At 43.7% G+C, this 136881-nt stretch overlaps 4 protein-coding genes across 6 annotated transcripts; 2 read left to right on the forward strand and 2 right to left on the reverse strand.

The window, feature by feature from the left end:
- Window positions 1–3182: 3182 nt before the first annotated feature.
- TERB1 (telomere repeat binding bouquet formation protein 1) lies at window positions 3183–47340 on the reverse strand. Its single transcript, XM_066348712.1, has 18 exons — window positions 47286–47340; window positions 46727–46799; window positions 42100–42162; window positions 38618–38728; window positions 38272–38400; window positions 35554–35685; window positions 33021–33081; window positions 32480–32595; window positions 32255–32377; window positions 25907–26059; window positions 23852–23983; window positions 22768–22893; window positions 19535–19689; window positions 15195–15541; window positions 11868–11932; window positions 11469–11564; window positions 3799–3948; window positions 3183–3256 (listed from the first exon to the last, which is right to left on the reverse strand). Exons 3-18 carry the CDS (start codon window positions 42128–42130, stop codon window positions 3183–3185), a joined length of 2001 nt encoding a protein of 666 aa, XP_066204809.1. The 5' UTR covers window positions 42131–42162; window positions 46727–46799; window positions 47286–47340.
- Window positions 47341–48057: 717 nt separating this feature from the next.
- On the reverse strand, window positions 48058–78278 carry NAE1 (NEDD8 activating enzyme E1 subunit 1). Of its 2 annotated transcripts, XM_066349154.1 has the most exons (20): window positions 78154–78278; window positions 74236–74339; window positions 72582–72642; window positions 70184–70214; window positions 69403–69474; window positions 68710–68789; window positions 67775–67884; window positions 65028–65137; window positions 64074–64136; window positions 63634–63697; window positions 63086–63177; window positions 60275–60334; window positions 60047–60180; window positions 57309–57384; window positions 56981–57020; window positions 53894–53980; window positions 52713–52805; window positions 49601–49715; window positions 49464–49513; window positions 48058–48290 (listed from the first exon to the last, which is right to left on the reverse strand). In XM_066349154.1, the coding sequence occupies exons 1-20, from the start codon at window positions 78204–78206 to the stop codon at window positions 48181–48183; spliced, it is 1605 nt and encodes a 534-aa protein (XP_066205251.1). In that variant the 5' UTR covers window positions 78207–78278; the 3' UTR covers window positions 48058–48180. The 2 variants fall into 2 exon arrangements, with proteins under 2 accessions (XP_066205251.1, XP_066205252.1); XM_066349155.1 differs by lacking the exon at window positions 74236–74339 and having other exon boundaries at window positions 78154–78268.
- Window positions 78279–87581: 9303 nt separating this feature from the next.
- CA7 (carbonic anhydrase 7) lies at window positions 87582–96439 on the forward strand. Its single transcript, XM_066348674.1, has 7 exons — window positions 87582–87720; window positions 90255–90452; window positions 93284–93402; window positions 94207–94302; window positions 94408–94470; window positions 95007–95162; window positions 95664–96439. Exons 1-7 carry the CDS (start codon window positions 87681–87683, stop codon window positions 95784–95786), a joined length of 795 nt encoding a protein of 264 aa, XP_066204771.1. The 5' UTR covers window positions 87582–87680; the 3' UTR covers window positions 95787–96439.
- Window positions 96440–130846: 34407 nt separating this feature from the next.
- On the forward strand, window positions 130847–135991 carry PDP2 (pyruvate dehydrogenase phosphatase catalytic subunit 2). Of its 2 annotated transcripts, none has more exons than XM_066348456.1 (2): window positions 130847–130942; window positions 132771–135991. In XM_066348456.1, the coding sequence occupies exon 2, from the start codon at window positions 132821–132823 to the stop codon at window positions 134411–134413; it is 1593 nt and encodes a 530-aa protein (XP_066204553.1). In that variant the 5' UTR covers window positions 130847–130942; window positions 132771–132820; the 3' UTR covers window positions 134414–135991. The 2 variants fall into 2 exon arrangements, with proteins under 2 accessions (XP_066204553.1, XP_066204554.1); XM_066348457.1 differs by lacking the exon at window positions 130847–130942 and adding an exon at window positions 130955–131080.
- The last annotated feature ends 890 nt before the right edge of the window (window positions 135992–136881 follow it).

Genomic DNA, 136881 nt, shown 5'->3' on the forward strand with positions numbered 1-136881 from the left:
TTTGGGTCTACTGGAAAACTCTGGTTATCTAAGGAATAGATTATTTCAGTTTCACTTGCTAAATGATTTGAACTCATTGTAATCAGTATTGGTTGAGTTATGATAACATTCAGGATATTAGGTTACAGAGTTGTTCATGTAAAGCCAATCACCATTTTTCCATTGCAACTGCAATCTCATTGACGCCTACACTTAACATCTGTGCCCAGGTCCTCAAAGGTTACAGCAGCCGAGTAGCAGGCAGTCTAGAAGAAAGCAGCTCTCTATACCACAAGACTCCTCTCTGTGGCTACTTCATTGCTCCTCTTGACATTGCCCACTAAGATACCAATCCATCTCAAAGAAGAGACTTGTCCCTGAGGCTCTTCAAATACTCAGATGCTGCAACGGTCCCCTATGAAAAGCATCATCTCAAATTTGAGTGTAATGTATAACCAAATGAGTGGTGAAGGCCATCTCTAATACAAAAGAGAAATTTACCAAAGTGAGGAGGAATGGCAATATATCAAATTTCCCTGCCTTGCTTATGGAAGAGATTTAAGACCAATCTAATCACTAGGCTCATCAAGATGCCCTTCTATATTCTAAAAAAAGCAGGCCAAATTATTCACTGTTTGGTTTTAGCTAAAGCAAACCTAACTCACAAAAAAAGATGTAGGTATTTATGAGCTGAATGTCACAAAACAGTATTTAGGATCCCTCTATATAATCAGTCTAGTCATAATTATGTACATTTCATGAGGCTCTACAAATGATTTTACTATGTAAAATAATTATAGAATATTTTTTATCATTACATATTTGCCTTTAAGACATGTTCCTGAAAAAAAAAATGTTAATTTGATGCCAACTCTTTGTCAAAAACAAGATTTCCAAGTGCAACATGTTTCTATGGAAAATTATCAATTTTCTAATAGTTCCTACAGAAAATATTATTTCTAAAAGTGGGCTACCCTATAGTGGTAGTACTTAAGCTTAATTTACACTTACATGCAGAACTTTTAACCTAAAAAGAGACCCAGACATAAAAACTTTGAGATTTCTTTTAAGGTTTTATCAGTGAAAATGGCCAAATGAAAGTATGTGGCAAAATGTTTCCTGGATGTAACAAATCTGAATGTCTTTGCAATAAATAACAGTGGCTCTATAGACATTACTAATTTCCAGCTTGCTTTGACAAGTAAGGCACTCAACTGCTTATCCTTACTCTGCAGGTACTAATTTCATATGAACAGAAAAAAATAGTATTGTTCTTTAAGTCTCTGTGACTAATTTGGAATGGTGATAAATCTGAAATGTTAACTCTGAAGTTAAATAAAAGTTCCTGTAAATTAATTCATTGTTTAAGAAGCATTTTGATTTTGAAGCAGAGCTTTAAGGTTTATACTGTCTATTTAATTTTGGTTATTTGAAATGCTATAGCTATGAACCAAAACCTTTTGCAAAATCTCTCTGAAGCACCTGTACATAGGAGAATAATTTTGTTTCTAAAAAATAGAAACATGATGTCTGACCAGGCGGTGGCGCAGTGGATAGAGCATTGGACTGGGATGTGGAAGGACCCAGGTTCGAGACCCCGAGGTCGCCAGCTTGAGCATGGGCTCATCTGGCTTGAGCAAAAACTCACCAGCTTGGACCCAGGGTCGCTGGCTCCAGCAAGGGGTTTCTCGGTCTGCTGAAGGCCCGCAGTCAAGGCACGTATGAGAAAGCAATCAATGAACAACTAAGAAGTCGCAACGCGCAACGAAAAACTAATGATTGATGCTTCTCATCTGTCTCCATTCCTGTCTGTCTGTCCCTTTCTATCCCTCTGACTCTCTCTCTGTCTCTGTAAAAAAAAAAAAAAAAAAAGAAACATGATCTAGACTAGAGGATTGAACAAGGGTTTACAGACTTGGCCCTGGCTGATTGGCTCAGCGGTAGAGTTGGCCCGGTGTGTGGAAGTCCCAGGTTCGATTCCTGGCCAGGGCACACAGAAGAACCGTCCATCTGCTTCTCCACCCCTCCTCTTCTACTTTCTCTCTGTCTCTCTCTTCCCCTCCCACAGCCAAGGCTCCATTGGAGCAAAGTTGGCCCAGGCGCTGAGGATGGCCCAATGGCCTCCACCTCAGGCGCTAGAATGGCTCCTGCGGCAACGCAATGAAGCAATGTCTCAGATGGGCAGAGCATCGCCCGTTAGTGGGCATGCCAGGTGGATCCCGGTCAGGCACATGCGGGAGTCTGTTTGTCTGCCTCCCTGCTTCTCACTTCAGAAAAATACAAAAAAAAAACAAAAAACAGACTTGCAGTTGATCTTAAGCTCTGCCATTTGCCAATTCAAAGCGCCTTAATGTGGGAACACAATAATACCTACCTTACAATGTTGTTATAAGAATTAAAACAAATAGTAGCTCTAAAACACCTAACACATAGTAGGTGCTTAATAAATATTAGTTTCTTCCTGCTTCTTCTTTAGCTGGGCAAGCAATGAATGAGCAAGCAACATGAGGAAAGGATGCCTCTTTTCTTAGGAAATATGACTTTCATTAGAGATAAGGATTACTATTTAAGAGCCATCAATAATAAAACAGAACAATCATTCAACTGTTTTCTTCTTTCTCAAAAATATATGAAGTTTGGCTTATTTTAAAAATTAAATATGGCCCTTGCTGTTTGGCGCAGTGGTGAGTGTCAGCCTGGCATGTGGATGTCCTGGGTTCGTTTCCTATCAGGGCACACAGGAGAAGCAACCATCTGTTTCCCCACTCTTCCTCTTTCTCTCTCTCTCTCTCTTTATCTCTCTCTCTCTCTCTCTTCCCCTCCCACAGCCATGGCTTGATTGGTTCAAGTGCATCAGCCCAGGCTGGTGCTGAGGATGGCTCCATGGAGTCTCCGCCTCAGGTGCTAAAAATAGCTCCTTTGTGAGCATGGCCCCAGATGGGGGTTGCCAGGTGAATCCTGGTGGGGGTGCATGCAGGAGTCTGTCTATCTCCCCTCCTCTCACTTGGAAAAAGAAGAAAACTAAATAAATAAAACAAATAAAAATTAAATATTTCAGGGTGATGGGTGGAGGCTTGACTTGGGGTGGTGAACACATAATACAATGTACAGATGATGTGCTGTAGAATTGTGCACCTGAAACCTGTATAAGTTTGTTAACCAGTGTCACCCAATAAATTCAATAAAAAAGAAAAACATTAAATTTATTTACTTATTCCTCCAGTAGTAGTAGGTTCATTACTGTGTTGTTTTCTTCTTTGCGGAGTCAGCAAAATTTCTGAAAAATATATATAGAAAACATTTAGTATACTTAGCATATCAATCTCAGTACCAGCACATCAAATCCATTAGTATGATATTTCCCTTATTTTTCCCCTTCTAATAGGAATCCTTAGGTGGATTAGGAACAATTTTTAAAGCATCAGAGACTAAATCTGCTCCCTGGATACATCTTAAATCACTGGTTTTTCAGAGACAGATTTTCTTTTCAACAAAACTTTACCCTCTAGCTTTTAAGTATATGTTCTAGATAATAGTTCAGAAGGTATAGTCATAATTACAGGTTTTTAAAAAAATTATTCCATTGATTTGAGAAAAGAAGGGGAGGGAAAGGGAAGGAGAGGGGGTAGGGGCAGAGAGAGAAGCATCATCTTGTTGTTTCACTTTGTTCCATTTAGCAGTATATACTCATAGATTGCTTCTCTATGTGCCCCGACGGGGGGGCAAACCCGCAACCTCTAGTGCACAGGGTCAGTGCTTTATCCACTGAGCCACTCGACCAGGGCATAATTGCAGTTTTAAAGCTGCTGAATTAATTACTTTTGTTACAAATAAGTGATTTCCTTAGTTCACTTTTATATCTGTCTTCAGCTTCCACAATGACTCTGTGACGATCACACTGGTATGGGCAAGAGTGCAAGAGCTTGCTAAAATTTCGGCTATTCAGGGATATTCCTACTGCTATGCAACCTAAAAGGAAACAAATTAAAGTGATGTATAGATGTCACAGAACATCTAAAAATCTATGAAGCAAATATCTTTATGGTGGTAACTGAAGTGAAATCAGGAACTTAATTATAAATACGTCAAGAAGTTCAAAGTCTTATGACAAATGTAAAGACAAAAAATACAATATAGTGATATAAGTGTTACGATAGAGGTATGACAGAGTTATGGTGATATAGAAAAGAAGCATCTACTTTGGTCTGGTTCTAAGCAGGAGTCACTGTTAGGCAAGGTATCCAAAAGAAGTCATATATTTAATGCCTTATTATGGAAAATGTCAAACACACAAGAGTAAAGAAAAAAAGCTTAATGAACTACTACGTATCCATCACCCAGCTTCAATAATTATTAACTCCTGGTCAGTCATATTTTATCTATACCCATATATTCTGCCCTGCCCCTCATGTACACACTTGATTAGGAAACCTGGAATTTGCATTAAAGTATTATTTTGTCTGTAAATACTTTGTATGCATCCCTAACAGATAAGGACTCTTTTTTTTAAACAAAACCATTATCACACCTAAGAAAAGCATGCTTAATTTAACATAATCTAATATCCAATATTCAAATTCCCCCATCATTTCAAAACTTACTTTTTACAGTTGGTGTCCTTGAATCATGATCCAAACAAGGTCCTCCATTACATTCAGTTGATATGTCTTTTGAGTTTCTTTTAATATATCAAGTCCCCTCTTTTCCTCCCTATCATTTGCTAATTGTAGACACTGGGTCATTTTTACTATGGAGTTTCCCAAAAGCTGGGTTTTGCTAATTACATCCTAGTTGCATCCTTTAAAATGTTCCTGTGTGCCTAAAAATTAGTAATTAGATCTAGATGATTGATCAGATGCAGATTCAGTTGTTCCTCACAGGTAGTATTGTATACTTTGTACCGCATAACACTAAGAGGCACATAAAGTCTGACTACCCTTTTTTCTTTTGACTACCCTTTTTTAATGTTAAGATTGGTCAGGAGGTTTAGGTGATGTTAGCCATACCCATCAATGATAAAGTTCTCCATCTGCCTATCACTTAATGGTATTAGTGGCCCATTCCCAAGGGACTAGGAGAATTCATCCAGGCAGAAAGTTGGCTGGCATGAGGACATTTCTAGTACAATAAACATGTACAAAAGCACAAAAAGTGTGAAGAAGCATAGTGTGTTCAGAAAATCACAGGTACTTTGGTGTGGCTGGAGTATGAGGTATGACAGAAGTGTGGGAGAAAAGTTGAGGCTGGTCAGGGTTGAAAATGCAAGGTCAAGAAGGGTAGTTTTTGCCCTGGCCGGTTGGCTCAGCGGTAGAGTGTCGGCCTGGCGTGCGGGGGACCCGGGTTCGATTCCCGGCCAGGGCACACAGGAGAAGCGCCCATTTGCTTCTCCACCCCTCCGCCGTGCTTTCCTCTCTGTCTCTCTCTTCCCCTCCCGCAGCCAAGGCTCCATTGGAGCAAAGATGGCCCGGGCGCTGGGGATGGCTCTGTGGCCTCTGCCTCAGGCGCTAGAGTGGCTCTGGTCGCAACATGGCGACGCCCAGGATGGGCAGAGCATCGCCCCCTGGTGGGCAGAGCGTCGCCCCAGGGCGTGCCGGGTGGATCCCGGTCGGGCGCATGCGGGAGTCTGTCTGACTGTCTCTCCCTGTTTCCAGCTTCAGAAAAATGAAAAAGAAAAAAAAAATAAATTTAAAAAAAAAAAAAAGAAGGGTAGTTTTTTTCTCTTCTTTTTTTTAAGTGAGAGGAGGGGAGGCAGAAAGAGAGACTCCCACATGACTCACCTGGCAAGCCCCCTCCAGAGTGATGCTCTGTCCATATGGCATTGCTCAATTGCTCAGCAACCGAGCTATTTTTTAGCACCTGAGGTGGAGGCCACAGAGCCATCCTCAGCACCCAGGGCCAACTCACTTAAACCAATCAATCTATGGCTGTGGGAGGGGAAGAAAGAAAGAGAGAGAGAGGAAGAGGAGGGATGGAGAAGCAGATGGTCACTTCCCTGGTGTGCCCTAACCAGGAATCAAACTGGGGATATCCACACACCAGACTAATGCTCTACCACTGAGCAACCAGCCTAGGCTTTTTACATAAATTTAATGGGGTAACATTGATCAATAAGAGTACATAGGTTTTAGCTAAACATTTATATAGCATTTGAACTGTTGATTATGTTATGTACCCATCACCCAAAGTCAAATAATTTTCTGTCCACTGTATATTTGCCCCTCTTTACTCTCCTCCCTCTCACCCTCCTCCCCAAGAAGGTCTTAAAAGCCATGCTGAGGATTTTTAACTATCCTAAAGTCAATGAGGAGGAACTGAAGGATGTTCATTAAGCAGGGAAATGACATGATTTCATTTGTCTTATAGAAATTTCAGCTGAAGGTAAGAGAATCAGCTGAGGGGCTACTTCAACAGTCCAGAAATGAGAGGATTCTGAAACAGCATTTGCAATGAGAATGCAGAGATTTCTGAGGTGAAATGGGTGAATGAGCTATTGGGGTAAGGGAGAAGTTAAGGGTACCTCAAATAACTTGGCAGTTGATTGAATGGCAAAGTCTAGAATAAGCATGGCACACTTCTGGTAGACTTAAAGAGAAAAAAATGTGCAGTGAAATTTAACTAAGTGAGAGCAGGGCAAAATTCCACAAAATTTTGAAAGTCAAGCAGAGTGATTCAGTGAGTTACAGAGAAGCACTAAGGGTTCTTTGGCATGGTGACATAATAAAAAGCACATATTAAGAAGAGAAGTTAAAAAAAAAAAGAAGTTACAGAAATATATACATTATACTATAGTTGTGGGTTGGTGAGACTTGACACTGAAGACTCCTAGAAAGTTGCTGGAGTAACTTAGGCATGAAGCAAAAAGAATTTATATGGGAAAGAAAAAAATAAAAAGAACCAGCCCTGGCCAGTTGGCTCAGTGGTAGAGCATTGGCCCAGTGTGTGGAAATCCCAGGTTCAATTCCTGGTCAGGGCACACAGGAGAAGTGCCCATCTGCTTCCCCACCCTTTCCCCTCTCCTTCCTCTCTATCTCTCTCTTCCCCTCCTGCAGCCAAGGCTCCACTGGAACAAAGTTGACCTGGGCACTGAGGATGGCTCCATGGCCTCCACCTCAGGCACTAGAATGACTCTGGTTGCAACGTAGCAGTGCCCCAGATGGGCAGAACATCACCCCCTTGTGGGCATGCCAGTTGGATCCCAGTCGGGTGTATGTGGGAGTCTGTCTCTCCGCCTCCCTGCTTCTCACTTCAGAAAAAAAAGAAGAAAAAAAGAACCAAATTGGAAAGACTAGAAATAGGAGATTTAAGGAGAAAAAAATATGTATAGCTGATTCAAAGTTTATAATCTGGGAGGCCAGAAGAATAGCAGCAATAATAGAAATAGAGTGGTTGGAGGAAGGGCAATGTAAGAGGGAGAAAGATGCTGTGTTTTGAATACATTAAGCTTGAAATAAAAACAAGATGATGACATCAGTATGTCCTGGAAATGGAAGAATGAGGTTATAACCCAAGGTAGACGCCAACTGTAGAGATACAGCTTTGAAAATCATCCGTAAAACGACAGTTGATGCCACAAAAGTGTATGTTGCAACAGAGTTGAGTAAGTGTGTAGACTATGTCTTGGGGGGTATACTTGTAGAAATTTGGAAGAGAAAGATAAAGCAGTAAAGGTGATTAAATGGAGCTGTTTTAAACTGTAAACTTCTTGAGGTGAGGCATGAGTTTTATTCATCTTTGATTCCACTGCTTGCCATAGACCAAGCACTCCCTAAGTGCTTGTGAAATGAATGAATGAATAACCACTGAGGAAAGAAAGGAACTAGGAAAACGCCATTACAAACAAAGTAAGGGAAAAAAGGGACTTAAGAGTTACACAGCATCTACTCTGCCAACTGGAATACTTTCTAGTAGAGGTACCCAAACTTTCTCACTTCATGGTATCCTTAAAGTCTTGGTGATTTTTTATGGCATCCATAGGCCAAAGAAATGCCAATCAACCAGTTAGGTCCAAAACAACTCAATGAGTACATATGTTCTATCAACTTGGTAGCCACTTGAAAAAATAGACACCTAAATTGGAAGAAAAAATATTTCTATTTTATTCTTATTAATTATGATTATTTCCTAATGGCATGTGTGCACCTATTGGGTATAGCATAACTTCTCAAACCCTGTGTATGGCCAGTAGTCACCACCATCATGGCCATGCACATGCAGGTTCTCATTAGATTTGGGCAGATGGTAAAGAAACAGTGGAGCCAAAAAATGGTGGGCCATTCCTTTATTCAAGTTTCGTACCGGCTGACAAGCAAACACACAGGGAAAAGCACTTCCCTTTCACTCAGAGCTCACAAAGTTACTGACACATTCTCCGGTTCCACAACCAAGAGAATTTTCTCCGGTTTTTCCTAGAATCAAAGGCCCCACCAGTCTCAGAGGAACTCGCAAAAGCCCTCACCTCTGGTTCCCCATCTGGCAACGTGGCTTCTTACTCTGCAAAACTGGCTTCTCTCTCTCTCCCTGCCATCTTGGCTTCTCTCTCCTTTTCTTCTCCTCTCCTTTTAAAACCTTTCTGGCACCAAAACCTCTCCTCCAGCATACATTAGCATAACAAAGGCCATTCCCAAGCAGGAAGGTAATTAACAATTTTTTTTTTTTTTTTTTTTTGGTAATTAACAATTTCACAGATCACATACCCGGTGCTGCCTGGCACCATTTTTTTTTTTTTTTTTTTTTTCCTGAAGCTGGAAACGGGGAGAGACAGTCAGACAGACTCCTGCATGCGCTGGACTGGGATCCATCCGGCACGCTCACCAGGGGCGACGCTCTGCCTACCAGGGGGCGATGCTCTGCCCCTCCGAGGCATCGCTCTGCCGCGACCAGAGCCACTCTAGCGCCTGGGGCAGAGGCCAAGGAGCCATTCCCAGCGCCCGGGCCATCTTTGCTCCAATGGAGCCTTGGCTGCGGGAGGGGAGGAGAGGGACAGAGAGGAAGGAGGGGGGGGTGGAGAAGCAAATGGGCGCCTCTCCTATGTGCCCTGGCCGGGAATTGAACCCGGGTCCCCCGCACGCCAGGCCGACGCTCTACCGCTGAGCCAACTGGCCAGGGCCATCCATTTTTAATAATAAAAGTGAGCAAACTCAAATAACACAAATTTTACAACCTCATTTGCACAACATCCTGGATTCACACTAGAAACTGCCACCTTCATTTCCTGTTCCACACTGATCTTCATGTGGTGCTTGATTTTTATCACAACTATCATTAAAAACCCGCCTCCACAAGGATATGGTATCATCAAAAGGAATGTAGTACAATCTGATGTTGAAACTGTGAACTACTTTGAGCTAGTAGTTCATGTGGTGTCCAAAAAATGTTGACTATTTTGTCTTTCACTTGAACAATTTTAAATACTGTGTAGTGCCCTTGTGAGTTTACTACATAGCCCAGGAAGCCTGGGGGAACAGTTTGGGAACTGAGGCATTAAACTATTGACAGAAGAAGATTTCAAGGAATGGTAGTCAATGGTGTAGAGATACTAGAGGATAATAATTTTTTCTTTTAAGTCATTGGTTTGGGAGTGGAGAGGATGATGCTTCAAGTAGCCTTTAACAGTAATGATTAGCAGAAAAGCAATAAAGAAGCAGACTGGGCCCTGGCTGGTTGGCTCAGCGGTAGAGCGTCGGCCTGGTGTGCAGGGGACCCGGGTTCGATTCCCAGCCAGGGCACACAGGAGAAGCACCCATTTGCTTCTCCACCCCCCCCCCTCCTTCCTCTCTGTCTCTCTCTTCCCCTCCCGCAGCCAAGGCTCCATTGGAGCAAAGATGGCCCGGGCGCTGGGGATGGCTCCTTGGCCTCTGCCCCAGGTGCTAGAGTGGCTCTGGTTGCAACAGAGCGACGCCCCAGAGGGGCAGCGCATCGCCCCTGGTGGGCAGAGCGTCGCCCCTGGTGGGCGTGCCAGGTGGATCCTGGTCGGGCACATGTGGGAGTCTGTCTGACTGTCTCTCCCCGTTTCCAGCTTCAGAAAAATACAAAAAATAATAATAAAAAAAAATAAATAAATAAAAGGGAATAAATACACAGAGAGAAAAGAACAAGGGCAGGAATCTGGTAAGACACAGGAAAAGAAGAGTAGGTGAATAGTTGAAGCAATAGCAAATCACAGAAAGTATTGGGTTCTTTTTCATTTTTATTTTTATTTTTTTGTGTTTTTCTGAAGTTGGAAATGGGAAGGCAGTCAGACAGACTCCCGCATGCCCCCGACTGGGATCCACCTGGCATGCCCACCAGGAGGCGATGCTCTGCCCATCTGGGGCGTTACTCTGTTGCAACCAGAGCCATTCTAGTGCCTGAGGCAGAGGTCATGGAGCCATCCTCAGCGCCCAGGCCAACTTTGCTCCAGTGGAGCCTTAGCTGCGGGAGGGTAAGAGAGAGACAGAGAGGAAGGAGAGGGGGAGGGGTGGAGAAGCAGATGGGCGCTTCTCCTGTGTGCCCTGGCTGGGAATCGAACCCAGGACTCCTGCACACCAGGCTGATGCTCTACCACTGAGCCAACCGGCCAGGGCCAAGTATTGGGTTTTAAGATAAGGAGAAATTAACATAGTTAAACATGAGACAAAAGGAGATAATGGCTAGAAAGGGAATGAAGAGAAAGACTTCACAAGTATTAAAAGAGGGGGAAAAAGAGATGAGGTTCAGAGTATAGCTAGATATCAGTATTAGAGTAATAAAATTAAACTCGACATCTAATACTGTAGAATAGTAATATTTTGAGCCAATGTGCTATAGCCTCAATTTTCTCATAAAGCACAGTGCAAGAATAAGAGTAAAGAGAAAATACCACGGTATGAAGGAATAGGAGAAGGGATGGAATAAGCACTATGGAACATTTACAAGTGCCCTGTAGAAATAACTATGTATGGTGCCAGGTTGGGTACTTGCACTATCAGGGGAATCACTTTGTAAACTATGTGACTGTCTAACCACTATGCTCTCCACCTAAAACTAATATAAAATAATATTGAATGCAAACTGTAATTGAAAAATAAAAATTTTAAAAGAGAGCTCTGCAGAAAAAATAATGGGGCATGGGATGCTGGAAACATTTAGATATTATTTAATACTTAAAGCCTATAATGTATAGAGCATAATCCAAAAATGCATATATATTTATTAGCTTTCTGAAAATATAAAAAAAAATGTTTACCTTATTCAGTAAAGTTAAACTTATAGAGGCATTACTTGTTACAAAAAGAGAATAATAAAGTAATTTAAAAATATTAGCTCTGTTGATTCATATAAACAAATACTAGGAATACAGGAAGGTGCAGATAGAAGGCAATATTTTGAATGTTTTATGATACTCCAAATGGTTATTTTTCCAAAGGAAATTAAGTTTAAATCACACAGGCATAACTACTACAAATTCTACTCAACTAATATCAAATAAAGCTTTAACTATGAAATAACTATAATTAAAAAAAAAAATTTACCTGAGCATCTATACTTGACCTTTTTGGAACAATTGTCAGCTGATAGAAAATTGATGACTTCTTTATTTATTATATCTGAACATAATGTAAATGGATCTGTAAAAAAAAATTGCAAAATGCAAGATTTTTTTTAATAATGAAAAGGACCTGATATTTACAAGATTAATTATCAAGATTTTCATAAACTTTAGTCTAGTATTACACAGCCAGTCATCCTGATAGACAACAAAAGAGTTCTGGATATCAGTAAAAGGTGACTGAGCATCTATACCAGAAAGAGAGTCAGAAGTGTGGCCTATGCACTAGAGGGCAGATATATCAATGTACATTTTTAGCTATAGTAGTCACCTAAATAGGTGTTTTCTTGAAAAATCAAAAAAGAAACATTTATTATCATACCTGTGACTGGTAACTGCTGCTTTCTATTTTTGACAATGGGATTTGGATGTTTAAAAACATGGTCACTAAAAGAAAACAGATACCAGATTACTAAAAATAAACATACTGTTTGGTGTATGTACAAATGTTTCTGTAAACAATGGTGTGATTCTGAGTGGCAGGCAGAAGAAGCTGCAGCCAGGATTACCAAAATCTACCAAATTCTGCTAAAGTAGGGTCTGAGATGGTTAGTTATAACCTTCTTTCTAATAGTGGAGTTGGACAAGACACCAGAGGGCAATAATATTGATGCCAACAGAAACATGGAAGAAAAAGTTATAAAAGAGAAAAATAGGAAGAAATGAGGTCAGAAAAAGGAAAGACCTGAGTGGGCCAGAGGGTAAAAGGCTGGCCCAAGAATGTATCTCACCGCTTCCCACTTCTACATTCCTGAGAAATCAATTAAAATTAACATCAAGAATGGTTTCAAAAAGGAAAAAGGGGGTGGTAATAATATAATCCATCTTTCTAATACTTAGTTTACTCGGCAACCTTCCCAAAACCTAGTGGCATCCTCTTAAATTACCCTCCTAACACAGTAACCATCAGAAGAGCAGAACACAAGAAAAGGTTTAAGAAAAGATACAATACCAGGCTACCTGTGAAGGAGAAAGGACATAGGCTGGAGGTGAGATTCACAGAACAAATGAAAAAGCAAGCCTAAAGCAGATTTTCATTACGCCCTACTCCCTTTTATCAAACTAAATTTACAAACTGCTTTTTTGCTACATTGCTGATGGATTACTGGGGAACAATTATTTTTCATTTTCTGTTGCATGAGGTTTTAGAACTGTTTCTATATATTTCTGCATCGCTGATTCCAAATCTGAAATCCATTTTATGGTGCAGCTCTAGTTTTTATGCAATTTTACTTTCTTTTTGTTACAGTTAGTGGCATGCATTGGTTTTTAAATTGGAGTTAAAGGAAAAAAAATAAATAAATAAAAATAAATAAATAAATTGGAGTTAAAGGGTAACGACTCTTGGATTGAACATAACCACAAAGCAATTAATGTTTTACAAACATCACTTTTACATAATTGTAGTTGTTTTTAAATGTAAAAAAATATCATCTGATAAAAACACCCCCTTATTTTGTTTTAAGATTGAATCATGGCTTCTTCGAGTAGGCATAAATGTAAGAATAGTCATGACACCTTCTGTTATATATGTGGCTGTTGTTACACACTTCAACGTCAAAGGAACAATATTTCATCATTTGTGACACGTGCATATATTGCCTATTTTCAGTGGTTCCAATTGGTATTCAACTCATCTGCGAGATTATAATGACATAAAAATTGTCCTCAACTTTCTGAAGAATGAGGAGCATAACTGGATCATTTGTGTAGATTTTAAAATGGTAAATTTCCTGCTAGGACAACAGAGAGGTTTCACAAAGTATCCTTGCTTTCTGTGTTTGTGGGACAGCCAAGCTTGGGAGAAACACTGGACACAGAAGGAGTGGCCAAAACGAGAAGCTCTGGAAGTAGGGATGCAAAATATTGTGAATGAATCTGTAGTTAATCGAGACAGGATCATTTTCCTCCCACTTCACATCAAACTTGGCTTAATGAAGCAGTTTGTTCAGGCTTTTAATAGAGAAAGTGAATGCTTTCAACATATTATTTCTGCTTTTCCTGCTTTGTCTTTCGAAAAGATAAAGCAGGTGTATTCAATGGACCTCAAATTCGAACCCTCATACGTGACGAAGAATTTGCCAGGAAGATGAATAAGGAGAAGAAAGCAGCATGGCAGTCTTTTGTGGCAGTTACAAAGAACTTCCTTGGCAACAAAAAGGATGCTGTTGGCTTTCCGCGACATTGGATGTAACATGAGTGTTAAGATTCACTTCCTGAACAGTCACCTTGATAAGTTTCCCAAAAATCTTGGAGCTGTTAGTGATGAGCAGACTACTGAGCATCAAATGAGATTGTCCTCAACAAGTACACAAACGCAAGAGCTACAAACGCAAATTTTTGCCTGAATAGAATTTAAATAAGTTTTGCACAAATTTTATGATTAAAATAAGTGTTTTAATATGTTCTATTTCAAAATTGTAGACAAATTCTGGCCCTGGCCGGTTGGCTCAGCGGTAGAGCGTCGGCCTAGCGTGCGGAGGACCCGGGTTTGATTCCCGGCCAGGGCACATAGGAGAAGCGCCCATTTGCTTCTCCACCCCTCCGCCGCGCTTTCCTCTCTGTCTCTCTCTTCCCCTCCCGCAGCCAAGGCTCCATTGGAGCAAAGATGGCCCGGGCGCTGGGCATGGCTCTGTGGCCTCTGCCTCAGGCGCTAGAGTGGCTCTGGTCGCAATATGGCGACGCCCAGGATGGGCAGAGCACCGCCCCCTGGTGGGCAGAGCGTCGCCCCTGGTGGGCGTGCCGGGTGGATCCCGGTCGGGCGCATGCAGGAGTCTGTCTGACTGTCTCTCCCTGTTTCCAGCTTCAGAAAAAAAGAAAAAAGAAAAAAAAAAAAAAAAAAAAAATTGTAGACAAATTCTGATGCAATCATATCTTTTAGTGTATTAGTGTATTTACAGCATTATATAAATTATTATATTTTCACAAAGATGATGCCCAAGAAGACATTCTACTTCAGGGGTCGGGAACCTATGGCTTGCGAGCCAGATGTGGCTCTTTTGATGGCTGCATCTGGCTCACAAATCTTTAATAAAAAAAAATAATAACGGCCTGACCAGGCGGTGGCGCAGTGGATAGAGTGTCGGACTGAGATATGGAAGACCCAGGTTTGAGACCCCTGTTCTACATCATTATGTTAAACTAAATGTTGAAAATTTTACAATAAGATAAAAACCTAAAATCTTGAATTGCAAAAAAACTGTAGCTTACAGAGAAAAACTAATGTCAGATTTGAGACCAGCACACTCGAATTAGGTAAGAACAAGTGTTTTTGTGGATGCAACAAAAATTTTGTTCCCCAGTGCAATGCATGCATTGTCACTTAACACATACTTAAGGTTTCACTGTCAGTTTTCTGAGTATCCTTTCTAAAATTCAAATCTGATCATATCACTCATTTTAAAATTTGCAATGCCCCACTACACCCTATGAGGAAGAATCGAAAATCCTGAGAATAACATGCAAGGCCCTAAATGAACTGGCCCAAACTTCCCATCCAAACTCCTTACCCAACATTTCCTACTTAAGACTTCTCCCAAGATAATGTTTTATCATTTCTGTATCCCAGTGTTTAATTAGCCTAGCACATAGTACTGTACAAAAAAAATTTTTGCTGAATAAAAATTTAGAAACAATCATTAAACTATACCTTGATTGAGAAACAAAATCTTTTTGTTCAAAGGTTTCTTCATGTAAGTTTTGATTGCAGTTTGAACTGTTTTTACATAAAGTCTTATTTTGCCCACTCTCCCTGTAACAAGCATTAATTGGATTTGCACTCTTAAACAGGGTTTTTATTTGGTCTTCATTTGTACATGATTTAGGCATTAATCCATGAGACTTATAACTCTGAAGCTTTCTAGACTGGCTTTCATCCTTATCTTCTGCGTGGGAGCTGCCACCAATACTATCTGTATGGGGGTGTTTCAACGCATTTTGAATATTTATCTTCACAGACGAAACATTATCCTTATATTTTTCTCTTTGTATTTTTTCCTATAATGTAAAAATAACAAGTAAATAACTTCAAATAACCCATTTGCTGTATAATCTAATTTACACTCCCTTTAAATAATGCAGAAAAATAATGAATGTCAATAGAATATGCATGAAGTACCATATGATTTCACTTATATGTGGAATCTAATGAACAAAATAAACCAACAAACAAAACAGAAACAGACCAAAGATATGGAAAGCAGAATGATAGGTGTCAAAGGGGATGGGAGTTAGAGGGCTAGATGAAAAGGTGAAGGGATTAAGCAAAGAAAAAAAAGCTTATAGCCAAAGACAACAGGGTGAGGATTGCATGGGGAAAGGGAAGAAGTGGAGGAGTGTAGAGGGAGATAAATGGTGATGGTGGAAGACTTGACTTGGGGTGGTGAACACACAACACAAGACATAGATGATGTATCAGAATTGTGTACCTGAAACCTGTATAATTTTATTAACCAATGTCATCCCAGTAAATTCAATAAAAAAGTAAAATAATTAAAAATTTAAAAGAAGGATACACATGATAAAAGGGGCAATTTACATTAACAGAAAAAGGGAGTTTATTCAAATATTATTTGGAAACAGCTGGGTGGCCATCTGGGGAAAAAATAAATTGGATCTATAGCTCACAACATCCACAAAAATAAAGTAAAAATGAACTAACTATTGATATATAAAAATGAAATTATATCATACATGTTCTAAAAGAAAACATTTTAATATTCTCAAGGGGAAGAGGATCTTTCCAACTATTTCACAAAATCAGTAAATCATAAAAGAAAAAAAACAATCTACTTTACCAGATAATATTTTTTTAAGTTCTTCTAGAGACCAAGAATAATATAATATAAAAGATTAAGGGGAAACTCAGAGGAAAAGGGCCAGAAGCAAAACCAAATAATAATCAAAACACCTAGAAAGAAGATACAGACGTCATATCTTGGGCTACAGTAAAATTTTACTACTAATATTTACAAAAAACTACTACAATAAAATATGGGAAAGATCAACAATAGTATAGAAAAATAAGCAAAAAAGATAACAGTGCACAGGAAAGGAAATATAAATAGCCCTTAAACATATGAAAAAGTGTTTCATCCCCCTTATAAATAAGATAAATAAACATTAAAGCTACACTGAGATATAGCTTTCTTTATCTATGACACTGGCAAAGATCAAAAGCGTGCAGAGAAATGCTCTTATACATTACATGTGGGAGGACAAATTAGTATAACCTCCATGGAGAAACAGTTTGACAGTATCTTTCATAACAAAAACTATGCATATCTATAGACACTTTTACATGTACAAAATGTTGATGTTATTAACCACAGCATTATTTGCAATAGCTAAAAGTTGAAGCTAGCATATTCCTCAATGGAATGCTCTGAAATTGTACAAATAATAATAATAATAATAATAATTTAAAAATAATAAAGAGGCCTTCACATTTTAATTGATTACATCAATTAAAGGGCAGAAATTATCAGACAAGATAAAAAAGACCAAACTATGTGCTATTTACAAGAAACCCATGCTAACCACAAAGACATAGGTTACAAATAAAAGAATAGGCTCATCAACTGAAAATGGATGAATGTGATATATCCATACAATAGAGATTTGATCATAAAAAGAAATGAAATACTGATACATGCTAAAACATGATGAGTCTTGAAACCATTATGCTAAGTGAAAAAGCCAGTCACAAAAGACTACACATTGCATGATTCCATTAATATGAAATGTTCAAAATAGCAAGTCTATAGAGATAGAAAGTAGATTGGGGTCCCTTATGGCAGGGGGTGAGGGAGACAGAGAAATAGCTAAAGGGTACAAGGTTTCTTTCACTCATATTTTTTTTAAGAGAGGGAGAAAAATAGACAGAGAGAGACAGAGAGAAATATTTGTTTTTCCATTTATTTATACACTCATTGGTTGACTTTCTTTTTTTAAGTGAGAGAAGGGAAGATAGACACTTGCATGTGCCCCAACCAGGATCCCACCCAGCAACCCCACCTGGGACCGATGCTCAGACCAACCAAGCTATCCTCAGTGCCTGGGGCCAAAGCTCAAACCAATTGAGCCACTGGCTGTGAGAAGGGAAGAGGAAGAGAAAGAGAAAAGGAGTGGAGAAAAGAAGCAGATGATCACCTGACCTGTAGTGGCGCAGTGGATAAAAAAAAAAGTCAACCTGGAAACACTGAGGTTGCCGGTTCAAAACCCTGGCTTGCCTGGTCAAGGCACATATGGGAGTTGATGCTTCCTGCTCCTCCCCCTTCTCTCTCTCTCTCTCTCTCTCTCTCTATCACCCCCTCCTCTCTAAAATGAATAAAAAAAAATTAAAAAAAAAAAGAAAGAAGCAGATGATCACCTCTTATGTGAGCTGTGACTGGGGATCAAACCTGGGACATCTGCTCACTGGGCTGACACTCCCTATCCACTGAGACATTGGATGATTCTTGTATGTACCCTGACCAGGGATTGAACCTACAACCTCAGCATGTCAGATGATGCCGCAACCAACTGAGCTACCCAGCCAGGGCCCACGGTTTTTTTCTGAACTGATTAAGTTGTTCTAAAATTGACTGTAGTGATGATTGCACATATCTGTGAATATGCTAAAGGCTACTAAATTGTACACTTTTAATGGGTAAATTGTATGATATGTGACTACATCTCAATAAAGTTATTTTTTTAAAAAAGAAATGAGCCTGACCTGTGGTGGTATAGTGGATACAGCATCGACCTGGAATACTGAGGTCACCAGTTGGAAACCCTGGGCTTGCCTGGTCAAGGCACATATGAGAAGCAACTATTGCAATTTGATGCTTCACACTCCTACCCTGCCTCTCTCTCTCTCTCCTCTCTCTAAAATCAAATAAAATCTTAAAAAAAGAAATGAAATACTTATACATACTTCAACATGGATGAACCTTGAAAAACTTATGCTAAATGAGAGAACAGAGTTACAAAAGACACATATTACATGACTTGATTTATTTAAAAAGTCCAGAATAGGCAAATTACTAGAGACAGAAGATGGATAGCAGTTGCCTAGCCTGGGAGGTGGGGGTACGAAGGATGACTGCTAAAAGGCAGGTATAGGGTTTCTTTTTGGGGTGATGACAATGTTCTAAAATTCATTGTAGTAATGGTTGCAAATGCGGTGAGTATACTGAAACATGTACTTTAAATGGGTCAATTGTATAAAATGTGATTGATATCTCAATAATGCTGTTACAAAAAATGTATATATGCAGAAAGATGTTTACTCTGGAGTTATTTACACAGGTGAGATAATGAATATATAATATATAACATATATAATATATATATCAATAAAGACAAGTTAAATCTATTATGCTAATCAATGACATTGACTATGTAACTAATCATTTAAAAGAATAAAATTACTATACTATCTAAGTCAAACACTATTTAAAATTTTTTTTATTGATTGATTTTAGATAGAAAGGAAGGGAGAGAGACAGGAACATTTATCTATTCCTTTACATGCCCTGACCGGGGATTAAACCCACAACCTCTGAGTATTTGGGATAATGCTCTAACCAACTGAGGGGCCTGGACACTATGTTTTGTTTTATTTTAAATGTATGCACACATGAAGACACAAAGCATACATACACAGAAAATATGTGGAAATGTATGTGTATGTGTCTATATACACACAAATACATATGCATATACATAGGGAGAGATTATTATCTTTCCATTCTTTTACTTGAACTTTTATTATATAAAATGTTAGATTTCTTGGCTCTATCTATCATGTCTCTTATTTTTTAGTTATCATTTCTAATTTTTAAAAATCTATGTTTAAGGCTGATTAAAGTATTACCACTGAATTTCAATTTTAAAACCATTAAAATTTTTTAAAAACTTGGCAAAAAAACATCTTTTACCCTCCGACCTATATTGTTCAAAAATACTTGAAAAAAGTTCTATATTCTTTGACACAAAGGAGCTAACCTCATTTCCTTCGCTTTCAAGCTGTTCTATTCTGTGAAGAATTTCCTTTGCTTTCTTCCAGTACTCTTCAATAGTCTTCTCTTTCATATTTATGTCTTCTGCTTGTTCTGCTTCATTTTCATCAAAAGGATATTCTCTTAGAGACAATTTTTCAGCTTTGCAATATGAGAAAAAATAGTGAGTTTATCCATTACTAAAAATGTTACCTTAACACTTTAAAAAAGAACAACTTCATAGCCCATACTTCCTTCTCTACCCTTCTAGATTCTCTCAACTGCCCAAGTGGTACTGAAAATAAGGGGAAAGCAAGTGCTTCACAGAGGCCCCGAACCCAAAGTCATAAAATAGACTTTATGTTTCAGAATTATAGGAAAGTGATTGGCATAAAAATATGCAATGCCAGGTACATAAATGCCCTCAGGTGTGTGAATACTGGTTTTAAAGCAGTTTTTTTTTAAATTTTTTTAATTTTTTTTTTTTTTTTTACAGGGACAGAGAGAGAATCAGAGAGAGGGATAGATAAGGACAGGCAGACAGGAATGGAGAGAGATGAGAAGCCTCTATTATTAGTTTTTCGTTGTGACAACTTAGTTGTTCATTGATTGCTTTCTCATATGTGCCTTGACTGTGGGCCTTCAGCAGACTGAGTAACCCCTTTCTGGAGCCAGACACCTTGGGTCCAAGCTGGTGAGCTTTGCTCAAACCAGATGAGCCCGCACTCAAGCTGGTGACCTCAGGGTCTCGAACCTGGGTCCTCTGCATCCCAGTCCAACGTTCTATCTACAGCGCCACCGCCCAGTCAGGCCTAAAGCAGTTTTTAAAAGATGTTTTCATAAAGTAGTTCCTTCTTATAATCTTTTTTTTTTCTTTTTCTTTTTTACAGTGACAGAGAGACAGAGAGAGGGATAGACAGACAGGAATGGAGAGAGATGAGAAGCATCAATCATTAGTTTTTCGTTGCGACACCTTAGTTGTTCATTGACTGCTTTCTCATATGTGCCTTGACCGTGGGGCTGCAGCAGACCGAGTAACCCCTTGCTCAAGCCAGCGACCTTGGGTCCAAGCTGGTGAGCTTTGCTTAAACCAGATGAGCCTGTTCTCAAGCTGGCGACCTCAGGATCTCGAACCTGGGTCCTCTGCATCCCAGTTCAATGCTCTATCTGCTGCGCCACCACCCAGTCAGGTCTTCTTATAATCTTTTAACTTCTCTTTTCACATGCAGCAGCAATTTTTCTTCCACAAAGACCAAAATTCTTTCCATGACCATTCCCTTTGGTGCTCCAGCCACACTGGCTATCAGTTCCTTCAATGTACTACCTCCTCCCATCACAGGGCCTTTGTGCCTCACTGTTGCTTATCCTGGAGATAAGCCCATAACAAACTCCCTCCTTTTCACCTAATTAACTCCATACATTCAGATCTCAGCTCAAGAATCCTATCCTCCTGAGAACTTTTCTGCTCTACATCTAGGTCTTAGTCCTTTGTTATAGGATCTAAGGTCTGTGCTCCATCTATTCTAAATTCTTAGGTTAATTTATAATAATACATTCATTTTTGAGACTATTCAACTACTACCTATTTCTCTAATTAAACTAAGTTCTGTGAGTGCACAGACTGTTTCTTTTTTCTTTTTTTTTTACAGGGACAGAGACAAGAGTCAGAGAGATGGATAGATAGGGACAGACAGACAGAAACGGAGAGAGATGAGAAGCATCAACCATTAGTTTTTCGTTGCAACACCTCTGTTGTTCATTGATTGCTTTCTCATATGTGCCTTGATTGTGGGGCTACAGCAGACTGAGTAACCCCTTGCTTAAGCGAGTGACCTTGGGTTTAAGCTGGTGAGCTTTGCTCAAACCAGATGAGCCCGTGCTCAAGCTGGTGACCTCGGGGTCTCAAACCTGGGTCCTCCACATCCCAGTCCAATGCTGTATCTACTGAGCAACCGCCTGATCAGGCAATCATCAGTTTTTTGTTGCGACACCTTAGTTGTTCATTGATTGCTTTCTCATATGTGCCTTGACCACGGGCCTTCAGCAGACCGAGTAACCCCTTGCTCGAGCCAGCGACCTTGGGTCCAAGCTGGTGAGCTTTTTGCTTAAGCCAGATGAGCCCGCGTTCAAGCTGGTGACCTCAGAGTCTCGAAATTGGGTCCTCCGCATTCCAGTCCGACGCTGTATCCTCTGAGCCACCGTCTGGTCAGGCTGTTTCTTATCACTATGTCCCTAATGCCTAGCACAGTGCCTAGCAAATAATAGGCACTCAAACTTTTTATTTTTCAAGTGAGAAGAAGAGAGATAGAGAGATAGATTCCTGCATGTGCCCTAACCAGGATCCACCCAGCAGCCCCCCAGTCTGGGGAAGATGCTTAAATCAATCGAGCTATCCTCAGTGCCTGGGGTTGACACTTGAATAACTGAGCTACTGGCTGTGAAAGGGAAAAAGGGAGAGAAGGCGAAGAGGGAGGGGAAGAGGGAGGGGAAGAGGGAGAGGAAGAGAAGCAGACGGTCGCTTCTCATGAATGCCCTGACCAAGGATCGAACCTGGGATAAATGCTCAATCCACTTAGCCAAATGGCCAGGGCTGACATTTTTAAAATAAACAAGTGAATGTACTTTGTATTATGATTTAATCCTGTTACTCACAGCTCTCAAATTTAGGCCTTACAACTAAATTTGTCCACACTGCATAAAATATGTGAATTATCTATACTGTTACTCTCTTTCACATAGGTTTTCTATATGCTGAAACCCTCTAGTTGTCACGTCCAAAATACCTACTTTGCTCTTCAGATGTAAGAAGAGCCTGGGAGTAAAAGGGACTTGGCTCACAAAAGCAGATATAAATTCCCTTCATAAACTTTGGTTGGAATTTTCTTTCCTTTTCTTTTTTACAGAGACAGAGAGAGAGATAGATAGGAACAGACAAACAGAAACAGAGAGAGAGATGAGAAGTATCAATCATCAGTTTTTTGTTGCGACACCTTAGTTGTTCATTGATTGCTATCTCATATGTGCCTTGACCGTGGGGCTACAGCAGACAGAGTAACCCCTTGCTCAAGCCAGCGACCTTGGGTCCAAGCTGGTGAGCTTTGCTCAAACCAGAAAAGCCTGCGCTCAAACTGGCGACCTTGGGGTCTCGAACCTAGGTCCTCTGCATCCCTGTCCAATGCTCTATCCACTGCGCCACCGCCTGGTCAGGCTGGTATTTTCTTAAAGTCACAGTATACTTACTAATTTTTTTGCAGTTGTAAAGCACAAAAGTGGCAGCTTTGTTTAGTTCCTCATTCTGAGATTCAGTTAAGGCTTGTATCATGAGCGGAAGTCCATTGTTTTTAAAAAGGTCATACTGATTTTCCTCTGGAAAAGATATAAAAAATTACAGTAGAAGATAGTTATTTTATCATAAACTATCTGCACGAGGTCATAATTCTTCCTTGTGATAATTACAAACATATTTCAAATTTAAAATTGTAGAAAAACAAATAGTTTCAAAAGTATATTCAATTTAAGAAGTAATCAACTCATAAAATAACCTAGATTGCCTATGTGATGATCTCTGAAATATAGCCACAGAGTAGTATCAAACCTCACAAGCCCTCACTTGGTTCTTAAAAAGATACAGTTCCCAATAAAACCTGAATAAAAAATAAAAGTTTAAAAAGTATACTAAATACAGAAGTTAAGAAAAGAACAGAGAAATAAACTAATGGAGTGAATGAAAAATGAGGAAAAGAAGAGAGAACAGAAGAAGCGAGAGAGCAAACAGAGTAGGGTGGGAAAGTGGGAGAGGGAGAGACAGAGGAGACTGGAAGAAGAGAGAAGGAGAGAGGAAAGTGAAAAGAGCAGGAAAGGAGGAGAGCAGACAGGGGGAGTGGCAGGGAGTGAAGAGAGGAATAAAAATGGAAGAAGAAAAAAGAGGGGTGGGAATGATCGGTAGAGAAAGAAAAGATAGAACTTTTGAAGGTAAGACCTGTGCAGCCGTGTGAAGAGTGGACTGAAGAATGGAGAAGGAAGGGAACACAGGGAGCGACCTACTGCAATAACATTGGTGAAAGATGTGCAGGGGCTGGGGGCCTTGGGAGGGCAGCACTGGCACTGGGTAGAAAGGGATATACGGAAGGGAGAACAGAAGTAGAACCACAAGTCTTAGGGTCTGACTAAATATAATGGATTAAGAAGGATGAGGAGCAAAATGATTGGTGACTGAGAGAAAGACAATATTTTTAAGTTTTTCATATGATTAGAAGGGAAAAAAAAACCCAAAATGTATTTCCACTCCCGTTTTAATAAGCATACTAAGTAAATCCATTATTACCACAATCCTCTGTGCAATGACCAAGAGTTAGAATGATGCTAAATTTTTCTCCTGAATCCAGACTTTCATGAAGCAGTAATGCCAGAAGTTTTGAAACAATGTGGTACTTGGATAATATTTCCCCAAAAGTAGCTATGAGGATAAAATAGAAAAAATAAAAATAAAAAGAGTAAGCATAAACTTAAAACTTATAACTACACAAATATTATTTCTCATAGCTTACATATACTATTTTTCAGACCTAATCCTAGGAGAACAATCTTATATATCTACATAACATCTTATATGTGCATATATATGTCTAAATATAAATAAATGCATTTAATAAGATAGTGGTTTAGATAGCCCTTTTTAATCCCTCTTCTCATATTAAAGATATTTTACTAGCCCTGGCCGGTTGGCTCAGTGGTAGAGCATCGGCCTGGCGTGCAGGAGTCCCGGGTTCGATTCCCGGCCAGGACATACAGGAGAAGCGCCCATCTGCTTCTCCACCCCTCCCCCTCTCCTTCCTCTCTGTCTCTCTCTTCCCCTCCCGCAGCCAAGGCTCCATTGGAGCAAAGATGGCCCAGGCGCTGGGGATGACTCCTTGGCCTCTGCCCCAGGCACTAGAGTGGCTCTGGTCGCAACAGAGCGACGCCTCGGATGTCTGGTTGCAAAAGAATGACGCTCCAGATGGGCAGAGCATTGTCCCCTGGTGGGCGTGCCGGGTGGATCCCGGTCAGGCGCATGCGGGAGTCTGTCTGACTGCCTCCCCATTTCTGGCTTCGGAAAAATACACACACACAAAAAAAGATATTTTACTAAATTAAAATTTTTTGAATAGTTTCTTTTTTTTCTTTTTTTTTTTTACAGAGACAGAGAGTCAGAGAGAAGGATAGACAGGAACAGACAGACAGGAATGGAGAGAGATGAGAAGCATCAATCATTAGTTTTTTGTTGCAACACCTTAGTTGTTCATTGATTGCTTTCTCATATGTGCCTTGACCGTGGGCCTTCAGCAGACTGTGTAACCCCTTGCTCCAGCCAGCGACCTTGGGTCCAAGCTGGTGAGCTTTGCTCAAACCAGATGAGCCCGTGCTCAAGCTGGCGACCTCGGGGTCTCAAATCTGGGTCCTCTGCATCCCAGTCCGATGCTCTATCCACTGTACCACCGCCTGGTCAGGCTGCACAGTTTCTTCTTAATTATCCTGCAGATTTTGGTAATACAAAGCAATCCTAAAAGCTGAATATGCTTATTCTCATCTTATACACCTCGTCTTACCCAGATTAGACAGTAAAGAACTTTTCATGTGACAAATTCCTCCCACTACTAACTGGCCATGATTCTACTGATGTTAATGATGGAGTGAAGCACACCTGAAACTGACATGTGATGAAATTCAAAAAGTCTGCCATTTTAGACTATATACTTCTCCTCATAGTGTTTTTAACAGAGCTCACCAAAAGTCTAATAATATGTATAGCAATAATAAGGTTGTGAATTTCTCGAGGCCCTACACCCTAAGCACCATTTCTAGTGCTCACATAGAGTCCAATGCATAGCAGGCCCTCAATAAATGATTTCTTTTAAAAAATCTACTTATTTTCCAGTTCTCTGTGAACGTCAAAAGTTGATTTTTACAAACGTTTATAGGTTATCATTCCTCCATGTTTGTATAAGTGAGAAGCAGGTATGGGTTCAACTCTGGTTCTGTTACTCACTAGCTATGGTTGAGGTCAGATCTCATACTTAACCAAAAAGACACATACCTTAATTCCTGACATAATTTTTAAAAAATCTATCAGTAGAGTTTTCCATTCCTTATGTCCTCTAAATGTCCCTTGATTTTTCATCTAATCTCTTTAATTTAATACCACTTTTTAAGTGAAACAAAGGTTTAGAAATTAGAGAATCATTAGACTTGAAGTCAGAAGACCTAGATTTGAACCCTTAGGGAAGTATAACCTTCATAGGAGACAATCCATGTTAGTGTTCAAGCTACTATTTCAACACTCACCGTGTTGAACTCAAACAAAATGCAATGGTGGAAAAACTCTATAAGCATTTTTACTCACGATTATCAGCAATACATGCATCCACCGTCTTTGCCACCACTACTGCAAGCTTAGCACTGGAAAGAGTCTTGTGTGAGTCAGATTCCAGCTGCACAAGAACTTGAGACAATACATCCAGTCCACCCATAGACATAAAGTATTTCTGAACATATGCTTAAGGAATAAAGTAGAACTATTAATACTCCAAACAAAACAATGGTATGTTTCATTCACTTAATCTGCACTAAATATAACATTAACTACACCCCACTTGTGGATACCAAAATTCTCAGATGCTGAAATCCCTTCTATAAAATGATTGTTTGCATATAACTCATGCACATCCTCTCATAGGCTTTAAATCATCTCTAGATTACTTATAATACCTAACACAATGTAGATCCTATGTTAATAGTTATTATACTGTATTGCTTAGGGAATAATGATAAGGAAAATAAAGTCTGTACACGTCCAGTACAGACACAATCATCATAGGCCTAACTACACAGTACATGTCAGAAACAATTTAGATTTGTCTACAGATCTTAGAAAATCTTTGTTAAATTAAATAAAAAGGGCAATATTTTTCAAATATTTTTTATCAGCAATTGGTTGAATCTGCAGACACAGAAGCCATGGATACAGGTCCATGTAATTACTAAAAAAATCTCAATATTAAAGAATGAAAATATCCAATTGTCACTTGCACATATACATAATCATAACATAGATTGCTTCCTTATGTCAGAAACTCATTTCAACAGAGTATATGTATAGACAGTATGTTTTTTTTCTGTGTTAGATACCCCTTTTGCTTCCTTTAGCAAGAACTGATATATTTTACAAAAGTGACATTATTGGCCCTGGCTGGTTGGCTCAGTGGATAGAACATCGGCCCAGCATGTAGATATCCCAGGTTCAATCCCTAGTCAGGGCACACATGAGAAGCGACCATCTGCTTCTCTTCCCTTCCCTCTACCCCCATCTCTCTTGCAGCCAGTGACTCGATTGGTTTGAGTGTCAGCCCCAGGTGCTGAGGATAGCTCAGTTGGTCTAAGCATCAGCCTCAGGCGCTGATGACAGCTCAGTTGATTTGAGCATCAGTCCCAGAAAGGGGTTACCAGTTGGGTCCTGGTCCGGGCACATGCAGGAGTCAATCTCCCCACCTCTCAACCCCACAAAAAAAAAGAGTGACATTATCACACCCAAATCCTTTGATAGAGCTATAAAAAATAGATTCATTGATCTAGCTTGGTACTCCAATTCACAAGCTAACTAATTTCTGAATTCCAACATAACTCATTCCTCAAATGGTTTAATCTACAAATAGCAAAGTAATTTAACTGTTCCAAAAGAATACATTTCATCCATCTTAATGTATGTGCTGCTGAAGCAAGCATTCATTTAAGCCTGATTCTTTTACTTCTTAGAGCATAAAATTATAACATATTGAGAGTTTTGACAACTATTCTAAGCAAAGATTCAGTGAAAGATATATATGTCTTTCATGGAGCCATCCTCAGCGCCTGGGCTGATGCTCTCAAACCAATCAAGCCATGGCTGTGGGAGGAGAAGAGAGAGAAAGGGGGGAGGAGGGAAGGTGGTAAAGCAGATGGTCGCTTTTTCTGTGTGCTCTGACCAGGAACTGAACCCAGGACATCCACACACTGCACCAATGCTCTATATTGAGCCAACTGGCCAGGGCCAACATATATTTTTTAAAAGTCTGAATTTTGCCTGACCAACCGGTGGCGCAGTGGATAGAGCGTCGGACTGGGATGCACAGGACCCAGGTTCAAGACCCCGAGGTCACCAGCTTGAGCATGGGCTCAACTGGTTTGAGCAAAGCTCACCAGCTTGAACCCAAGGTTGCTGGCTCAAGCAAGGGGTTACTCAGTCTGCTAAAGGCCCACAGTCAAGGCACATATGAGAAAGCAATCAATGAACAACTAAGGTGTCACAACAAAAAACTGATGATTGATGCTTCTCATCTCTCTCCGTTCCTGTCTGTCCCTATCTATCCCCCTCTCTGACTCTCTCTGACTCTGTCTCTGTAAAAAAATAAAATAAAATAAAGATACCTTATAAAAAAATAAAATAAAAGTCTAAATTCTTTTGTTCCCCTGCTGAAAATGATTCTGATCAGAATGTATTCATTTCTGTGTATTCAATAATTCCCTAAAGCCCCTATTTTAGCAATGAGCTAGTGATTATAATTCTGCCATAATCCTCTTCCCAGACTACCCTACTAGCACAAATGGAGCCAAGATGTTTTAAACACAAATATTACTTTTCTGTATTGTTTCATAAAACACGAAGATCTTAATATACAAACATTCATGTTAAGAATTTTCTACATTAGCCCTGTCCGGTTGGCTCAGTGGTGGAGAGTTGGCCTGGTGTGCAGGAGTCCCAGGTTCGATTCCTGCCGGGGCACACAGGAGAAGTGCCCATCTGCTTCTCCACCCGTCCCCCTCTCCTTCCTCTCTGTCTCTCTCTTCCCCTCCCGCAGCCGAGGCTCCATTGGAGCAAAGGTGGCCCTGGCGCTGGGGATGGCTCTATGGCCTCTGCCTCAGGCGCTAGAATGGCTCTGGTTGCAACAGAGCGACGCCCCAGATGGGCAGAGCATCGCCCCCTGGTGGTCATGCCAGGTGGATCCTGGTCGGGCGCATGTGGGAGTTTGTCTGACTGCCTCCCCGTTTCCAGCTTAGGAAAAATGCAGGAAAAAAAAAAAAAAGAATTTTCTACATCTGAGAAAGTAACTGTTAGGAAATGTCATTTAAGGATAAGCAAACATTTTCAATATTAAAGAGACCCCCAAACAAGATTCTTTACTACAAAGTATTTTCATTAAAAAAACCTTGAAAAATATAAAACCAAACAAACAAAATAGAAACAGACTAATAGATAGAGAGTATACGGATGGTTTCCAGAGGGGAGTAGGGTTGGGAGACTAAGTGAGAAAGGTGAAGGGATTGAGAAATACAGATTAGTAGTTACAGAACAGTCATGGGAATGAAAAGTACAGCACAGAAAACATAGTCAAATAACATTGAAATAACTATGTGTGGTGTAAGGTGTGTACAGGAAACATCAGGGGAAACACTGAAAAGTATATGATTGTCTAATATCTTTTGAGATTATTGTATAGCTTTTCTTTTCTAGTCTGTGAATATGGTGAATTTTCTAATGTTAAACAATCTTACATTCCTAGAATAAATCCCACTTGGTCATAGTATATTATTACCCTTTCTATATATTGTTAGATTTGATTTGTTTATATTTGGTTAAGAATATCTGCATCTATGTTCATAAAGGATAATAGCCTATAGTTTTTAAAAAATATATATTTTCTTCTTTTAAAAAATTTTTACTGATTGATTCTAGAGGAAGGAAGAAAGAAAGAAAGACATCAATTTGTTGTTCCATTTATTTGTGCATCCATTGGCTGATTTCATTTGGATGATTCTTGATTGTGCCCTGATCGGGGATCACTCACAACCTTGGCATGCTGGAACGATGCGCTAACCAACTGAGCTACCTGACCAGAGCTACTTTTCTTACAATGCCTTTTTCAAGTTTTATATGGAAATAATGATGGCCTTAAATAATGTGTTGGGAAGTGTTTCTTCCACTTCATTTTCCTGGAATAACTTAAGCAGAATTTTTCTTTTCCCTTAAATGTTTGGTAGAATTCATCAGTGAAGCCATCAGAGCCTAGAATTTCTTGTGTTAGGGTTTAATCTAAAAATTTGATTTCTTTAAAAGATATAGGAATATTCAAACTATGTATTTCTTCTAGAGTGAGCTTTGGTAGTTTCTGTGTTTCAAAGAATTTGTTCAATTCATGTAAGTTGTCAAATTTAGTGGCATAAAGTTTTTTTTAACTATTCCTTTATTATCCTTTTAATATCTGTTAAAATCTATAGTGATGTCACCCTTCATACCTGATATTGGTGATTTAGGCCTTCTCTATTTCATGGTTAGTCTGGCTAAAGAATCCATTCAAAGAGCCTGACCTGTGGTGGCGCAGTGGATAAAGCGACCTGGAAATGCTGAGGTTGCCGGTTCGAAACCCTGGGCTTGCCTGGTCAAGGCACATATGGGAGTTGATGCTTCCAGCTCCTCCCCACCTTCTCTCTCTGTCTTTCTCTCCTCTCTCTCTTCCTCTCTGTCTCTCTCTCTCCTCTCTAAAATAAAAAATAAAAAAATAAAAGAATCCATTCAAAGAACTAGCTTTTGGTTTTATTGATTTTTCTCCATTTTGTATTTTTCTATTTTATTGGTTTCTGATTTCTTTATTATGTCATTCATTATACTTTCTTTAGGTTTAACCTGCTTTGTTTCCTGTTTCTTAGGTGGAAACTAAAATAATTAATCTGAGCCTTTTTCTTTAAGGAAGACAATGCTATAAATGTCCCTCTAAACACTGCTTTTGCAATATCCTACAATTCTTTTTTTTTTTTTTTGTATTTTTCTGAAGCAAGAAACCGGGCCTGACCTGAGTTGGCGCAGTGGATAAAACGTCGACCTGGAAATGCTGAGGTCGCCGGTTTGAAACCCTGGGCTTGCCTGGTCAACGCACATATGGGAGTTGATGCTTCCAGCTCCTCCCCCCCTTCTCTCTCTCTGTCTCTCCTCTCTCTCTCTCTCTCTCTTTCTCTGTCTCTCCCTCTCCTCTCTAAAATAAATAAATAAATAAAACTTTTAAAAAAAAGAAAAGAAATTTCTTAAGAATATTTTTAAGAAAAAAAAAAAAAAAAAGAAACCGGGAGAGACAGTCAGACTCCCGCATGCGCCCGACCGGGATCCACCCGGCACGCCCACCAGGGGGCGACGCTCTGCCCACCAGGGGGCGATGCTCTGCCCCTCCGGGGCGTCGCTCTGCCGCGACCAGAGCCACTCTAGCGCCTGGGGCAGTGGCCAAGGAGCCATCCCCAGCGCCCGGGCCATCTTTGCTCCAACGGAGCCTCGGCTGCGGGAGGGGAAGAGAGAGAGAGGAAGGAGAGGGGGAGGGATGGAGAAGCAGATGGGTGCTTTTCCTGTGTGCCCTGGCCAGGAATCGAACCCGGGACTTCTACATGCCAGGCCGATGCTCTACCACTGAGCCAACCGGCCAGGGCCTATCCTACAATTCTTGTTTTTTTTTTTCTTCCATTTATTCATTTTAGAGTAGAGAGGGAGAGACAGAGAGAGAGAGAGAGAGAGAGAGAGAGGAGAGAGACAGAGAAAGAGAAGGGGGGAGGAGCTGGAAGCATCAACTCCCATATGTGCCTTGACCAGGCAAACCCAGGTTTTCGAACTGGCGACCTCAGCATTTCCAGGTCGACACTTTATCCACTGCGACACCACAGGTCAGGCTACAATTCTTAATGTTATTTTTCAGTTGTACCATTCAGTTAAAAATATTTCTAATTTCCTTTGATATTTATTCTTTGACTCAAGGTTTTGTGTTTTGTTTGTTTAGGTTTAATTTTTTTTAGTACTGAGTTGTATAATTTCCAGCTATTTAAGACTTTTCTAGATGTTTTATTTTCTTTTAAAATTTTTATTCTTTATTGATTTTAGAGAGCAAGGGAAGGAGAGAGAGAGAAGGAACAAAATCATAGTTGTTTCATTTTCAGTTGTTCATTGATTGCTTCTCCTATGTGCCTTGACTGGGCAAGCCCAGGTTTTCAAACAGGTGACTGACCTCAGCATTCCAGGTCAACACTTTATCCACTGGGTCACCATATGTCAGGCATATTTTTAATTTAATTATATGTGGTCAGAAAATGTATTCTGTGGGTATTTAGTTTTGCTTGGCAGTTTTATTTTGTGAAGGGATCTGGGGAGATTTAAAAATATACTGTCACAATCATCTTTGCAATAACTTCCTAATAGATCTACTTTTAAGATTTTCCTATCTGTGATAGTCTTAAGGGAATCCTAAGTGACCCAACTTACTGGTATAAAATTAATCTATTAATTTAATTAATTCAATAGGTGTTTTTTTTTTTCAGAGACAGAGAGAGGGATAGATAGGGACAGACAGGCAGGAACGGAGAGATGAGAAGCATCAATCATTAGTTTTTCGTTGTGACATCTTAGTTGTTCATTGATTGCTTTCTCATGTGCCTCGACCGTGGGCCTTCAGCAGACCGAGTAACCCCTTGCTCGAGCCAGCGACCCTGGGTCCAAGCTGGTGAGCTTTGCTCAAACCAGATGAGCCTGTTCTCAAGCTGGCAACCTCAGGGTCTCAAACCTGGGTCCTCCGCATCCCAGTCCGACGCTCTATCCACTACGCCATCGCCTGGTCAAGCTAATTCAATAGGTTTTTATGTATTGAAAATAGTTTCTTCAACTATAACTTAGAGAAAAAATACTTACTGTTATTTGCAAGAGTGAGTCCAATAAATGAACAAATAGGGCGAATTATTTCAGGTTTCATGCAACTTATTAGCCAGTCATTAGCATCAGGAAAAAGTGAAGAGCAAAGCATTTGATTTTCATCTGAAAGAAGGCAAAGTTAATCATGTTTTAATATATTTGGAAAATATCAATTTTCATTTATTTTTATCTTTATTTTTATATTTAAATATTTGAGGTAATTACCATTTTGAGGATTGTTGACACAGACACACAAAGTACTACACACTGATGACCACAGCTGATAACTCTGGAAAATATTTTTATCTGACAAATTCAACTCATATTTTGAAAGAACTGCCCTATTAGATTAAAAAAAAAAGTAAATTAATACAAATGTGTTATGGTCTTTTTTTTATATACAGGAACAGGGAGAGAGTCAGAGAGAGGAATAGATAGGGACAGACAGACAGAACGAAGAGAGATGAGAAGCATCAATCATCAGTTTTTTGTTGCGACACCTTAGTTGTTCATTGATTGCTTTCTCATATGTGCCTTGACCATGGGGCTACAGCAGACCGAGTAACCCCTTGCTCGAACCAGCGACCTTGGGTCCAAGCTGGTGAGCTTTTTGCTCAAGCCAGATGAGCCCGCGCTCAAGCTGGCGACCTCGGGGTCTCGAACCTGGGTCCTCCACATCCCAGTCCGACTGCTCCACTGCCTGGTCAAGTTGTGTTATGGTCTTAAGTAATGAATAATTAGTAACAAGAAATTTGTATTTGCTTACCTAAATAACTGTGTCAGAACTTTAATACAACCTGTTTCTCTCACAAGTGTTTGTCCAGTCCCTTAAAAGAATAGCCACATATTACATGAGTATGACTTCTGTTTAGAGAGTTTTACAGAAACAGAATATACTTAAGTAGCATTTTTTTTTTTTAAAGATTTTATTTATTCATTATAGAGAGGGAAGAGAGAGAGAGAGAAGGGGGGAGGAGCAGGAAGCATCAACTCCCATATGTGCCTTGACCAGGCAAGCCCAGGGTTTTGAACCGGCAACCTCAGAGTTTCCAGGTTGACGCTTTATCCACTGCGCCACCACAGGTCAGGCTTAAGTAGCATTTTAATAAGTAACTTTCAACTACTTTAAAGTATTACAAGAATAACACAGAATTACAGTAAATAAAATCTAATCAAGATTGTGGGAAATATGTTGCTTATGCTTAGAGAATGACAGTACTCAAATTTCTTTTTAAAATTACATAACATCTATTTTGCATGGTTCTATGTTGCAATAACAAAATATGCTCCAAAATTTTTAAAAATTCAAATAAAAAATAGAAAAAATATAACCTAGAAGCATTTTATTTATTTATTTATTTATTTTGACAGAGACAGGGAGAGAGAGAGTCAGAGAGAGGGATAGATAGGGACAGACAGGAAGGGAGAGAGATGAGAAAGAAGTACCAATTCTTCTCTGTGGCTCCTTAGTTGTTCATCGATTACTTTCTCATATGTGCCTTAAATGGGGGACTACAGCAGAGTGAGTGACCACTTGCTCAAGCCAGTAACCTTGGGCTCAAGCCAATGAGCTTGGTCTTCAAGTCAGCAACTTGTGGGCTCAAGCCAGTGACAATAGGGTTATGTCTATAATCCCACACTGAAGCCAGAGACCCTGCGCTCAAGCTGGTGAATTCATGCTCAAGCTGGCAACCTCGGGATTTCTAACCTGGGTCTTCTGCATCCCAGTCTGATGCTCTATCCACTGTGCCACTGCCTGGTCAGGCATAAACCTAAAAGCATTTTTTTTTTCCGAAGTGAGAAGCAGGGAGGCAGTCAGACAGACTCCTGCATGCACCCGACCAGGATCCACCCGGCATGCCCACCAGGGGGCGATGCTCTTACCATCTGAGGCATTGCTCCATTGTGGTTGGAGCCATTCTAGCACCTGAGGCAGAGGCCATGGAGCCATCCTCAGCGCCCGGAACAACTTTGCTCCGATGGAGTCTCAGCTGTGGGAGGGGAAGAGAGAAATAAAGAGGAGGAGAGGGGGAAGAGTGGTGGACAAGCAGATGGGCGCTTCTCCTGTGTGCCCTGGACTTGCACACGCTGGGCCAACATTCTACTGTTGAGACAACACTCTACTGTTCAGCTAACCAGCCAGGGACAAAACCTAGAAGCATTTTAAATGCTTATAAAATTTCTAACAATTTGAAGATTTAAATAATCAATGTTAAAAAATAACCTTGACCTGAACAGTAGGTATAGAGGAACATGCTACACTATCTTTGTAACTTTTTGCAAATCCAAAGTAATTCCAAAATAAAAACTAAAAACAAACAAACTAAAAATCAACTTTAGCCAAGAGCTATATGAAATTTAAGGTCATTGCTCACTGATAAACACTCCAGTGAAAAATGAACCAACCTAATTCATTAAATGCCTCTCTTTTGCTTTTAAAGCAGTTTCTTTTCAATGTTAGAATAAATCTTTTTTTTTTTAATTTTATTTATTCATTTTAGAGAGGAGAGAGAAATGGAGAGAGAGAGACAGAGAGGGAGAGAGAGAGGAGAGAGAGACAGAGAGAGAAGGTGGGAAGGAGCTGGAAGCATCAACTCCCATATGTGCCTTGACCAGGCAAGCCCAGGGTTTCGAACCGGCAACCTCAGCATTTCCAGGTTGACACTTTATCCACTGCGCCACCACAGGTCAGGCTTTTCAATGTTAATTAAATAATACAAATAACTTTACTATTTGTTAAAATTAATAAATATTGGATGAATAGTTCTGGCCAGTTGGCTCAGCAGTAGAGCATCAGCCTGGCATGTGGAAGTCCTGGGTTTGATTCCTGGTCAGGGCACACAGGAGAAGCACCCATCTGCTTCTCCACCCTTCCCCCCTCTCCTTTCTTTTTATCTCTCTCTTCCCCTCATGCAGCCAGAGCTCCAATGGAGCAAAGTTGGCCTGGGCTTTCTAAAATGTCTCCCGTTACAGAGCAACACCCCATATGGGCAAAGTATCACCACCTAGTGGGCATGCTGGGTGGATCCTGGTCGGGCGCATGTGGGAGTCTGTCTGTCTGCCTCCCAACATCTCACTTCAGGGGGAAAAAAAAAAAAAAATATATATATATATATATATATATATATATGATATATATGATGATTCAATGCATACTCCTTTCTTAAAGCTGATAGTTTTCAGTAATTAGCAAGAACAAAAGACATTGATATAAGGACCAGAATTTTAAAAATTAATAATGATTGTTCCAATTTATTATTTTTAATAAATGTTTCTACAACATAAAATAATGTACTTACTGTTATTTGAAACCAGAACCAAAATAACATAGACAGACATTCTTTTCAAGCTTGTGTTTGAATCATTATTAGATAAGAATCCAATTAAGTCTTCAAATAATTCTGAAGTACACAAAGTCTGCTGACAGTAAACTGAAATATAAAAATTCAGAAACCGGCTTTAGAAAACAGAGGAACAAATAAGACTTGTGTTATTTTTTAAGACTTCTCTAGAAATAAAAGTATCTTTCCAAAAAGAAAAAATAATAGCTACATAAAAGTAGGCAGTTTTTATCATAAAATAAACAGGATTTTTTTAAAAAGAATTTGAACACAAGGATATAATCAATATTTTTCCAGTGTCTAAAATCAGCTATCAGACTCTCTCTCAGAGGCAAGGACAATGCTTTATTTATCCCCAATGCCTAGTACAGAGCTTGATTCTTAACCAGTACTGAAGAAATATTTAATGGATGAAAATATAAGAATATAAAGTTGTTTAACAAATTGATGTTTTAGATTCAATTTCTTTTATATTTGAAGTTTTTATTTTTCAAAAATTTATTTACTGATTTTAGTGAGTGGAAGGACAGGAGGGAGGGGAAGGGAGAGAGGAAGGGAGGGAGAAGAAGGGTAGGTGAGAGAGAAACATCAATCTGTTTCAGTATATGCCCTGACCAGGGTTCAAACTGGCAACCTGTGTGTATCAGAACAATGCTCTAACCCAGTGGTCCCAAACCGTTTTTGGGCCACGGACTGGTTTAATGTCAGAAAATATTTCACAGACCGGCCTTTAGGGTGGGATGGATAAATGTATCACGTGACCAAGACAAGCGTCAAGAGTGAGTCTTAGATGGATGTAACAGAGGGAATCTGGTCATTTTTAAAAATAAAACATCGTTCAGACTTAAATATAAATAAAACGGAAATAATGTAAGTTATTTATTTTTTCTCTGCGGACGGGTACCAAATGGCCCACGGACCGGTACCAGTCCATGGCCCGGGGGTTGGGGACCACTGCTCTAACCAACTGAGCTATCCAGCCAGGGCTCAACCTCATTTAAAGTATACTACAGAGGCCCTGGCCGGTTGGCTCAGCGGTACAGCGTCAGCCTGGCGTGCGGGGGACCCGGGTTCGATTCCTGGCCAGGGCACATAGGAGAAGCGCCCATTTGCTTCTCCACCCCCACCCTCCTTCCTCTCTGTCTCTCTCTTCCCCTCCCGCAGCCAAGGCTCCATTGGAGCAAAGATGGCCCGGGCGCTGGGGATGGCTCCTTGGCCTCTGCCCCAGGCGCTGGAGTGGCTCTGGTCTCGGCAGAGCGATGCCCTGGAGGGGCAGAGCATCGCCCCCTGGTGGGCAGAACGTTGCCCCTGGTGGGTGTGCCGGGTGGATCCCGGTCGGGCGCATGCGGGAGTCTGTCTGACTATCTCTCCCCGTTTCCAGCTTCAGAAAAATAAAATTAAAAAAAATAATAAAATAAAATAAAGTATACTACAGAAAATGTTTTTGCCAACATGAATTTGTATACCCAGAGTATATTTATCCATATACAAGATGGTTGTTGGTTATCTTCATATTTTGATTGATTCAGATACCTGAATATATAGAAAATGAACAAAATAGAAAAACCAGGTATGGACCCACCACATATGAAAATTCATTAAGTGATGATGGTACTATCTCAAATCAATGTGAAAAAAAATCTACTACTTTTTACTAAGAAGTGTTATCTGAAAGTGCAGAGGTTGCCAGTTTGATCCCTGTGCAGGGCACATACAGGAACAGACCTATGTTCCTGTTTCTCTCTCCCTTTCTCTCATTCTAAAATTAATAAATAAAAAAGTTAAGAAGTGTTAAGATAGCTGGAGTGCTATTTTATATATATATAAAAGACAAAACTGGAACCATTCATAACACCATACTTCAGGAAAATTAAAAAAGGATCAAAAATGTAAAAGTAAATTTAAAATTCATACAAGTACCAACAGAAAATGTGGGTAGATTCCCCTATAACCTGGGACTATGGAAAACTTTCCTATTGCTCAAAATACCAAAGCAAAAAGGGAAAATAAGGATGAATTTTATTTTCATTAAAATTAAATAACTTATGCATGATAGAAAAAAATAAAGTAAAAAAAAAAAGGTTCTAAGGAATGCCAAGGAGAATTGTCAAAGCTCTTTTTTTTAATTGATTTTATTTATTGTGTTTACATAGATTCTAGTGTCGCCCCAATAAAAGCTTTTGAAATGGACAAAATGATTACTGAATGTTCGATCTAGCATACCCTTCTAGATTATCTGTGCCTTTCACTGTTTTTGAGATATTTCACGACTCTGTGAATTGTAAAAAAACAAAACAAAACAAACAAAACCCCTGATAGTCTTGCAGTTACTCTCATTGACAGAAATGCAAAACATTTTGGACAACAGAATTAAATTAATTATTGCCATGCAAATATTGACCAGTTATGTGCCTATTTATAAATCTATTTCAGTATTCCAAAATGCCTATGTTGGTTTCTGCCACAGTCTTTAAAACACTTGTAACATTTTACTGATTCCTTCATTAGTTAATAAGTTAAACATATCATTGGCATACATTAATTTAAATAAATAAAATACCTGGGTAAAATGATCCAGATACATAAAGAGGAAATTTAATTCTAAATTTATTTTTAATAGCTTGTTAAAGTATAACATTGCTTGATAGATAATGAAATAAAGTTTTTATATTTTACCATCTTTTTCTGCAACAGTTCCTAAGGTATATAAGGCTGCTTCTTTTACCATGCTATGTTCACTTGACTTTGCAAGATTTTTTACGAACATTAAACCACCAATTTCCCGAAAATATACACCTGCATTACCTATAGAATATGAGGACAAAAAAAGAAATAATATTTACTATGATAAATATTATTAAATATATTTATCACATAAAGATAAAATAAATCACATAACTATATTTATATACTATATAACATAACATATAGAACAACTAGGAAGAAAAGAACTATGCATATTTCACATGTCACAATACTAAAGAACTAGAATCATAGCTAAAAATTCACTATCATGTCTTACTGTTTTGTTGACAAACTGAATAAATAGTGACCAAAGCTTCCTTTTGTGAAAAAGGGTTGTCCATTTGATATTTTAGACACTCCAATAATAAGTTCAGGTCAGTCTTCATTTCTAAAAAAACAAAAATTTCATTATTTTAAACCAAACATTTCAAACATTTCCATTTAAATTTCACTTTTTAAATACATTCTTTTTAATGTTTGCTTTTAAAATAAGTATGCATTACTTTAACAGTCTAACAAACAATAAAGACAAAAAAACTTGAAATAATCTTAAAATTATTTAAAAAAACTTGAAATAATCTTAAAATTATTTGATCTTCCCCTTTCATAAAATATAGGAATAAAAAGTCAAAGAATTATTCTCTTTAAATAAAGCTACCATTTAGAAATGAACTGAATAAAAATGAAAATATAACTTGTTAGAATTTCTGAGATGCTATTAAAGCAGTATTTAAGAGGAAATTTATAGCACAAAATGCCAGTCTTATAAAAAAAAAAAGGGTCTCATATTAATGACTTTGTTTCTACCTTAAGACACTAGAAAAAGAGTAAACTAGCCCTGGCTGGTTGGCTCAGCGGTAGAGCGTGCGGGGGACCCGGGTTCGATCCCCGGCCAGGGCACATAGGAGAAGCGCCCATTTGCTTCTCCACCCCCACCCTCCTTCCTCTCTGTCTCTCTCTTCCCCTCCCGCAGCGAGTCTCCATTGGAGCAAAGATGGCCCGGGCGCTGGGGATGGCTCCTTGGCCTCTGCCCCGGGCGCTAGAGTGGCTCTGGTCGCGGCAGAGCGATGCCCTGGAGGAGCAGAGCATCGCCCCCTGGTGGGCAGAGCATCGCCCCTGGTGGGCGTGCCTGGTGGATCCCGGCGCATGCAGGAGTCTGTCTGACTGTCTCTCCCCGTTTCCAGCTTCAGAAAAATACAAAAAAAAAAAAAAAAAAAAAAAAAGAGTAAACTAAACCCAAAGCAAATAGAAGGAAATAAATTATAAAGATTAAAGATGAAATCACGGGTTCGATTCCCGGCCAGGGCACACAGGAGAAGCGCCCATTTGCTTCTCCACCCCTCCGCCGCGCTTTCCCTCTCTGTCTCTCTCTTCCCCTCCCGCAGCCAAGGCTCCATTGGAGCAAAGATGGCCCGGGCGCTGGGGATGGCTCTGTGGCCTCTGCCCCAGGCGCTAGAGTGGCTCTGGTCGCAACATGGCGATGCCCAGGATGGGCAGAGCATCGCCCCCTGGAGGGCAGAGCGTCGCCCCTGGTGGGTGTGCCGGGTGGATCCCGGTCGGGCGCATGCGGGAGTCTGTCTGACTGTCTCTCCCTGTTTCCAGCTTCAGAAAAATGAAAAAAAAAAAAAAAAAAAGATGAAATCAATGAGATAGAAAATAGAAAAACAATAGAGCTAGTTGTTTGAGAATATAATAAAACTGATGAACCTCTAGACCACTGGTAGTCAACCTGGTCCCTAGCACCCACTAGTGGGCATTCCAGCTTTCATGATAGGCAGTAGCGGAGCAACCAAAGTATAAATACAATATAAAGATAGATTTAACTATAGTAAGTTGTTTTATAAAGATTTATTTTGCCAAACTTAGCAAAAATCTGACATAAAGTACTTGGTAAGTAATTATTATTATATGCTTTAACTTGCTGTAACTCTGCTTTAAAAATTTTATAAAGTAAAGTTACTTCTCTACTTTATAAATCACCATTACTGTGGAACCAGTGGGCAGTTAGAAAATTTTACTACTGACAGAGATAGAAAAGTGGGCAGTAGGTATAAAAAGGACTACCCTGCTCTAGACAAACTGATTAGGAACAAAGGAGAGAGATGGCATCATCACAGATTCCACAGATATTCAAAAGCTAATAACGGTTATGTATAACTTCATACCTATAGATTTAATGATTTAGGAGAAATTGAAAAATTGCTTGATAGACACAAATTACCAAAATGCACCCAAGAAGAAAGAGGTAACCTACATAATTCTATAAATATGAAGAAAATTAAAACCAAGATTTAAAAATTTCCTATAAAGAAAACTCCAGGTTAAGATGGCTTCATTTGTAAATTCTTCCCAATAGTTAAGAAATAGGCCTGACCAGGTGGTGGCGCAGTAGATAGAGCGTCAGACTGGGATGCAGAGGACCCAGGTTCGAGACCCTGAGGTCACCAGCTTGAGCACGGGCTCATCTGGTTTGAGCAAAGCTCACCAGCTTGGACCCAAGGTCTCTGGCTCGAGCAAGGGGTTACTTGGTCTGCTGAAGGCCCACTGTCAAGGCACATATGAGAAAGCAATCAATGAACTAAGGTGTCACAACGAAAAACTAATGATTGATGCTTCTCATCTCTCTCCGTTCCTGTCTGTCCCTATCTATCCCTCTCTCTGACTCTCTCTCTCTGTCTCTGTAAATAAAAGATTAAAAAAAGGGAAAAAATTAAAAAAAAAAAGAAATAGTATTGATTCTACACAAACTGTGGAGATTTGACAGTCATGACAGTCATGATTTCAATCAATCTTTCTCATAAAGCATTCTTTTAATGTCACCTACCTATCCTCTAATAGGCCCTCATGTTTCTCCATACCTTTAACTATGTCACTAACTATACTTGCTTCCTGATATAAAATGAAGAGGGCTGAGCACAAAGACCAAGGTGCAGAGCGCAAAAACCAAGATGGTATGGGGCATCATGTGCAAAAGAAGACCATGCACAAAAGGGCCAAGTACAACAAAAAAATAACTACCCATGCCTAAAAAAGGAATTTAATCACCCCATGTCACAGCCTATAAATACAGAAGGCTCCTTCCCAGTTGGGGAGAAGGTGCCATTAGAGCTCACCCTCTCCATTCCCTGATCAAAGAATAAAGTTTCTGCTCTGTTTTATGGAACTTGGTCTTGTTCTACTGGTTTGAACAGTACTGGGCAGAAGAGCCCTCATTTGGGTCCCAGCATCTGAAGAGTCGGTAACACTATTGCTACCTTCCAAAATACCACATTAGATTCCTAACTTTCCATTCACCTTTCTGAAATGTTTTTCTGTCTTTTTTTGAGGGCCTGCATTCTCAGCCAAACCCTTACGTGATGGTCTGCATTAAGGGAAACACTATTCTCCATTCTTTTCTCTTTTAATATTTTCTGTTTAATCTTCTCTATGCCCATGGATTTAATTTCCATTGTTCTAAAGTAACTGAAATCCTCCAGGCATACTTTAATGGTAGTTCTCTCAGGTTCCCAACTCTTCTTGTATCTATATATTTCCATTTAATCAGCTATCATATGGTATTCTAATAATCTCCATTATTCTAATTTTCCCATTATAATATCAGTTTCCTGAAGTGTGACAGGCACAGATTAGGTGCATGATTAAATGTTTATGAAAATTGCTCAATTATTCTTCCCTTTCCTGAATCCAGTCAGATAATCTATACTATATTCCACAAATATATGAAACTAATTCCAGACTTAAATTCCATGAATTTCTCACCTTGTATATTCTTTGTGTCCTCACTTCCCATGCTTGTATGCTTTCTTTTTACTTATATTTCACCTATAAGATAAAGAAATTTTCTCAAGTTAAATTAATATTTGAAATATAAAGATGATGTATTATAGAATTATACACTTGTCTGACCAGGCAGTGGTACAGTGAATAGAGTGTCGACCTCGGACACAGAGGAACCAGGTTCAAAACCCCAAGGTTGCCAGCTTGAGCACAGGCTCATCCAGCTTGAGCATGGGTTCATCAGCTTGAGCGGGGATCACAGACAGGACCCCATGGTTGCTGGCTTGAGCCCAAAGGTTACTGGCTTGAAGCCCAGGTTGCTGGCTTGAGCAAAGGGCAACTGGTTTGGCTTAAGCCCCCCACATATATGAAAGCAATCAATGAACAACTAAGGTACCACAACAAAGAATTGATGTTTCTCATCTCTCTCCCTTCCTGTCTGTCTGTCCCTATCTGTCCTTCTCTGTCTCTCTCACTAAAAAAATAAATAAAATTGTACACTTAAAACCAATGGCCCTGGCTGGTTGGCTCAGCAGTAGAGCGTTGGCCTGGCATGCAGGAGTCCCGGGTTCGATTCCCGGCCAGGGCACACAGGAGAAGCACCCACCTGCTTCTCCACCCCTCCCCCTCTCCTTCCTCTCTGTCTCTCTCTTCCCCTCCCGCAGCAGAGGCTCCATTGGAGCAAAGATGGCCCGGGCGCTGAGGATGGCTCTGTGGCCTCTGCCTCAGGCGCTAGAATGGCTCTGGATGCAACAGAGCAATGCCCCAGAGGGGCAGAGCATCACCACCTGGTGGGCACATGCTGGGTGGATCTCGGTCCGGAGCATGCGGGAGTCTGTCTGACTGCCTCCCCATTTCCAGCTTCGGAAAAATAAAAAAAAATAATAAATAAAATAAAATGCACTCTTCAATTAAAAAAAAACAAACAAGCACCCAATGTCACCCCAATATATTTAATAAAAAATTATTTTAAAAAATATTAAAATTTTCCATCAAAAAATAAATAATAAATAGATGTTTGAGAATTCCAGAATTATAAATGCAAAGGGGCAGGGAAAGAATAGTTTTCCTAAAGCCAGAAGAGAAGAGGTTGAATCTACAACTTATTCGATGTGTAATATAGGGTGTTCTTTAATTCTCTGAGGTCCAGTTCCCTCATCTGTAAAACTGGAAATTCCTACTTCATAGAGTTGTTACAAGAATTGAATACATACAAATATGCATATGGCATTCTCAAGTACTATAGGCACTCAATACATTTTATCAAATTAACACATGAATTGTTGGTTAATTTTGGGGAGGGGGAAACTAAATTTAAAAACAGAGCTAAAAAATGGACTACTGCCTGACCAGGCTGTGGCACAGTGGATGGAGTGTGAGACTGGGACACAGAAGACCCAGGTTCGAAATGCTGAGGTTGCCAGCTTGAGTGCTGGCTCATCTTTGAGCAAGGCTCACCAGCTTGAGCCCAAGGTCTCTTGCTTGGTCAAGATACATAAGAAAAAGCAATCAAATGAGAAACTAAGGTGCTGCAACAAAGAATTGATGCTTCTCATCTCTCTCCCTTCCTATCTGTCTGTCCCTGTCTCTCTACCACCAAAATAAATAAATAAATAAAAATGGACTACTGGCCGTGGCCAGTTGGCTCAGTAATAGATTGTTGGCTGGTGTGGATGTCCTGGGTTTGATTCCTGGTCAGGGCACACAGAAGCAATGATCTGCTTCTCCCCCATCTCCCTCCTCCCTCTCCACTCCTGCAGCCATGGCTCTGTTGGTTTGAGCCCACTGCCCTGGGTGCTGAGGATGGCTTAGTGGAGCCTCCACCTCAGGCACTAAAAATAGTTCTGTTTTGAGCATGGCCCTAGATGGGCAGAGCATCAGCCCGGATGGGAGTTGCCAGGTGGATCCCACTCCAGGCACATGTGGGAGTCTGTTTATCACCCCTCCTCTCATTTGGAAAAGAAGAAAAAAAAAAGTTTTTAAAAAAGGACTCCTGTATCATTTGTGGGGGTTTCTGTTTTGTGAGGAAGTTTAAGGAACATTTCCTTAGTTTTAATTAAACTATTCCACTTTTTAATATAATTTTATTTTTAAAGAGGGATATTTTAAAATATAAATGTCTTGAAATTGAAACTGACAACATATACTACCTTTTATTCCTTTATCTTTCCTGTACTATTTTCTAATAAATGATTACTTTGCACAGTGAAATTAAAGTTTGCCAAGTACCAATTACCTGCATTAATACAATCTATTCACTAGCTAAGTGTTCAAAACCCATCCACAGCAAAAGACAAATTATAACTTTCTTTTTTTAAGTATTTTTTTAAGATTTTATTCATTTTTTTCCATTTTTTTAAAAGATTTTATTTATTCATTATAGAGAGGGGGGAGAGAGAGAGAGAGAGGAGCAGGAAGCATCAACTCCCATATGTGCCTTGACCAGACAAGCCCAGGGTTTTGAACCGGCAACCTCAGCGTTTCCAGGTTGATGCTTTATCCACTGCACCACCACAGGTCAGGCCTAGATTTTATTCATTTTTTAGAGAGAAAGGAGAGAGAGAGAAAGAGAGAGAGAGAGAAAGGGGAGGAACAGGAAGCATCAACTCCCATATGTGCCTTGACCAGGCAAGCCCAGGGTTTTGAACCAGTGACTTCAGCATTCCAGGTTGACACTTAACTACACCACCACAGGTCAGGCGACAAATTATAACTTTCTTGCTTAATAATTTTAAACTTTCTTGTTTGATAATTTAAAATTTTTTATTTTTTTTTATTTTTTACAGAGACAGAGTAAGTCAGAGAGAGAGATAGACAAGGACAGACAGACAGGAACGGAGAGAGATGAGAAGCATCAATCAATAGTTTTTCATTGCGCGTTGTGACACCTTAGTTGTTCAATGATTGCTTTCTCATATGTGCCTTGACCGCAAGCCTTCAGCAGACCGAGCAGCCCCTTGCTGGAGCCAGCGACCTTGGGTTTAAGCTGGTGGGCTTCTGCTCAAACCAGATGAGCCAGCGCTCAAGCTGGTGACCTCGGGGTCTCGAACCTGGGTCCTCTGCATCCCAGTCCGACGCTCTATCCACTGCGCCATCGCCTGGTCAGGCTTGTTTGATAATTTAAAAATGGGCCCTGGTCGGTTGGCTCAGCAGTAGAGCGTCAGCCCAGCATATGAAGTCCCAAGTTCAATTCCCGGTCAGGCACATAGGAGAAGCTACCATCTGCTTCTCCACTCCTTCCCTCCCTCTTTTCTCTCTTTCTTCCCCTCCTGCAGCATGGCTCATAGTCAAACAAGTTGGCCCCTGGCCCTGAGGATGGTTCCATAGCCTGCCTCAGGCACTAAAACAGCTTGATTGCTGAGCAATAGAGAGCGGCCCCAGATGGGCAGAGCATCCTGGGGTAGGGGGCTTTGCCTGGTGGTTGCCAGTCAGGGCCCATGCAAGAGTCTGTCTGCCTCCCAGCCTCTCACTTAAAAAAAAAAAAAAAAAAAAAAAAGAGAGAGATAAAATATAGTCTATTCCCAAGAACAAAAACATCTGCCCAATAAAGCATTTGAGTGAATAGATGCAATTATGTAATGAACAACAAGATTTCAAAATTATTTACTTTATTTTCACAGAAAAAAAGGAGGGGGGAATTCTAGCTAACAGGAAAAAACTACCCCATTTACAGGTTTCACTCAATCTACTACCAAAAATAGTACTAACTCAAATTCAAATTTAAGCAAGAAAACTAGCTGAACATTAATTATCCTTTTAGCTGAACTAGAAAATATTGATATGAAATGCTTTTTTTTTTTTTTTTTTTTTTTCCCCTGTATTTTTCTGAAGCTGGAAACCGGGAGAGACAGTCAGACAGACTCCTGCATGCGCCCGACCAGGATCCACCCGGCACGCCCACCAGGGGGCGACGCTCTGCCCACCAGGGGGCGATGCTCTGACCCTCCTGGGCCTACGCTCTGTTGCTACCAGAGCCACTCCAGCGCCTGGGGCAGAGGCCGAGGAGCCATCCCCAGCGCCCGGGCCATCTTTGCTCCAGTGGAACCTCCGCTGAGGGAGGGGAAGAGAGAGACAGAGAGGAAGGAGGGGAGGGGGTGGAGAAGCAGATGGGCGCTTCTCCTGTGTGCCCTGGCCGGGAATCGAACCCAGGACTTCTGCACGCCAGGCCGACGCTCTACCACTGAGCCAACCGGCCAGGGCTTAAATGCTTTTTGAAATCTAAATATCACACCCAAAATGCCAGAAATAACATCTTTCTGTGTAAGGCTGAAAAATCCCACCATTAAATACCATCGCTAAGCTGTTGACAGTGGATACCCATCTTGGACTTATACATGGTAGAAAATTCCCTCTAAAGTAGAAGAGGCAAGGGAGAAAAGGCCAAACAATATGCAGATGTAATATACATTATCTGTTACAATAGTTTAAGTAGGTTGAGAGGTAACAGTCAATCAGGTCTAGGGACCAGGCTGAGGGTGGCAGGAGGCAGTTCACTCTACAGGATTGACACCCCCAGCCTCAGGAGGCTGGAGAGGCCCCTCGCACCCGCCCCGCTCACTCGGCCCGGTTCGCACGGCTGCACAGGTCACGAACGCCGGGCCTGGCTCACCTAAAGGGCCGGCAGGACTCCTGAAGGCCACAGGCCGTCCCTCGGGCTCTTCCGAGACCGGGTTCTCCCACTCCTGCGAAGGACCGGGTGCTCGTTCAAGGCCCCACCACGGGCGAGTCACCAGCAGCGGGTGGGCCTGAAAATAGCCCAGTTACCATGCCCGCCCCACCCACCAGTTGCTTCGGGACGCTCTCCCCACGAGCAACCACCTCCCAGTGGGCCCGCCCCTCCCTACATCAGCAACACCTGGGGAGGCGCCTGCCAACTCTGAAGTACAAGCGGGTCGAAAACTGCCAGACTCGAGACAGCTGACTAAATGGTAGGGGCCCGTGCTCTGTCCCCCCAGCTGCCGTGGGACTGCGGCCGGGGCTGTGGCCTCCTCAGAAGGGCCCCTCCCAGCATGTTCAACCCACCCCCTCACGCGGGCCCGAACACGGAGGCGTTCAGCATCTTTGCTGCTGTGAGGGCCACCTGGTCTCCCTCAGGAGGGAACAGAACGGCTCCAGGGCGGGGCTGGGGGAGGACCCGAGCAGGAAAACTCAGGGAGCGACCTCTTTACCCTCAAGTGGCTGCGCTCTGGACTCCCGCCCTCTATCCCTTACCGCCTACCTACCAAGAGGCCAGAGCCCGTTTCCCACCCAGAGGGCGAAACTCACTTCCGTGGGCGGGACTTCCGGCGGAGCGTCCCAGGCAGTCTCTCCTCTCAGCATGGATTAACCAACATGTGGAATGATGTCTTTAAGTGGCGGAAAAGTTCCAATTTGAAGGGGAAATCCTCTAATCTCACCGCCCCTGATGAGGGCTTCCTTTATTTAGAGGGGAGTTCACCCCAAGGAGTCAGCTGGGCGGGCTCCGTGATCCAAGAGGCTGGCTTGGGACCATGGCCTCGAGGGTAGTGTGGGGCCTGGGCACATGCGTGCAGGCTGCCTGGGGGAAATAGGCCCTAATTCCTCTCTTCCAACCTCCCCCTAACCTTCCTTCCCTCTCCTGCATCGCATCCTGTCCTTGTTTTCTGATACAAATAATACATCTGTAATGTTTGCTTTTAAAATTCTATTAGTTTTAACAAATAGTAATGGTCCTAAAATGTCCACAGCTAAAATCTGCACAGGGATTAAATTCATTACTTAAGACTGTAAGAAAAAATATTTAAAGCTATTTATAATGAAATAAAGGATTTCTATAAGTAACTTTGAAACAGCAAGCCGGAAATAATGAACTCAATTAGAAAGCAGTCATTTCCCTGGGAAAAATGACTGCTTCCTTCACACACATACATATAGACACACACACACACACACACACACACAAACAACACCACCACATTATTACAAATGAGAAAAATGTTTATTAAGCAAACAGTTTAACAGTTCTCCCTTTGCAGAATGTACAGAGTAGAGCACAACCTGAAGGCAATTATAGTTTCAATTAACACACTACATACGGTGTTGATTCTACAACTGAAAGGTTGCTGAAGTTTGTGACACGCCACTATAAATATAAGTATTATTAAAAATTACAAATTGTTTGGTGATTATTTTGATAACCTCTTGAGCAGCAGCTCCTGCAAGAAAAAAGGAGAAAGGTAAATCTTTGAAAAAGGGGGAGAAAAAAAAGTTATATAAAAATATTCAGTTCTGTAAAGAAAACTGTCCCTTTTTCCAAAAGCAAAGGTGTCTAAAAATAATCCAAAACAGACATGATTTCCTGAGTCATATCAAAATAAAGTACTACAATTTTTTATAACTGTTATTAAAATAAAAGTTTTGTTTCATACATTCATATGTCAGTTTTAAAGAATGAAGTATTTCTAATTATGGTGGTTTAGAAACATTAACAATATATATTAAGTAAAAGATGTTAATTAAAATAGTAGTATGGTTGAATGCATTTTAAAGGAGACATAGGCAGAAAAGATTCTCAAAGGACACCCTTCGGCTTTACTTCTTTTTCTTTTTTAAAGTTATTGATTTTAGAAGAGAAAGGAAGGAAGGGAGAGAGAGACAGAAACATCAATTTGTTGTTACACTCATTTGTGCATTCATTGGTTGGTTCTTGTATGTGCCCTGACTAGGGATCGAACCTGCAACCTCAGCATATTGGGATGATGCTCTAACCAACTGAGCTATCCAGCCAGGTGTCTGCTTTCCATTTATAATAAAAAGAGAATAAAGGTATATTTGTTCTAAATACATTTATGATTTGGAAAGAATCTCTACTGCCAGACTGCTGTAACTACTCAAAAAATAGAAGACAAAACAAAAATTAAGAAAAAATTTCATCTTTAATAATTTGAAGCTTGAGCATTCACAAATATTCACTGATTCAATACAATGTGAGATTCTGTTGTGTACTAGATATTGTTCTAGGTACTAGGGATACAGTAAGAAACAGAAAAAAATCAGTGCCCTTACAGATCTTTTTAGTAGTGAGGCAGAGATCATTTACAAATAAGTAAAATGTATAGCATGTCAAATGACTCTAAACGCTAAGGAGAAACAACAAAGAAGGATATGAGTGGGAGAAAAGGGCATCAGTTTTAAATCAGGAAATGAGGGATGGCCTCATAGGGAAGATAACATTTAAACAAAGACCTGAATGAATTGAAGGAATAGAAGGGCATTCTGCCACTTATATTTAACATCCTGCTTCACTGACCTCCCTCATTAAAGCAGCTAAGAAAACACAACTTGATAATTATGTAACAGATGCCAGTCTTCTCATCTTTGGAACTTACCCCCTATGAACGCAGCAATGGTGTGTGGCTCAGCAGCCCCATATCGGCAACTACAGGAAAGAATGGAGACACGAACTTAGTTTCGAGCTAATGAGAGATACAGGTATTATCTCCTATATGGCTTAAAAAATACTCACAATTCATGGACATAATCATCTTTCACCATTACTGATAGTCCATATTCCTGAAGGAAGCCAGTGAGACAAGACTTCAACTTTCCTGTATCTTCTTCAATTTGATAGTTAGATACCCCTAAAAATAATCATGTAAAATAATTTTCATTTCAAAATGAATGGATACCTCCTTTATTTAACCCAGTTTCAGGTGTCCTAGTCAAAACAGTAAAGTGTGAAACTAAAGAACAGAAATAACAGGAAGTATGAGACCAATATTTGCAAATACCATGAACTTGTAACAATCTAAGAAATCACCAAAAACCTATTAAAATTCAAGTTAGGTAAGCCTACTTTATTCACTGCTCCATATCCAGTATCTAGAAGAACTTCTAGCACACAGCTAGGGCTCAATATTTCTTTGATAGGAGAATTGAATGAATGAGAAAGTGATGTCCTATTTATACCCTTTATAAAATTATGGTGTTTATTATCCATTTCTAGATTAAATGACACTGAGGGCATAAAACTATAATAAGTAACCTTTGTTGAGCATTAATAGATGCGGATACTGTTCTAAAACACCATATGTATATTTAATCCTCACAAACACCTTATAAACTAGGTACTATTACTCCCATTTCCAGATGAAAAAACTGAGACACAGAGTAAGTTATTTGCCTGAACTACTTAGTTCACAAATAGCAAAACTGGGATACAAGAGCAGGCAGTCGTTAATGATTTTAATGTCTCCAAAGATAGGCTATTTTTACTATTACAATTGGAAGAAAAAATAAAATTACCTCAACATTCAGGTATTATAAAAAAACACCAGTATTTCTTTTTTTATTTTGCATGCATGTATTTTAGAAAGAGTAAGGGACACAGAGAGACAGAAACATCAATCTGTTCTTGTATCTGCCCTGACTGGGGATCAAACGGGCAACCTCTGTGCTGCAGGATGATGCTCTAACCAAGCTATCCAGCCAGGGCAACATCAGTATTTTTTAAACACTCTGGTTTAAAAATAATCACCACTACTCTTCCTCAAAATAGTAATATCTACCCTTTACTGATTACTTACACGGTGCTAGGCACTATGTAAAGTTATTTTTACATATTACATATTTGACCCTAACAGTTTAATAGAGTAGATACTATTATTGCCATTCCATAAATGAGACCTGAGACTTGGAGGGAAATAGTGACTCACTCAAGGTCAAGAGACAGTAAGTGACAGAGCATGGATCTGCACCTAGGTTCAAAACCTATGCTCTGTCAGGGGTCCCCAAACTTTTTATACAGGGGGCCAGTTCACTGTCCCTTAGACCGTTGGAGGGCCGCCACATACAGTGCTCCTCCCACTGACCACCAATGAAAGAAGTGCCCCTTCCGGAAGTGCAGTGGGGGGCCGGATAAATGACCTCAGGGGGTCGCATGCGGCCCACAGGCCATAGTTTGGGGACATCTGCTATGAGGTAGCCACCCTCCTAAGATGGCTCCTCAATGTACACCCCTTCATGCTCTCATGTAGTCCTCTTCTGTTTTGTTTTTGGGGTTTTGGGGTTTTTTTTTGTGACAGACAGAGTCAGAAAGAGGGACAGATAGGGACAGACAGACAGGAAGGGAGAGAGATGAGAAGCATCAATTCTTCATTGCGGCACCTTAGTTGTTCATTGTTTTCTCATATGTGCCTTGACGGGGGGGGGGGGGCTCCAGCAGACCGAGTAACTCCTTGCTCGAGCCAGCGACCTTGTGCTCAAGCTGGTGAGCTTTGCTCAAACCAGATGAGCCTGCGCTCAAGCTGGCGACCTCGGGGTCTCAAACCTGGGTCTTTCGTGTCCCAGTCCGATGCTCTATCCACTGTGCCACTGCCTGCTCAGGCTCCTCTTCTGCTCTTTTTAAAAAAATTTATTTATCAATTCAAGAGACAGGAAGGGAGGGGGAAAGGGTGGAGAGGAAAGAAAGAGAGAGAGAGAGAGAGAGAAAGAGAAATGATTTGTTGTTCCACTTGGCATATGGGGCAACGCTCTAACCAAATGATCTACCAGCCACAGCAGTCCCTTTCTACTCTAACTCTAAGCCAGCCCCGTGAAGCCAATAGAACACAACATAAGCGATAGTGTGTGGCTTCTAAGAATAAGTCATAAAAAGCCTTACCTTCCACCTGGGTCTTTTGGACAGTTAATTCTGGAAAAGCCAGACACTGTGTAAGAAGTCTACTCTTGGACTGCCATGCTAGAAGGAAGCTCCAGCTTGTCATGTGGCAATAGATGACTGACAAGCCCCCAGCAGTTCTAGTTATCTCGACTAAAGTGCCAGATACCTGAGTGAAAATGTTGTCTTGGATGTCTAATTCAGTCAAGCCCTCAGAATGACTTCAGTCCCGGGCATCATGCAAGATCCCCAATGAGATCTACTGAACTGAGCCCAGCTAATTCCCCAAATCATCAGATAATAATTTGTTGTTTTAAATGACTAAGTTTGGGGATAGTTTGTTATGCAATAAATAACCAAAAATACATTATAATCAAATAATACAAATAAAGCAATGCATATTTTGTTTATTCATTTTCTTCTGGTAAGCTAGCTCATTAAGACTGTAACTCAGCAGGAGCATATCACATCAGTTGGGGCAATAGATTTTATGATACACCTAGAATGTACTGTTATGTAATAATACTGCATAATTAAAATTATCATCTTAATAATTGGGCAACTGAAAATCTTGGAGATTATGCTGATTTCCCAATCATTACACTTATAGACAACAAAAAGTAGATAGTAAGCAAATAAATCTCTACATCTTCAGAGTTCTGAATTCAGAAGTCACTGGAATACTTCTTATGGCTTTCCATTTCCACTAAATTACACTCAACGTGAGTCTCAGAAGTACACTGGAAACTGACAGAAAAAAATGTTTCTTTCTATATGCATTATGCCAATTAATAAACTCTTCCCCTGTAAGTTCTACTTACAAAACAAATGGTAGTTCCTTAATGAGATAAACTAGATATAAACTATTTACCATGTAAAAATCAAGGACCAATTATAAATACCCAAGAACACTTCAAGATTTAATTCGAATGTTTATTCAAGATTTTATTGTATTGATAATTCTATTTGCTATTCTTACCTGGATATCTACCATGCTGTTTATGAAATCTATCCACAGCCCGTAACATTAAATATAATACTATCTCATTATCTGGATTGTCCATGCTGGAAACTGAAAGAAAAAAATTCAGTATAATTTTGGTAATTCATGACATAAAAACAATGAAGAACTGAATTTATTATATACTCAAATTTCAGGACTCAAGGCAATTTTATCACAAAACTTTAATATTTTGTGACAAAACAAAGTGATAAATAACAGTAAAATAAAGGGAGATATGTTAAGACACTCAGTTGTCTTATGGACTCTAAACTAAACAGCAATTTCTACTAAAGTAGCAACATGCTGACTTTAGTTAGCTCTTCTACTTCTCACACAACTTAGTAACCTATCTATGATTTTTGTATTAAGTTTTATATTTTGAAATTATGACTACTTGGGCCTGACCTGTGGTGGCGCAGTGGATAAAGCGTCAACCTGGAAATGCTGAGGTCACCGGTTCGAAACCCTGGACTTGCCTGGTCAAGGCACATATGGGAGTTGACGCTTCCAGCTCCTTCCCCCTTTCTCTCTCTCTGTCTCTCCCCCCTCTCTCTCTCTCTGTCTCTATTTCCCTCTCTCTCTCCTCTCTAAAATGAATAAATAAAAAAATTAAAATTGAAAAAAAAAGTTTAAACAAAAAATTATGACTACTTGGATAGATTTATAAAATAAAATTCAGACCCTGGCTGGTTGGCTCAGTGAATATGGCATTGGCCTGGCATATGGACATCCCAGGTTTGATTTCTGGTCCAGCACATAAGAGAAGTGACCATCTGCTTCTCTCTCCCACCCTCTCCCCCTTCTCTCCCTCTCCCCCTCCTGCAGCCAATGGCTTGATTGGTTCGAGCACTGGTCCCAGGAACTGAGGATAGCTCAGTTGGTCTAAGCTTTAGCCTCAGGTGCTAAAAATAGCTTGGTTGATTTGAGCATCGGCCCCAGACAGAGGCTGCTGGGTGGATCCCAGCCAAGATGCATGTGGAAGTCTGTCTCACAATCTCCCCTCCTCTCCCTTAAAACAAAAAGAATAAAATTTAGAGTATAAGTATTTCCATTATCCTTTATATTATCACCATGTACTTAATACTTTCATACACAAAATACTGATATCTTTAAAATTAAAATGATATAACCTAGCACCAAAAAGTTATTATACTTACTAATTTCATCTCTGTTAACTGTAGACAAGCCATATTCTTCAGCTAAGGATCGACATCTTATCAATCGAAGAAAAGCAGAATTGCTGCCTGAACACAGGAAAGACATTGGAGAGGTAACTGGTTGAGACGCATGAATATTACAAATCACAGATCACTTTTAGAACAGGAAAATGTGTGTATACTCATCACAGACATAGAAATGTGAATAAATGTCTTCTATTTGGCTCTAACAGCACAGAAGACTCTACAACAGCGGTTCTCAACCTGTGGGTCGTGACCCCGGTGGGGGTTGAACGACCAAAACACAGGTATCGCCTAAAGCCATCGGAAATACATATGAACCGCTGTTCTAGTGGGACAAAATGTGGAGGCAGAAGACAGTGTTATTGATGATCCTGACCCTGTGCAGGGTTAGGCTAATGTATCATAGTTTCTAACAAAAAATACATATGTATTTCCGATGGCTTTAGGCTACCACTGTGTTTTGGTCATTCGACTCCCGCAGGGGTCGCAACCCACAGGTTGAGAACCGCTGCTCTAGAACATAAGTCATCTTAAATTCATGTCCTTGGAACTACAACCGGTTCAGCACCAAATAAGCAGGTGATGGCACCTCTCGGAGCCTCAAAATGGGGATAATACTGTTTACCTTTGAAAGCTGTTCTGTGGATCAGAAATATCTAGCACATTACCCGACAACGCTCAAGGAATACTAGTTTTTATCATTATTATGGATGAGTAATCCTAAAAGAAAGTGTTATATATATTGTGCTTTTGGTTTATGTAAGGTAAAAAAAAACAACACACTGTATTACGGAAATTTTCAAACATACCCCAAATTAGAAAGAACAGAATAAACCCTCCAATACCCAACATTGAGCTTTTAATCTGGTATCATATGATTTAGGAGAACAAATACTACATGCAGAAACAAGGTGCAAGATTAATAATGGAACAAAAACTAAGCCTAAACACACATTCTGGAAGAGTCATGATATGGAGAACTTGGATAAATATATTTTAAGGTTGATAAGCATACAAAATATAGACTTTTGCAGAAACTAGGGGTAGTAGCTCAGGGAAAATCTTCAGGCAGCATGTAGAACAGATTTTATTCTTTACTTTTTTGAAGTGTGTATATGTGTGTGTGTGTGTGTGTGTGTGTGTGTGTGTGTGTGCGCGCGCGCGCATGCACATGTGTTTCCACTGATTAGAGGAAGGGAGAGGGAAAGTGAGTGGGGAAGGGAGGGAGAGGAAAGAAGAGAGAGAGAAACATCAATTTATTTCACTAAGTTTTATTTAGATGTGTACTCATTGACTGCCTCTCATAGGTGCCCTGACCAGCGGTTGAACCTGCGATCTCTGCTGCTGAATCAACACGTTATCTCTTGAACCACCAGCCCAAACAGATTTTATTATTCTTTTAGTCTTTTATCTTTTTCAATGCAGGGGGTGGGGTGGAGGAGGGGAGAAAGAGACAGACAGAAAGGGAGAGAGATGAGAAGCATAAACTCATAGTTGTGGCACCTTAGTGGTTCATTGATGGCTTTCTTCTATGTGCCTTGACTGGGGGGCTCCAGCTGAGCCAGGGACCCCTTGCTCAAGCCAGCAACCTTAGGCTCAAGCCAGTGACCTTGGGCTTCAAACCAGAGACCTTTGGGCTCAAGCCAGCGACCCCATGCTCACACAGGGTGAGCCCACGCTCAAGCCAGCAACCTCAGGGTTTCAAACCTGGGTCCTCAGCATCCCAGGTTGATGCTCTATCCACTGCACCACCCCTCTGGTCAGGCTCTTAAACTAAATCTTTAAAAAAAATGTTTCAGGTCTACTGAGGAGTTATTAAAAAGGTATCAGGAGCCCTGGCCGGTTGGCTCAGCGGTAGAGCGTCGGCCTGGCGTGCGGGGGACCCGGGTTCGATTCCCGGCCAGGGCACATAGGAGAAGCGCCCATTTGCTTCTCCACCCCCCCTCCTTCCTCTCTGTCTCTTTCTTCCCCTCCCGCAGCCAAGGCTCCATTGGAGCAAAGATGGCCCGGGCGCTGGGGATGGCTCCTTGGCCTCTGCCCCAGGCGCTAGAGTGGCTCTGGTCGCGGCAGAGTGACACCCCGGAGGGGCAGAGCATCGCCCCCTGGTGGGCAGAGCATCGCCCCTGGTGGGCGTGCCGGGTGGATCCCGGTTGGGCGCATCTGGGAGTCTGTCTGACTGTCTCTCCCCGTTTCCAGCTTCAGAAAAAAAAAAAAGAAAAAAAAAAAAGGTATCAGGAGCCTAGCTGCTCTGAAACTAGATGGCAAAATTCTTAAACCCATCCAGTCATTTAATACAGAACAAAATGAGTAGTTAAATCAATACTGTCAATGTACATGTGACTCAAGACTTCATGGTCAAAGCCTTCAGATACAACTTCCCCAAATTACTTAAAATGAATAAGCTGAAAATAACTCTGTATTAATGACAGTTTTCAATTCTTTGACCTTCATGTCTTTTTAGCATTGCCATAAATAGATATGTTCTACCTCTAACCCAGTCTTAAAATACTCTCCATTTATTACATTATAAGAATAAAGCCTTGGCTGGTTGGCTCAGTGGTAGAGCGTCGGCCTGGCGTGCAGGAGTCCCGGGTTCGATTCCCGGCCAGGGCACACAGGAGAAGCGCCCATCTGCTTCTCCACCCCTCCCCCTCTCCTTCCTCTCTGTCTCTCTCTTCCCCTCCCGCAGCCAAGGCTCCATTGAAGCAAAGTTGGCCCAGGCACTGAGGATGGCTCCATGGGCTCTGCCTCAGGTGCTAGAATGGCCCTGGTTGCAACAGAGCAACGCCCCAGATGGGCAGAGCATCGCCCCCTGGTGGGCGTGCAGGTGGTTCCTGGTTGGGCACATGTGGGAGTCTGTCTTACTGCCTCCCTGTTTCCAACTTCAGAAAAATACAAAAAAAAAAAAAAAAAAAGAATAAAAACCTTACCCAATAATTATATTTATCTATACCATGAGGCCATGGAAAAATTTTAACTTCAGCCATTTAAAATTCCTGGAAACATTCCCTGTGGCACATTTTTTCTGAAGCAAAATAAGAAAATTAATTCAAGGAGACTTACAGAGTAATTTTAATTCTTTCTCTGAAATGGATTCTGGCGCCTGTAAAGAGATAAATGCAGATTTTGCTTCATATAAAAGAGAAGCTTAACAGAGGGTACAGCACAATGCTGATCACTGCGAGATGGGGAGGCTTTCTCAAAGTGCTGGGAAAGCACCTTGTTTCCTTAAAACAGTCTTCCTCATTAGGCAGGTAAGTGAGAGATCCCTCTAAGGAAGCACAGAGCCAGTGCCATGCCCTCCGTCTCTACCTGACGTGGCTGGAGCTGTGCAATCAGGCCTCCATGGAGCTGTGCTGGCCATGGAAGGCTCCGCGTGCCAACAGCTTACCTGGCCTATAGACTGCAGCAATTTGGCAACATGATTACCCACAGCAGCAGCATCTTCCTTTGCTTTCTCACGGTAACTGGAAAAAAAAAAAGCTACTATTAACATTTTTCTTTTTTTTAAGTGAGAGGAGGGGAGATAGTGAGAGAAACTCCTGCATGTGCCCCGACTGGGTTCTACCCGGCAACCCATCTGGGGCTGATGCTCAAATCAACCGAACTATCCTCAGTGCCCAGGCTGACACTCGAACCAATCAAGCCACTGGCTGTGAGAGAGGAAGAGGGAGAGAACGAGGAGGAGGGAGAGAGAAGCAGATGGTCGCCTCTCACGTCTGGCCTGATCTGGAATTGAACCCCGGACGCACATATGGTGGGCCGATGTTCTATCCACTGAGCCAACCGACCAAAGCCTCCTATTAAAAAATTTTAAAAATCACCAAGAAGCAATCAAAAAATTGTTTTCCCACCTGACCAGGCGGTGGCGCAGCGGATGGAGCATCGGACTGGGATTCGGAAGGACCCAGGTTCGAGACCCCAAGGTCACCAGCTTGAGCGCGGGCTCATCTGGCTTGAGCAAAAAGCTCACCAGCTTGGACCCAAGGTCGCTGGCTCCAGCAAGGGGTTATTCAGTCTGCTGAAGGCCCACGGTCAAGGCACATATGAGAAAGCAATCAATGAACAACTAAGGTGTCGCAACGCGCAACAAAATACTAATGATTGATGCTTCTCATCTCTCCATTCCTGTCTGTCTGTCCCTGTCTATCCCTCTCTCTGACTCTCTCTGACTCTGTCTCCGTAAAAAAAAAAAAAAAAAATTGTTTTCCCTTTTATGAAAAAATACTGGTCTGGAACATATAAAATGTGAAAATGCCACGGACACAGTACCAGAGCACCTGTTAATGGTTGGGGATCTTCCTAGTGTTGCTGATACTCTTGGAATACACTAATATCTGGGTTTCCTCTGTAATTAACAGCACCCAACTTAAAAACTGCCCTCCATGATCTGTAATCCATGCTTCTCGGGCAGAAGACATGACAAAACACGTTACTGAAGAACATGGTTTTTCTCCTTGCAGTAAAGTCCAAGGAAAGTTAAATACCTTGAAACTGTCCATCTATAAATTCATGTGAAACTTTAAAGTCCTACTTACATTTCATCCTCTGAAGATGATCAGTGCTAAGCTAACTAACTCCAATGTGAGGTCTTCCTTGTTTCTAACCTCAGTTAACTTTCCCCAAGTTTTAAGTAACTAACTGGAACTTTAGGCTAGAACAAAAAGATTTGTTAAACAATGACTGAGATGAAGAGTGTAAACTGTTAGAGAACAGAAATCTTTCCGGTGTGACATTATTTGGCCCTTGAGGAAATCAAGCCAGTCTCCTTGGATTCATCAGCACCAGGCCCATGGAGCAGTGCTGGCCATGGAAGGCACTACATAAGGGTAATATCCATTAACAACCATTCTTATGAACCCAGTCTATCTGGGTTCAAGCTAGTGATAGCTCGATAGTAGGTGTCTGTTATAGTCATGAACTCTTCAAATTATAAAACATTACTAATAGAAAATTCATCCAAACTGAAGACTTCAAAGTTTTAAGTTACAAATAAAAGATAGTATAGGGCCCTCATCAAGAGTATAGACATAGGTTTCATGGGTTCTGCTATTTACCAGTTGTCTGACCCTGAATAAATTACCATTTTTAGGCCTCAGTTTCCTCATCTATAAAACTGGGACAATAACAGTATCTCTCTCACAGGGTTGTTGTGAGTATTAAATTAGTTAATACACAGAACAGGCCTGACCAGACAGTGGCGCAGTGGATAGAGCGTTGGACTGGGAGGCGGAGGACCCAGGTTCAAAACCCCAAGGTCACTGGCTTGAGTGCAGGCTCATCTGGTTTGAGCAAGGCTCACCAGCTTGAGCAAGGGGTTACTCAGTCTGCTGTAGCCCCCCAGTCAAGGCACATATGAGAAAGCAATCAATGAACAACTAAGAAGCCACAACAAAGAACTGATGCTTTTCATCTCTCTCCCTTCTGTTCTGTCTGTTCCTATCTATCCTTCTGTCTCTGTCACACAAAAATAAATAAATAAAAAAATTTTAAAACACACATAGAACAGTCCATAGCACAGAATTAAGTACTCAAATGTAAGGTTTTAAATACATTAAAAAAAAATCTGCCTCCTGGGAGGGTATATGAGAACTCTCTGTACTTTCTTTTTTTGAGTAAAAAAGACAAATTTTATTACACATAATATATATGGATATATATAAAATCAAAGATCCTATTTACTTAAAATTTATATGGACAGAGATTCTGCAAGGCTGTTCGCCAAACTGCTTAGGTAGTTACATACATACTTCTTGCATTTTTCTTTTTTTATTTATTGTGTTTACATAGATTTTAGTGTCTCCCCGAATACATCCCCGCCCCGTATTCCCCTCAATCTCTCCCTTGCGCCCCTCCCAACAGCTCCCTCCCCCCCGTACTTTCTATTCAATTTTGCTGTGAACCTAAAACTATTCTAAAAATTAAAATCTATTTTTCAAAAATCTTCCCCCTAAGTTCTTTAGCTTATTTTTAAAGCAATTATAATAGACTTTCACGTGATTTCTGATAGACTAGTAAAATATGTTCATCTCTAATATAAACATATCATTAAAAAATATATATATTATAAACATATAATAAAATATAAAATTAATTTTTCTATTACACAGTTTGAAAACAGTGACTTACACATTTTGCAGTTTTATATATTTGCCCGAATCGGCAATCATGTCAGGAATTGTGCCTCGGACAGGTAAATTTCCTTGACCTTCTTTAGACACAAATTCCTTTAAGGCACGAGCTAAAATCCAAAATGATGGAGTCTAAAAGAGTAAAAGAAAAAAATTAGTATTAAGTGGCATTTGAATTTGACCCAAAGCTTAATGTGGCTCTATTTTTACTTTTTGTTGTTGTTACCTGTTTGGTGATATTTTTGCAGCGATCATCATTAAATATATCTTCAATGCTGCTTGGGATCTATCAAAGGAACGTGAAACATTTAGTTATACCAAGAATTTGCCCACTTTTATTTTCACTGTTATTTCTCTGAACCTGTTCTTTGAATTCTCAAATTTTAACCAAATACGGACTTCTGATTTGCTTACACTTTTATTTAGAATCAGTGCCAGATGGAGATTTGATGAGGAAAAAGAGAATGGCAGAAAGTTCCGTTCTGTATACTGTTGTTAGCTTTAAAGACTATCCTGTTCTCTTCCATCATAAATGGAATATAAGAGAAGCCAAGGTAAATCTTATTATTTACATTTGAAAATATAACGAAGATTATAGACGTTAATGTCAAGCTAGAGTTGTAGTCCTTCATGTATTTCCATCTTGTCAAAAATTTGAAACCCTTACACCCTAATTAGTGGCTACTAAAAGAGACAACTACTCTAACAAAAACTATTTAAGTTAAGGAATTTTTATGCCAACAAAATCATGATACATTAATAAAAACTTTAAAAATTATAGGCTTTGATTATACTGTTGTGCAGAAAAAGAAATTTCTTACTGGTAATGTCCTAATTGGTCTCCCTGCTTTCATTATCAGTCTTCTACAGTCTCTTCTCACAAGAGCAGATCATTTTTTAAAATATAAATCAGGTCACTCCACTGCCCTGCTCAAAATGTTTCCATGACCTACAAGGCTATTATGACCTGGCCCTTTCTGCTTCTCCAAATTCAAATCCCTCCCACCACTATCCTCCTTGTTCACGTCACACCAATCACCTGGGCATTCTTATTGAACCTTCATCCCACTTTTAGGCCTTTCTTTTCACATGTGCTTCCTCAGCCTGAAAAGCTCTTTCATCAGATCTCTGCATGTTACTTCATTCAGGATTTTGCTTAAACACATCTCTTTGAGTCTCCCTGGTCCCCACTGGATTCCAGAACCCCCCTGCTCCCATCATGCTCTAGCTCTTGTTCTGCTCTAATTTTGTTCATAGAACCTGATGCATTTATCTCTTTGCTTAGTTCATTGTCCCCCAAGTCATGATAACCTTGTTTTTTTTCCTTTTAATTGCTGTAAATTTTACATTCAATGAAATAAGCAAATCTTAAATGTAAAAAGTCAATGCACTTCTATAACTATGTGCATATTTCTTTTTTTTTTAAGAATGAGAGAGAGAGAGGGACACACAGGGACCAATAGACAGGAAGGGAGAGAGATGAGAAATATCAACTATTGGTTGTGGCACCTTAGTTCTTCATTGATTGCTTTCTCATATGTGCCTTGAACGGGGTCTCCAGCTGCATCAGTGACTCCTTGCTAAAGTCAGTGACCTTGGGCTCAAGCCAGTAACCATGGGGTCATGTCTATGATCCCATGCTCAAGTTGGCAACCCCCACACTCAAGCAGGTGACCTCAGGGTTTCAAACCTGGGTCCTTGGTGTCCCAAGTCAATGCTCTACCCACTATGCCACCACCTGGTCAAGCAACTATACATGTACTTTTAACCATCACCGCAACTGAGACAGAAAATTTTCAATACCTCCAAAAACTGATTCACAAAGCACACACTTTTAATCACTCAGAAACATTATCTCTGTCTCCAAAAAGTTTACAGTGACAGCTTACATGCTTTCCTAATGTAAAGCAAAATTATAACTTAAACTACCAGTTGTGTTATTTCACAGTTCCCCAAAAACCTTATTTTCTAGGCTTCAACAACAAAAGGGCATCTGAAATGAGTTATCCTCCAAATTATTTTTTAATTATCAATGTTATTTAAGAACATCTCCCATAAAAATGAGACTCAGAGACATGGACAAGAGTGTGGGGGTTACGGGGTGGGGGAGAGGAGAAGGAGAGGGTTGGGGGAGGGAAGGGGCACAAAGAAAACCAGTTAGAAGGTGACGGAAGACAATTGGACTTTGGGTGATGGGAATGCAGCATAATGAAATGTCAAAATAACCTAGAGATGTTTTCTCTGAACATATGTACCCTGATTTATCAATGTCACTCCGTTAAAATTAATTAAAAAAAAAAAAAAGAACATCTTCCTTATATCCAAATAATTACTGTCAAAAGCAAATGCAGGGTAAGATTAACTTTTCAGGCAACACTATTTTGGACCAACAAAATATCACCCTCAGTAAATAATTCCTATACCCAAACTATTACTATTCACAAATCATATACTTCAAATAACTAACTTACATAAATCACTGTATTATTTAAACACTGAATATTATTAAAACAAGAGTCAATCTGTATTATACATATTAATTTCTAATCAACTCTACAATTTAGAAAATATTCACTTAAATCTTCAGGGGTTTTTTTGTTTGTTTGTTTTGTTTGTTTTAGAGAGACAGAAATTGTGGTTCGGGGAGTGGGATGCATCAACTCATAGTAGTTGCTTCTCATATGTGCCTTGATGGGGCAAGCCTAGAGTTTTGAACTGGCAACCTCAGCGTTCCAGGTGGACGCTCTATCAACTGTGCCACCACAGGTCAGGCAAAAAATATTAACTGAAATCTAAAATAAACTGTTTCACCATAAGAACTTTAGAAAACAGCCTGATCTGTGGTGGCGCAATGGATAGAGCTTCAGGTGGCTTGTCCGGTCAAGGCACATATGACAAGTAAGCAAAGAATAACTAAAGTGAAGCAACTATGAGTTGATATCTCGTCCCACCCCTCTCTTCTCTCTGTAAAATCAATAAATAAAATCTTTAAAAAAAAGAATTTCAGAAATGAATCCCTCAGCAACTCTTTTACTACCTGAGTTGTATTGAGTGCTGTGTTCACATTCTTAATAGCTTCTTCAAAATTCTCTTCATCTTCTGGAGCCCCATTTTCATTCTTTAGAATTCCTATTATAATAGAAACTGGTTAGCAAACAACAGCCCTTCCCCTTCCCCTTCCCCTTCCCCTTCCCCTTCCCCTTCCCCTTCCCCTTCCTTCCTTCCTTCCTTCCTTCCTTCCTTCCTTCCTTCCTTCCTTCTTTCCTTCTTTCTTTCTTTCTTTCTTTCTTTCTTTCTTCCTCTCTCTCTCTCTCTCTCTCTCTCTTTCCCCCCAACTTATAGAAATAACATTGTCAGATTCTGAAGGGAGAATCAGATATATTGACACTTAAGAAGAAATATGGCTTATCACTAGTCATTCCTAAAACTATACAAGGACTCACTCCCTCATCTCCCCTGAGGTAAAATATGAGCTCATGATGACATCATTTGGCAAAGGTATTGACAGAAACCCAAAAAACATTAGCTTCAAGCAATTTGCTTTTCAAACCTTATATAACATTTAGTCACATCCCATAATATTACCTTGTCTAATCAAATCTCTGAACTCTTCTTTTTCTTTATACGTTTTAGGTATTCGTCCATTTGTCTAAATTGGTTAAAAAATTTAAAAACGTAGTTATAAAAACTCAAAATATGGAAATTGAAAATCCATAATGTCCCCAATTCTCCCACCCACATAAGATTTCATCAATAAATATACAACCCAGTGAAATATGATCTGATAAAAAGCAAACTGGGGCCATTTCTCTACATTCATCCCCCACTGCCATTTCAGAATGACATTTACTCAAATTTCATTTTGTTAATGAAAATATCAGTATCAAAAGAGGGACTGCTAGATTTAAACTGAAAAGCACCCACCTACCCTAAACCACACACACACACAATAAAATCCTACCCCCTCGAAAGAAATCCTTTATAATTGAAAATGCAGTCACATATGGAAAAAAAAAAAAACATACTTCACTATACCACTGTGCTAAATATTTAGCTATGATCACAATCCATGGAGTGTGGCTATGGTCCTAAAGATGAGAGAAAAATAAAAGAAAATACCAGTATTAGTTAACATGAATTAGTATTTATTCCTCACTACCCTGTATCATTTTTGACAAATTCAACAGTACTTAAATCATCCCCCAGTATACATGAAATAATGTATGGAGGAAAATGACTAGGTTAATAAAAATTGCCTTACAAAATTTTTTAGTGTGTCTAATTTGACCCTATATTATGACTGTCCCCATTTTAGTATCAAGAAAAGTCTCAGAGACTGCCACCCAAAAATAAAGCTCAAATCTCTTGATTTCAGATACCAATCCTAGACAACTGAGAGGTCTTCTCTGTTTTCTGATGAACCAAATACCTGCATTTTAACAAGCGAACTTGACTCGAAGGAATGCTGAGCTAAAGCCAGCCCAATACCTGCATTTTAATTAAAATGTAGGTAGGAGAAAATACATATACTCCCTAAATTATATGGTGTCTTGTAATATCATTATTTCTGTACCAAAATATGTGGTTGCGTTGGTAATTCTCAAACACTAAAAATAAGTTTCAAGAGAAATCAATGTCAACAAATACCCACCTCAAATTAAAACTATTTTAAAAAGCACAACTATTTGTTTAGGACAGGGTCATGAAGAAGAATATGATAATGTCCAATTTTTTGACCTGGGTGTTGGTTGATTACACAGATATGTTCGGCTAATGTACTTTTATTTAATAAAAAAGTTTTTTAAATTTTGGGAAAGACTTATTTAAAACAAATTAGGTACAATGTTGTTACTATGTAATCTAGATGACAGGATTATGGATGTTTATAGTATTTTCTCACATTGGTGTATCTGAAAAACCTTAGGTAAAAAAACCGTTTTAAGTCTATCTATAAATGGAAGGTCGCATACCCTACCAACCTTCTTGTCCATATGATCCAAATCATAAGACTGAAAATGTTCTCTCAGTTCAGGAAAGGGTTTATCCAGTCGTAGATCCTCTAATGCATTATCTGGATGAGATTCTATTACTGTGAAATAAACCCCCAAAGACAAACTTACTTCTTTAGTAATACTGCAGGCAATACACTAAATTATAAAAATTTAGGAAATTTATATATTTCAAATGGGCATAGGTTCTATAGTGTTTCTTTTCATTGTTTAGTTCATTATTAAAGTTACATTTACATATACATTTTACTAAATGCTCAAATCTAAGTGGGCAACAATTTTAATAAAAAACCAAGATTCTTTCAGAGAAGAATTTTATTATAATTGGAAAAGATCAAAATTGATAAAATGTATGTTCAGATACGACTTAACAACCTACTTTACTCCTCCTGTCATCTTCAACAGAGAGCACCACCATCTACCTAAAACTACTCCCTAGAAACCTGATGATCATCCTTTTTTTTTTTTTTTCATTTTTCCAAAGCTGGAAATAGGGAGGCAGTCAGACAGACTCCCGCATGCGCCCGACCGGGATCCACCCGGCATGCCCACCAGGGGGCGATGCTTTGCCCCTCTAGGGCGTCGCTCTGTTGTGTCCAGAGCCATTCTAGCGCCTGAGGCAGAGGCCACAGAGCCATCCCCAGCGCCTGGGCCATCTTTGCTCCAATGGAGCCTCGGCTGCAGGAGGGGAAGAGAGAGACAGAGAGGAAGGAGAGGGGGAGGGGTGGAGAAGCAAATGGCCTCTCCTGTGTGCCCTGGCAGGGAATCGAACCCGGGACTTCCGCACGCCAGGCGGACACTCTACCACTGAGCCAATCGGTCAGGGCCCTGATGATCATCCTTGACTTCTCACTTCCTTGTTCCACATCAGTCACTCCCCACACCCTGATGTCACTCTCCATATAGGGGAGGGCAGAGAGGTATACAATTCCAGTGAGTCTTTAAAGCTAGGCTCGGTTCTGTTACTTGCCAGCTGTATGACCTTAGGCAAATAACTTATCTCTTTCTGCCTCAGCATCTAGCTTATAAGGATTTTAGAAAGATTAAATAATCCACAGAGTCAGGCACAAAGCTAACAATGTTAACTTCCATTATCATCTATCTACTCCCTCTTCCCTATTTTTCTAAATTCTGACCTCAGGATCTCTCTCTCTCTCTCTCTCTCTCTCTCTCTCTCTCTCTCTCTCTCCTTCTCATCTAAACCACTGGAAATAGACTAACAGCAACCCTTGGCTTCAATCCTTGCCCCTTTAAATCCATTCATTCGCCACTCAGCTTCAGTGACCTAGTTAAAATTTTTACCTGTCACTCTCCCATTTACAACTCTTCAATGGCCCGGTACCACCTGCCAAAAGCTTATCTTTACAAGCCACTCTTTTTTTCCCCCACAAGCCATTCTCTAACTCAGTGTTTCTTAACCAGCAGTCTGCCAGAAATTTCATGCCAGTCAACAAACAATCTGTGAAAGTTAACCACCCTGATACATGAAGATTATAGAACCAATGATCTTACTCAAATTCACTTATGCTCAAGGAATTTCTGCCTTGGGGGTCCCCAAAATAATTCTATTTCCCTGGTCCCCAAGAGTAGAAAGGTTGAAAACCACTGCTCTAACTGTCTAAGCAGATACTACTACTCCGTGCTGCTACCAATGCCAATGGCTATCATCGCACTAGCAGACTACCTGGCTCAGAGCAATGTTTAAGTACTGAATGAAAATGTTAGCCCTGGCCGGTTGGCTCAGCGGTAGAGCGTCGGCCTAGCGTGCGGAGGACCCGGGTTCGATTCCCGGCCAGGGCACACAGGAGAAGCGCCCATTTGCTTCTCCACCCCTCTGCCGCGCTTTCCTCTCTGTCTCTCTCTTCCCCTCCCGCAGCCAAGGCTCCATTGGAGCAAGGATGGCCCGGGCGCTGGGGATGGCTCTGTGGCCTCTGCCTCAGGCGCTAGAGTGGCTCTGGTCGCAACATGGCGACGCCCAGGATGGGCAGAGCATCGCCCCCTGGTGGGCAGAGCATCGCCCCTGGTGGGCGTGCCGGGTGGATCCCGGTCGGGCGCATGCGGGAGTCTGTCTGACTGTCTCTCCCTGTTTCCAGCTTCAGAAAAATGAAAGAAAAAAGAAAAAAAAAAAAAAAAAAAAAGAAAATGTTACAATGATTTAAGATTAAAATTTTCTAAGTAACGGACTAATAATATCAGCCTTGAGCTGTAGCAAAACTGCCTATGAATAACTTTGGTCTTCTATGATATTTTTCCTTGGAACAATAGTTTTAAATGCCTTGCTTGTTTTGTGGAATTGTATCTGAACTAGGGGAGCCTAAAGCCTGTATGAGACTGGAAGAAAAGATTGGTGGGGAAAAGGTGGTGTGACCTCTAATGTCAGTGTGACCCATATACATTGGCTCTAGCCTGTAAGCAGCCATACATGCCTATGTGGGTTAAGAAGCAAAAAAAGTTAGGTACTTCCACAGCAGCTGGGCCTCCTAATAAGATGAAGAAGCTGCACCTATTTTATCTCCAGCTTTGTATCCTCCTCTATCGCTAAGTAAAGGAAATATGAGATTAAAGCCTACCAATTACGATTGACACTTTGAATCTATAACTTGGTTGTGCTGATATAAATTTACTTTATAATTTAAAACTGACTTGCTAAATTGTCAAGATTCAATAATCATACCTAAAGCAACCAAAAGCAAGCCCTATACATGCAACATCCTTACCTGGATGTTCTTTTATAATGATCCTCATATAACCAACTAGTCCATATGTCCTACAGATCAAAAGAGGGATTTGGGAATTCCAGAGGACATCTGCTAAACGTAGTAATGTACTGTAAAGGAAGGCATGATAAATAAGAACATAAGCAAATGGCTATATGCCAAACAGGAAAACACCTTAAAACAAATCACTTTCTTACTAAATTATGAATGTGAAGATATATCTATCGCATTATAAGCAGATCAAGGATACACTGTAAAGTGAGCAATTCTATAAGGTTGCAGTTTCAAAGAAAGCATATATCTTTTGGATTAGAGATATAGGAACGCCTCAACTTTTATTTTAGGGAGAATGTTACTGAAAGACACTTCCTAAATATTTCCATAAAAAAAGAGAAAAAGTTATAAAATGTATGTGTCCTTGCATACACCAAGTATTCCTTATAATTAATTCTAACTAGGTTTATCACTAATAATAACTAATGTTCAATTTAAATGCTCTAGATATATATATTTTCAAGTTTCACATCCAATATTTTTCTCTTTCCTATCTCTTCAATGGTAAAGATTTGTAAATGCTTCCAATTAAAGGTTTCTATAGAATTTAGGAATTTTAAAGACCACAGACTAGCCTGACCTGTGGTGGCGCAGTGGATAAAGCGTCGACCTGGAAATGCTGAGGTCACCGGTTCGAAACCCTGGGCTTGCCTGGTCAAGGCACATATGAGAGTTGATGCTTCCAGCTCCTCCCCCCTTCTCTCTCTCTCTGTCTCTCTCTCCTCTATGTCTCTCTCTCTCCCTCTCTCTTTCTCCTCTCTAAAAATGAATAAATAAAAAAAAAAATTAAATAAAAAAACCCCACAGACTCTACAGAGAAAATAAAACTATGCAAATCTAATAAGAGATACAATTAAAAACAAATTATCAGAAAAATTTACCTTTCAGGAAGCTGAGTTGCAACCACAATGGTAAACCTACAGAAAAATGAAGGATCATTGTCTAGAAGGTTTTCTGGACTCTAAATAGAACAGTGGGAAAAAAATTCAACAAGTTCACAATCATATTAAACATGGCAGAAACAGTGAAGCTCTTTACAACAAATGAGGCAACATGCTAGACTCCAATGTTAAAGTTAATTCAACTCTCAAACATAATATATAAAGATTCAAAATTCTAAATTCCTAGGGTTTTGAACTATTAAAAAATAAAATTTCGGCCCTGGCTGGTTGGCTCAGTGGTAGAGCATCGGCCTGGCATGCAAGAGTCCCGGGTTCAATTCCTGGCCAGGGCACACAGGAGAAGCGCCCATATGCTTCTCCACCCCTCCCCCTCTCCTTCCTCTCTGTCTCTCTCTTTCCCACCTGCAGCTGAGGCTCCACTGGAGCAAATTTGGCCCGGGTGCTGAGGATGGCTCCATGGCCTCTGCCTTAGGCGCTAGAATGGCTCTGGTCGCAACAGGGCAATGCCCCAGATAGGCAGAGCATCACCCCCTGGTGGGCATGCGGGTGGATCCCGGTCGGGCGCATGCGGGAGTCTGTCTGACTGCCTTCCCATTTCCAATTTCAGAGAAACACAAAAATAAAATAAAATAAAATTTCTGCACAGAAATAATAATGTATATACATATATACCTCTTCCACAAAATTCCCAGAGACATCATTATTTAATTCTTGTAAGAATTCCATGGCAGCTTGAGCTCGGTTCTTTTTGAAAAGAAAGCATTTGACTTGAATTAGAACAAATTCGGTTAAAATGTAACCCTTCAAATAACAGCAAGAAAACACAGTATAAAATTACTCCAAATTTAGTATATAGATAGGACAACTCTGCTTTCCATAGTGTCTAAACTGAGATTCAACCAGAATATTACTTAGAACAGAGCCAAACCTTCATTATTCAGAGTTCTTAAATGAGTATATTACTTGCAACCTACTTTTCTGATTAAGCAAATAACCAGAAAACTCTGGGCATCAAGCACGAATATTCTGGATCAACTTATAATACTGTATAAAAAGTTAATCATTAAAGAAACAATCATTTCCACTCAGAATATTGTACTAAGTTAATTAATATGGCTGTGTAAGATTTCTACTATGATATACAAAAACAAGATATTCTGGCTCTTAGTTAAAAATCTTGTTAATCAAAATACTCTCTTTCCTCTGAACATTAACATCACTCACAATTTAGCTTTAATACAGGATACAGTGTAAAAAGGATATATTACTTCTATGTTCTTAAACTACCAAACATATAAAGATCTACAAGATCAGAAAAAAAATTAGCTAATTTAACTTTTTTTCTCATAGAAATTAAGCTCTTTTAAAGTTAAAGCTTTTCAAGAAATCAAAACATAGTTGCAACAATACATACTTGAACTCAACTATATTCAATAACAAACTGATTGTTTACCTTGCCAATACTGCTTCTTTGAAGGAAAAAACTATGCCAAAAAAAAAAAATTTAAGGTTATAACACCAGGTATAAAACAAACTATATTTTGATTATAGATTGTAACAGCCTTCCTGGAGGAAGAAAAGTGGATGAAACTTGTAACCAAAGATAAGCTAATAAATCTGTTTCCCAAAGTGTGTACCACAAACCATGAATTTCACAAGATGCTCTGAGGGAAAAGGTTTCCCTGGCTTGAAAAAGTTTAGGAAACACCATGTATGTTTTCCTCTTGGAAATTCATAATATACATGATACTAAAGTCTTGTATTAAAGAAATGTTTAACTTCATTAGATATTGGAATCCCTTTGCCATTTAGCAGTTATTAACATTCCCTAGAACCAATTTCCACAGACACACTTGGGAAATGTTGTTGTATGATATTAAACTGTTTGCTTTTGCAGGTAACTATAACAGATCTATTCAGGCTTCTTCCCGTACATGTCTTTGTCATATCCCAGGGCCCAGATCTGAGGCTGCTGATCAGTCAGGGAGCTATGTGGAAGCACAAGCTCAGTGGCTCCTTAAGAAAAAGAAACCTGGCCTGACCAGGCAGTGGTGCAGTGGATAGAGCGTTGGACTGGGATGCGGAAGACCCAGGTTCGAGACTCCGAGGTCGCCAGCTTGAGCACGAGCTCATCTGGGTTGAGCAAAAAAAAAAAAAAAGCTCATCAGCTCGGACCTAAGGTCGCTGAGCAAGGGGTCACTCAGTCTTCTGAAGGCCTACGGTCAAGGGACATATGAGAAAGCAATCAATGAACAACTAAGGTGTCGCAACGAGAAACTGATGACTGATGCTTCTCATCTCTCTCCGTTCCTGTCTGTCTGTCTCTATCTATCCCTCTCTCTGACTCTCTCTCTGTCCCTGTAAAAAATAATAATAATAAAATTTTTAAAAAAAGAAACCTTATTGTTACCACATCTTGCTCTAACCAACCAGGTAAGCAAAGGTAATGGGACTTTTTCTTTACAGACACCAATAAAAGGGCTGTGTAGAGGATACATTATCACCTGAAGAAAAGATATCAAAGCTCAATATGGCCTGACCAGGCGGTGGCGCAGTGGATAGAGCGTTGGACTGGGATGCGGAAGACACCTAGGTTTGAGACCCCGAGGTTGCCAGCTTGAGCACAAGCTCATCTGGGTTGAGCAAAAAAAAAAAAAAGCTCACCAGCTCGGACCTAAGGTCCCTGAGCAAGGGGTCACTCGGTCTGCTGAAGGCCCAGGTCAAGGCACATATGAGAAAGCAATCAATGAACAACTAAGGTGTCGCAATGAGAAACTGCTGATTGATGCTTCTCATCTCTCTCCGTTCCTGTCTGTCTGTCCCTATCTATCCCTCTCTCTGACTCTCTCTCTGTCCCTGTAAAAAAAAAAAAAAAAAGCTCAATATGAACCAAACTCTGATTTTTCTTGTGTTTATTCATTGCCGCTATATACTGACAAATATAATGAGAGATCCCAGACTCCAAGTCCCTGAAAAGGCAAGCTTGAAATGATCTGACCTTCTAAATATGATCATCTTTAAAGAATGGTATGTAGGCCATCTTTAAAACAGTATTTTTAGCCTGACCAGGTGGTGGCGCAGTGGATAGAGCATCGGACTGGGATGCGGAAGGACCCAGGTTCGAGACCCCGAGGTCACCAGCTTGAGCACGGGCTCATCTGGCTTGAGCAAAGAGCTCACCAGCTTAGACCCAAGGTCCCTGGCTCCAGCAGGGGGTTACTCAGTCTGCTGAAGGCCCGCGGTCAAGGTACATGTGAGAAAGCAATCAATGAACAACTAAGAAGTCGCAACGCGCAATGAGAAACTGATGATTGATGCTTCTCATCTCTCCCCGTTCCTGTCTGTCTGTCCCTGTCTATCTCTGCCTCTGTAAAAAAAAAAAAAACAAAACAAAACAAAAAAACAGTATTTTTATGGAAACAATGTAGTATAGAGATAGATACACCTGGACTAAGCTTAGAATACACTGCAAATAAAAGGCAAATTTTATTATTCTTCTAATCCAAAAATACAATTCTTGTTAATTATATACTAACATGAATTTCACAAATAAAGGAATAATGACTATTCCTTTGCATTTTAAAAACAATAAGACAGAAATGATGGATATCTCTTATTACTGGCCTATTTGTCAGACACTGTGCTAGCACTTGACCCACATTAACTCTCTCCATCCTCACCATAATCCTGAACATAGGGGTTATTGCCCACCTGAGAGTCAAGTCACCCTAACTAAGCAGGTGAAGCTGGGATTTAGGCCTCACTCTCCCATGACAGTATATTGCCTTCCCTAACATGCAAATATTTTTAAATGACCCTTTTGCAGGTAACTATAAAAAAATAGAACATACTTATTTCCAGCATCTTCTCCGCTGACCTGATTTCCATCAATAATTGTAAATGAACCAATACCTGGAAGACAAAACAGAATCAATCAAGAATATGCCTGACCAGGCCTGACCAGGTGGTGGTGCAGTGGATAGAGCATTAGACTGGGACACAGAAGACCCAGGTTCGAAACCCTAAAGTTGCCGGCTAGACTGCAGGCTCACCAGCTTGAGCGCGAGGTCACTGGCTTGAGCATAGGATCATAGACATGACCCCATGGTCGCTGGCTTGAGCAAGGGGTCACTCACTCTGATGCAGCCCCCTCGGGTCAAGGCACATATGAGAAAGCAATCATGAACAACTAAGGTGTTGCAACGAAGAACTGATGCTTCTCATCTCTCTCCCTTCCTGTCTGTCCCTATCTGCCCCTCTGCGCACACACATACACACAAAGAATATGCCTGACCAGTAGTGGTGCAGTACATACAGCATCGACCTGGGACACTAAGGTCCCAGGTTCAAAATCCCGAGGTTGCCGGCTTGAGCATGAGTTCATCAACATGACCACTGGCAAGGGGTCATTGGCTTGACTGGAGCCCCCTAGTCAAGGCTTGTGTGAGAAGCAAATCCATGAACTGAAGTGACATAACTACAAGCTGATGCTTCTCATCTCTCTCCCTTCCTCTCTCTCTCTCTCTCAAGCTTGCACACAGAAAAAATTAATTAAAAAAAAATTTTTTAAAAGAATATATCATATATTTATTGCCTGGCCTGTGGTGACACAGTGATTAGACCAGGGGTTGGAAAACTTTTTGGCTGAGAGAGCCATGAACGCCACATATTTTAAAATGTAATTCTGTGAGAGCCATACAATGACCCATATACGTTACGCATTACCCAATAAAAATTTAGTGTTGACCCAGAGGACAGCTGTGATTGGCTCCAGCCACCGGCAACTATGAACATGAGCAGTAGGAAATGAATGGATTGTAATACGTGAGAATGTTTTATATATTTTTTAAAATTTTATTTTATCTTTTGACAGAGTCAGAGGGAGGGATAGACAGGGACAGACAGACAGGAATAAAGAGATGAGAAGCATCAATCATTAGTTTTTCGTTGTGTGTTGTGACACCTTAGCTGTTCATTGATTGCTTTCTCATATGTGCCTTGATCGCGGGCCTTCAGCAGACCGAGTAACCCCTTGCTTGAGCCAGAGACCTTGGGTCCAAGCTGGTGAGCTTTGCTCAAACCGGATGAGCCCGCGCTCAAGCTGGCGACCTCAGGGTCTCGAACCTGGGTCCTCTGCATCCCAGTCCAACGCTCTATCCACTGCACCACCGCCTGGTCAGGCAAGAATGTCTTATATTTTTAACGTTATTTTTTTTATTAAAGATTTGTCTGTGAGCCAGATGCAGCCATCAAAAGAGCCACATCTGGCTCACGAGCCACAGGTTCCTGATCCCTAGGTTAGAGCATCAACCTGGAATGCTGAGGCCACTGGTTCAAAACCCTGGGCTTACGTGGTCAAGGCATATACAACAAGCAACAAAGAAACAATGGACAAATAAAGTAAAGCAACTATGAGTTGATACTTCTTGCTATACTTCTTCATAAAATCAGTAAAAAATAAAATACTTTAGAAGCCTTAAAGAAGCAAATTCACAACTACTTTACCTGGTAGTATCAAATTTTTGAGAATTTCAGTTCCTGTGGCTGTTGCATTTACTAGGCAAACATGAGCCAATTCTAAAGCCTCTTGCCCATGATCACCCCACAACCTACAAAACAAGACACAAATTCAATATTTAAAAAAATTTCACAAAAATAGAATTTTCTCATTTGAATGGTGATCTCTGATCATTAAAGTGTTCCTGCAGAGAATAACTGATGAGATAACCCTGGCAAATATATGAGACAGAACAGCAGGAAATGTTAAGGGAATTACAGAGCTGTGTAACATAAGACTAAGACTAGGTTGATACCTTGCATGTTTAGATGGGGGCTCAAATCAGAACTAGAAACTTGGTCTTCCAGCTTCCTGTCCATTACTCCCTAAGCCAGATAACTTATAGACTGGAAAGTCTTTAACCTGACCTGTGGTGGCACAGTGGATAGGTGTTGACCTGGAATGCTGAGATCACTGGTTTAGAACCCTGGGCTTACCCAGTCAAGGCACATACGAGAAGCAACTACTACGAGTTGATGCTTCCCATCTCCCCCTTTCTCTCATTCTTTCTCTTCTCTAAAATTAATCAATAAAATCTTTATTTATTTTATTCCTTTATTTTTTATTAGGTGAGAGGCAGGGGGAGAGACAGATTCTCACATGCACCCCAACCGGGATCCAACAGGCAAGCCCACTAGGTGGCGATGCTCTATCCATCTGGGGCCATTGCTCCATTGCTCAACAACCGAGCTATTTTAGTGTCAAAGGCCAGGCCATGGTGCCATCCTCACTGCCCAGGCCCAACTTGCTTGAATGAACCATGGCTGCGGGAAGGGAATAGAGAGAGAAAGAGAGAGAGAGAGAGAGAGAGAGAGAGTGGAGAGAGAAAGGAGAGGGGGAGGGGTGGAGAAGCAGACTGCTGCTTCTCCTGTTTGCCCTGACCTTAAATCAAACCCAGGACTTCAATATGCCAGGTCGACACTACTGCTAAGCCAAATGGCCAGGGCAATAAAATCTTTAAAAAAAAAAAAAAAGGAACATTTTTAGAAAGACTTATTGATCTTAAAGAAATGCTTTAGATTTAAAACAGATTCTGTTCTCTATTTCATTTCTCCTTAAATTACATGGATCCAGTATATTTAAGATCTTGACAAAGGACTTATCACTGTGACATCTGTAAGAGTTAAAAATGCTTTACCAAAAAACCTGAATTATTATTGGTCCTGGCAGGTAGGCTCAGTGGTTGAGAGTCGGCCCGGCATGTAACTGTCCCAGTTTGATTTCCAGTCTGGGCACACAGGGGAGGTAACCATCTGCTTCTGCACCCCTCCCCCTCTTCTTTCTCTCTCTCTCTCTCTCTCTCTCTCTCTCTCTCTCTCTTCCTCTCCTGCAGCCATGGCTTGGTGGGTTCAAGCACATCAGCCCCAGGCACTGAGGATGGCTCAGTGGATCTACCTCAATCACTAAAAATAGTTCTGTTACAAGCATAGCCCCAGATGGGGGTTGTCGGGTGGATCCCGGCCGGTGCGCATGTGAGAGTCTATTTCTCTGTCTCCCCTCCTCTCCCCTAGAAAAGAAGGGGGGAAAAGAGAAGGAAAAAAACTGAATTATTATTATCTGAAAAGTGACTTCTACATGAGTATAAAACATAGTAACCCATGAACATTCTAATAGCATGATTAATAAACACAAAGATATAATAAGGATTAGAAATGTATGTTATAACCCAATTCACACCAGGATATCACAGGGCAAGATAAATGATCACACATGTATCATAGCATGTAAACCAACCTGGTTTTCATCCAGAAAGTCTATTAACTAACTTATTGTTTCTTGTCACTATAAAAACTAAAGGGAGAGCCCAACCATTAGAAAGATGCCATAGCCTGGAGGACAGATAGACTTTAATATGCCTTCTCTGTCACCTGATCTAAAGCAGACTCCCTTATTATGTAGCCAATATGTCCTCCAGCATATGTCACAACTATAATTGCCTCATTTGGCTTTTTATTTGCTGAACATCCATTTTTCCATTCTATTCTAAGCTCCATAAAGACTCAGATCACTCCCTATATCTACCACTGTAGTTCCAATGCCTGGCACAATGCCTTGTCCAGGGTAAGTGATCACTGAATGGTTATCAAATGGAGAAAGAAAAAAAACAAGAAGAACCAGAAGGACTGGAAACATCAGATTTTCCTATGAAAGTAGGACACACTGGACACCTGACATATTCGGTTGATCGATGCTTGGGTAGTTGGAGAGTGAGCCTAAGAGATCACTGGTACATCTCTAGGTAACATTTTGTTTGTTTGTTTGTTTTTAATATTTTTTTGTTTGTTTTTAATTTATTGATTTTAGAGAGGGGAAAGAGAGAGAGAAGGTGGGGGGAGGAGCAGGAAGCATCAACTCTCAATAGTTGCTTCTCCTATGTGCCCTGACTGGGCAAGCCCAGGGCTTTGAACCGGCGACCTCAGCATTCCAGGTCGATGCTTTATCCACTGCGCAGATAACATGTTTCAAGAAAGGACCCAAATAAGAAATCAATACTCTCTGTTCTTGTTGGCCTCAGGAAAGCAGGGCCTTATTGACTGCTGGCTGGCTGTACATCTTTGCTTCTAACTGCTTCCCTCTGATACTTCAAAATCAATAACCAGTTCTCATTATGAAAGGTAAAGTTTGGTCCTTAAATGGACAACATTCAGCAAAAACTCTTCTGTTCCAGTTACTCAGTAACCAAAAGCAACTTCTCAGTTCTGTTTTGGATGGTTACATATGCATTCAAAACACAAAGAACTCCAAAAATTTACAAGGGAGCATGAGTTGGTTACAAGGGCTCTGCCATTTTGCTTCTTTCCCCAGAAGCTTCGGCTCTGAAAAGGGAGAACAGTCTGTTTACATCCTGGCTCAAACACACATGGCCTAAACACACGGGAGACTGAGCAAGTTATTCCCAAGACTAACCTTCCCCATCTATAAAGCAGAGAATGTCTGCCTTCAAGGCTGCTCTCAGAATGGAGTGCCTAAAGCGGTAGGTTCAAATGGGAGTTCAACCCTTAGGGACACACTGTAACTTCTGGTTTGGAGGTTCCAGAAAGGGGAGCCAAGTGTTTGTGTTACTTCCCCTGCCTTAACACACACAAGACGTTCAATAAATGAAGGATGGGGAGGGTCAAGAGAACAAGCAAGGGAGAGGAAATAACCAAGGAACTGCCTGATGGCCTACACTTGCAGTGTCCATTAAGGTAGCCATTAGCCACATGTAGCTACTGAGCACTAGACAATAAGGCTGGTCCGAATGGATAACGGCTATACAGTTTAAAATGCTGGATTTCGAGAACTATGAAAAGCATGTAAAATATCTCTAAAAACTTTTTTACATTGATTGCCTATTGAAATGGTAATATCTTGTATAGGTTAAATAAACTATTATCAGAATTAATTTTACCTGTTTCTTCTCCTTTTTAATGCGACTACTAGAAAATGTATGATGACACACGAGACTAGCATTATATACACTTCTGTTGGACAGTGCTGGCTTAGAACAGTAACACTCGGGGCCGCTCTCGCGCCGAGATGGGATAGTCGCGATTCCCTCATTCTGCAAAACTAGGGACCTGAGCGCAACGAGGCGGGGCCGGCAGCCTCCCTGGTGACAACGGCTGACGCCGGGACCGCGCACCGCAAGCGGCACACCGCTCGCAGGGCGGGCGCGCCCCGCGGGGACGGGGAGGGCGGCCCTGGACGAGCACACCCGGCCCTAGACCGGAGTCCCGAGTGCGGGCTTCCCATCCCCTCAGCGCCGGGCCCGGCAGGAGGCCTCAGAAAGGCCCGACCGCGCGGCTCGCTCGCTTAGGCCCCGCACGGACGCAGAAGAGTGCAGTCGCCCACCCGCCCGCCTGACTCGGTGAGCCCGGGCTCACCTCAGCTGCCGGTCATACTTCTGCTCCTTGAGCAGCTTCCCGGGGTGAGCCATAGCCACGGCAGCCACGCCGAGAGCCGATCGCCTGCGGAGTACCGCCACCACCTCCGCGAGCGCGCAGGCGCACTAAATCCCCGCCGCCGCCGCTGCTTCCTGCGCACCGCCCGCAGGGGGCGCCGCCACTGGACTGCGCACGCGTCGCCGGCACTCCAGACTTGTGCCACCTGAGCCAGGACTTGGGCTGGGACTGGTGGTCAAGTCTTACCTCTTTGAGCCAGCCTCGCTAGTCAGCCATTCTGTGACATTCTACGTGTGGAAATTGTGGGGACTCGAACTTTGGAATCAGGCCAATTTGGATCTTAACCACTTACTAATTGTGAGATCCGCTCTTTACCTCTCAAACCCTCCGTTTATTCATCTGTGCAATGGGGATAAATGGGTTTTCGTCACAGGGTTCTGTTAACATTAAATGAAAATTTGAATACATAGAGCCAGACTCACAAAAAATCCTGTCTGAATAATAACTTTATTATGATGATTATTATTTACCCATCATCTCATGCAGCAAGCCCACTTTGAAGACCTGTTTCGAAGACCGAGTCCCTGTATTGGGGAGGTCACCGAGAGGGGAGAGGAACAATAACAAGTATACTTATTAAATAGTGTGGCCCTCCTATAAGTAGAGGGAAGTGGGGGGAGCTGAGAGGTGCACAGAAGAACCCACTCACTCCCCCTCTCCAGGACTGTTTCATGTAGTGTAGGCAAGTTAGAAAATTTTAAGCAGAAGGAACAGTAGGTGTCATCTTGAGGAGGCAGAGAAGGCATGGCAGGCTGGAGGCACTAAAGGACGTTTGTGTAGTGGGGAGTTAGGTGAAGGGAGAGCTCAGGGGAGGTTTGAGAGACAGTAGGGGCCAGATTGTGAGAACCATGAACAGACAAGCAAGGAGGAGTTTAAAGCCCTTGGCTATCTGAAAAGAAGCACTTTCAGGAAGAGGATAGCTGCACTGTGGGGATGGGTGGCAGAAAAATGTGTTACCCCATAAGGAAGAGGGAAAAGAGGGGGTTGGAAACCAGGAGACCAGCTGGCAGGGAAATCAGGATTCTTTCCCCACTAAGTCTCAGATTCTACAGCCACATTCAGGTTAATAATTGCCTGAAATAAGATGAAAATGAGCAAGCCCCCCCCCACACACACACACACCCAACCTACCCTGGAATGGGGACAGGGGAGGGCACACAACTTGACAGTAATGCTGTAGTTATGATGGATGCAGTTCCCCCTGAGTGCTGTCTCTGGGCAGGGGCACGCCCTCTCATGACTCCCCTCGCCCCTACCCCACACCCATGGAACAAGTGATGGGAAACAGAGGCATGAGACTCTCCCAGCTCATCACCTGCTTATGCTGTCACACTTCCTTCTCCAGGTGAACAGGTGAAATATAAAGGATAATAAACTATGCCCAGGGAAAGTGGAAAAGTCAAAAAGTGACAGGTGAGACTTTACTACCTAACCTTTCATGCTCAGTGCTACACAAAAGAAAGCATCCCCAACTGTGATGTGTTGGGATGGAACCATACTGCATATGAAAAAATGTATGATTTTGAAAAGTTTTATATTGATGGTGTCTGTAAAAAAAAAAAAAAAAAAGCCTCAGTGTACTAGTTTCCTAGGAATGCCCTAAGAGAGTGGCTGAAAAATACAGAACTGTCTGTGTCACAGTTCTGAAAGCTAGAGGTCTGAAATCAAGGTGTGGGCAGTACGGTTCCACTGGAGCCTGAAGAAAAGAATCCTTCCTTGCCTCCTAGCTTCTAGTAGTCTCTCATAATCCCTAGCTTACACCTGCAGCGTTTCAATCGCTGCCTCCATTGTCACATGGCATACTCCCCTCATGTTTCTATCTGCCCTTCATTACTTATAAGGACACCAGTCACATTGGATCAGGGCTCACCCTAATGACATCATCTTTATTTTTTTAAAGATTTTATTGATTGATTTTAGAGAGAGGAGAGAGAGAGAGCAAGAAAGGGGGTGGGGAGAGGAACAGGAAGCATCAACTCCTAGTGGTTGCTTCTTGCATGTTCCCTGACCGGGCAAGCCCAGGGTTTCGAACCTGTGTGACCTCAGCATTCCAGGTCTACACTCTATCCACTGCACCTCCACAAATTAAGCTAATGACTTTAAAGCTAATGACTTTATCTTTTTTTTTTTTTTTCTTTTTCTTGTACTTTTCTGAAGCTGGAAACAGGGAGAGACAGTCAGAGACTCCCGCATGCGCCCGACCGGGATCCACCCGGCACGCCCACCAGGGGCGATGCTCTGCCCACCAGGGGGCGTTGCTCTGTTGCGACCAGAGCCACCCCAGCGCCGGGGCAGAGGCCAAGGAGCCATCCCCAGAGCCCGAGCCGTCTCCGCTCCAATGGAGCCCCGGCTGCGGGAGGGGAAGAGAGAGACAGAGAGGAAGGAGGGGGGTGGAGAAGCAAATGGGCGCCTCCCCTATGCGCCCCGGCCGGGAACCGAACCTGGGTCCCCCGCACACCAGGCCGACGCTCCACCGCTGAGCCAACCGGCCAGGGCCTAATGACCTTATCTTAACTTGAGTACATCTCCAAAAACCCTGTTACTAAATAACATCACACTCACAAGTACTGGGGGTTAGGACTTCAACAACTTTTGAAGGATACAGTTCAACCCACGATACCATGTAAAAGTGCCTGTGCTGGAGCTGTAGGGATTGATCTGACACAAACCCTTTCTTCTGGGAACTCAGAGCCCATGAATGAGTTTTTCCTATTGTGGAGGACGAAGAGTCAGGTATCAGAACAGGAAACCATGGCTGCATTCATTTAAGCCACTGGTTTTCAAAGTGTGGTCCTGGACCAGCAGCATCAGCATCACCTGTGAACTTGTTAGAAATGCAAATTCTCAAGCCTCATCCCAGACCAACTGAATCAGAAACTCTGAGATGAGGCCCAGGAAACGGTTTTAACAAGCCCCCTTGGTGATGCTGATGCACACTCAAGGTTGAGAGCCTCTGATCTAGGCCAATCTCGTACTGAACAGACGGGAAAACTGAGCACCATAACCACATTACTGAGCACTAACGTGCCAGGCAGGCCCTTGATGTCCATCACCTCATTTTGTGCTCACTTGTGCTTACCCAGTGAACAGACACTGTTACTCACACCAGTTCACAGACAAGAGAACAGAGGCTTGGAAAGGTGAGTAAAATTCCAAACTCTCACAGCGGTTAGGAAATGGTGTAGGGATTAGAAATAAACACCCCAACAGATCTGGACAGACCCAGCTCAGATCTATTTTGTTACCCGCCGTTGTTGGTCCCAGCTGGTGGAGACTGGATTATTGAGCTCCCAGGAAGTTTGGGGCTAGTTCAGCCCTGGAAGAGTTGATAATCTATGGGAAACTAGCCAAGAAGAATCAGTCACAACCTAGAACACTCTTCCAGGCCTCAGCCACTAACCGTCCCTACCTACCCTAGCCCATCCTAGCCCTTTTCACCCTGGTGCTTGTTGGCCAGTCATCTGCCTCTCTTCCCCATGCCTCCTTTGAGACAGCTGTGAGTCTGTAATATTCAGAGTTGTATCATCCATGCATATCCCAGCACTTGGCATCTAATAAGTCTTCAACAAATGCTTGTTGAATGAAAAAATACATTTCTGAAACTACTTCACCATGCTTTCTGTATTTTTAAATACCTTACTGGTGCCTGACAAGGCGGTGGCACAGTGGATAGAGCGTCGAATTGGGATGTGGAGGACCCAGGTTCGAGACCCCGAGGTCACCAGCTTGAGCGCAGGCTCATCTGGTTTGAGCAAAACTCACCAGCTTGGACCCAAGGTCGCTGGCTTGAACAAGGGGTTACTCTGTCTGCTGGAGCCCCACAGTCAAGGCACATATGAGAAAGCAATCAATGAACAGCTAAGGTGTCGCAACAAAAAACTAATGATTGATGCTTCTCGTCTCTCTCTGTTCCTGTCTGTCTGTCCCTGCCTATCCTTCTCTCTGATTCTGTCTCTGTAAAAAATAATAATAATAGGCCCTGGCCGGTTGGCTCAGCGGTAGAGCGTCGGCCTGGCGTGCGGGGGACCCGGGTTCGGTTCCCAGCCAGGGCACAATGGAGAAGCGCCCATTTGCTTCTCCACCCCCACCCCCTCCTTCCTCTCTGTCTCTCTCTTCCCCTCCCGCAGCCAAGGCTCCATTGGAGCAAAGATGGCCCGGGCGCTGGGGATGGCTCCTTGGCCTCTGCCCCAGGCGCTAGAGTGGCTCTGGTCGCGGCAGAGCGATGCCCCGGAGGGGCAGAGCATCGCCCCCTGGTGGGCAGAGCATCGCCCCTGGTGGGTGTGCCGGGTGGATCCCGGTCGGGCGCATGCGGGAGTCTGTCTGACTGTCTCTCCCCGTTTCCAGCTTCAGAAAAATACAAAATAAATAAATAATAATAATAATAAATAAATAAATACCTTTCTGGTAATGTATATATATCATCTGATATGGTAATTCCAGCATTGTATTCCAAGGAAATTATCAGACAGACACAAAAAATGTGTAAAGGATGTTTACTGCAGTGCAATCTACAATAGTAAAAACTGGAAACAACACATACACTAAAGCAGGGGTCCCCAAACTTTTTACACAGGGGGCCAGTTCACTGTCCCTCAGACAGTTGGAGGGCCGGACTATAAAAAAAAACTATGAACAAATCCCTATGCACACTGCACATATCTTATTTTAAAGTAAAAAAACAAAATGGGCCTGACCAGGCGTTGACGCAGTAGATAGAGCGTCAGACTGGAATGCGGAAGGATCCAGGTTCGAGACCCCAAGGTCGCCAGCTTGAGCAAGGGCTCATCTGGTTTGAGCAAAAAGCTCACAGCTTGGACCCAAGGTCGCTGGCTCCAGCAAGGGGTTACTCGGTCTGCTGAAGGCCCACGGTCAAGGCACATATGAGACCAAGAAGTCGCAACGCGTAATGAGAAACTAATGATTGATGCTTCTCATCTCTCTCCATTCCTGTCTGTCTGTCCTTGTCTATCTCTGCCTCTGTAAAAAAAAAAAAAAAAGGGAACAAATACAATATTTAAAATAAAGAACAAGTAAATTTAAATCAACAAATTGACCAGTATTTCAATGGGAACTATGCTCCTCTCACTGACCACCAATGAAAGAGGTACCCCTTTCAGAAGTGCAGCGGGGGCTGGATAAATGGCCTCAGGGGGCTGCAGTTTGGGGACCCCTGCACTAAAGCATTGTGAAATTATTACGTGTCAACTTCTCCCAAGCTGATCAAACAGGAAAATGTTAACCCTAGGCTAGCATAAGGTGGGGGGAAAGAAAAATTGGTCACAAAAGCTATATGCATAATTCTGATTATTTTTAAAGTAGTACTAATACATTAGAACGCTGGGCAGGATGGTCCCTAAAATCTTAACAGTGCTGATTCTTAAGTCACATGACAAGTAATTTAAATTTCCTTCTATATGCTTTTCTGATTCTCCCAACTTTTCTGCAATGAATAGTTGCCACAACTATAATTGGAAAAGGAATGTTGGAGGGTTTTAATGTGCCCAACAAGGTAAGGAAAGGAGAAAGAACAGAGGTGCTAAAAGTCTCAAAGCATCACCTTATCTGACTATCCTATTAGCCCTCCAGACTCTCTATTCCCAACTTACCAATGAGTAAACAGACTCAGAGAGGTAAAGCAACTTGCCCAAGGTAACACAATCAGTGATGCTGGAAGCCTAGCCTAATTCTGAGTCCACAGCCCAGGTTCATTTCATCCCACTGTATGCACACATTCTCACTCACACTTGGGAGTAGAAATGGTTTTTTTAAATACAAGAAACTATAATTCTAATCTTTGAATCTCTAGAACATACGGCTTCTAGACTGTCTTGTTGGTCCTGTCCATAATATACCATGAACAGCAGGCATGATTCTGCCTATTGGTGCAGCTTTGGACATCTGTTATCTTCACCAGTGCTCACAGGGATGCCCATTAAGTGGGCAGGGCAGGGATGAGCTCCTCATCACTTCAGAGAGCAAAGACACTATAACTTCAATAGGAAAGAGTGAGATCAGATCAAAGTTGCTTGATGAAGTATAGCTATGCAAGCTACCCCTGCCTTCCTCCCCAGCCCTCATATCCTTGCACTTCCTCTCCTTCAGAAACAGTGAAATCCAGGAGCCACTGACGCCAGTGAGACCAAAGAGTAAACTCCAGAGCAGAGCAGTGAAATCAATTCAGCTGTAAAGACAGCATGTCCTGTAATTGAGACAGGAGGCGCCTGAATGAGGGCACAGGCTTTCCCAAGTTGACCTGAATGGGCTGCCAGGGCAACTGGGGCTTCACCTGAGATGGGCAGATGCCATCAGCTCCTCCCATCTTCCTGAGTTCCCAGCACTCCAGCACTGGGAGAAAATTGCTGAAGACAGGCTGCAGGAAGAGAAGAACTGGATCAACTTTTACTTGGTTGTTAAAGAGGTAATACAGTTGACTCTTGAATAACACTTTGATTAGGGAAGCCAACCTCCCCCCCAACAGTCAAAATTCCACAAATAACTTTTGACTGCCTTAAAACTTAATTACTAGGAAAAAAAACTTTATTAATAGCCTACTGTTGACTGGAAGCTTTACCAATAGTACCAATAGTTTATTATGCATAGTTAGTATATTGTAGTCTTACAATTAAGTAAGCTAAAGAAAAGAAAATGTTACTAAAAAATCATAAGACAAAATACATTTACATCACTGTATGTATTTATTGAAAAAAATCTGCATATAAGTGGACCTGCAAAGTTCAAACTCATGTTGTTCAAGAGTCAACTGTACATACTTGAATTCTTTCAACAGGAGTAGGCAGTTAGAATGTCCCTTCCACCCCTATTCCTCACCCTCTCCCACTCTACCAGTCTCCCAGTCTCCTCCTTGGAGGCAAATATTCTCCCTAGCTTCCCTTAACTCCTTCCAGAGTCCTGCATATATATGCAAAACATATATATATACACAGATGACAATCAAATTTCAAATCCACTTCCTCTCACTCCCCGTGATTTTAGACATGTTGAATAAAGAACGCAGCAGCCCTGGGTTTTCATCCTTGTTTTGTCACTCACTGTGCACTGCAGCTAAACTTTTCTGACTCTGCTTTCCTCATCCATAAAATGGGGTGGAAATCCCCCCCAGGGTTGTTGTGCATATAAAATTGGATGCAAAACTGTACAAATAATCTCATTTTTTAATACTATAAATAAATATGGAAAAGACCTTTGTCACTGTGAGGGGGAAGTGGATCAATGTAGTAAATACATGTGGGCCCACTCCCACACCCTGAGAGTATTGCAACTCCCCCAGGAGGAAGGTGGCAGGCTCCTCTGTAAAATGAATAGAGGCTGCAGGCCTTGTGGAAGCAAGCTTTCATCTGAAGATGATGTTTCTGGCTTGGAGACCTGGGGTCTTGACAGTGTTGCATTCTCAGTTACTTGTTGGTCTTGTGGCCATCCCTTGCATCGCTATCATGAGTTCCCTGACAACATCCAAGGGTCAAGTTTATATTAAGGGCCCCTTCCAGCTCCTGTGTCAGAGTGGGGCATCTAGACAGGCCTGGAAAGTCACTGACTGATTGACAATCCTTGAAAGTTGTCAATTAATCTTCACAACCGTTCCTGGGGAATTGGGGTTCAGGGCCTAGGAGAGGGAAATTGACTATGACCGCCACAGAGATGTAGGGGAGTCAGGCAGACAGAATGTCAGAATCCTTTACAACAGTGGTCCCCAACCTTTTTTGGGCCATGGATCAGTTTAACGTCAGAAAATATTTTCACCGACCGGCCTTTAGGGTGGGATGGATAATTGAATCACGTGACCGAGACAAGCGTCAAGAGTGAATCTTAGATGTAACAGAGGGAATCTGGTCATTTTTTAAAAATAAAACATCGTTCAGACTTAACTATAAATAGAACAAATAATGTAAGTTATTTATTCTTTCTCTGCGGACCGGTACCAAATGGCCCATGGACCGGTACCAGTCTGCGGCCCGGGAGTTGGAGACCACTGCTTTACAAGGTCAGCTAAGGGCAAGGTCTGAAATAGTCTCCTCTGGTCAAGGTCAGACCAGCAGACATTCTACAAATGGCCCTTTAACTCCTGTTGGGTACAGGTCTCTTTGTGGGATTATTTCCTGTCCTTTCATCCACCCATCTGTTTGTCTTGCCAAAACTGCCTGCTGAGACCTAGCCAGAGACTAGCCCTAGCTTTGGCGGAAAGCCACATCCTAAGATGAATCAGATTGGGCCGCCTGGAGCCAGTGGGTGGAAGACAAAGGATGTACCAGGTGGAGGGCACAACAGGGACCTGAGCTGGAGGGTGATAAAATGTTGGGCCAAGGCAGGCAATGGAGTTGAGAGCAGGCCAAGGGGCCTGAGCTCCCAGCATTGTGTGCTGAAAGTCATCGGGAGGCAAGGAAAGGAGGGACAAACAGTGGGCTACACTGGGACAGGCAGAGTCTTAGACAGAAGGAGGAAGCAATGGAGAAAATGAGAGGGTGGGAGGCAAGACCTGAGACTCGGTGCCGGGGTAACCCAGCTGGTGTCTATGGGTCTGTCTGTCTTCATGTCACACAGGTTAGTGCCAAAACTCCTCGCTCCCCCCTTTAAGGCTCTGGGTCTTCCTGAGCAAGGGGTTTGGACTGTCAGTCCTGCCCTTCCCCTCCCACAAAGTTCCTAGAACCCCGCACCCACAGGACCCACTTGTCCCCAGCCCCAGGGGTACTGGTAAAGAGCACAGTGTCTATAGTGACACAAACTGGGAGTGAATCCTACAGTAGCTGGCTAGAAGACCTACGGCCAGTCACTTCACCTCTCGGCCTCGGTCCCCTACTCTTAAAGAGGGCTAATGGAAGTACCAGCCAATGTTATAGAGAAGCTGCCAGGTTAGAGGACAGGAAGGGCCCAAAGCTTAGTCCAGACCCTGACACGGTGTCTGGCAAACAGAGGAAGCTCCAGTTCTAGACACTGATGGTCAGTACAATTTGCAATTTAAAAGGGACTCTCCACTCCCAGAGGACTCAGGCCCAGAGCCCAGGTCCTCGGTAGTGGGACTTACTGCTCGGGGACAAGCATGGGGAAGGGAGGGAATGTGCAGAAACCAGGGCAGCCCCTCAGCATGAGTGATTTCTCTTGTCCCAGAGCCTGTACGTGCGCTGGAGAAAAGGAGGGAGAGTCATCAGACCAGGACAGGAGCGAAACGCGGGGAGAAGTTTTCGTCCTCCTGGCCCTGCATCTCAACTTGGGGCTCAACTGGCCTGCGGGCGGGGACGGTGCGGGCCAGCCTCTTTTGCCCTGTGTGAAGGGGCCGCGGGGCGGGGGGACAGGGCGGGGCGGATCTCCCGGGAGCTGCTCCGCCCGCCACGGCTTTAAGAGGCTGCTCCGCAGAAGCGAGCGGCGCCGGAGCCGCATCCTGAGCCAGCAGAACTGAGCCCAGTCGGCAGGTGCAAGGCTGCGGGGACGGCAGCGGTATGACCGGCCACCACGGCTGGGGCTACGGCCAGAGCGACGGTAGGCGCAGACCCTGGCCGACCCGGATCCGCTGCGACTTGCCCCCCGACTCGCGCGCGCGGCGGGGTTTCCCAGACCCGTGTGTCCCCCAACCTCCACGCCAAAACGGGACCCTCTCCACTCCCATCCAGCCCCCAGAGCCCGGCCCCCCTGCCCCACCGGAGCCCTGACCCCCCTGCGCCTGGCGCAAAGTCCGCGCTGCGCCCCAGCCGGCCCGGCTGCCAGCTGCGCTGTGCCGCCGCCTCCGCGCAGCTCCAGATCGCCGCACTCACTCGGACCCGGGCCGCGACACACACTCACCAGTCGTGGGCGCTGGGGGTGGAGGTAGCCTTGAGCAGTGGGGGCGGTCGGGGCGGAGCGCTGTGCGCGGGTGCGGGATGCGGAGCGCGCACGTCGTGTGTGGAAGAACCTCCCAGGAGCCCGGCTCCGCATGGGCAAAGGACGCAGTGCCCCTGGGAGAGAGTTTCGCTGGGGGGGTGTTCGCGCCTACCTGTTGGCAGGGACATGAGGAAATGAGGTATTTGGGTGCGCACTTGTGTGTCTGGGTGTCTACATGAAGCAAGGTGTCTGAAACCGTCCTGGTGTGAGATGTGGCCCAAACCATCATCCTGGTTTGTCCTGGAAAATAGCTCCTGGATTCTGGCTCCGTTTCCTTAGGATGCAGAGGAAGGGAGAAGAGGCAGAAGGTGAAAGCCAAACAGTTTGAGTGTGGGTCTGGGGCAGGTCAGTTCCCTTCTAAGCTGTTTCTTACCAAGCTGGGGTGGGGGTGGGGAGTGAGGGTTTCCCCCTTTCCCTGAGGCAACAATGAGAACCCTACATCCAGGCTGCCAATAGATCGAGGCAGGGCAGGTGCTGGTGGGGAGAAGGGAAGTGCTAGTAGAAGAAACATTCCCCATCCCCGCATCTCTGGGGAGAGGCAGTCGCCCTGGGTGTGTGTGTGTGGTGGTGGTGGGTCCTGGACTACAATCTGGGGGTCAGGAGGTTGTGATGAGCCACAGGGAGTTAGAGAGATGCTGTGGTATATCTGGTCCCCTGGGGGGGACTCCAAGGACACAGGAGCATCTTTTGAAGGGGAGAACTCCAGATCTGGTCTTGCAAAAGCTAGAGACATTCAGAAAAAGGCAACAGAGGCCAACAGAGATGGAGAGAAAGGCCAAAAACGGCCATGTTGACAACCCATAGAAGATCATCCCCCAGCACCTGCTCCAAGCCAAGCCAGCTTTTGGGCGCTTCCCAGAGTCAGAGTGCCTTAACTCTAGCCTCCTTTCTAGTCCTGTCTACCAGCTGTGAGCATCCAGTATCTTATAGACCCACCCCATGGCCAGCCACCCTCAGCCAGACCTGAGCAGTCCAGTCTAGGGGCACTCAGGGAGAGAAGGACAGAGGATAGAGATGCCAGCAAGCGGCATACTCACAAGACTTCAAAAATAACCCAGTGGGCCTGGGCCACGATTCTGAGTCATCCACTGGGGACACAGCTCTGTTGGCACCTGCTGCTATTTTCTCAGGAAAACTTAAGAAGCCAAAAAATAGGGAGAAGGACCAGCCGGCAATAGCTCTAAATATAGGATACATCTCAGGATGTTCCCTAGGGAGATGCTGAGCCTCTCAGCTGCAGATGGAGCCTCTGGGAGGCAGGTGGTGAGAGCCCGTGGGTGTGTACGCAGGTGTGTGTGTGTGTGTGTGTGTGTGTGTGTGTGTGTGTACCAGCATGTATTTTGCTGTAGTCTCTTAGTGCAGACCTGGGTTTGTAACAGGGAGTTCCTTTGTGAGGGTGCATAGGTATGTGTCAGATATAATTGGTAAGGTGCGTGTGTGTTTGTACACATGCGTGTTACTGGCCCTAGCCATTCTGAGCCCAGGGAGCTCTGCTCACCGTGCTCTGTGTGCATACATGAAAGTCTCTATGGACCCGTAGGCACATGCCTGGGGAGGACAGCTGGAGGCAGTTCGTGCACATGCTGTGTTTATACCAGTGCCCAAGTGTATGTTATACACGACTGAATGGGCCTCAGTTCCCTTATCTGTGAAATGAAGACCATGCTTATTTCTACTTCACAAGGTGGTTGTGAGGAGAAAATGCACGTCACAGAACTGAAGCCAGGATGATGGGAGCTGTTATTATTATTATCACAAACAACAACATGAACATGCACAAGGTCAGGAAGAGGCCAGAAATCTGGTAGGGTTAGGTTAGGGACTTCAGATGCCTGGGGGTCCCTCTGAGCATGTACTGGATGTTGGGGAGAACTCACTGCCCAGAACCACCCCTGAGCCCATGGCTGTATTAGGATTTCTTCTGTGCATTACCTCCTATCAGCTCTGGGTAGTGAGTTTCAGTGAGGACATTTCAAAGACAACAAAATAGGGGGGGAGGGTAAGTGCCAGAGCTGGGGTTGTAGCTCCTGACTGCACAGCTCCAAAGCGGAGGCTAAGGTCTGAAAAAATACCTGGAGATCATCCTACATAGGTGCCCTCAGCCTGCAGCCAGAGATCTGGGCTGGCCTGAGTCCTTGCCCTCTTCCCACCTTCAGGCCCCTCACAGTGGCACAAGCTGTACCCCATTGCCCAGGGAGAGCGCCAATCACCGATCAATATCGTATCCAGCCAGGTTGTGTACTCCCCCAGCCTGAAGCCGCTGGAACTTTCCTATGAGGGCTGCACATCAATCAGCCTTGCCAACAATGGCCACTCTGTCCAGGTGAACTTCAATGACAGTGATGATCGGTCTGGTAAGTGGCCCCTGACAGACCCTGGCACCCCTCCACCTGGGGTCCTAACCCTGTTTTGGGCAGGCTCAGGAGGGGCAATGTGCTGTGGTAGGGAAAGAAGACTCCACCTCTCACCAGTTAGGAAGCCGAGTCTCCTTAGGCATAAAATGGGAGCACTAAGACTTTAATTTGCTATCTGGGACCATAGGAAAAATGAAAGACTGAAGTGGTGTTTGTAGTGCTGGCATACAGGAGGTGCTCAGAGGCTCAAGAAATGTTATTTTCCTTTGTTCTCTTCTACTGAGTGCTTTAGGCCGAGTTTGTTTCCACTTCACTCGCTGCCCCATCACTGACCGGCTGTGTGGCCTAAGGCCAAACCCTCCTCTCTGTGTGATCTGGCCAAGCCCAGCAGTGACAGAGAAAGGAGCTAAGATGTTCTGTGTGCCAGGCCCCTTGCTAAGGTCACAGGCAGCTCTTCTATTTCTGTCAAGAACCCACCTTTAAGATGGGCAAGTAGAGACTCAGTGAGCTGGGGAGGGCCCAAACCAGCATGTTCTACTCCACACACAACCTCAAGATCCCGACTATCTTGGGCCAAAGGGAGGCTGGCTGGAACTTGTGGCCCTCTTTGCAAGATCTCTTTGACCTGCGATTAAAGTCCAGGTTTTTCATGATAAAGTCCTAGGAAGAGGCTTCAGGAGTGCTCCTCAGTTCAGCGATTGTGTCCTTTATCACCAGGCCTGTGAGGGGTGGAGGGGCACAAGGAAACTTGCTGGAGTTTCTTGTGTAAGGAAGGGACATGAACCCTGTCTGCTCTCCTCCCCCGTACCACATACACACACACATAATTAAAGTACCCAAGGACACTTCAGTATCAAATAAAATAATCAAAGGGCAGAGATGAGGAGGGAAGACAGATAAGAGTGATTTTAGTTGCTTAGCCCTGAGTTCCCTGCTAGGCTAGGAAAAAAGGGAAAGAGGATCAGTGATAGTTCTTGCTGCGGAAGGGAGCAAATCCAGCAGACCCTCAGAAAGACATAGCATTTCCTGGTACTGAATTCTGAGAAAAGCCTCTTACCCAGAGCTTTAGGGGGGGACATGGGGCCCTTGAGCCCAAATTAGAGTTTATGAAGAAGCAGTTTTCATATGGCTGTACCTTCTTTTTTTTTTTTTTTTTTAGATTTTATTTATTCATTTTAGAGAGAAGGTACACAGGGAGAGAGAGAGAGAGGCAGAGAAAGAGAAGGGGGGAGGAGCAGAAAGCATCAACTCCCACATGTGCCTTGACCAGGCAAGCCAGGGGTTTCGAACCAGCGACCTCAGCATTCCAGGTCGATGCTTTACCCACTGCGCCACCACAGGTCAGGCTGGCTGTACCTTCTAAACAGCCTTTAGAGAATGCTGATCATTCAATTCAAACATCAATAGCTCAGTGAAGGCCATTGCATGCGGTGGGGGTAGAAGGCCCAAGGGGACATGCCTTTGGAACACTGACCCAGGGGCTCACTTTCAGGTCCAGCTGGGGCTCCTTCTCCTACCAGAATGCCTAGGCCTGCGGGGGCAAGGAGCCAGCGGAAAGAAGGTGGGGTTGGGAGTGAGACAGTTGGAGCTCTGCCACTCACCAGCTGTGGGACCTTAGGCAGGATACCTACATTTCTGAGCCTTAGTCCCACATCTGTCCAATAGGAAGAACAGTGTATCCCCTTCCAGGTCTCTGTGGGGTTGACACCTATGAAGTGCAGAACACGTAGAAGGAGCACAGGGAATGGCCGTGTGTTCTATGGTCAGGATGAAGGGAGGAGTTCATTCTCCAAGAGCCCACACTCTGGGGTCCCAGGTAGGACATGCTCAGAGGGGAGGGTCCCCACAGGCCATGTCAGGGAGCTCAACCTGCGGACCCTGCTTCTCTGATAGAGCAGGACAGACAGCAAGGAGAGCTAGGCCCCCGGACTGTCCTGTCCCGTTCCTCCTTGAGGGGCCCACAGGGCCAATGCCCTGCCCTGGTCACCCATCCTGAAGAGGTCTAGTGGAACTCTGAACCCAGGGCTGCCACCTGATCCAGGGGCTCACATTCAGGCCTGGCTGGGGCTCCCTCCACTGCCAGATCCCTTTCAGCTAGAAATTCAATCAGTCCCAGGAGGCCTAATGCGTGGCCCCAGCTCACCAGATATGAGGGTGGGAAAGTCACAAAATCAGCACAAGTAGGGCCCACCAAAGAGGCTGGGGGAGCATTGGAGATATCTGGGCCCAGCCACCAGAGTGGGAACCGTCAGGAGCTGGCCTCTGAGTGAAACCAGGTCCTGGAGAGGCAGCATGGCCTGGTGATTAGGGGCTTGGGCTCTAGACTTACAAAAGAAACGCAGGCTTATATCCCAAGCTCAGTACCTTGCTGTGTGACCTGGGGCAAATGCCTTGTTCTCTCTGTGCCTTGGTTTCCTCCTTTATAAAATAGAGAAAATAGGTTCTTTCCCTCATGAGTTACTATGAGGACTAAACAAAATAATCCTTCTAACCCAACCCTGGGTCAGAGCTCCAGACATGGGAGGCCTATTGTTAGTGATAATGGAGGGCTTAGAGGCAAGGTTCCAGCTTCCAGCCAAATTGGGCAGGAGTGGGGAGGATGGAGTCAGTACCAGACTCTGCCACCTACAGGCTGCCAGGATTTCTGCCCTGATCCAGCGAAGGGCCCAGGGAACTGAGAGACAACTGAGCCAAGACCTATTAGCCCAACCAATTTTTCAAATAAAGAATGTATCCCCCTCCTGGGCACTGCCCTGACCCTGGCACTGGTGCCTGCCGGGTGGTGTGGGCTCTCTCACACCGATTGCTACACGCCCCACTTCTCCCCACAGTGGTGACTGGGGGCCCCCTGGATGGACCCTACCGGCTCAAGCAGTTCCATTTCCACTGGGGCAAAAAGCACAATGTGGGCTCAGAGCACACGGTGGATGGCAAGTCATTCCCCTGCGAGGTAAGGGTCCTCCTCAACTGGAATCCCTGTACTACTTAGGGCAGGAGCGGGGATTGGCCACTCAGGGGTTTGGCGGGTCCTGGTGTGGGATCCTGAGAGAGTGAGCAGGAGCACCCAGGGGCCTTTGGGAGAGACCTCTTCTACCTACCCCCAATGCAAGGTCTTACACCTGAACTCCACCCACTCCTGTCCTGGTCTGTGTGTCCAAAAGGAATGTTCTGAGGGATGAATCCAGCCCCACCACACCTTTGCTAACAAGCCTTCAAAGACCGAGCTTAGTATTCAAGGGCCTGCATGCACTGGCTTCACGGGGCCTCATCTTCCCCCAGCCTCTCCCCATGCTGCCCTGCAGGTGGAGAGTCCTCTGCCCACACCCAGCTCCTTCATATCTCCAGGTCTTTGCCCATACCTCCAGGCAGTCTGCCTGGAATACCCTTCCCGCAGGGTTCCATCTGATAACCTCCTAATTATTCTTTGGACTCAGGACAGGTGCTTCCTCAGGGAGTGTCATGCTGGATGGCCATTATCTATTTCACAGTTAGGTCCAGGAGGGCAGCGCTTGAGCCAGATTCTTCTTTGGTTCTGGGGCTCAAGAAAGGGTTGGGCCCAGAGCAGGGCGGATGCTGTGTGTGCCCTTTGGGGCTCCCCAGGGCCGCTTAGGATGCTAAGCCTGGGAGGTTTGAGAGCCTGTCCCTGCTGCAGAGGGGCCAGGAGTCTGAGGGGAGTGAGGAAAGCCTGGTTCTGAGCTCCCGTAGCCCCCCAGGAGGTCCTGAACACTGGCCTGGCCTCTCGTTAACCCTGTAGCTGCACCTGGTTCATTGGAATGCCAAGAAGTACAGAAGCTTTGGGGAGGCGGCCTCAGCACCCGATGGCCTGGCTGTGGTCGGTGTCTTCTTGGAGGTGAGGGGGGGTTTACTCAGGACCAGGAGGGGTATGAAAGTCCTGGTACTGCCCCTAGTTCCAGAACACAGTGGTACTGGAATCACATTACCTTCTCCCCGACAGATGGGGGATGAGCACCCTAGCATGAACCGTCTGACAGATGCACTCTACATGGTTCGGTTTGGGGTAAGCCCAGGGGCCCATGCCTCTGACCCAGAGCAGACTGGTGGGGAGGGGGGAAGAGGCTAGATCATGGAGTGAACCCATCTACTCTTCCATTCTGGCAGCAAAGCCCTGCTGAGATGAAAGAGACAGGTCAGCACCTGCAGTATCCTGCACCTGACTCCCCTTCACCAGGGTCAGTGGCCCCATGGAGTGCCCAGCATGCAACCCTAATGGGTATAGGATTGATAAGATACTTGTCACATTCATTAATGGTTGTCCGGCAGGCAGGTTGTCCACCAAGGGCCGCTGAGGGCAAGGGAGAAGACCTGATGGCCAAAAAGCTCCTGCAGCTGCAGCTTTTACATGCGAGCAAACGGGGGACAGGGCCGGGCCCCAGCTGGGAGATGGCATCTGGGATCACAGACATTTGCCCTCCATTTGCATCAATGAACCAAGGAGAAGCCTAGATCCCCCTGACAGAAATGGGTGAGGAGGCTGCTGGTCTGGTCCTGGTGGGAGGTCTAAGCTGACTCCTTGGTTCCCGTACCCTCCCACAGGGCACCCAAGCCCAGTTCTGCCGCTTCAACCCCAAGTACCTCCTGCCTGCCAGCCGGCACTACTGGACCTACCCGGGCTCCCTGACGACGCCTCCACTGAGTGAGAGCGTCACCTGGATTGTGCTCCAAGAGCCCATCAGCATCTCTGAAAGGCAGGTGAGTTCTCCGGATGGAACATTGGGTGGAGGGATACAGCTCTCAGGGTCCACCCTGGCAGTGTAACTCTCCCAACCAGCACCCCACAGCCTGTGGTCCCACCATCGAGGCTCCCATCTTTTGCTAATAAATGTTTAGATTCTTAGATGGGAGTTAGCTTGATTGATAGTCATTAAGACCTAGACACAGGTTGGGAGGGGAGATCCCTGGATCCTGGGATCATGCCTACTGTGTTAGAATCCGAATGCTGCATTTTCTGACAAGTCTTAGCTAGCTGGGATTAGAATTGGAACTAGGTGGAGCAGGGTCCAGATTGGGAGGCCCTTTAATGAGGAAATAACTGAGGTTGGGGTCCCAAAGAGAATAAGTGGGGGAGGACTGGGGACAAGCCCTAGGGGTAAGAGAAGGGAGGGGCAGAGCTGGCTGGGCAGGGTATGCCAGATGATGTGTCTGGGATCAGAGAGGACCACAGCATCCCTGTTTCTCTTCTGTCTTCTGAAGATTGAGAAGTTTAGGAGCCTGTTTTTCACCTCAGAGGACGATGAAAGAATCCACATGGTGAACAACTTCCGGCCACCACAGCCATTGATGGGCCGTTTGGTCAAGACCTCCTTTCGGGCCTGAGCCTGGCTGCCCAGTCGGCCACCAGGGTATCATTTTCCCAAGGGCTTCCATGTCAGCAGACACCAAACCATCTGAGGCTCCCTGCCTGGGGGTGCTGTGGATCCCCCTTCAGCTGGCTTGATCCTTGGCCACCCTACAGGCTTTTTGATGGGATCCCTGAGTTAGTGGACACCCTTCAGCTGTCCTGGGAACAGGAAGGACGGGAGCTGAGTGTGTTCCAAGCCTGGGGCTGCCTCTGCTCTCCAAGATCCAAAGGTCCCTGGGAACCTCCTCTTGTCTTCTTCCCCACTGGCAGTGGCGGCAGCCCCACCCTGAGCTCACACTGTGATGGACAAGACCGAGCTCTCTGGGGAAGGCAGCTGGCATTGCCAGAAAGACTCAAGCAATAATTAGAGGTGGGCAGAGCTGCCCTCTCGGCATTACCTCTTCTTCAGGCCTCCATCATGCACGTACCTCACTGCCAGGTCATTAAAAAAAAGCACCCAGCCTGCGGGAGGTGACATGGCATTCTCCCTCCAGCCACCTGCTGCCATGGGCAGGCACTGGCCACAGCTTATGTAGTATCTCCCCTAGTCCACACCCAGCCACCAAAGTCACCTACATGACCATCCATCCATGCAATGATTAATAAATTCATTCATCCATGCAACAAATACTCATTGAGCGCCTGTGCTATGTCAAGTTCTGTTCTGGGCATTGGGGAGGTGACAGTGGTGAGTCAAGCACAGTATGTTGGGAGGGACATGGGTCCTGAGCAGGTGAGGATGATAGAGAGGGCAGGGCAGGGGCGGTGGGGGCAGAGAAAAGGGGAAGCCTACCTCGTCTGGTGAAGAAATTAAATTCCAAGGCAGGGAGAAAGGAATGATACGCTTGGAGCAGGTGTGCAAGCTCGAAGGTGAGAGAGCCCAGAGGGTTTGGGGGGGAGGCCTGGGACCCTTGCCCAGGGCTCCTGGGGAGTCATAAAGGGTCTGGGAGGGAGGAGGGATAGAGGCAGATTTGCAAAAGGGGAAGATCCCGGTGGAGTGTGGATGGGTGGGCAGAAATGGCATCAAGGAGGAGGTGGTGGCCCGTGGCCAGGAAAGGGGACAGGGTGGTGGAGGTGGGGACAGGTGGCTGAATGAGAGAGATTTAAGAGGTAGAGTTCACAAAAAAAAAAAAAAAAAAAAAAGAGGTAGAGTTCACAAGACAGCATTTGGCTATCTTGAAGGAGAGGGGGGTCTGGGGTGTGCCTCGGGGTGGAGCGTGGGGCATCGGCGTGGCCTGGGAGCCCTGGGGAGGAGCTGACCAGGGTGGACACACAGCATTTGCAGGGCCCTGGGGGGGGAGAATAGGGAGCAGTGGAATGTTGGTGTCTGAGCTGAGGAGGGAGTGGAGGGTGGTGGTCTGCTTTGGAGCATCTTAATTCAAGAGAGGGGGCTCAGGATGACAGGAGGACAGCTTTGCCCTTTGCAGGAGCTTTTCTCCCCATGTTTTAGGAGCACATAAGAAGGGCGGTGCCTGGAAGATGGTGTTTGTTCAGTGTAGGGGCAGGTAGCAGTGAGGAAGTAATGCTAGTAACGCTGCCTCTGAAGACAGGCAAAGGGACTAAGGCAGAGTCTGGCTCTGACGCTACGATCCAAGAGCTGTAATTTCCCCTATTTTACAGGTGAGGATGACAAGGCTGGGGAGGTTAAGTAGGCAGGTGGCAGAGCAGGATTTGAACCTGAGTCTGTCCAATAACTCTCCTGCTCTATTCCAGAGCAATTGAGTCCCAGGGAGGGAGAGAGAGATGGGCATGGTGTGGCCACATGGAAGTGGTATAACGGGTCTGATGCTGCTGGTCCTGCCAGGGACTTTGGCCAGCCCCTCCATGGGACAGTGGCACCACAGTCCTGGCACCACAAAGGACTTGAGAAATGGGAGCTGGTTTTATAATAATTATCCCAAGCCTGCCAAGAATCTTCACTTCCTAAATGTTTTCCCTCAATTCATTTTTAAAATTTAAACTATTTTAAAACCCTAAGTGGCCTGTTTATGTTATAATCACAGCCCCAGATTTGACCCTATTACATCCAAATGGGATGCCCCAACTGGATCCCAAATGCCTCCAGCAAGCCTAACCTCAAGGGACCCAGGACTGGATCCTGAATCCTCATCTGAGGAAAGATTGCTTCCTGGTAATGATGATTTAGGGCACCCATGACAAGATGGGCTCTGCCTGCTCCCATAATCCCAGAGCATCTCTGGGGAGCCAGGGTGGCTCCCAAAGAGACCCAGGCTGGGGGTCCGAGCCAGTGGGTACAGCATGCCCAGTCTGTGTCCAGGTTAGGGGCACAGGCTTTGCCTGTGGAGGAGACAGGCCCTGGATGCCAGAGAGTCTCCCTTCTCTGGGGTGGGCTCCTGGAGGTGCCGTGGCTGTAAAGACCTGGTCCCCCAGAGCTTTGCTTACAGAAGTCTTGCTCCCAACCCATGGTTACCTCTACAGCTGCGGCTGCTGCAGTGGCCTGGGCTGGCCAGGGACCTCCGCTGTAAGGCACTCATCTATGGCGAGAGTGGTCTGTGGCCTGGACAAGGGTTGGGAACAAGGACAGAGAAATGAAAATTGAAAGGTAACCTAATAGAGTTGCTGAAAGAGTTGATGTCTGGAAGGGGGCCACACTGTTGCCCAAGCTGACAGGGATGGGCAGCTGCAGTTGGAGCTGGTCTCGGGGTGAGGAGGAAGGTGGAACAACAGCATCTGCCCAGCTTGGACATCTTGGGGAGCCTCCCACATCCATGGGTCACAGCATCAACTCTGAGCCCACCGTCAAAGGCAGCTGGTTTATCCCAAAGGGGATAGGGAATGTGACTCTTTGAACATGGAAGGTTCTGGTGTTTGTCCTGCAGCCAGAGGCAGGGATTGGGGAATAACTCGTCACTTTTGGTATCTTCTCTGCTCACAATATCTAGGGCAGATGCACTGGCCTTCACACCTGGGCTTTGTACCACATGTCACACAAGCCCTCCCAAGCTTGTGTCCACCTCTGTAAACGGAAATGATGTCATGCAAGCAACATATGTAATTTAAAACTTTCTAGTAGTTCTATTTTATTTATTTATTTATTTATTTATTTATTTATTTATTTATTTATTTTTAGTAGGTCTATTTTAAAAGGTAAGAAGAGCCTGACCAGGCGGTGGTGCTGTGGATAGAGCGTTGGACTGGGATCTGGAAGACCCAGGTTCAAGACCCCAAGGTCGCCAGTTTGAGCACGGGCTCATCTGGTTTGAGCAAAAAAAAAAGCCCACCCGCTTGAGCCCAAGGTCGCTGGCTCCAGCAAGGGGTTATTCGGTCTGCTGAAGGCCCACAGTCAAGGCACGTAATCAATAAACAACTAAGGTGTTGCAACGCCCAATGAAAAACTAATGATTGATGCCTGACCTCTGGTGGCGCAGTGGATAAAGCGTCGACCTGGGAACACTGAGGTTGCCGGTTCAAAACCCTGCATTTGTCTGGTCAAGGCATATATGGGAGTTGATGCTTCCTGCTACTCCCCCCTTTCTCTCTCTCTCTCTCTCCCCCCTCCCTCCTCTCTAAAATGAATAAATAAAAATAAATAAATAATTAAAAAAAACCCCTAATGATTGATGCTTCTCATCTCTCTCCGTTCCTGTCTGTCTGTCCCTAACTATCCCTCTCTCTGACTCTCACTGTCTCTGTAAAAAAAAAAAAAGTAAAAAGAAACAACTATATTTAATTTGAATAATATATCCTATTTAACTCAATTATACCCAAAACATATTATCATTTTTAAATATCCTCAACATTAAAAAATTAGCCCTGGCCAGGTAGCTCAATTGGTTGGAATATCACCCCAATACACCAAGGTTGGGGGTTTGATCCCCGGTCAGGGCACAAGTAAGAGACAGCCAATGAATGAATGGGTGAATGGAACAACAGTCAATCTCTCTCTCTCTCTCTCTTTCTCTGTCTGATTTCTTCTCTCTAAAATCAATCAATAAGTTTTTTTTTTAATTTTAATTAACAAGGTATTTTACATTTTTTTGTGTTAAATTTTTGAAATCCTGTGTATATTTTATACTTACAGCACATCTTGATTCAGACTAGCCACATTTCTAGTGCCCAAGCCCACATGTGGTCAGTGGTTACCATTTTGGATAACCTGAAATGGATGTCAACCTTTGCAGGACCATCTGCTAGCAAAGTGTCTAAGCAAGCCCTCTGGCTGGCCTATAGCCAGGCGAGGTGGTGGCAGGAATGAGTCAGATCTGCTCTAAACCTCTGTCCTCCACAAGGGCATTCTCGGAACATTTGATGCCAACTTGATTTCCTTATTCTAGGGGTCCCCAAACTACGGCTTGCAGGCCGCATGCAGCCCCCTGAGGCCATTTATCTGGGCCCGCCACACTTCTGGAAGGGGCACTTCTTTCATTAGTGGTCAGTGAGAGGAGCATAGTTCCCATTGAAATACTGGTCAATTTGTTGATTTAAATTTACTTGTTCTTTATTTTAAATATTGTATTTATTTTTTTACTTTAAAATACGATATGTGCAGTGTGCATAGGGATTTGTTCATAGTTTTTTTTATAGTCCGGCCCTCCAAGAATCTGAGAGACAGTGAACTGGCCCCCTGTGTAAAAAGTTTGGGGACCCCTGCCTTATTTCTTCTCTAAGAAACCTCCCTAACGCCCACCTCACTCCAACCTGGCTAGCCCTGCCTCAGGCCACCTAGCAGGACCTTTGTTGTTCCCCCAGAAGAAAGACCAAGACCCTTATCAAGGAACTGACCACAGGAGACTGTGAAGAGTAGAGTAAGGTGATAGAATCCCTAATAAGGGTCCTGGCGCCTGACCAGGCGGTGGCACAGTGGATAGAGCCTCGGACTGGGATGCAGAGGACCCAGGTTCGAGACCCCGAGCTCACCAGCTTGAGCACGGGCTCATCTGGTTTGAGCAAAGCTCACTAGCTTGGACCCAGGGTCGCTGGCTTGAGCAAGGGGTTGCTTGGTCTGCTGAAGTCCCATGGTCAAGGCACATATGAGAAATCAGTCAATGAACAACTAAGGTGTCGCAACGAGAAACTGATGATTGCTGCTTCTCATCTCTCTCCATTTCTGTCTGTCCCTATCTGTCCCTCTCTCTGACTCTCTCTCTCTCTGTCGCTGTAAAAAATAAATAAATAAATAAATAAATAAATAAATAAATAAAGGTCCTGGCTTGGTTGAAAAGACTTGATTAGTCTGGGAGGGCTTCCTGGAAGAGAGGGCCAGAGCAGAGCACAGTTGAACCCTGAAGAACATGGCTTTGAACTACACAGATCCACTTATATGCAATTTTTTTCAATAAATATTATAAATGTATTTTCCTTATGATTTTCTTAATAACATTTTCTTACCTCTAGCTTACTTTATTGTAAGAATATAGTATACAGTACATATAATATACAAAATGTGTGTCAATTCACACATTTTGTTCACACATTTGTTATCAGTAAGGCTTCTGGTCAACGGTAAGCTATTAGTAGTTAAGGGAGGAACTTAAGCTACAAGTAGTTTTAGGAGTCAAAAATTATACACGGATTTTTTACTGCATGGGGGGATCAGCACACCTAACCCAACATTGTTCAAAGGTCAACTGTAGCTGACATCCCAGCAGGCACAAGAGCCTTGGCAGCTCCTGTGAACATGTACCAGACAGAGAGGAGGCAGGCCTGCTCTCCCCGAGCATGTACGAACAAAGAGGGGATGGGTGGTTGGGGACACAGGGGTCCCCAGGCTCTGGAGGATTTAGATACGAGGCACAAGTTTACCTTTCCATCCAGGGGCCATGGGGAGCCACTGGAAATCTAGAGCAGGGCTGAGGGCCTCCTGGATTGGAAGAGGACTCTCTCTGAGGCTCAGGAAGCACTAACCATCATTTGGCCCAAATCCACCTTCCGACACAGGCAAATTCATCAGCTGGCAGGTGCAATTCATCAGCTCTTCCTGCTGCCCCTCCTTGGCCCTGTGGTATTGACATATGCCTTGGCCCTGGCAGTTCCTGGCTTAGCAGTCTGTGGGTCTAATCTAAATCCCTCCAGCTGCAGCCCAAATGTTTTTGTCTTCAGGGGCGTGGGAGAATAAGCACTGAGCTGCATCTTGGGACAGGCATAGTGGGAAAGGCATGGCGACACTGGGGCCCTGGAGTCAGCTGGGCTCCCAGGGGTCCCTCGGGTTTGCAGGAAGGGGCTCTTCTCCTCCTCCTCTCAGTGCCTGCTCTGAGTGACAAGCCCTTGGTTGCCCTGGGCATGGGTGTCTCCAGAGGGCACACTGCTGTCTCTCCAGTTCCCCAGGCCTCCTGGGGAACTGCGGAGTGGGTCCTTGCTGCCGCGGCGGCGGCTGCTGCTGCTGCTGCTGCTGCTCTTGAGTGTTCAGGAACAGGGTTTGGAGGGTACGACTGCTCCGTCCAGAGGAAGCCACAGCAGGGTTCAATAAGCTGCCCAGGGAATCCTGGAGCATTCAAGCTGAAAGTTCCAGGTTCGACCCCACTCTACAGATAAACCAGGGGTAGTCAACCTTTATAATTTTTATTTTATTTATTCATTTTTAGAGAGGAGAGAGAGAGAGAGAGAGAGAGAGAGAGAGAGAGAGAGAGAAGGGGGGGAGGAGCTGGAAGCATCAACTCCCATATGTGCCTTGACCAGGCAAGCCCAGGGTTTCGAACCGGCAAACTCAGTGTTCCAGGTCGATGCTTTATCCACTGCGCCACCACGGGTCAGGCCGGTAGTCAACCTTTTTATACCTACCGCCCACTTTTGTATCTCTGTTAGTAGTAAAATTTTCTAACCGCCGACCGGTTCCACAGTAATGGTGATTTATAAATAGGGAAGTAACTTTACTTTATAAAATTTATAAAGCAGAGTTACAACAAGTTAAAGCATATAATAATAATTACTTACCAAGTTCCTTATGTCGGATTTTTGCTAAGTTTGGCAGAATAAATCTTTATGAAACAACTTACTATAGTTAAATCTATCTTTTTATTTATACTTTGGTTGCTCCGCTACCACCCACCATGAAAGCGGAAACGCCCACTTGAGTGGGCGGTAGGGACCAGGTTGACTACCACTGAGACAAACCAACTGAGGCCCAAAGAGGGAACAGAGTCTGCTGAAGTGAGTTGGTGGGAGGCCTAGAGTCTATGACTCCTGGTTTGAGGCCCTTCCTTCACCAAGGGCCCTTCCTTCACCAGGAGAGCCTTACATATCAAACAGACCTGATGCAGAATAACTCCCTGAGAGGAAGCCTGAAATCCTGTCATCTGAGCCAACCGGCCAGGTCCTATTTTCCTTCTTAATACTATTCCTACCCCGTATCTTCCAAATGGGGTAAAACTTTTCTGGGTCAGAAGGTGGATATCTGAAACTGATTCTACTCTGTACTATACCTCCAGCACTCTCTTAGGTCTTTAGTTAGTTTTTATAATTTGTAGGTTTGTTTACAAATTTTCCTTCACTTTTGCCCTCTGGTTTTAAGCCAGAAATTTCCAATTGAAATTGCCTCTTTAAGGCTAATTGCCTCACACAAGAGGAGAGATAGGAGCTAACAGTAAAAGCAATTTCCTCTGGGGAAAGGTCAGACAGAGAGCCCTGACACCCGAGGTCGTGGATCCAAGAAGAGAGAGCTAGTAAGTCTGAAAAGGTGGCTTGGACCAGAAAATGTCATGAGAAATTACTCTGATGAACAGAGAGAAACTTCAGAACAGATAGAAAGCTAGAATTCGGCAAAACAAAACATTGGCCTGACTTACCTCAGGAAGTCAGAATTTGAATTTCCCAATTTCTCTGCCGAATTGTGAGATTTTTATCAAAGGGGGGCTTGGGGGTGTCTGTCGAGAAGCTGTCCGAGACCCACACGAATACTGGAGCCCTGGAATGTCTCAGGGGGCACCTCTCCTAGTGATCCAATGGGGTCAGGCAACTCTCCCAGAGGCCACCTGGTCCGGGTGTTTCAACCTGGTGCCTAAAATTTAAAATACTCTAATGGGGCCCAAGACGAACATGATGACTGACACGTTTCTGGATCATTAAACATGAACGAAATGACAAACATACAAAAGATGACTCTGAAACACAAAACAACTAAAAACTAAACCAGAGATCACTGACCACTGTCGTGGTCCAGGATTAAGTCTTGGAAGTTGTAAAGCCAGTATCCAAGGCCACTATCACAGCTGCCTGGCCCATGCAGGTTCACATTAGATTTGGACAGATGGTAATGAAACAACGGAGCCAAGACCTGGTGGGCCATCATCGTTATCGTAGCTTGCACCAGGCTGGCAAATAAAAACACACACTGGGCTCCAAAACCCACTCATTCAGTGCTCACAAAGCTACTGACTTATCCAACTTTTCCTGGGATCAAAAGTTTCTAGCTCACCAGTCTTATTCACCTCCATTCCCCATCTCCTTCTCTCTGCACAAACTGGCTTCTCCTTCAGCACTCCACCATCTTGGCTGCTTCTCCTGACCTCCTCCACGTGGCCTTTTTCTGCCCTACTTTCTCTGCTCTCTCCTCTAATGATAATCTCAGGAACCGAGACAGCAAGCTCCCAGTCTGCCCCACTTTATAGTGCAGAAATCAAAACCTTTAATCCAATATACAAAATAGGGAAGTCTCTAATACAAAGCCACTTATTTGAGGCATGATGAGATTGTACCACCCCACATCAAAAAGGGTGGGAAAAGCTTAGTCCTAAAACCAAGCCCCAGGCTACAAGGATTCTGCCTGCCCACAGCCCACCCTTAACACACATTAATATCACCTGGGTGACAGGCTTCCACGTGGGCAGCACCATCTATAACAAAGTGAGTATAATATATTTTATCTGCCCAACAGAAGTAATGCTGTGTCCAGTCTTCCAAAGACTCCCAACAGGGCACCCCAAAAACTGAAACAAATCTTACTGGTAAGTACAGATTCAAATGGCTCCAAGAGTCGAATTGCAGAACTTTGAGATGGAAACCTTCCACTACTTTTTCTCCTAGGGCTGGGGAATGTCTTCTCAGAGACCTCCTCCTAGGAGTGGGGTAGCAGGGGTCCCGCTGGGCTCCGACCCAAATGCCAGGAAGGCCTGGCTTATCTTGCTGGGGCCTCCAAATGTTATGGACTGAACACAAGTAATTATTGATTGGAGCCCAAATTAATTATAAATTTAAAGAGCCTTTATTAGCCAGCCAGTGACTGCTAGCTGAGAAACAGCTAACAGCCCCAAGCCTAGGGAGAGAGTAGTATTTAAGGGGATAAACCACAAAGTCATAGCTATTACAACATGTATGCACAACATTCTTGACATTTCGGTAGAAAGCATTCTTTGTTCTAAAGCTGATTACAGTTCTTCCTGTAATTGTTGCAAGGCTAAAGCATAAAACTATATCCTGCATCTGTAGGCAAGATTTAAGTCAAGATATCTAACTAGTTGGCCTTGTAAAAATTTTTCACTCTAAGCTACTGCCACAGGCAAGCTCCGTTTAATGCTTAACTTCCTTGTACAGACTATTGGGGATTTTCTACTCTAAGCATTTACCAAAAGCAAGTTTAAAGTTCCTCTTTATGTCCAATTCTCTATACACAATACTGAGGTCCCATACACAGCACTAGGCCCCTATCACAGGTAGCAGTCAAGAGCTGACCAACCTCAGCCAACTTACTGAACCCTTGCTATATAAGCTGAGACCCCTTGAGATGAACCCTCAGCACCTCTGGCACACAAGACCTACATGGTAGATAAAATGGCTACTCATTCACCATCTTTCTTAAGAACAATGCAGGCCTAAAAGAAGAAGAAGGACTTGTCTACTTATTAATCCAGCTCAGACCTCCCTTGTAGCTGGATGCTGATAAGAGAAGACTGGATTAGAGTGCAGACAATTATGAAGAACTCTGGCATCACTGTCAACTACAAACAGAAGCGATCTTGCAGTTGCTGTTGCCCAGAATCCGTATAACTAAGGTGACCAATTGTCCTCCTTTAGGGAGGACAGTCCTTCTTTTGTAAGTTCCGTCCTCCCTAGAAAAGTGTTCTCCTACATGTCCTCCTTTTGGATATTGGAAGACTAATCTGTAAATGTCTGTATTTGATCGATGCAGAGTCAATCCATTACATGTGATGTGACATAGTTGTATCTAAATGAGTACTTTTTTCTTACAATTATTATTAAAAATTAATAGGCATGTAAGCATAATTATAATACAAAATATTACAAATGTTTTTATTATGCATTTATCATATTACAGTGTATTATTTTTGCAATAAATAAAATGTTTTTTTTATTTATGATATTGTTTTCTTCAATTTATTTTTGTCCTCCTTTTCATTGTAAAAATGTTGGACACTGTTGGTCAAATAAGTTTGTAAATAATGATATATATTTTTGCTCGCTTATAGTTTGCATTGGATTTGGGGGGACAGGCTGTAAGCAAGCAAGATTCTTATAACCTAAGGCTTAAGACTAAGCCTTTCCCACCTTTTTTGATGTAGAGTGGTGCACTCTCATGAGGAATCCCATTATGTCTCAGATAAGTGACTTTGTATCAGAGACTTCCTTGTTTGTATATTGGATTAGAGGTTTTGGTTTCTACACTATAAAGTGGGGCAGACTGGGAGCTTGCTCTCTCTCGGTTCTTGAGATTAGCATTAGAGAGGAGAGCAGAGAAAGGCTACATGGAGGAGGCCAGGAGAAGCAGCCAAGATGGTGGAGTGCTGAGGGAGATGCCAGTTTGTGCAGAGTTTATGCAGAGAGAAGGAGATGGGTAACAGAGGCGAATAAGGCTGGTGAGGTAGATACCTTTGATCCTAGGAAAACTCAGATAAGTCAGTGGCTTTGGGAGCCCTGAAGGCAAAGGGAAGTGTTTTCCCATTGTGTGTATTTCTTGCCCCCCCCCCCCCCCCCCCCATGCAAGCTAGGATTAAAGCTAATGGCCCACTAGTTCTTGGCTCCGTTGTTTCATTACCAACTGTCCGAATCCTATGCAAACCTGCACAGGCCAGGTGGCTGTGATGGTGGCCATGGCTACTGGCTTTATAGTCACCTCAGTAAAACCCCTGTCCCATCCCTCCCTCCAGGCTGAGACCTTTGCTGGTCTCAGCCCACCTGCACCCAGGCATCTTTAAAATAAATTTTTCTTTTGGAACACATTAGCCTCGTGTTTTTCCTTCGGCCTGTAGTTTCTGCCTTTCACTACACATGTCAGAAAATGTCAGGCATGGGCTCCTTCTTTCCCCACCTCTCTTCATAGTGACACCCAGTAGAACTGGGGTTGTGGTCACAGGAACACAAAGAGAAACGGCCAACATTTAGGGTTCCACTATCAGACCCAGAGCCCCTCATCTCAATTCCTTTCTACTTTAGCAAATTTCAGACTTATGGAAATATTTTAAAACTAACACAATGAATACCCACAGTCTGGTCACCCTGACTCCCTGTATTATCACATTTATGTTCTCTCTTTCTCTTTTTCTTTTCACAGATATACTTTTTTTGAACTGTGAGAATAATTTGCAACCATGATACCTTTTACCCTGAAATATTTCAGTGTTTAAAAGATATTTTATTTATTGATTTTACAGAGAGAAGAGAAAGGGGGTGAGGAACGAGAAGTATCAACTCATAGCTGCTTCACTTTAGCTGTTCATTGATTGCTTGTCATATGTGCCTTGACAGGGAAAACAGAGGATTTCAAACTGGTGACCTCAGCATTATAGATTGATGCTCATCCACTGTGCCACCACAGGCCAGGATTTAGTGTCTGGTTTTTATGCTCACATTATGTTTGTGAGATTCTCAGAGCCAGCTTTTTATAATAAATGCAATGCTCTCATTATGAACCTTCAATGAAAACTAAATAAAATATAATTCACTTGTATACATAATTTCAAAAAATTAATTTAATGCCTTCATTGTAACATAAAGAACAGTCATTTATAATATGTTATAAAATATACTTATGTATACAAATAGGTAATTTTTTTTAGGTGAGAGGAGGGAAGATAGACAGACTTTCACATGTGCCCCGACCATGATCCACAGGGAAACCCCATCTGGGGCCCATGTCAAATCAGCTATCCTCAGCGCCTGGGGCCAATGCTCAAGCCAATCGAGCCACTGGCTGTGGGGGGAGAAAAAGGAGAAAAGAGGGAGAAGGGGGGAAAGAAGCAGATGGCTGTTTCTCCTGTGTGCTCTGACAGGGAATTGAACTTGTAACATTCATATGCTAGGCTGACTCTCTAGCCAGTAAGCCAGGGGCCATGGCCACAAATAGGTAACTTTTAATAAAGCAATACATGCGTCAGCATGTAAATGCTGAGTCATAAGGGCACTAAAGATATGATGAGTTCTTCTGATGTTTGCGCCCCTGTACAGAAGCCCCATGACGTGACAGCTAGAAATGCATTCAGGCAGAGGAACATGGGTATTGTTGACTTCATGGTATGATTTTGATGAACAGTTCCTTGTAAATTTTCAAATAACACACAGTACAATAATTTGCTACATACTAACACTGTGCAAGCATTACTTTGTGTTTGCAAATCAAATAGAACAAGGTTGTAGGCCTGAATGAAAATCAGCAGATTCCACACCTGTCTAAACATCCAAGCGAGACCTTTGAAGGTGCGGCAGGACTCAGACAATCCTTTATTGTGTGGAACTGCCCTGTGGGACTCTCAGCCCCCCTGGGACTCTCCAACCAAGTGACAACCACCCCCAAAATGCTCTTCCGGTGGTACCGTAAGTCAAGAGGATGAGGGGGAGACTGTCTGAGAGGGAGTTAGAGAACCACAGGGGGTAAGCATCTGGAGAGGGCACAGGGTAGAGGGTTGTAAGGCCAGGAGCCACCATCGTGGCCATTCACATGCAGGTTCGCATTGGATTCGGACAGTCGGTAAAGAAACCATGGAGCCAAAAACTGGTGGGCCATAACCTTTAATCCTACCTTGCACCCGGCGGGCAAGTAAAAATACACACTGGGCTCCAAAACCCAGTCACACTCAGTGCTCACAAAGCCACTGACTTATCCGAGTTTCCTAGAATCAAAGGTTTCTAGCTCACCAACCTTATTCTCCTCAGTTCCCCATTTTCTTCCTTATCCCAGATACAAACTCTACACAGACTGGCATCTCACTCAGTACTCCCCCATCTTGGCTGCTTCTCCTGGCCTACTCCACGTGGCCTCCTTCCGCTGCTGGCTCTACTTTCTCTGCTCTCTCATGCTAACCTCAGGAACCAAGCGCCAAGTCCCGTTCTGCCCCCATTTTATAGTGTAGCTTCACAACCTTTAATCCAATATACAAAATAGGGTAGTCTCTAATACAAAGTCACTTCTCTGAGGCATGATTGGGTTGTACCGCCCTACAGCAAAAAGGGTAGGAAAGGCTTAATCCCAAAACCAAGCCCCAGGTTACAACGATCTCCAACACACATTAATATCACCTGGGCGATGGCCTCTTTAACAAAGTGAGCATAATACATTTTATCTGCCCAACAAGGGTTGAAGATAGCCTAATGGAAGTGGGGTTCCGAGGGACGGGACTAATGAGGGGCTCTAAGTGGGGCCTCCTGGTGGCCCGCTCCTGGGGTGGCAGGCTAGTATTTGGGGACAGAGGGTTGGGGAGACCTTATGTGGACCTTGCTACCCATCACCCAGCTCCTCCCCAGAGGATGCCACCAGGACCTACACTTTCCTAGGCCCTGCATGTGCAATAGATAGCAGGGGCCTGCCAACCATCGCCTCTGTGGGGGCCTCCAGGGGCTGAAAACCCACCTCAGCCTCACACATCAAAAGGATTATGAGCCCTGTAAAGCCAGTAGCCACAGCCACCATGTAAAGCCAGCAGCCAGGGCAAGGGCCACCATCAGAGCAGCCCGGCCCATGCAGGCTCGCATTGGATTCGGACAGTCGGTAAAGAAACAACGGAGCCAAAAACTGATGGGCTGTCATCTTTAATTCTAGCTTGCACCCGGCGGGCAAGTAAAAACACACACTGGGCTCCAAAACCCACTCACATTCAGTGCTCACAAAGCCACTGACTTATCCGAGTTTCCTAGAATCAAAGGTTTCTAGCTCACCAGCCTTATTCTCCTCAGTTCCCCATCTCCTTCCTTATCCCAGATACAAACTCTGCACAAACTGGCATCTCCCTCAGCACTCCGCCATCTTGGCTGCTTCTCCTGGCCACATGGCCTCTTTCTGCTCTCTGCTCTGCTCCCTCTGCTCTCTCGTGCTATCATCCCAGGAACCAAGAGAGCAAGCTCCCGTTCTGCCCCTATTTTATAGTGTAGCTTCACAACCTTTAATCCAATATACAAAATAGGGAAGTCTCTAATACAAAGTCACTTCTCTGAGGCATGATTGGATTGTACCACCCCACATCAAAAAGGGTGGGAAAGGCTTAATCCCAAAACCAAGCTCCAGGTTACAACGATCCCCAACACGCATTAATATCACCTGGGCGACGGCCTCACGTGGGCAGCACCATCTTTAACAAAGTGAGCATAATACATTTTATCTGCCCAACACACCATCACAGCTGCCTGGCCCATGCAGGTTTGCATTAGATTCGGACAGATGGTAATGAAACAACGGAGCCAAGAACTGGTGGGCCATTAGCTTTAATCCTAGTTTGCACCTGGTGGGCAAGAAATACACACACTGGGCTCCAAAATCCACTCATTCAGTGCTCACAAAGCTACTGACTTATCCAAGTTTCCTATGATCAAAGGTTTCTAGCTCACCAGCCTTATTCACCTCTGTTACCCATCTCCTTCTCTCTGCACAAATTGGCTTCTCCTTCAGCACTCCACCATCTTGGCTGCTTCTCCTCTCCTCCACGTGGCTTTCCTCTGCTCTCCTCTCTAATGCTAATCTCAGGAACAGAGAGAGAGCAAGCTCCTGGTCTGCCCCACTTTATAGTGTAGAAACCAAAACCTTTAATCCAATATACAAACAAGGAAGTCTCTGATACAAAGTCACTTATCTGAGGCATAATGGGATTCCTCATGAGAGTGCACCACCCTATATCAAAAAGGGTGGGTAAGGCTTAGTCCTAAAGCCAAGCCCCAGGCTACAAGGATCCTGCCTGCCCACAGCCCGCCCCCAACACACATTAATATAATCACGCCCATCTCAAGAAGAAGGGCAACTAATATCATCACCTGGCCGACGGGCTTCCATGTGGGCAGCGCCATCTTTAACAAAGTGAGCATAATATATTTTATCTGCCCAACAGGCCCTCACATATGCAATTAAATAAAAAAACAAACAAAATGATATCAAACTAACAGGTAAATATAGTCCTGATTTCTCTCATTATGCTTTTATTTTAGTAAAATATTAAATAATAAGTTATTTAAAAGCACCGTCCTTTGGTACCCCTGAGAACATGCTCCATGCACCTATGGGGTGACCCACCAGTGAACACAATCCATGAACTAATTGGCTCATTTAATAAACCCAACATCTTTAGAGATGGGTAACATTCTTATCTCTCTTTTGCAGATGAGATACTGAGGGTCAGATCAATGAAAATGCTTGCTCCAGGTCACATAGCAGGAGTTTCCAGGGCCAGAACTGGCTTACCTCAGAGCCAAGCCTGAGCCACCACTCTTTAGTTCCCTTAAAAGGTATTAGTCCCCCTCCCCCACTGACAGCGTCAGTTCCTAGTGTTAAGCACAGTGGAGGAGCACACACACAGACACACTCCCTCCACCGGCTCTGGTGAGATGCTCAGGTACTTTCTACAGGGTGTATTTTCGCCCCCTCGTGGCTATGTGTGAAGCTGCAATTTGGTCTCTGGTCCATCTTAACCAGTGATCCGCCAAGCAGCAGGTGCCCAGACTAGCTGTGCTGGAAAAGAATTTTGCCCAACAGGTTACTGCTTATAAAAATATTTGGATATTTTTGCTGTTGTTTGCACTCCTGCTTTGCTGGCACAGGGACTTCTTGCTTCTTCTGTTGTCCAGAGCTCCAGCACTGGGCCAAACAGGCAGCTAGTCAGGGCCACTGAGCACCACTGGGCTACTGGGGAAAGGGCATGCATAGAGGGCCAAGGCAATGGCCCCACTATTCCCGAAAGGTATGGAGGATAGAGGAAGGCATCCCAGTCATGGAACAGCAGGGGTAAAGGCTTGGAGGTAGTGATATGGAATTGAAGGTAAGTGTGAGGAAAAGCTGAATTAAATTTGACCCAGTCTCCAGCATAGCCTGGGGGCAGGGGTGCCCTGATTAGTGACAGTCCAGTTCTTCAGGCATAAATAGCTCCAGAGCCAATAAAAGGAGGACAGCTGTAATTCAACACCCACAAACTTCCCCCTGCCCTCATTATATAGCCACGGCACAGCTGGAGGGAGGGTCTGCCCCATTCAGCAGGTGGAGAAACAGAGACTCTAGATTTGACTGAGGTCCCTTGCTCAAGTCATATATTCAGCAGTGACAGTGCTCGGGTTTTCGTGCTTGTCTGATCCAAGGCCCCTGAAATAACCACATTACCTGGATGCCCTGTGCCAGCAGAGCTGATTATATTGGAAAAGCAGGTGTAAAAATGTTCAGGGGCTTGGTACTTTGTAAATGAGCCCCAAAGCCACAGTGTCACCCTGATATTCCTCAACAAGAAAGAAAAAATACCCACTCCACAGATTCTCCGCCTTTTATAAGAAATGTGGTATTCAGGTGGAGGCTCTGATTGTAGTTATTGACTGATTAAAATACGAGTTTTCCATGAGTGTGTTTGAAATGCACTAGCCCAGCATTGCCCACTAGGTGACTAGGCTCAGAAAAGATGCATATATTGGGCCCTGATCGGTTGGCTCAGTAAGAACATCGGCCCAGGGTGTGGATGTCCTGGGTTCTATCCCCAGTTAGGCACACAGGAGAGGTAACCATCTGCTTCTCCCCCCTCTCCCTATCTTTCTCTCTCCCTTTCTTCCCCTTACGCAGCCATGGCTCGATTGATTCGAGTGCATTGGCCTCAGGTGCTAAGGATGGCTCCATGGAGCACCCCTGCCTCAGGTGCTAAAAATAGCTTGGTTGTGAGCATGGCCCAAGATGGGCAGAGCATGGGTCCCAGACAGGGATGGCTGGGTGGATCCCAGTTGGGGTGCATGCAGGAGTCTGTCTTTGTATCTCCCCTCCTCTCACTTAAATAAAAAAGATGCATACATTGTTAACACCCATGGAGATGAAGGTCCTGTTTAAATTATAGTCTTTACTTAAAGATGGCTAAATAAAGATACATTATGGTGGAAAAGTACCTGTCTTCCCTGCAGAAGTGTACAGGAGCTCTCCCTCTGGATTTGGAGATGCCCAAACTAACCTCTAGGCTAATAAATGTGAACAAGAAGTTTCTAGGACAATGGCTTGGCTGTGAGTCCAGAGAACAGGGCCCAGACCCCCCTCAGCCACAAGCCTAAAGTGAGCCCTCAGGGATCCTGGGGAAGTCAGTTCAGATTTCCAGTCTTTATTTGGCTTTCAGAGAACGAATATATAGGCATCTCACATAGTACATGGGTTCTGCCAGATGTGTCTAGATTCTATAGCAAAAGGGAGGTTCACAGTGAAACATTTGGCACTGCCGCAATAAAGTTGGGTGAATTCCTTTTACTGTATGATTTTTCAATGCCTTGACTAAGCCATTGTTCATAGTGAACCTCTTCTAGTGGTCAGTAGCGGTGATGTGCCCTTTTCTCTTGGAACATTTTCTGGAATCGTGTTCCACGGAGCACATTTTAGGAAAGCATGAGTGAGACGCTCTCTCACATCCTTTCCAGCTCTGGCCTGAGGGTTGCAGAGGGGGAAGGCAGCCTTAGTCATAAAATCCAAGCTCTACCACCTTACCAGGCAGTGGCGCAGTGGATGGAGCATTGGACTGAAGCACGGAGGACCCAGGTTCGAAACCCTGAGGTCGCCAGCTTGAGCGCAGGATCATCTGGTTTGAGCACAGCTCACCAACTTGAGCCCAAGGTCACTGGCTTGAGCAAGGGGTTACTCGCTCTGCTGTAGCCCCCTGGTCAAGGCACATATGAGAAAGCAATCAATGAACAACTAAGGTGCTGAAACAAAGAATTGATGCTTCTTGTCTCTCTCCCTTCCTGTCTGTCTGTCCTTATCTGTCCTCTCTTTCTCTCTCTGTCACTGTCACACACACACACACACAAAAATCCAAGCCCTTCCCTCAGTCCACAAAGTCAGGATCTTTGTCCCTGCTGTTTCTCTTGTAGATATGCTCTCTTCGATATTACCAGAGTCACACCTTAACTTCCTTCAGATCTCTCTCCAGAGCCGATCCTATCAGAGGCACCTTCCCTGATTTCCCCCATAAATCAGAGGCCCGGCCCTCTTCCCAGCAGCCTCCCTTCTCCCAGACCGCCCACAGCCTGCTGTACTGTGCCTTCCTCCTTCTCACTTCTATGAGCAACCGTGTGGGACAGACATCATTGGAGGTTTTCCTGATTATTAAATACATGCTGTGTGTTGAAAATTTTTTAAGAAAATGGAAAAGTAAAGATGTGAAAATTCCCACAGAGTACCTTGCCCTAGAGAGAAGCATTGTTAACTGCTGGCATGTGTCCTACTCAACTTTGTTCCCTATCCAGCTAAACTTCACTTGAAAGAGGCACACACAAAGGGAAGGGAGGAGGAAGAGAAATGCACTAATAAATGTCCCTAGTATCAAAAGGCCATCACTTCTTTGTTGCAATCTGGTTTTTCCATCTGATGTTCTATTCTGAGGCTCCTTCCGGGCCTCTTCAATCCCACACCTGGTGTCCTGTTAGGCATTGGGGCCACTGCCCAGGCCAAGGCGCTGACACTCTACCCAACCCCTGCATCCAGCCCAGGGTGTCCACAGTCAGAGTTGCTCCTGGATCTGAAAGGGGCGCCCCAGGCACTTGGAGTCTGTCCTCCCCAGGAGTGGTTCAGAGAGGCTACTGCACACTCAAAATTTCCTGGAGAACTATGTTCACGGGCAGCACAGGCCATGCCACGATAGCCATTGTTGCTGATCAAGCTACTACATGTCTGCATTTCTGGTGTGATAAGGTGCTAAGGAACTGTAAAACTTAGTATTAGCAACGCCATTTTAAAGAGGAAAAGTCAGGCCTCTTACCCTTCCTTTCCGTGGAGAAAGGAAAGAGAAGAATGCAGGAGCTTCCTGGCTTGCAAGGGCACCTGGGTCAGATAAATCATAATTTAACTAGAGAGCAAGGAAGATAGAACTTATCTGAGAATCCCTTCACTTCTCTTTTTTATTTATTTATTTATTTATTTATTTATTTATTTATTTTTATTTTTTGACAGAGACAGAGAGAGAGAGAGGGATAGACAGGGACAGACAGACAGGAACAGAGAGATGAGAAGCATCAATCATTAGTTTTTCATTTGCGCATTGCATTAATTTTTCATTGACTGCTTTCTCATACGTGCCTTAACCGCAGGCCTTCAGAAGACCGATTAACCCCTTGCTCGAGCCAGCGACCTTGGGCTCAAGCTGGTGAGCTTTTTGCTCAAACCAGATGAACCCTCGCTCAAGCTGGTGACCTCGGGGTCTCAAACCTGGGTCTTCCACATCCCAGTCTGATGCTCTATCCACTGCGCCACCGCCTGGTCAGGCTTTAGGGTTTTTTTTTTAATTTAAATTTTAGACTTTATTTATTCATTTTATAGAGAGGGGACAGAGAGATAGAGAGAGAAAGAGAAGGAGATGAGGAGCAGAAAGCATCAACTCCCATATGTGCCTTGACCAGGGAAGACCAGGGTTTCAAACTGGCAACCTCAGCGTCCCAGGTCGATGCTTTACCCACTGTACCACTGCAGGTCTGGCTTCACTTCTCTTTTCTATAAAGCCTTTAGAAAAGAACGTTTATGTACCTTAATCAAGAATTCCTGCCTGGCCTGTAGTGGCGCAGTAGATAAAGTGTTGGCGTGGAACACTGAGGTCACCGGTTCAAAACCCTAAAACCCTGGGCTTGCCTGGTCAAGGCACATATGGGAGTTGATACTTCTTGCCCCTTCTTTATCTCTCTCTCCTTTCTAAAATGAATTAAAAAAAATAAAAAATAAAAATAAAATAAAATAAAGAATTTCTATACTCAGACTCACCCTAAAGTCATAAGAGTAACTATACCTCTAGACCAGGGGTTGGGAACTTTTTTGGCTGAGAGAGCCATGAATGCCACATATTTTAAAATGTAATTCCATGAGAGCCATACAATGACCCGTGTATGTTAAGCATTATTCAATAAAAATTTGGTGTTGGCCTGACCTGTGGTGGCGCAGTGGATAAAGCATCGACCTGGAAGTGCTGAGGTCGCCGGTTCGAAACCCTGGGCTTGCCTGGTCAAGGCACATATGGGAGTTGATGCTTCCAGCTCCTCCCCCCTTCTCTCTCTCTATCTCTCCTCTCTCTCTCTTTGTCTCTCCCTCTCCTCTCTAAAAAAATGAATAAATAAATTAAAAAAAAAATTTGGTGTTGTCCCGGAGGACGGTTGTGATTGGCTCCAGCCACCTGCAATCATGAACATGAGGAAATGAATGGATTGTAATACATGAGAATGTTTTATCTATATATTTTTTTATTTTTATTTTTTGTATTTTTCTGAAGTTGGAAATGGGGAGGCAGTCAGACAGACTCCCGCATGCGCCCGACCGGGATCCACCCGGCATGCCCACCAGGGGGTGATGCTCTGCCCATCTGGGGCATTGCTCTGTTGCAACCAGAGCCATTCTAGCACCTGAGGCAGAGGCCATGGAGCCATCCTCAGCGCCTGGGCCAACTTTGCTCCAATGGAGCCTTGGCTGCGGGAGGGGAAGAGAGAGACAGAGAAGAAGGAGAGGGGGAAGAGTGGAGAAGCAGATGGGCACTTCTCCTGTGTGCCCTGGCTGGGAATCGAACCCAGGACTCCTGCACGCCAGGCCGATGCTCTACCACTGAGCCAATGTTTTATATTTTTGTTATTATTTTTTTTTATTAAAGATTTGTCTGGGAGCCAGATGCAGCCATCAAAAGAGCCACATCTGGCTCACGAGCCATAGGTTCCCAGCCTCTGCTCTAGACAAAGGGATCATGAGCCCCTCCTTACCCACCCCAACCGGTATGTGATTTGGTTTATAAAATCAGCCACAGAATTGTAGGGACTTTCTACATGATTTGGGATTGTGCCCCGTTTAGTAGCTGGCTAATTAATAAACTCCTCAAAAATTCATTTGGACTTGGTGTCTCTATGTGACCCATGGATTGTAGTACTTTATAACATTTGGAGGCTCGTCTAGGATTTGGAGTTCCACATCACAGGATTGAGACACTCGGACCAGTCGGCCTCTCCAGAGGGTTGCCTGACCCTGTTGGATCTCGTGGGCGCCCCTTGAGACATTCCAGGCCTCCAGTTTTCCTGTGGGTCTCGGACAACTTCTCGGCAGACATCCCTGGTCCCTAAAATTCACGATTCGGCAGAGAAATCAAGGAGTGTAAATTCTGAACTCTGGAGGTAAGTAGGGCAAATCTTTTACTTTACTTAATTCTAGCTTTCTGTTTGTTTTGGATTCTAGCTTTTCTGTTTGTGACTAGTCAATTTGAAACTATTGCGGCGGAGGTTCGGACGCAATCAAACTCATGCAATAGGCTCTCCAAGATCAAGACATTGGTGGAGAGTTGGGTCCTGCCTCGGGCTTTTCTGGGACACATTTGTTTGTGCTCTCAGGAAAGACAATTAGTGGGAACATCTGTTTGTGCTCTCTGAAGACATTAGTGGGGACTTGAGTAAGTCCTGCCTCGGACTTCCAGCACCCGTCTGTGCTCTCGGGGAAGACAATTAGTGGGGACTGTGTTAATCAGTCCTGTCTCAAACTTCTAGGGACAACTTTGTGCTGTCTGTCCATGTCGAGATCTGATTCTTTGCTTTTATTGTTTCTGTCTGAAAACCCCTGAGTGATTGGTGTGTGAGTGGGGATCTCTGGTGCCTGAGCCTGAGTTTCCCATGAGGGACGTGGCCAGGCAAACACCTGAGAGGCTCCTGACGGGGCATCCCCTTCCCTTGTCCGTTGAACTGTGCCTAAAAGTAAAGTGTAAATGTAAATGGTAAATTGCCTGTTCTGAAGTTTGTCTTTGTTCGTCAGAGAAATCTTTCATGACAATTTCTGGTTCGAAGCCACCTTTCTCGGACTTGCTAGATCTCTTTTCTTGGATCCAAGACCTCTAAAATCTTAGAGAAAGAAAAGGGAACAGAGCCAGACGGAAATGTTTGGAAAATAACAAACCATGGGTGTGGACCTTGCTGGTTATCAATTCCTTGAAATGAATTGCAGCTCCAGGAAGGAGAATGAGTGATGGGATCATGAGTGATAGGATTAGAGGTGATGGGATTGTCAGGGACAGACCCTCCGGCTGCCTCTCCCCTAACACATTAAAGCAGGGGTCTCAAACTCAACTCAGCATGTGGGCCGCAGAGCAAGATCACAGCCGTTGGGCAGGCCGCACTAGGTCTACAAGAGGCAACTGTTACGCAACACTTTTCTCACTGCAGTTGAAAACAAAAAAAAATCAAAACAAGCACAATCGTACATGCAGTTTACTCGGTGTCACAAAACAACCAGAAACTGTAGTTCGCATCACAACTGCTGTTAACTAAGCTAATATCTAGCTAGGATGCTAGAGAAATGAAAAATACAAGTAGGCCCCTAGGCTTACTTAATTTTATCCAAAATATTTTGAACTTCGTGGATTAGTCTGCGGGCCGCACAAAATTGTTCGGCAGGCCGCATGCGGCCTGTGGGCCGCGAGTTTGAGACCCCTGCATTAAAGTCACATAGGCCCTCCATAGGTTAGGACTTGTCACCCTCCTCTGGTGTTTGAGAAGTTGTGGGAAAGAGAATGAGTGCGGAATGAACGAGACTGACACTAAGAGAGGGTTCTGACTCTCTCCCACAGGGCCAAAGCAAGTGTTGGGTCCCCTCCAAATTTCCCCTACCCTTCCCCAATTCCTTCGTGTGGCATAATTATTGTCTGACATGGGAGGTATGAGGTTCACCTGCTTTAGCCATGGTGGTCAAGAATTGTAAGAAAGGAGCCTGACCTGTGGTGGCGCAGTGGATAAAGCGTCGACCTGGAATGCTGAGGTCGCCGGTTTGAAACACTGGGCTTGCCCAGTCAAGGCACATATGGGGGTTGATGCTTCCTGCTCCTCCCCCCCCTTCTCTAAAATGAATAAATAAAACCTTTAAAAAAAATTGTAAGAAAGGTGTAAGGTATTTTTCCCCGCCGAGAAGGAAGGAAGAGGGCTAGAGCCGCAAAGTGTGGAATAAGTAAACGGCTTTATTGAGTACAGAGCGCACATCCCGCCCGGCAAGGTACCCAGGCCCCGAAGAAAGAAAGATAGAGGAGAGATGGAGGTCAGGGAAGTTGCAAAGATTAAACCGCGTGGGAGATATTTAAAGGGTCCCTCTAGGGATGTGGAGCTACTATGACGTAGTAAAATTTCACTGGCTGGCAGAGGATCGCATCTTTCCAAATGGTTCCTGGAAAGCTTCCTTTGGCGGGCTTGATTGTGGGCGGTCCTAGCCAAAGTGGGTGGGTCTGAGTTCCCCACTTGACCGTCCCTCTATCCAACGACCTTACAAAAGGGTTCTCAGGGCATTACAGGGTTACTATGTCCCTCGGGGAAATTGAGGACCTCATGTGAACTAGAATAGCCCACTGTTGGGAAAATGAGTTTGTAAAATTTTTGTTTTTTTAGTTTGCTGCTTTTATTGTTAGAAATAGCGCTGGGCAGCCACTCAGAGCAAGGCAATTGATTTCAAGTGGTGAACTGTATTACATTCCTGCTTGGGAGGGGCCATTGTTTTGCTAATGCAGGGGTCCCCCTGAGGCCATTTATCCGGCCCCGCCGCACTTCTGGAAGGGGCACCTCTTTCATTGGTGGTCAGTGAGAGGAGCATAGTTCCCATTGAAATACTGGTCAGTTTGTTGATTTAAATTTACTTGTTCTTTATTTTAAATATTGTATTTGTTCCTGTTTTATTTTTTTACTTTAAAATAAGATATGTGCAGTGTGCATAAGGATTTGTTCATAGTTTTTTTATACTTGGGCCCTCCAACGGTCTGAGGGACAGTGAACTGGCCCCCTGTGTAAAAAGTTTGGGGACCCCTGTGCTAATGTATGCTAAAGAAGAGGCAGAGAAAGAAGCCATGTTTGCAAAAAGAAAAAAAAAAGGAAAAATGCTGCAGCAGGGATAGTGCTGCCTCCTAGTGTTCAGGGCCCCACTGTGCTCACTTATGCTCCAAAAAGCGGTGCCAAGTGGTGACTCCTCACGCAGCTCCTGGTGCTGCTCCTCCTTAGACACCAGGAATCCCAGGCACCCCGGCCCTTATATTGACTTGATGGTGTAAAGCAGTGGTCCACAACCCCCGGGCCGCGGACAGGTACTGGTCCGTGGACTATTTGGTACCTGTCCGCAGAGAAAGAATAAATAACTTACATTATTTTTGTTATATTTATATTTAAGTCTAAACGATGTTTTATTTTTTAAAAATGACCAGATTCCCTCCGTTACATCCGTCTAAGACTCACTCTTGACGCTTGTCTCGTAAGTTCGACATTTATATTTAAAAATACCACAGTTTTTAAGCTGGTCGCATAATTTTATTTTGTGCATTTATCCGTCCCACCCTAATGGCCGGTCCGTGAAAATATTTTCTGACATTAAACTGGTCCGTGGCCCAAAAAAGGTTGGGGACCACTGGTGTAAAGCACTGTAGATCAAAAAGAGGGTTAGCATCTCTATGCCAGCTGGATAACTATGAAATAGTGAGTGCATTTTGACCATTCCTTATTTCTCTCAGTAAATCAGTGGTTCATTGGGGGTAGTAGTTTACAATCCTCTTACTGTAAATTGTACTAATGATGAGGCATATAATATTGTAGTCTGCCAAATACAAAGACTTCCTTTTTGTAAAAAGGATCCATTTTTGTGGAAAAAATATTTTCTATGTTAGAAATGTATATGTTATTTCAAAAGTCTTTTGTTAATTCTCCTTTTTATTTGCTATTTCATAGCCCTGTGATGTTGAAATCTTGGTTTAAATATTAGGGGATATGTAATAATTATTAATGTAATTATTATTTTTAAAATTTATTTTATTTTATTTTTTACAGGGACAGAGAGAGAGTCAGAGGGATAGATAGGGACAGACAGACAGGAACAGAGAGAGATGAGAAGCATCAATCATCAGTTTTTCGTCGCAACACTTTAGTTGTTCATTGATTGCTTTCTCATATGTGCCTTGACCGGGGGCCTTCAGAAGACTGAGTAACCCTTTGCTCAAGCCAGCAACCTTGTGTCCAAGCTGGTGAGCTTTTTGCTCAAGCCAGATGAGCCTGTGCTCAAGCTGACGACCTCGGGGTCTCGAACCTGGGTCCTTCGCATCCCAGTCTGACGCTCTATCCACTGCGCCACCGCCTGGTCAGGCAATGTAATTATTACTAATGATATCTTTTTATACGGTATATAAATGGTCAGCTTATTATTATCTTTGAAGCAGTTAAAGTGGTAAGGTCCAGTCTGCTTATGAGCTGTGGACCGTAGAAGCAGTGTTAGGTCACCAAACCCAGAGTGACAAATATTACTATTGATTGGCTTAAGAGTAGAATTCTCAACATAATAGGTGGAAAGGAGAAAATAGATGACTAATTGTAATAGTAGAAAACATTTAAGTTTTGTGTGCAGATGAAAAGGGCTAAAGGATGTGAACAGAAATCTGTTTCTCCTGAGCTTTTAGACATTATCTGTTATTGTGCGTAAAGTTACAGCACAAATAAGGTATGTTTTCTTAGAATGTAAAAGGGATTTATGATTAAGTAGAGCAGGGGTCCCCAAACTTTTTACACAGGGGGCCAGTTCACTGTCCCTCAGACCGTTGGAGGGCCAGACTATAAAAAAACTATGAACAAATCCCTATGCACACTGCACATATCTTATTTTAAAGTAAAAAAACAAAATGGGAACAAAAGAACAAGTAAATTCAAATCAACAAACTGACCAGTATTTCAATGGGAACTATGCTCCTCTCACTGACCACCAATGAAAGAGGTGCCTCTTCTGAAAGTGCGGTGAGGGCCGGATAAATGGCCTCAGGGGGCCGCATGCGGCCCTCGGGCCGTAGTTTGGGGACCCCTGAAGTAGAGTATAAGATTTATTTTATGAAATATTGGTCATTTCAGTTGGTGCTTTTAACTAGATCTTTAGAATTTGAGGCATGGATGTAATAAAAAATAGTTTAAATCCTTTTTTCCCAAGTGACCTATGGAATTAGAAAGCTCAGAATCCCCTTTCTCCGGGAAGCCTCAAGCCCTAGCAGGACTGTTAGAATCTGCACTGTACATACGCTGCCCCACTTAGGACAACCAAGACCACCTCAAGAAAATGTTTCTGGTTGCCTGGCCTAAGTGGGATCTTAGCACCCAAGCAAGTGAGGAAATTTTGGACACTTTCCACCAGTTTCTGTTAGCCAGGACCAGGGAAGATACTAAGAAAAAGAACCATGAAGTTGGCCTGACCTGTGGTGGCGCAGTGGGATAAAGCGTCGACCTGGAACACTGAGGTCGCCGGTTCCAAACCTTGGGCTTGCCTGGTCAAGGCACATATGGGAGTTGATGCTTCCTGCTCCTCCCCCTTCTCTCTCTCTCTCTCTCTGTCTCTCTCTCTCTCTCTCACTCCTCTCTCTCTAAAAAAAAAAAAATCAATAAATAAGATATGCTCTCTCTCTGTCTCTCTCTCCTCTCTCTCCCTCTCTGTCTCTCTCCATCCCTCTCTCCTCTCTAAAAAAATGAATAAATAAAATAAAATAAAGAACCATGAAGTTGTCTAAGGTGTCAGAAGTTATTCAGGATCCTCAGAAGACCCCTGCAGCTTTCTTAGACTATGGAAAGCTTACAGAATCTATGCACCTCTAGACCTAGAGACACCAGAAGATACTAAGGCAGTCAACTTAGCCTTCACATAGCATTCAGCTCCAGAAATTAGAAAGGAAATGTATTATAAGTTTTTAAAAAGGTAGAAACATCAGCTGCTAAAAAAAAACTAAGCATTTCAGAAGGGACATTGCTCCTCCCTCAATCACACAACTGTTTGGCCCCTAAGATGGCTGTAGCCAAGGACAAGTAAGATTCTTACAGGCAGGAACAACCTAAGACAGGCACAGTCGAAGAGGGGCCATCAGGAGAAGGCTTAAGAACTAACAAAGGTGAGGCTCAAACCCTAACCCCAACAATGCAAGAGCCTGCTCCCTGGAAATACTGGCCATCGTCCACTGTCCAGAGCACCAAAAGAGGAGGACTTCCTAGAAACTCAAGAAAAACCAAGTAGCTGCCTGACCTGTAGTGGTGGCAGTGGATAAAGCGTCAACCTGGAATGCTGAGGTTGCCGGTTCAAAACCCTGCACTTATCTGGTCAAGGCACATAAGGGAGTTGATGCTCCCTGCTCCTCCCCCTTTCTCTCACTCTCTCTCCTCTCTAAAATGAATAAATAAATAAAATTATATATATAAAAAAACAACAAGCAGCTGATGATACTACCAATAAGGTAGCCCTAAAACCAGTGGGGTTTTCAGGAAATTTTAGTAACTTTACTGGAATCCTTGTTGCCAAAGGTTTTTTTGCAACCAATTAGAAAAAGATTTTGCCAGCAGGAAAGAGACGACTAAGAATAAGAAGAAATAATTAGAAAAACCAGACTTAGAATCTATTGCAGAAGGCATAATGTCCGAGTGTTTAGTCTGTGCCCAAATAAATACCAAGCTAAGGAAAGAAATTATTAAGAGAAACAGAGAGCAAGGAACTGCCCCAGGTAAACATTTAGAAATAGATTTTACTAAAGTAATTGACAGGTAGGTAGAAGCTTTTCCTACTAGAAATGAGACCACAGTAACAGTTGTTAAGAAATTGCTGTATGAAATTATTCCCAGATTTAGCTTGCCCATTAATATTGAGTCTAATTATGGACCTGCATTTGTATCCAAGATCTCACAGGTAGTAGGAAAGGCACTCAATATTAATTGGAAATTACATTGTGCCTACAGGCCCCAAAGTTCAGGGCAGGTAGAACGTATGAATCAGATTTTTTTTTTTTTTTTCCGAGACAGAGAGAGAGTCAGAGAGAGGGATAGACAGGGACAGACAGACAGGAACGAAGAGATGAGAAGCATCAATCATTAGTTTTTTATTACGCATTGCGACACCTTAGTTATTCATTGATTGCTGTCTCATATGTGCCTTGACCACGGGCCTTCAGTAGACCGAGTAACCCCTTGCTCGAGCCAGCAACCTTGGGTCCAAGCTGGTGATCCGACACTCTATCCACTGCGCCACCGCCTGGTCAGGCATGAATCAGATCATAAAGGAAACTTTAACCAAATTTGTTTTTGAAACCAGTGAAAAGTGGCCCACCTTACTCCCCTTAGCCCTCCTTAGTGCAAGATACACCCCCTACAGGAAAGGATTCACTCCTTTTGAAATAATGTTTGAGAGACCCCTTCCCTTACTACCAAAAACTCAGGGCCCTGGCCGGTTGGCTCAGCGGTAGAGCGTCGGCCTGGCGTGCAGAAGTCCCAGGTTCGATTCCCGGCCAGGGCACATAGGAGTCCTTCCTCTCTGTCTCTCTCTTCCCCTCCCGCAGCCAAGGCTCCATTGGAGCAAAGATGGCCCGGGCGCTGGGGATGGCTCCTTGGCCTCTGCCCCAGGCGCTAGAGTGGCTCTGGTTGCGGTAGAGTGACGCCCCGGAGGGGCAGAGCATCACCCCCTGGTGGGCAGAGCTACACCCCTGGTGGGCGTGCCGGGTGGATCCCAGTTGGGCGCATGAGGGAGTCTGTCTTGACTGTCTCTCCCCGTTTCCAGCTTTAGAGAAATAAAAAATAAAAAATAAAAAAACTCAGAAGAAATAAAAGCTGAGTTAAGTAACCATTTTTTTTTTTTTTTTTAGGGACAGATAGAGAATCAGAGAGAGGGATAGACAGGGACAGACAGACAGGAACAAAGAGATGAGAAGCATTCATCATTAGTTTTTCGTTGCGCATTGCGACACCTTAGTTGTTCATTGATTGCTTTCTTTTTTTTTTTAATTTATTCATTTTTTTTTAGAGATGAGAGAGAGAGAGAGGAGAGACAGAGAGAGAGAAGGGGGAAGGAGCTGGAAGCATCAACTCCCATATGTGCCTTGACCAGGCAAGCCCAGGGTTTCGAACTGGCGACCTCAGCATTTCCAGGTCGACGCTTTATCCATTGCGCCACCACAGGTCAGGCCTGATTGCTTTCTCATATGTGCCTTGACCACGGGCCTTCAGCAGACTGAGTAACCCCTTGCTCTAGCCAGAGACTTTGGGTCCAAGATGGTGAGCTTTTGCTCAAACCAAATGAGCCAACGCTCAAGCTGGTGACCTTGGGGTCTCGAACCTGGGTCCTCCGCATCCCAGTCTGATGCTCTATCCACTGCGCCACCGCCTGATCAGGCAGTAACCATTCTTTCCTTAAGCACTTACAGGGTCTACAGATTATTCAGCAGGCTATCCAAAAGACTGTCCAAGAGGCACTTCCAGCACTGCCAAGAGATCTGGTACATCCCTTCCAGCCTGGGGACTCAGTCTGGGTAAAGAAGTACATCACCCCAGGACTGACTCCCACGTGGATAGGTCCACACACCATGATCCTGACCACTTCCACTGCTGCCAAGGTAGAAGGCATACCTGCCTGGGTCCACCACAGCCGGAAGAAGCCTGCACTCTCAGCAGGCACCCTCGTGGACAGTGGAGACTGACCCCGCCAACCCTTGTAAGTTGACCCTGAGAAGGACGGCATGCCCTGCTCTAACCACAAACCAGAAGATGGCTGGTCTACACACAGCTAATGCCTGAAAAGACCCACTGAAGACCTCCTTTAACTAGACTTTGGAGAGGGAGGGATACTGAGGTCAAATGAAAACCAGAAAAAGTTGTCTTAAGGTTTGATGCATGTACTGCTATGAGTCATACAGAAGGGAGATATAAGTCCCTTTGCTAGAAGGGAAGCTACAAGGTAAATGAAAAATATATATGTGCTTATACTTAACCTATAAATACTAGCTACTTAGAAGGAGGACACCTCCAAAAAGAAGTATACTTTAAAGAAAAATTACTTATTGCCAGCTGGTTGTCACTAAAGGTTAAGATTTTTAAAAATTAAGAGTTCTGACTAGGCCCTGGCCGGTTGGCTCAGTGGTAGATCGTCGGCCTGGTGTGCAAGGGGTCCCGGGTTCGATTCCTGGCCAGGGCACACAGGAGAAGCGTCCATCTGCTTCTCCACCCCTCCCCCTCTTCTTCCTCTCTGTCTCTCTCTTCCCCTCCTGCAGCGAGGCTCCATTGGAGCAAAGATGGCCTGGGCGCTGGGGATGGCTCCTTGGCCTCTGCCCCAGGCACTGGAGTGGCTCTGGTCGCAACAGAGCCACTCCCCGGAAGGGCAGAGCGTTGCCCCCTGGTGGGCGTGCCGGGTGGATCCCGGTCGGGCACATGCGGAGTCTGTTTGTCTCTCCCCGTTTCCAGCTTCAGAAAAATACAAAAAAAAAAAAAAAAGAGTTCTGACTAGAAAGAAATTGTATGGTTTTGATAATAAAAGGTATAAGGTATAGAAATACTTTTGAAAGAAAAGGAAGAAAGTAAGTTGTTATGAAAGCCAGTTATTTCTGAATAGTTAAGAAAGTTTATAAAAATAAGGGTTTATGTAAGTTGCAGGTTTGTACAGGTTGTAAGAAATTAATCAGTAGCATTTGGTTCTTCAGAAGACTGTATTACTGTTAATGAAAGCATCAAGTCTACCTGTTAAATATGAACAAAAGGCATCACCCTTTCTGTTGCACGTTACAGCTGATGTTCCTACTTACAGGATCTGCAGATCACTACTACTAACCTTAACTTTAGGCCCCTGCCTACTCAACAGCCTCATGCACCTCGTTAAAATGAATCAAGGATTTGACCCAGGATATAAAACCAGTGGGGAATGTGATAAGGTGCCAAGGAACTGTAAAACTTAGTATTAGCAACGCCATTTTAAAGAGGAAATGTCAGGTCTCTTACCCCTCCTTTCTGTAGAGAAAGGAAAGAGAAGAATGCAGGAGCTTCCTGGCTTGCAAGGACACCTGGGTCAGATAAGTCATAATTTAACTAGAGAGCAAGGAAGATAGAACTTATCTGAGAATCCCTTCACTTCTCTTTGCTTAAAAGCCTTTAGAAAAGAATGTTTATGTACCTTAATCAAGAATTTCTATACTCGGACTCACCCTAAAGTCATGAGAGTAACTATACCTCTAGACAAAGGGATCATGAGCCCCTCCTTACCCACCCCAACTGGTATGTAATTTGCTCTATAAAATTAGTCACAGAATTGTAGGGACTTTCTACATGATTTGGGATTGTGCCCCGTGTTGCTAGCCAGCTAATTAATAAACTCCTCAAAAATTCATTTGGACTTGGTGTCTCTATGTGACCCGCGATTGCAGTACTTTATAACACTGGGGGACCCAGGGCTGTCTCCCAACTTCTTCTTGCCTCCTCTTCCCTACACCAGACCCCTAGAGCTGTTCTACTCCTTTCCAAACTTTTTTTTTTGTATTTTTTTTTAAATTTTTTAAAAAATTCATTTTAGAGAGGAGAGGGAGAAACAGAGAGAGAGAGAGAGAGAGAGAGGAGAGACAGAGAGAGAGAAGGGGGGGAGGAGCTGGAAGCATCAACTCCCATATGTGCCTTGACCAGGCAAGCCCAGGGTTTCGAACCGGCGACCTCAGCATTTCCAGGTCAACGTTTTATCCACTGCGCCACCACAGGTCAGGCTTTGTATTTTTCTGAAGCTGGAAACGGGGAGGCAATCAAACAGACTCTCGCATGTGCCTGACTGGGATCCACCCAGCACGCCCACCAGGGGACGATGCTCTGCCCATCCGGGGCAGGGGCATCGCTCTGTTGCAACCAGAGCCACTCTAGCGCCTGGGGCAGAGGCCATGGAGCCATCCCCAGCGCCCGGGCCATCTTTTGCTCCAATGGAGCCTTGGCTGAGGGAGGGGAAGAGAGAGACAGAGAGGAAGGAGAGGGGGAGGGGTGAAGAAGCAGATGGGCGCCTCTCCTGTGTGCCCTAGCCGGGAATCGAACCCCAGACTTCCGCACACCAGGCCGACGCTCTACCACTGAGCCAACCGGCCAGGGCCTCCAAACTTATTTTTAAGAGAGAATATGAGTCATTTGAGTGCAAATGACAACTATAAAGCCTACACAGCTGCCCTTTCCAAGTGATTCTAATTATAAAAGATAGGCCAGGTGGAGCAAAGTATATGTATGTTTATTGTAGAAAATGTGTAATGCTTACCTTTGACTCTCTTTAGGATAAATTAAAAATAGAATTACTGGATAAAAGATCTGCCCATTGGATAGCCTCAATTCTTCAATTCAATCTCCCACTTGCAAAGATGGCAAATGCCCACTCACCAACATTAAGTATTAATCACGTCTTAATCTTTGTCAGGTTGACAAAAAGCAGCATCTCGTTTTAATTCACATTTATTTGATTTAGAGTAAGGCTGACCATTTTAAAACATTTTCAAAAAACAAAACAAAATAGTTGATCTGCTCTGCTGCTTCTCTTATCTCAAGGGAGAAATAAGGTTTTTTTCTTCATTTTTTTCTTATAAGATCTTGATTCAAAGAAGCCTTGGGCAAGCAGATGGTGTTCTTGAGTTGGCCATCATATATCGGGTGACCAAGCTGGTTAGAGCCCTTAAACAAAAGTTCCAGCACACACAAAATCCCCAAGGGTACATTTTTACTTTGGAAGTGGCATATGTGTGGTAACTTAGAAAAACCTTGTGGTTTCAGATTTAGTGGAATGATGTAATTCTTCTCAGAAAAGTGTGGTAAGGGCAGCCATCTGTGTGTCTCTAGTAGCTGGCCCAGAGCCTGACATATTGTAACTACCCATAAATGCCCACAGATTGAGTAATTAAACTGTGTTGCCTCCGTCCTACAGAATGACCCTCTATAACCCCAAATGAACTATCCATACAAAAAAATATTTTGCACTTCTGGACAAAAAAGGGGTGCTGTAATAAATCATAAGTTCCTCATTGGTCCGGTTACTCAAAGGGATAATCACCCTAAAGAAAGCATATAATCATCTAATATTTGCTTTTTCCTACCCTCATGGAATCTTTCTTACATTCCCTGACTAGTTTTAAATGCACCAAAGAAATTGCAAAACTGTTATTCTCCGGAGCATTTGAGATTTTTTGTTCCCTGGCATGTGTCATCAGTTTGGGCTCAAATAAACTCTTATAAAAACTCTCTACAGGTTTGTGTGTTTCTACGTTGGCACACCCACTTATTTAGAATCAGAGTTATTTTTAGTTTGAGTCTGACACAGCCCTCTGAAGATCCAGGAAGAGCGATATTGTAAAATCTGACGTACTGGTAGTACTTCCAGAGAAGGCCAAAGGTGAATGGTAGTATAAATATCATACCAGTGGCAAATCTGACAAGTTTTATGACAGGCAGGCACATCATTGGGTCCAGGTGAGCTGGCCAAGCTCCCCAGGTAAGTCAGTATGTCTTCCTTCTGGAAGACTACATTCTCAAAGTTTTAAGTGGCCTTTTCTGGTTATCTCTTATTTTCCTCTGCCTCCAGGGGAGAGTTATACTTGACTTACCATAGTTAGTAGAAGAGTTCTATTAAAGCCATTTATAAGGAAGAAAGTGGAAACTGGAACCCCATAGTGAAAAGGACTGAAGGAGTCAATATCTGGTGTACTGGTTCTCAGCCTTTTTCAACCTAGAAACCACTAAGGATTTGCAGGACCATCAATGGTCAGGCCAATGTAATTGTCAGTTTGAGGTCCGGTGGTCAGTGGGGAGCCAATGAAGACTTTAGAACAGAAATTCGAGTTCTGTAAGGGTCACTGCCTGCTCTGTAGAGGAATGGCGGCTAAAGCCAAGTCGAGATTGGAGGTGCGGAGACCAAATGAAAAGCTTGGGATAAGGTGATAGAGTTGCTGGAGGCAAATGTTTGGATTGGAGAAGCATTTAGTAAATAAAATTAACAGGATTAGGCCCTGGCCAGTTGGCTCACCTGGTGTGTGGAAGTCCCATGTTTGATTCCAGGTCAGGGCACACAGCAGAAGCAACATCTGCTTCTCCTCTCCTCCCTCTCCCCTTCTCTCTCTCTCTTCCCCTTTCACAGCCATGTCTCAATTGAGTGTGGTGCCTGGACGCTGGGATAGCTCTGTGGAGACTCAGCTCAGGTGCTAAAAATAACTCAGTTACCAGCATCGGCCCAGGCTAGCCCCGGCTGGGGGTTGCTGGTGGATCCCAGTGGGTGTGCATGCAGGAGTCTGTCTCACTATCTCCCCTCCTCTCACTTAAAATAAATAAATAAATAAATAACAGTGTTAGATAACTGAGTGGCAGTGGGATGGGGGTGAAGGAGGTGGAGGAGTAGAGATGACTCCCAGGCTTCTTCCAACTTGGGTCTTTGGGCAGATGTGACCAAAGTAACCATTACTGGGTTAGGGGAGGTGGAGAAGAGCTGGTTTGGCAGAAAAATGAGTTTGAGGCAAGGTGTGTTTAGGGTACAAAAAGGCCTCCCAGTGGGTGATGTCCAGATAGCTGAAAATAAGGGTGCGGTGCTCGACAGAGCGGTCTGGACTGGCCCGCACAGAAATGGAGAGGAAACCAATTATCACTAACAAGAGTAAGGAATTGCAAAGGTTACCGGTTCCGGGTGTGCAGAGTCGGAGGTGTGCACGTAGTGCGATGCTCAGCCGTATCACTGAATGGACCCGTTGCCCTGCTCTCAGCCTACTCCGGGTCAGAGCTGGGTAGGGCGGGTAGGAGGTAGGTAGGAAGGAACCGGATTTGGCCTTTCCAGGACCGTCCCTTCTGCCTGCTCTTTCTTTCACCTCAGCCATTGAGCAACTCAACTGTCCATCAAGTACCCGCCTTCGCTGATGAACCAATAAGGGCTGGCGGGAGGACGCTTCCTTCTTGAGTTGCACAAGCGGCATTCAGAGTTGAGGCCCGGTGGCGGCAGGAGCTGTACTTCACGCAGGCGTGGCACCGGCCGGACTGAGCCCCGCTACAGTGACGCAAGCTGGTGAGAACAGTGCGAAGGTCCGCGGTTGGGAAGGGGACGTGAGCGGCTTACGGACGCTTCTAACCCCACCGGGCCACGCAGGCGCCTGGGCCTCCCACGCCCACGGCATCTGCTCAGGTGATGGGGTGGAGAGCGGAGGTGAGATGAGATGAGATGAGGTGAGGTGAGGTGAGGGGGCGGGCCCGCAGCCCTCTGGGAAGAGCTGGGCTCACAGCCTTGGTCATCCCACTCGCGCCACGCGCCACGTGGGCTCGCGACTAGCCAAGGACCCTTGCTGCGTACCTGGGCGCGAGCTAGCTACTTCAGTCTCCGCAGTAGTCCTGAGAGCTGGGCATCTCAACTGAATCCCCCTACTTTACAGGCTGGGAAGCTGGGACTCAGGGACTTCACCGCGCCCGCTTTTGAGAGAGATCCGGACTGGGTGGACTCAGGAGGTCACGCTCTTATCCATGAGACCGTGGGTCCAAACTTGAACTTGGGTTCTGTTCATTTCTTCTAGGGACGCGAAATTGTTGGGATCGGGGCTGCGGCCCACGGCCCACCGCCAAGCGCGGGGCCTGCTGCCTGGCTTCTGTCCAAGGCCTGGGGCGGGGGCGGGGGGGGGGGCGGTCAGGCGTCCTCTGTTTACCTTGACCCGCCGCTCCTGCCCCAAGTTCAATGGGGTGGGCTAGGGGGAGGGGGATGATCCTCAGTTCTGGGAGCTCTTAGATACCCCATAAACTCGGGGAGGGCAGGATTCATAAACGAAACCTGAAAACACGTGGGAAACGTTCTTTCTCCCAGGTCACCCAAGTAAGTAGAAAATAGAGCAGGTTTTTGTTTGTTTATTTGTTTTGTTGTTGTTTTTTAATTGTCTAAGAAAAAACACCACCAAAGGCTGTTGATGGTGCTAGGAAACTGCTTCCTTCGTGCCTTTGCGGAGGCAGATGTGAACCTTTTGGAAATTAGCTTGGCAGTAGGTACACCCTTTGACCTAATTCCTCCTTTGGGACGTAAGGAAGATAAAACCTAAGTAGGCAAAAGGTTGATGCATAAAGCAGTGCAGTTTATAGTGTCTTATAAAAAACAGTGGAAATGACCTGACCTTCATATCCCCAACACTAGAGAATAGTTAAGTAAATTGTGATTGCTTATACCAAAATGGGATATTACATGTCCATGAAATGTAATATCATGAATAAAATGCTCTTAACAAGAAAACTATATTCAAAATTGTGGTTACAACTATACTGTACAAAAATGTGTGGAGAATGATGGAGGATAATACACCTAATGATCTGATTTTAGACAGCTAGTGTTAGACCTTGTGTGCTATTGGGCCTTTAAAAATCCACACTTAGCCAATATTTAAGGGCTTGTATGCCAGGTATAGGGCTAGGCCCTGGAGAGCCCCTGGCAAGGCAGCCATGGTTCCTGAATTTATGGAGCTTGTAGACTAGTGAGAAAGCAGGTATTTATATAAACACTTCTAGTCTGCTGGGAAGAGTGAAATGGGAGACAGACACTGGGCTCTAGCAAGGGAAAAGGTTTGGGAAGGAGAGGAAAAGGGGGCTCCGGGGTCAGCTGTGAGGAATGAGTGGGCTCTGTGGGGAAGCCTACAGTGGCTCTGTAAGAGTGGAGAGTGTGGACAAACCCTGTTTTTCACATTTTCTGGGATGCATTTATGTGTTATAATGGGAGATAGGGAGACTTGCTTAGGTATTTCGAGTTTAGGCAACTCTTAAATAGTTTACCTTAAATCACTTTTGTTCAGAATAGTAGCCAATTGTTTTCAGAAGTCATTATTGAGAAATTAATTTGAAACATTTTATAACTCTTTAATTTTCAGGTTTAAAACCTCTTTTGCTAAAGGAACACATTTGCTGGTATAGTTTCAGAATGTCAAGTACTGTGACCTACTGGATCTTCAATTCTGCAAGGAACAGCATTGCCACATTCCAAGGGGGTAGGCGTTTCTATTCAAGGTATGTCTCAAGTAGAACTAAAACAAAAAGGGTGCTCTTCTCCTGGGCATCAACCACCCTAAAAAACAATGGCCCATGTGGGGGCTTTGTACTGCCAAAAGCCTACAGACACACATCGACAGAGGAAGATGATTTCCACCTGCAGCTCAGCCCTGAGCAAGTAAATGAAATGCTACGAGCCGGTGAATCAGCCCACAAGATTCTTGACCTTGTCCACGGAGTCCCAAATACGGTGTTGCGGTTTGAGAGCAACCAGCTGGCTGCCAATTCTCCAGTGGAGGACCGGCGAGGTGTAGCCTCCTGCTTTCAGACCAATGGGCTGATGTTTGGCATCTTCGATGGACATGGAGGCCACGCATGCGCACAAGCAGTAAGCGAGAGGCTCTTCTATTATGTGGCAGTGTCGCTGATGTCTCAGCAGACTTTGGAGCAGATGGAGGGAGCAATGGAAAGTATGAAGCCCATGCTGCCCATCCTACAGTGGCTCAAGCACCCTGGGGACAGTATCTATAAGGATGTCACGTCAGTGCACCTTGATCACCTCCGAGTCTACTGGCAGGAGCTGCTTGACCTGCACATGGAAATGGGACTGAACGTTAAGGAAGCATTAGTGTACTCCTTCCAGAGACTGGATTCTGACATCTCCTTGGAAATCCAGGCCCCTCTGGAAGACGAGATGACAAGGAACCTTTCACTCCAGGTTGCTTTCTCTGGGGCAACAGCTTGCATGGCCCATGTCGATGGGGTTCACTTGCATGTGGCAAATGCTGGGGACTGCCGGGCCATCCTTGGCGTCCAGGAGGACAATGGCATGTGGTCTTGTTTGCCCCTCACCCGTGACCACAATGCCTGGAACGAGGCTGAGCTGTCACGGCTAAAGAGGGAGCATCCTGAGTCAGAAGACAGGACGATCATCATGGATGACAGGCTCCTGGGTGTCCTCATGCCCTGCAGGGCATTCGGAGACGTCCAGCTAAAGTGGAGTAAAGAGCTGCAACGCAGTGTGCTGGAGAGGGGCTTTGACATCGAGGCTCTCAACATTTACCAGTTCACCCCCCCACACTACTATACTCCGCCCTACCTGACTGCTGAGCCTGAGGTCACATACCATAGGCTGAGGCCCCAGGATAAGTTCCTCGTGCTGGCCTCAGACGGCCTGTGGGACGTACTGGACAATGAGAGTGTGGTGAGGCTGGTGGTGGAGCACTTAAGTGAAGCAGGTCGGCACAAGCCAGACCTGGCCCAGAGACCCGCCAACCTGGGGCTCATGCAAAGCCTGCTGCTGCAGAGGAAAGCCCAGGGGCTTCATGCCGCTGACCAAAATGCAGCCACTCGTCTAATCAGACATGCCATAGGGAGCAATGAGTATGGGGAGATGGAGACAGAGCGGCTGGCCGCGATGCTCACGTTGCCGGAGGACTTGGCGAGGATGTACAGAGATGATATCACTGTCACTGTGGTGTATTTTAACTCAGACTCCATCGGTGCATATTACAAGGGAGGTTAAGAGTCTCTCACCTTATTACCAAAGTTAACTTAAATGTTCTTCTAAGACTGGCTATTCAAACCCTATTGCTAAAAGGGCAGTTGGGTGTAGCTTTCTTAATAATAGACTAATGTGAGAAAAAAGGAAAAAAACGGCCTAAGGTTAAAAACAATAGTAGTGATTTTATGTCTCTGTGTTTTATGGTCACCTGATCTACGCAGAGAGAGCAGAACATAGACACAAAATTAGCTTGGGCTCATGAGGCCGGGTCATTTTATAAAGATACTATTGTTAAACTGTTAGCCTGAGTCTCCAAAGGGTAAATTTAATTGTGATTCTAAGCATTGGAAGAACTTCAGGATCTTCTGAGGTTTTACTACAAGATCTGACAACTTGATAATTCTCCATTCACAATCATGGACTTCTAGACTATGAAGGGAGGTTTCATTTGTGTGTATGTGTGTGTTTAATTACTAAGACCTAGGTTTACAAAGGCTATTACAGAACACGTTTCTATGCAATATTCTAACCTTTTTTTGTGATTACACTTGTGAAAACATTTTGTAGTGCTACATTCTAGTTTTATTTTAGTTTATTTTGAAACTGAGTCCTAAAACTTGCAGACAGGTCTGCAGTCAGCATGCTTGGAATGACCTGTCTTGGTTTTCAGCTGAGGGTGAAAGGGGTTAGGCCTCTGGACCAGCAGAATTTACTTGTGCAACTTCTGGCCCTTTTCCACTGGGTCCCACCCCCTGAACCTTTGAGCCATACTAGGAGGTAACTTCTGTCTACGCCTTAACTCCTGACCTTTCCTGCATGAATATTTTCTCCAGGGTTTAAGCCTCTGGGAGTTTAGTCATAGCACTTAACCTTTCTGATTATACCTTGCAAATATTCTTCTGTTAATTCCTACCTTTTCTATGCTGAACCCCTCATTCATTGCTGCTTCTAACTGCAAAGAATGCTTCCATTTCAAGGGGTTGCTGGGAAGAAGAAAATGTGATCTCCTTGTGTCAGATGTTTAAGCAGGACTGGAGTATGCAGTGGATTATAGACTTAAGATTTAGCCTGAGTGGGGAGAGGTGAAACAGGAAGGACCGAGAATAGTCGCTAACTAAGGCTCCTTATGTGCATCCTAAGATGCCATGGGGAGGAGGCCAGCGGGAGATTTGTCAGAAAGGACACTTGCCCCTAGAACAGGCGTCCCCAAACTTTTTACACAGGGGGCCAGTTCACTGTCCCTCAGACCGTTGGAGGGCCAGACTATAAAAAAAAAACTATGAACAAATCCCTATGCACACTGCACATATCTTATTTTAAAGTAAAAAAACAAAACAGGAACAAATACAATATTTAAAATAAAGAATAAGTAAATTTAAATCAACAAACTGCCCAGTATTTCAATGGGAACTATGCTCCTCTCACTGACCACCAATGAAAGAGGTGCCCCTTCCGGAAGTGTGGCGGGGGCCGGATAAATGGCCTCAGGGGGCCGCATGCGGCCCGCGGGGGCTGTAGTTTGGGGACCCCTGCCCTAGAATATGGGATAAATCACATTTGCTACTACTCCTCAGGAACTGGACCATACATAGTATAGAAGTTGGGGCAAAAATAAATGTAACCTGTAATGGCTTCCGTGGATAGCAGAGACTTGTGTCTGTTGGGAAGTTAAACCACTGGATCCTTTTTTGGGAGATAAGTTTCATGTTATGAGTTATGGGGCATGCAAACAACAGGAAATGTGTCCCTAAATGGAAACAAATATAATCCCACAAAACTGACATTTTTATCTTCTTGCACTACATTAGTGGATTCTTCTCATCTCACCCCCTCGTGCCATCTACTGAAAGAAAAATAAATAACTGGAATTGACTTCCTCAGAGGCAGATTAAGGTCAGTTGAGGCCCCTGGCACAGAAGAAAATATTGCACCCCCTAAATAAAGGAGAGAGGGAAAATAAAAATGCATGTTAACCATATTTTTAAATAAATAAAAATATTATATACTATTAATGTTAAAATTGCACATATGAAACCAAACTTGGTGTCATTAGAAAAAAGTGTCAAGTTGGAGTTTTGTGGGGCCCTTCAGAAGTTGGGCCCAGAGCACACGCCCAGTGCACCCACTGTTAAATACACCTCTGGACTACCTAATGTTTTTCCATGTCCCAGTGACATTCATTCAAGGGTTGGTATACATACATATAGCTTGGGATCGTTTCCTATACATTTTCCAGTACAACTGTTTAGTGATACAGCTTCATCTAAGAACTTCTCTTGAGCCCTGGCTGGTTGGCTCAGAGCCCTAGAGAGTTGGCCTGGCATGTGGAAGTTCAGGGTTCGATTCCCAGCCAGGGCACACAGGAGAAGCACCCATCTGCTTCTCCACCCTTCCCCCTCTCCCTTCTCTCTATCTCTCTCTTCCCCTCTCCCAACCAAAGGCTCCATTGGAGCAAAGTTGGCCCGGGTGCTGAGGATGGTTCCATGGCC

This window comes from Saccopteryx leptura, chromosome 9 (genome assembly GCF_036850995.1).
Source record: "Saccopteryx leptura isolate mSacLep1 chromosome 9, mSacLep1_pri_phased_curated, whole genome shotgun sequence".
NCBI lineage: Eukaryota > Metazoa > Chordata > Mammalia > Chiroptera > Emballonuridae > Saccopteryx > Saccopteryx leptura.

Excerpts from the sequence above, each read along its gene's own strand:
- CA7 (XM_066348674.1), top strand. The coding sequence starts at position 87,681 with ATGACCGGCCACCACGGCTGGGGCTACGGCCAGAGCGACG. Across the intron at positions 93,403-94,206 it reads GCAAGTCATTCCCCTGCGAG|CTGCACCTGGTTCATTGGAA; the intron begins GTAAGGGTCCTC and ends TTAACCCTGTAG. Across the intron at positions 95,163-95,663 it reads TCAGCATCTCTGAAAGGCAG|ATTGAGAAGTTTAGGAGCCT; the intron begins GTGAGTTCTCCG and ends TGTCTTCTGAAG.
- PDP2 (XM_066348456.1), top strand. The coding sequence starts at position 132,821 with ATGTCAAGTACTGTGACCTACTGGATCTTCAATTCTGCAAGGAACAGC.
- NAE1 (XM_066349154.1), bottom strand. The coding sequence starts at position 78,206 with ATGGCTCACCCCGGGAAGCTGCTCAAGGAGCAGAAGTATGACCGGCAG. Across the intron at positions 70,215-72,581 it reads GGAGAAGATGCTGGAAATAA|TTTTTTCCTTCAAAGAAGCA; the intron begins GTATGTTCTATT and ends TTTTTGGCATAG. Across the intron at positions 57,385-60,046 it reads TATATAAAACTGCAAAATGT|TTACCGTGAGAAAGCAAAGG; the intron begins GTAAGTCACTGT and ends TTTTTTTTCCAG.
- TERB1 (XM_066348712.1), bottom strand. The coding sequence starts at position 42,130 with ATGGGAAGTGAGGACACAAAGAATATACAAG. Across the intron at positions 38,729-42,099 it reads GGACACAAAGAATATACAAG|AAATGAAGACTGACCTGAAC; the intron begins GTGAGAAATTCA and ends TTGTTTTTTTAG. Across the intron at positions 23,984-25,906 it reads TGCATGTATTGCTGATAATC|CTACTTTTGGGGAAATATTA; the intron begins GTGAGTAAAAAT and ends TTATCCTCATAG.